The sequence below is a fragment of the Brienomyrus brachyistius genome, chromosome 16 (assembly GCF_023856365.1).
Source record: "Brienomyrus brachyistius isolate T26 chromosome 16, BBRACH_0.4, whole genome shotgun sequence".
In the NCBI taxonomy this organism is placed as follows: Eukaryota; Metazoa; Chordata; class Actinopteri; order Osteoglossiformes; family Mormyridae; genus Brienomyrus; species Brienomyrus brachyistius.
The window spans coordinates 15,676,818-15,810,397 of NC_064548.1; the positions used below are offsets into that span (position 1 = coordinate 15,676,818).

General features: G+C 44.3%; 6 protein-coding genes across 12 annotated transcripts; 1 reads left to right on the forward strand and 5 right to left on the reverse strand.

Annotated features, from left to right (window-relative positions):
* Positions 1–8,526: 8,526 nt before the first annotated feature.
* LOC125710242 (beta-galactoside alpha-2,6-sialyltransferase 2-like) lies at positions 8,527–22,886 on the forward strand. 3 transcript variants are annotated; one of them, XM_048979782.1, is made up of 6 exons: positions 8,527–8,692; positions 14,718–15,527; positions 18,295–18,392; positions 18,975–19,076; positions 19,998–20,172; positions 22,639–22,886. In XM_048979782.1, the coding sequence occupies exons 2-6, from the start codon at positions 14,777–14,779 to the stop codon at positions 22,884–22,886; spliced, it is 1,374 nt and encodes a 457-aa protein (XP_048835739.1). In that variant the 5' UTR covers positions 8,527–8,692; positions 14,718–14,776. The 3 variants fall into 3 exon arrangements, with proteins under 3 accessions (XP_048835739.1, XP_048835741.1, XP_048835740.1); XM_048979784.1 differs by lacking the exon at positions 8,527–8,692 and adding an exon at positions 11,834–13,016; XM_048979783.1 differs by lacking the exon at positions 8,527–8,692 and having other exon boundaries at positions 11,834–15,527.
* LOC125710248 (opsin-3-like) lies at positions 21,609–35,133 on the reverse strand. Of its 3 annotated transcripts, XM_048979797.1 has the most exons (5): positions 35,017–35,133; positions 33,650–34,001; positions 27,086–27,411; positions 25,202–25,435; positions 21,609–21,954 (listed from the first exon to the last, which is right to left on the reverse strand). In XM_048979797.1, exons 2-5 carry the CDS (start codon positions 33,993–33,995, stop codon positions 21,814–21,816), a joined length of 1,047 nt encoding a protein of 348 aa, XP_048835754.1. In that variant the 5' UTR covers positions 33,996–34,001; positions 35,017–35,133; the 3' UTR covers positions 21,609–21,813. The 3 variants fall into 3 exon arrangements, with proteins under 3 accessions (XP_048835754.1, XP_048835753.1, XP_048835755.1); XM_048979796.1 differs by lacking the exon at positions 35,017–35,133 and having other exon boundaries at positions 33,650–34,018; XM_048979798.1 differs by lacking the exons at positions 21,609–21,954; positions 35,017–35,133 and adding an exon at positions 23,187–23,267 and having other exon boundaries at positions 33,650–34,018.
* Positions 35,134–49,178: 14,045 nt separating this feature from the next.
* On the reverse strand, positions 49,179–50,864 carry LOC125710329 (uncharacterized). Its single transcript, XM_048979915.1, has one exon. The coding sequence runs from the start codon at positions 50,862–50,864 to the stop codon at positions 49,179–49,181; it is 1,686 nt and encodes a 561-aa protein (XP_048835872.1).
* Positions 50,865–53,310: 2,446 nt separating this feature from the next.
* On the reverse strand, positions 53,311–56,769 carry LOC125710250 (augurin-A-like). The gene is made up of 4 exons (XM_048979803.1): positions 56,596–56,769; positions 55,655–55,702; positions 55,125–55,279; positions 53,311–53,626 (listed from the first exon to the last, which is right to left on the reverse strand). The coding sequence occupies exons 1-4, from the start codon at positions 56,663–56,665 to the stop codon at positions 53,477–53,479; spliced, it is 423 nt and encodes a 140-aa protein (XP_048835760.1). The 5' UTR covers positions 56,666–56,769; the 3' UTR covers positions 53,311–53,476.
* Positions 56,770–61,768: 4,999 nt separating this feature from the next.
* On the reverse strand, positions 61,769–112,754 carry LOC125710246 (cytoplasmic protein NCK2-like). 3 transcript variants are annotated; one of them, XM_048979791.1, is made up of 5 exons: positions 112,269–112,481; positions 104,959–105,041; positions 76,408–76,649; positions 64,604–65,331; positions 61,769–63,198 (listed from the first exon to the last, which is right to left on the reverse strand). In XM_048979791.1, the coding sequence occupies exons 3-5, from the start codon at positions 76,631–76,633 to the stop codon at positions 63,004–63,006; spliced, it is 1,149 nt and encodes a 382-aa protein (XP_048835748.1). In that variant the 5' UTR covers positions 76,634–76,649; positions 104,959–105,041; positions 112,269–112,481; the 3' UTR covers positions 61,769–63,003. The 3 variants fall into 3 exon arrangements, with proteins under 3 accessions (XP_048835748.1, XP_048835749.1, XP_048835747.1); XM_048979792.1 differs by lacking the exons at positions 104,959–105,041; positions 112,269–112,481 and adding an exon at positions 112,706–112,754; XM_048979790.1 differs by lacking the exon at positions 104,959–105,041 and having other exon boundaries at positions 112,269–112,480.
* A 7,137-nt stretch (positions 112,755–119,891) lies between these two features.
* On the reverse strand, positions 119,892–120,904 carry dph3 (diphthamide biosynthesis 3). The gene is made up of 3 exons (XM_048979804.1): positions 120,709–120,904; positions 120,375–120,449; positions 119,892–120,120 (listed from the first exon to the last, which is right to left on the reverse strand). The coding sequence occupies exons 1-3, from the start codon at positions 120,814–120,816 to the stop codon at positions 120,049–120,051; spliced, it is 255 nt and encodes an 84-aa protein (XP_048835761.1). The 5' UTR covers positions 120,817–120,904; the 3' UTR covers positions 119,892–120,048.
* Positions 120,905–133,580: the final 12,676 nt, after the last annotated feature.

Sequence of the window (133,580 nt, forward strand, 5' to 3'; positions counted from 1 at the left end):
TTCACACACTGTACTATAAAATAGGCATCACATTTCCAGTGGAAAAGGAATTCATTTGTTTTCAACAGATTTTGGTTGTTTTGGTCCCCAAGTTTTTACAGGTACTTTCTTGGGAAATATTTTTCTTTTATTCTTTACTTCCGGATCAGTAGCAGACTGCAGCAAAAAGCATCTATATGAATTAAACTCCGAGCCTGAGCCTTCCAACAAGGCAAAGAACATCGCTCCTTTCGTCTGACTTCATGAAAATGTACACTATCGCTGTGCCAGTATATGTGCTTGTGACATATGACAGTAAATGTCTTGTTGTGGGTATTCAGTATATATTTACATCAGATGGAAATAAGGGGGGGGTCTTTTTCATACATTTAAATCTTAGTTCTTAGAAGCCTGTGTGTTGTCATATTTTATTTCCTGAATGTAATCATGGGAGGGGAGTTAACCTGTAAGTGGCTGCATGCTGTGAGAGTCTAACAATGGCAAATTAATGCACGCCAAAAAAATCAGACATCCATTGGTAGGATCAGCCACAGTAAGGCTCACAAATGGCATCACAAAGGCAGTTCACTTTCCGAAAGAATGTGTGCACATGCACTTTCAGCAATGTGTCTGTCAGACACCCTCCCATCAGTGTTCAGACAGTTGTGATGGTTTGTGATCTTCTATAGCAATATGGGTGTCATGGAGGTGGGTAACTGGGCAGGACTGGGAATAAATATTTGGCCCTCGACTTTGGGGCCGCCCATGATGAATTTTACAGAGCATGTTTGGGCCGGTGGGCTGGTCACTAGCACTGAAGCCTCATACCCCCCTGGTTCGGGATTTCAGGGTTGTGCTCTATGTGTGCATGTTCGCATGTTCTCTGTGTATTTTTGGGGGTCTCCTGACCGTGTTTCTTAATTGGCATCTGGGTGCCCCTTGATGAAATGCCAGCCTGCCTTGTGCCCCTGACTTCCAGGGATAGGCTCGTTTGGACCGTGAATTAGAGAAGCGTTTCTGGGAATTGGCTGGATGCAAAATGGTTCCGTTTAATGCAATTCCTTCTAGATTGGCCTGTGGTTATACTATACTATACTAGCCAGTTAAAGTCATAAGAGAATAACTATGTTTATGGTTCATATAAAAGGTAATTAAATCTGTAAATCTGTAATCTGTAAATTAAATTACATAAATTAAATCTGTAACATTGTTGCGGGATAGCCAGCATGGATTTAGGAGAGGTAGATCCTTTTTAACAAATCTGTTGGAGTTTTTTGAGGAAGCTACTCAGGAAGTTGATGATAAGAAGGCCTATGATGTCATCTACTTAGATTTCCAAAAGACTTTTGATGTTGTCCCCCACAAAAGGCTCCTACTTAAACTCAAAGCGACAGGTATTTTAGGTACCGTAGCGACCTGGTTAACAGATAGGAAACAGCGAGTAGTTATAAGAGGCACAATGTCACAGTGGGCCTGCGTTCATAGTGGGGTACCGCAGGGTTCGATTTTAGGACAACTATTGTTCCTAATTTACATAAATGATATGGATACCAATATATACAGTAAACTGGTGAAATTTGCAGATGACACCAAGGTGGGTGGTGTAGCAAATACTGAATTAGCGGCTCAGCAGCTACAGCGGGATCTTGATTTAATTAGTGACTGGGCTGATATCTGGCAGATGAAATTTAACAGCGATAAATGTAAGGTACTCCATCTAAGGAGCAGAAATATAAAGTACAGGTATTTCATGGGTGTCACTGAAATAAAGGTAGCTGATCATGAGAAAGACCTTGGTGTGTATGTTGATGCTTCCATGTCCCATTCTCGCCAGTGTGGGGAAGCAATAAAAAAGGCCAATAGGATGTTGGGGTATATCTCCAGGTGTGTGGAGTTTAAGTCAAGGGAGGTAATGCTAAGATTATACAATTCCTTGGTGAGACCTCACCTAGAATATTGTGTGCAGGTTTGGTCACCATATCTTAAAAAGGACATTGTGGCCTTAGAAAAGGTGCAGCGTAGGGCCACAAAAATGATTCCTGGTCTTTGAGGATTGTCATACGAGGAATGGTTACTTGAGCTAAATCTGTTCAGTCTCAAGCAAAGGAGACTGAGGGGGGACATGATCCAGGTATATAAGATTCTAACAGGTTTGGATGCTGTTCAACCAAATAGTTACTTCAGCATTAGTTTAAATACACGAACTCGTGGCCATAGATGGAAATTAGCGTGAGAACATTTCAAGCTGGATTTAAGGAAGCACTTCTTTACACAGCGTGTAGTCAGAGTATGGAATAGCCTTCCTGATAATGTAGTGCAAGCTGAATCCTTGGGTTCCTTTAAATCAGAGCTAGATAAGATTTTAACGACTCTGAGCTATTAGTTTAGTTCTCCCCAAGCGAGCTTGATGGGCCGAATGGCCTCCTCTCGTTTGTATAGTTCTTATGTTCTTATGTTCTATGAACTCCGGTTTCCCCCCCACAGTCCAAAAACATGCTGAGGTTAACTGGAGTTAAATTGCCCGTAGGAGTGCATGTGTGAGTGAATGGTGTGTGAGTGTGCCCTGCGATGGGCTGGTCCCCCATCCTTTGATGGAACATATGTCTCCAGGTTGAATTTATAAAAAATGTAGAAATTTTGCAAACCCTGTCATGACAATTTTCACTATTTATTAATCTATTGATTTTTAATGCCAGTTAAATAATTACTATTTCACGGAGCTCCGGTATCCTGCACTTTGTATTAAATTGTATTGGGATGGTCAGGGAATGTGACTGATTAAGGCACAAACAACCCTACCTAGAACATTTTTCATCAGCTGCCCCTGTCACATCAAGAGTCCAGCTGTTCTGGGATATAAGAATCTGTCTCCAAGGATAAGAAGAATATATCTTGCATGTGAACTAAATTGCCTCTTTTTTGGTAGTTCCTCAAAGAAGAAAAGTGTGAGAGTTTCTCTGAATAATCATTGAAATACGTCAGCTGTGCATGATCATACGATATGGTTACGGGCTACTTTTATGTCCCTGAAAATGATATAAGAATGAAAAACGGAACCTGGCTTATTAAAAAATGACTTGCTTCTATCGGAACCTCTCGTCCATTCTGTTGTGATCAAGTTGGCATTGGAAAATGGAATTTAAAGAAGTCATTTGAGGAGAAATATCCTTGGAAGAAGACCTGCAAACCGAACTTATTTAGATTCCAGGCAACCATTGCAGTAGGACCTCTACAAATACACAAAACTGTCTATCATTTTCAGTGTTGCTATGGAAACAACCTAGTTCCAGCTAGCATGAGCACTGGTAGCATCTGAATGGAAAACGGAGCAAAATCTGGACCTTTACCAGGCATTCGATCAGTTTAAATCTTTATTTATTCCTCAGTGTTGCGGTTCATACCTGGGATCTGTTTTTCTACTATTTAATATTATCATGATGCTTCATACAAAAGGGTGTCGTTCATCATTAGGCAATTTCCTGTGTATTCAAGGGGAATTCTATTACACACACAAAAATCTGAGAGCTGCCCTTTGTTCCTCAACAATGCCTATAGTTTCTAATTTACATTTATCCACCTATTCATTTCCAACTTCGTTTCCATGGAGGGGTAAGACTTCAGTCATACCATCTTCACTTGCCAAATATTGCTCGCTCTCCCCAAAGTCCTCACAGTTGTACCTTATCCTCCTAATGGACAAGGCTATTTAACCAGTTTCTCCAATGTAAGGAACTGTTGACCTACAGGGGTTGGACAATGAAACTGAAACACTGGCCAATAGTGTTTGAGAATTTATGCCTATAAATACCTGATGGTCAGTCTTCACTGATCACACATTCCATCAGTAAGATCACAATGTGAAGGTTAAATTAGCAGAGCAATAGCGCAGATGTACATGAACTATTGCCATCCATCCAACATAATGGGAGACATATCAGAGTTCAAATGAGGGCAAATTGTTGGTGTGTGTCTTGCTGGTGCATCTGTGACCAGGACAGCAAGTCTTTGTGGTGTATCAAGAGCCACAGTATCCAGGGGGATGTCAGCCTCCCACCACGAAGGACAGACCACATCCAACAGGAGTAAGTGTAGATGAAAGAAGAAGCTTTCTCAAAACTGGATGTTTGGGTATTAATGCAAATTGTACCCAAAAAAACATTAAACCACAGCTGGCCAAGTTACTGCAGAAATAAATGCACACCTTGATTCTCCTGCTCCAGCAAAACTATTCATTGGGAGCTCCGCAAGGTCAATGTTCATGGTCGGCCTGCTATTGCCAAACCTTTAGTCACTCGTGCCCATGGCAAATGTCGGTTTAAATGGTGCCAGCAGTGCAAATCTTGGCCTTAGACAATGTGAAACATGAATTGTCCACCTTCACTGTGTTTTCCACATCTAGGAGAGTTATGGGTTGGAGACGCCCCAAGGTGGCTGACCACCTGGACTGGTGTGCACCCAGAGTGCAGCACGGGGGTGGATCATTGAAGGTTTGGGCTACAATATCGTGTCCTTCCCTAGGCCAGGGGTCAGCAACCTGCGGCTGGCGAGCCACGTGAGGCTCTTTTACCACGTGAGGCTCTTTTACCACGTGGCTGCAGCTCTTCTCATAACGATAGACAAATTCACATTTTCATGTCATAACGTATTATGATAATACTTTCGTAAAGATACATAATTTATTTATGGGTTAATAAATCGTAATAATAATCGTCCCCACGCCTTCCCAGGTCTTCATAAAAATGATTATATTTTCTCTGATTTACGTATTATAGCCAGCTGAGTTCGGAGTGGTGAGGACATTTTGCGTTGCTCAGTTAGCAGAGTTACAGCACTGAAGTGGAGACTGAAGAGCAGACGACTACAGAGCCAGATGAAAGGAGGGATGTGGATGAAGACTATCGCTACAGAACTAATCAGTGATGTATTGTTAGTCACCTTGGCGCTGTTATGCGTATTAGTGATTTAAACCTGAGATGCCCCCCCCCCCCAAAAAAAAAATTTCTATAATAGTTTTTGGAAGTACTTGAACACTTGAACTTTTATTTTTGTGTTAAATGCATATACAGACACTCCTCTACTTACGAATGAGATACGTTCCGAATGGCCGTTCATAATTTGAAATGTTCGTAAGTCGTTATTCAACATCATTTTAAGGGTATACGCAAGTACAAAGAACTAGGATGCTGGGAGTACGCACGCTACGCTGCTGCGCGGCGGGAGTAGCGGCCGGAAGTCGTACTAGGCGGAATTGGCACGCAGAAAAAAAAATTATGTTGAGGACAGGAAACGGGAGCCCAAGGAACACAATTTGGACTTACAGTCCTCTTCGTTTGTATGTCTTAACGTTCGGAAGTTAAAGGTTCATAAGTAGAGGAGCGTCTGTATACACAAATCACATTGAAGAATCATATCTCAATCCCCCTTCTTTACCCAATGTGGCTCTTTGTAAATAGTGCGTCAGACATTTAGGAGGAAATGGCTCTTTGCTTTAAAAAGGTTGCCGACCTCTGCCCTAGGCCCACTACTGGACTTGTTCTAGATGGGTGCATCACAGTGCGAGGGTGTCTCGATTCAACCGGCGTCTGCACATGTGTCTGCTTAAGGTCCAAATCCAGACCAAGAGTTTGTTTCAACCAACCAGTTGATTATGAAAAGTGACAGTCAGAGAGTACTCAAGTGGTTGGTTGAAACAAAATCTTCTCACAACCCTAAACTTTTCTCCTTTCGTCTTTCACATTTCGCCTTCCTGTTTGTTCTCTGTTTCGGTCTCCTGTCCCTGAGATATCTTGCTACAGGACGTCTGAGTAAGTATTAATGTAAAAGAAAAATGGTCTTAATTTATGCATCAAGAAAAGAAGAATTAAGATTTTGTCGATAAAAACAGTTTTGGCACATCCTACAAAACGGTTCATAAGCAGAAAAGGCTGCATTTAGTGAGTCAGGACACACATATTATTCCCCCTGGCACAAATAGGCATATACGTTTTAAAGGAGGAACAAAACACAAACCATTTCTGCTAATCTTTTTTTTGTCATTTTAAATAAGTATAAAATCGTCATTCTGTTCAGCATAAGCTACCATATTTCCGAAGTCAGCCTGCCACTGAGAATCAACATTAGTCACAAGGACTGTTTCTTTTCAAATGAATTCTTGCTGGCTTATGTAAAGTACATGCATCTTCTTCAGATTGCCAAGTTGTTTTTGTAATTAGTTTTTTATTTACCTTAAGTCCCACTCTAATATGGCAGCTATAGACCCACCCCCTGCTTTGCGTGGTAAAGGCCCACTTCTGACTCCGGCCTATCATTTCTAATAGACGTTATGGAAGGCTAGATCACCCTTGAGTTAAAGTATTTACATTCTTCCTTAAATTTTATTGATAAAACATTTCATACTTATTTAAAATAACACATTTTATATTTCATTGAAATAACCCGTTTAATGCGTATTTGCAGCTGGTGTACACAATAAGCGCTGCTTCTAGGAAGGACACACCCACTTATCGTAACCCTGAAGGAATACCATGTAAGTCCCGCCCATTTATGATGTCATGATTCATTAAGTGCTGCTTGTACTGCCTATAAACCTTTTTTTTTCTTACTACATATGAGTGACAATCTGCCTCGTGGCATTATAGTCAATCCTTGCTTGCATTCTTTATGCAAATTTAAAAAAAAATCAAAAAATTCTTTCAGGTAAAGAGTGAAACCTTATCTGATGACTTGATGGGTGTTAGAGAGGCTAAGTGAATTGGTTTTAAGCTGCCGGTGTCGCTTAACATCATCCTAAACCTACCAGCAGCCAAAACACACAATGCTAATAATACACTGAAAATGAAAGGAATGGAGGAAAACAGCGGGTTTAAGCAAATTAAGCCATGATGCTACCTTTAGAGTACAAAGAGTATCTTCTTTAGCTTTACAAATTGATAAAGAATAATAGGGAGAACAATTTGAAGGTAGAACATTGTTTATTTTTTCTGCAAGAGACAGAAAATGGCTTGTTCCCACCAGGTGGCATGTTGGCTTATCTATTAGCCTTGTCGCCTCACATCGCCATGGTTACTGGTCTTATTTTGTGTGTGTGTGTGTGTGTGTGTGTGTGTGTATACCCTATCCAGACCGTACTCACTCCTGCACCTGTACCCAGGCTCAGTTTAATGAATGCTCCTCTCAACTAAAGCATCTCATTTTGAATGGCATTGAGATCTGGTCATTTTAAACATTTGCTTATAAAAATAAAGACCATAAATGCTTTGAGGACCAGGTCCTTAATTTTCTGTCTTTCAATGTGCATGGAATGTGACTGCATTGCGCAACGCTCAAACACATTCTACACATTAAGGATGTAACATAGCAAGAACAACAAGGACAGTAATAATACCTGATGTTGTTATCTATCTATCTATCTATCTATCTATCTATCTATCTATCTATCTATCTATCTATCTATCTATCTATCTACCTACCTACCTACCTACCTACCTACCTTGCCTGACGAATGCACACAAATAAGAGTTTCATAGTTTCATATCTACATGACAACAAAAGTTGAAGTCTGGGTGGTGTCACTCAGCGGGTTACAGGTAGGTGTTTGTGTCAGAAGGTCATGAGTTTTAATACCTGAATAGTCCACTCACTTTTGTGCCTTTTAACCCCTTAAATGCTCCCCGGGGAACTGGATAAATGACTGACCCCGTGCCTCATTCCCACCTGTGTAAGTTTTAAGAGAGCATGATGGGTTAAGGAAAAGCCTAAGAATTATTATACACTTGTAGAAATGTCAAATAAAGCTTAATTTCATTAGCAGGAATATCGTAGTTACAAATGACTAACGAGTTACCCAAATTCCCTGAACAAAGATAAACACAAACCTCCAGTCTTGCATGGGACCTGAGGCAAAACAGCTTGTGATGACCATATTTATGATTTTCCAGAGAGACAAATTCTCCCTTTAATTTCCATTTTTAGCTCCTGTAGAAGCCTGGTAGGCAAGGTTAATATTATATTATGCTGTAAACTTGCATGCTGACAATCTGACAGCTGTTAAGTGTTCCAACTGCAGCCATCCATCATCTAACCACTTATCCTGGTCGAAATCTCAAAGGTCCGCAAACAGACTCCATATGGTACAGTATAAGGACGAGTAGACCCATACATTTATACAGTACATACAGACATACACACATAATAAGATGATGCAACGTCCATTTATGAACAAAACACTTAAAGGTACATCTATTTAAAAACGACTTATTGCTTTGTGCTTACAAAGAGTGTATTCGCTTTTTCTTTCATCGTTACCATTGGTTATAAAATTATGATTGCCTTGATGCACGTGTGCTGTTTGATTGCTACTTTGTGGTTGAATTCGACTGGTACAATACAATAAACATTTTTGTATTCGCAATATTTTATTCGTAAATTGGTTCCGTTGGTAATAACGCAACAGCAGGTAACCAAGAATTTTTAATGGTCCTGTAATGTAAATATGACGAGCGCGTTTCCGAACAGAGATCCTACAGACAGCAGCAGCACGCCTCGCCCACAACGCACTTAAAGAGCGCGCACAACGCATGTATTCGCGATACACGGGACGCTGTAGTGGGCAGACGGAGACGACCTAATTGAGACACGGAAATCACGTTTATAGGTTTCGCTTCAATTAATGAAGATTTTGCCAAGTTGTCTTCCATGATGAGGATATTTGCGGGTACGACGTTTTTTGCTTTTTTTGTAGGCCGGCTTACTGTTTACGGTTTATTAACATCATCATTATTATGGTCATTGTTATTGTTGTTGTGGTTCTTTTATGCTTGGTCTCAGTATCTTTAGAAATACTTACGTGTAATATAAAACGCAATTAACGTCTCGACCGTATCGTATTCTAAATCGCTGTGTAGGCTCCAAATTAACGTGTCCTACAGAAGGTATTCTTGGCTGTGCCTCTTATTGACACAGATAATCCATTAACTGCCTTTGTAGCTAAATCGACTGACTGACCCAACTAACTGAATGTTTCAATAATCTAAAATGAATAGATTTTTTGTCGGTTTGTGAGGCACGTTTGGCAAGCGGAAAATCCCTCTTATTTCTGTTTCCGTATTAATTGTGATTAAACATGCATTGCAATGATTCAGATTAATCATTGCATTAACTTAAATGATGCCGCACCAACAACAGCAGTCATTGTCAGCCTGCATGACTAAAATCGTGGTGTGTCTCTCTCATAGCGGACAGTGTCCGTTTGACAGCTCGGCGTTTATTGTCAATCTTGCAGGGTTCGTAACGGCGGTTTTGGATACACGTTGCAATGACATGCTGGCTACAATTAACAAGCGTCGTTTTTTTTTTCTTTTGCTTTATTTGTTCCTTACGTTGTGATGGTCATGATTGAGTAATTCATTCTAAATGTTTTACGTGGGCAGATATTTTTGCTTGCATGTAATCTTACAATTAAATACGTTGCATAATAAAACTGCACAAAATAAAATGGACCGCTTTTAGTAAATTCTGCAGATCATCATAGTAAAAAAGTGCACGGATAGGCCTAATGTTAAGGCAATCGAAAACGGAGTGAAAAATTCTCGGTAGCTTCCTTTTTGACAAGTCCTTTTTTAAGACGGACATGCTTTGATCGTTTAAGGCGATTGTGTAAAGCTAGCTGTCCTCCTTTTTCTCATTTGATTGACTTGATTAAAACACATACAAGATTTATCTATTAGGTTTCTAAGAAAAAAAGTAAAACTAAGACGTAACGGGCAAAAGCTATGTTTGAACCTGCTGAAACGATTTAACGGTCAGTTACCTAATCTGGGACAACGCGGTGGTTGAAATAGAGATTCATGGAATCTAAGACAAAATTACAAAGTTTTAACAACATGTTCTAATATTGATTTGACTAGAGTTGCGGCTACCGAATATTTTGTTAGGCCTGTATTTTTTTTATGATAGGCTATACAACATTATGCATGCGATTATTCGCGATTGCGTGTTTTTTTAGTTGCAATTTTTAAAAATACATTGTTAGTTCACAGCCCATTTAACAATCTTTCCCCTCAACAAACGTCACCTAGCTGTTCTATACCGCACTTCCAATGTTCTAGAGGTGTAAGCAAGCCAGTTTCACTATTTCTTGTACAATGATCATCCTGCGGAAGTGAAATTGCCTGGCAGTCGGCACCCCTCAGAAATTCATGCCACTTGTGTGGGCCTATATATTATAATGGACGTATGTCAACACATTGACATAATCTTGGTTCAGGCTGGCTCAGTTATCGGTCGGCACTGCGCGTAGTTGGAAATAAATATGGGATGTGTCTCACCACTTAACATTTAAGTAAGAATTTTATTGTACTTGGTACGTCTGATAATAAAATTATTGGACGGAACTCCAGTGTATTACTGGTTGGTGACTATATAGAGAAGGATATACCTGAGCAATAAGTGCTGAGTGATTTAATTGCAAACGTTAGCAGTTAATCATTCGGCAATATTTTGAACTGTCAATGAAAATTGTCTATCTCTAAAATCTCTAAAACACTAGCTAATTTACATATCTGATTTCAGTCCCTGGTCATTCCATTTTTATTGTCTCACCTTGAATTTTTCTGTTAACGTTGCATGTGGTGTGGTGGCTCAATAATTAGCACCATCGCCTCATATCGCCAGATTTGGTCTTTTGAATTCTGCCTCGTCTCAGTGTATGTAGAGTTTGCATGTTCTCCCTATGTTGCGAGGTTTTCGTTCTGCAGTTGGTTGGTATCCCATTCACAGTTTACCCCAGCATTATGCAACCTGGGTTTTGTCCCAAGCCCCTTGAGATTTTGACCAGTGTAACTGGTTAGAAGACAGATGGCTGTGGCTGGAACAGTTAACAGACTTGTGAATTTGTCAGCTCGCAAGTTTTTAGTAATATTACATTTTTAGTCTTACTCATCTGGCTTCCTCACAAGCGAAATATGCAAATTATAAAAGGAGACTTTTGTCTGATTGCTCTTAAATATCAGCATTATAAGCTGTTTTGCTTCCGGTCTGACACAGTGTGGTCAGTTTCGGATTACTTTAGCTCAAGAAAATTTCGCTAAGCCATTAATAAAATAGAATGAAAATAATGGTGTTCCTGTTATGTCGTAAAAAGACATGCATACTCGCCTGTATTATTCAGATGTTTTTTTTTTGTTTGTTTTTTGCTTTATCTTAACCCTTAACCCTTTCCAAGCCATTAGAGTTCATCAAGAGTTCATTTAGAGTTTGCTTTCCTTGTGGCTTGTAGTTTTATTACGTCTGGGTCAGAGCCGCAGTTCACATGCAGTAGGGCCTCATCCTGTCCTACTTCTTCATTATTACATGTATAAAGAATTAATAGAATTTTCTGAGCAAGAGTGATCTTCATGTTTCACTTATCAGCACAATTTTCTCGCCGTTACTTGTGGTTATGGTGGTGGACAAACAGGCGGATAGATGCCCCTCCTTCACCTCACGTTTAGGATCAAAGTTTCTTTAAGAGCGAAAGCCTGCTTTGCAGGTTCGTAGAGACGTAGCTTCCTGATAACGCGATGGTATCCGCGTGGGCCATGTTTGGCCAAACTACTTCCTAACTACTGTGCTCATTATGCTAGTTAGAGTAATGCAGGGCATATTCCTGTTACTGTAATATGCGTATCAAAAAATGATCAATTAATCAGTAATCTTGGATCTGCAGGGACCTTTGAAGTAAGGTTGCAAAAAACGGGTGATTTTGGTAACTGATTAGTCAAGTGATCAGATGAGCAACTAATGCACATGTTTTATTAAAAAAAATAATAATAATTTGTGCAGTACAGCACACTTTTCCGTGCAGTTTGTGCACACTGTGGCTAAAATCTTGGGATGCAGTGGTACACAAAGGTGCAGAACACATCTCTGCTTTTGGATTCATGGTTTATTGCAGTTTCATTACAGGGGGAAGACAGAAGTTATTATCAAAACTGCTGTTATGTCTCGCTGTCCGCTGGGCAGGCAGAGCAAGGACGAGGCTGACAGGTGAAAGTCCTGATACGGATGTTTACTGAAGGGAACGGGGAAGGCAGGGAACAACGTAGCACAAACATCAATGACCGATCTGGGCAACTGACTCAGACGCGGACTGATATACACAAGACAAGTCGAAAGGAACAGGAAACAGCTGGGCACAATCGGGGAAGAACACGTGGGTGATCAGGGGGGCGTGGCACACACGAGGATCGGACGCGCAGGTCATGACAACTGCAAACACAGTTTATGAATAGTTATAAACCAAACATAAGGCAATTTGTCTGTCGGTGTGTCTGAATAACAAAACCTAAGAGATGGTCATTTGCACACTAAAAATAAATATGTAAAATAAACAAAAATTCCCAAATAAGACTGTATCATAACAACCTGTCATGGGGCGAGGGACGAAGGGCTCGGGAACAGGCGTGATGGCAAAACAAAAGGGAATTTTATTGGCACTTAACGGAATTAACACAGGAAATAAACAGCATAGGTAGGGATCCAAAACTGGAATAAAGGAACTAGGGAAGGCACGGGGAACACACATGTTTGACGTCAATGGCAGGACTGGTGAACACAGAGGTGAGAAGCACAAATATACAGGACTGAGCAGATAAGGTGCAGCTAGAGTGATTAAAAGGAACAAGAGGTAAGACAAACATTTAACAGGTATGGCTCGTTAGGGCCACATTAGAGGGGAAACTGGGCATGACAGAACTACAACCAACCCTCCCCCGCTCCCAAAATGTGCCCTCTGGGCACAATGGACAAGCAGGGGAGGGAACCAAGGTGACCGAACAACATGGTGAACACAAGGGGCTGGGACACCTGACAAGACAGGGTACGACAGGACTGACAGGACGCATGGGAGTGGCCCACGACACAGAGCTCCCAGATAGGCCAAGACAACGAGAGGATGGAACAACAGACATGCTAACACAGGGCACGGGACCAGATATAGGATACGACTAGGGGCACAGGGCAGGCCGGTACAGGACCAGGGACAGCAAAGGGGACAACAGGTATGACACTCAGCAAGACTGGCCAGACAAGTGATTTAAATTATGTGGGAGGGTCCTTCAGCTTTTCAGCACTAGCCGTAACCAACTCACAGCCACTGTTATAGCCTGCTTTCCATGTTTGAACGTCTACTTGTGGATTTAAATATCCCCGTGTTAAGAAATGCATTCATTCGTTTCATTGTGCATACAGAACTGAAAATGTGCCCAACCGGCACGCAATAAATACAAACACTGTTACAGCCCTGAGAGAATCACTATTTAATGCGTCCGTTTGACAGATGTTGCAGGATACTGACTTCTTTGATGCTATAGCTTTCTGGCGACTGTTACTAAACACGCCATCGATGTTGCCGGTGGTGATGTCATTATATGCAATTTGTACAGCAATCGGCAAAAATGGGAACCTGCTGATGAACATTTTCATTGTTTTAATTAAGCCTGTTTTCATTGCTGATTACCAAATGTTATCGATTCATTGTTTCAGCCCTATGTGTGTTATATGGGATATAGACAGTTCTCGTCTGCACATGGGTGTGCCGTTTGTATTGTGCTAAGTCTATTTTGGCAAAGTAAAGACTATTGACTAGGTAATGGCAGAACTGAAAAAGATCATAGAGAACAGATACATTTCTGCATTTCAAGCCTACATTTCCATTGCTTGTTTTCTTCCTACAGGTTACAATTAGTTTATTTTCACCCCGTTTCTTGTTTAATTTTGCCACTGATTTTATCTCCTGGTTCATGACTTTTAATCAATGACCTGGACTAAAGGAAGCCGGTATGGGACACAGAAAGGACTGAGTGAATCTGAGCCAAGGCTCCCTCTTTATGATCATTTCCATATCGGTAAACAGATGAGAGGCAAACAGAGTTTACTATTGCTGAGATATAAGTGTGTAAAATGCTTACCTTTCATTTGCTCTAAATGGAAAAGACAGTGAGTCAAAAAGCATGTTCACTACATTCACATTCCTTCGACGGCAACCGAGACGCATGCATTTAGGATTATAAATCAATGTCAGATTGCAAACGGGTAACAAGCAGCATAATCGTGTGTCTGAGTGTTTACATGTTTTTGCTCTTTCATGAACTGGCTTCCTGTCCAGGGTGCTTCATCTGCCATGTGGCCTCTTCTCCACGCTGTTGGAAGATGTGTCTGTTCATCACCCATACCTACTAGAATCCAGTGTGTTGTTTAGTAATTAATAAACTGAGAGTGCGGGTGGGGGGATGACAGGAATTCTGGTTAAAGAACAAGAAACGCAAGGGTACCATCCTTACATCTAGGTGACATTCTGCTGCGATACCCTTTAAGCAATGTGTTTAATCTGAACTGTGTAAGTAAAATAGCCATTTTTATAAGTAAATGAATGCTGTTGCTAAGCAACTAACGTCCACATTTGTATGCAGTTTAATGGATAGTTGCTCATGCTGTTATTTCTGTAGTTATCATGTCTGTTATTTTTTCTTTTATAAATAAATGTTCCGCACGTAGTAACAGCATCACTGGTAAGTATGAATGGTGTCTTTTCATTCTGAAACTTGAATTCTTTTCATTTTTTTTACTGAATAAAAGACTAAACTTGTCATTCTTAAAAGGACCTGTTTTTCTTTAAACGAAAAAGTGAACATAAACAGAAAGTTGAAGTGGGAATGACGATTCACTTTACGTCTCAGTGGTGTGCGTTGTCTAACTTGCAGGCAGTATCCTGATCCGATTCCAGTGAAACCTGGGCTAGCTGAGTTCCAGTTGGACCACCATGAAGTCCACCATGAAGCAGTGGAAGCAGCTGGTTGTAGCTGGGATAGTAGCTTGGATTTTGCTTGTTTTGGTGCTGTTCACCTACTTTATGGACTCATGGATGGACAGTCTCCAATTCTCCACCTCTTACCAAGACACGATGCATTTCACCTATATTCAGAGGCACAAAGGCATCATGGTTACCCCGGTGGAGATGACCATCACGGGCCAGGATGCAGACTTACAACATGGGACACATAAAAAGTCAAGGGCCGATGAGAAGGGGGATTTGCACATTGTGGTAGAAGAGAAGGACTTTTGGAAAAAATCAAGAGACATACAGATGAAGAGTTTCAGGAAAGTCATACAAGAAAAAGACCAGAAGCGGACGGATGAAGCCGATGCTCGGGGGCGCTTTTCCAAGACCAAGTCTCTGATTCACAGACTGTGGAAAGGTAACATGTCATCACGTATGCTCAGCAAACGGCTGCAGATCGCCATGAGGGAGTATGTGAATATGAACAAGCACCATGTGGTGTACAGGGGCCACCGCTGGACTAAGATGGGAAGGCGAGAGCTGTTCTGCCAGCTCAAGAAGCAACTTCAGGTATTGACCTTGGATGGAAGAGAGTTGCCCTTCTCTCAGCTTGGCTGGGAGAAGCTGGTGCCGGGACAGTCTCTGAGTCAGCTCTTTGGATCCAAAGTGCAGACCTGTGCTGTGGTGTCGTCCGCCGGAGCGATCCTTAACTCATCCCTTGGGAAAGAGATCGGTGAGTTCGAGTTAGACATTCATGACAGCTTCCATAGTGCAGAAATAAGTTGGTTTTTTTTTCTGTCAAAGTTAAAAGGATCACAGGCTGAAGGATTTGGGGACTGACGATCCTTAGGGTCATCTCAAAGGAAAAAATTAGAAAACATTTTGAGATTAAAGTCGGGAAAAAAAAAAAACTTTCGAGGTCCAAGTCGAAATAAACTTTCGAGATTAAAGTAGGAAGTTCTGAGATAAAAGCTGAATTCTACGGATAGGTTCTCCTAACACAGCAGTGGGGGGGGGGGGGGGGGGGGGTCGCGAGATGTTTTGCAAAATATATCAATTGGCAGAACGTGAAAAATATACTGCTTTAAATGTAACCTCAACTGGTCGATCTCAATAAATCTACGCAGTGGCCCCCTCGGTCGGCAAAATATACCGTTGGAACTTGGTAGCTCACACTGAAATAAAGGTTGGAGACCATTAATACAAACCTAATGGGGGTTGTGAGTGTCTGACACTCTTATTTGAAGTCGTGGGCTAAAGTGTGAGGCTTCCTTTTATTGGAATGAACCCAGAAAGCAGCTGATTGTGAGGCATCTGTATAGTGTTATCACGTAGCGTGATTTACGTCCTACAGATCTCACAGTTACCGACAGGTTTCTACCATTAAACCTTTTTCTAGAACTAGTAGGTTAAGTAAAGGTGTACTTGATTTCTTCAGATCATTTTCAGTTTTGAAAAATCAGACTTTATGAAATTCTTCATTGGAATCGCATTATTTTATGTATAGGATTCGCCCTGTGTGTTACGCCGCTGCAGTATATCCAAACTCCTGGTCTGGGGATCTGAAACCAAAATAAAAAGCTTGTTTAAGGGTGGCTGCATTAGAAGCAAAGTCACTTTTCATTTTTTGCAGCAGTTTCAAGTTTGTTTGGGTCTGAGAAAGCATATGCATTCTGCCAGGTGTATCAAAGTGAGACCTCCGAAGGCTTTGGGGCAGCGCAGTTCTTGCACTTTCTATGAAAGTGGATTTCTTGCACCTTGTTCTGTTGCGTGGCTGAGCTGCCTCTGTTTGGGGGGATATTTCAGGGTGGACAGCGGCCTGTGCCTTTGTTTTAACGATGCCCACTAGTAGCGAGCGGTGTGTTTTTTACGGATGTTAGAATCCTTACCAGGACTATGCAGAGATTTTTAGAGCAACAGAAGGAGGATTAGGAAGCATTAATGCTCACACACAAGCTCACACAAAAATTCTGTAGGCAAAACAGGCAGGTGCTCAGGCTCCCCCAACGCCTCCCCCCCTGCACATACCGGCTCATTATGCAAAAACTACTTTTTGTGCTGTGTGTCTGTGTCATCAATCCAAGCCTGTCAGTGCTGGTCTGTTTACAAGCTCGATGCATGTTCTCATGTTACAGCAGAGTCATGCCTCTCCCTGGCACACAGCAGGTCGATTGAAAGGTAAGCTGAGATGGAAATACAGTATAGTGCAACCGGTCTGTAGTTTTTCAGCTCAGTGTGCCGACTGCACGAGCGGCAGCCTAAGCCTGATCGCCGCCTTCTTAAAGCCCCCCGAGGAGCAGATGCCTCCTCCTTTGGGTGAGACTAAAACTGCGTTCGCCAGGAAGCTGTCAAAGGGGCTTTCAGTCGCTCAAGATTCTGTAAGCGTTTTAACTGGAAATATTAACGATTTCCTGCTGTTTTCTTCTGAACAGCTGCAAATCCATCCATTTATTTTGTGTATCTGTTTTTATGAACTGTTTTGTTCATCCAAAGTAAAGCACAGGAAATAGCAGCAGTGTGTGCTTTTCCCGCTAAACTTCAAAGATCAGTCATGTATGTGGGCATGCACACGAATGTAGCCATATTCGTGCTCACATGCACACACGGGGTAGAATGTTTTTATTCTACGTTAGTATATCCCTCCCTCCATAACCACCCCACCAATGGCAATCCGTATAGCGTAGTGCGTGAGGCAGGGTACACCCAGGGTTGACTGTTAGTCCCTCACAGGGGACATACATGCAGATGTGCTTCATTATGAAGAAAAAAATCAATATAGAACAGATCTTCGAACTTAATAATGGTTAATTGTCAGCATGTCGGTTGATTTTGGTGCTTGGGAAATAATTAGAACTTTTTTTTTATAGCCCAAGAATAATAACAGCACACTGATTTTTCAATGGCATAAATCTGGCACAAATGATTGAGAATAGTTTGGTCCAGCTTCACAGGTGTGACAGTACTATGTAAACAAACATTTATATCTCCAAAACTAAAACAGCACAAAATAAACAGACAATTGAGACCAGTTTTGTTGAAAGCAAATGCGAATTGGGGTAACTTCACTGTGATCATGTGAACATGTAAACAAACATTTATATCTCAAATTAAAATTTGTGACACAAACTGGTACAAATGAGGCACAAAAAATTCAGACCAGTCTGGTTAAAATACAGGGGGCAACTTAACGCAGGTACTTCTAAGTCATACAAAACTTGTTGCTGCCATCTGCTGGACATTTATTTTAAATGCATCTTAAATGCACACACTCCCCACACACTGCCGATTACCTGGATCAGGTGTGTTCAGTCAATCAGAAGCTGAAAGACAGCTGGGACTTGAGTGTGGGGCAGGAATAGCAGGAAAACAAGCAGGGCAGTGGGGCCCGAGGACCGAGTTTGAGAACCACTGCATTAATGTAATTTACCACTTTTATAATGCAAGAGTCTGTGTGTTGCCAGGTCAGATGATATGGTGACCGACTCTTCCTCTGCCCATAGACGATCACGATGTTGTGCTTCGCTTCAATGCGGCACCCACCAAAGGCTATGAGAACGATGTTGGCAACAGGACCACCATTCGCATCATCAACTCTCAGGTAGGTGCTGCTTTGCGGGTTCCCCTGGATGCCAGAGTTATTTCTTCTTTGGGGCCCTTAAGCGAGGCCCTTCTCTCCAGTGGCTGCAGGGATACTGGCTGACTCTCCTGTCTAATCCAGACTTGTCCATAGAGCTGCCGTCCATCCCGTATTCAATGGGACCATCCAGTGTTAAAAAATAAAATGCTTTGTCGATTTTTGAACCAATGCAGGAAAAATCCCGTGCTGTGGTGATCCAAAAAATGCAACGTGGCATTTTATTTTTCAATACGGGATGATTTTGCCATTTGCCCCGGCAAGTTTTATTTTTGCGACCCCCACAGCTTTAGATTGAAAGTAGTAAGTCAATTTGCTCTTCTAGTTTGCTAAATGAATGAAATACGCTTTTTTTTATGCATCGTGAATTGCATAGGTAGGAAATGCACAGGCTAATGAGATGGGATTAGGGGAGCACCATTGTGAAGGCAAGAATCTTCTTGTTTTTGGAGTATTATGAAGGCAGTCAAAGGACCGGAGCTCCTACGGGCTGCAGTGTAGTTTATCTCATGTTAACGTTTATTTTCTCCATTCCATCACTTGTAGATTCTGGCCAATCCCTCCTTCCGTTTCCAGACCAGCAGTCTGTACAGAGGTCTTGTTCTGGTGGCTTGGGACCCCGCGCCATATAGTGTAGACCTGCTGAAGGTCAGTCTCCCTCGTCTGTCCTTTTTATATGTGGTTTTTATCCCTCCCTCCCTCCCCAGTCTGCAATTTTTTTTTGTTAGGAAACCCCCCGGTCAACAACTTTCGTTACAGCGGCTTTGGATACCCGGTAGCTACAACATGTGTCTTTTTTATTTTATTCTTTTCTTAATTTTTTTTGATTTTGGCACAATCTGATTTTTTTTTTTCGACGTGTCCCTGGGTCAACAAGGGAGGGTCTTGCATTTCACTTCTTTAACCAATCACAGTCTTCATTGTATGCTATCACGACATTAAATAAAACCAGTGTGTTCTGTTAACTGGTAAGGTAAAGTGCCCGTTTTATTGTGTATGCCTTTTATTAAGGATCATAGATCATAGATGGGTCACAGATACAAAACATAGCAAGATGCTTACCTGGAAAAGCTGTACAGGGGAACATAAGGGTGTGTATTTATTTTATCATGGTGATAATGATAATATAATAACAACAACAAGGCTTGAACCAGCAACTGTCCTATCACAGCCACAGAGATTTAGCTTGCTGAGCCACAAACTGCCTCCTAACGCAACTGCTGGAAGCCTTGAATGTGAAAATTAGAAAAATGGACCAGTGTGGTGATGTCATACAATGAAGACTGTGATTGGTTAAAGGAGTAAAACACAAGCCCCTCACTTGTTGACCCAGAGAAAAAAGCATCAGTTACTAATATTTCACTCTCTCCAAGTCTTTTTTTTTTTTCCTTTTCTAATATCATACAGCCATAATTTTAATAACAGATTTATCACAAAAAAGTAGCTGTTTGGGCCCTTGCTCTCCGACAGCTGGGCCCCTGACTCTCCGGTCCTTTGTTCTGGTAGCGCCTCTGTGTCTGCTGTAAGCTGCCTTCATTGTTGGTGTTATCTTCTGCTTTTTCCCTGCAGTGGTACCGGAAGCCAGACTACGACCTTTTCACTCCGTACGTACGGCATCGTAAGCACCACCCAGGCCAGCCCTTCTACATCCTCCACCCCAAGTTCATCTGGCAGCTGTGGGACATCATTCAGGGAAACTCGCTTGAGGACATCCAGCCCAATCCCCCTTCCTCTGGCTTCATTGGTGAGCACCGCAAATCATGGAACGGAATCTTGGAAATCATACACTCTGTAATCAAACATTAAGTGATGAACTGACGACTAAATTTCCAAAACTCCATCCATATACGGAATATGTCTTTTGAGAAAACATTCCAAAAATTAATCAGTTATTTGTTGGATTACATGACAATTTTGGTTACAAGTACTGTAACATACACTATATGGACAAAAGTACTGGGACACCTGGCCGTAACTTTCATGACATCCCATTCTAAATGCATAGGCATCAGTATGGAGTTGGTACCCCCTTGCAGCTACAGTACAGCAGCTGTCACTCTTCTGGGAAGGCTTTCCACAAGATTTTAGATCATGTCTGTGGGAATTTTTGCCCATTCAACCAGAAGAGCTTTTGTCAGGTCAGAAACTGATGTGGGACAAAAGATCTCTGTTCTACTTCATCCCAAAGGTGTTCGATGGGGTTGAGGTCAGGGTTCTGTGTAGGCCAGTGAGTTTCTTCCACACCAGACTCACCCAACCATCTCTTTATGGACCTTGTTTTGTGCACTGGAGCACAGTCATGCTGGAACAGAAAAGGGCCTTCCTTCCTCAAACTGTTTCCACAAAGTTGGAAGCATAGAATTGTCCCGAATGTTTTGATATGCATACCAGGTGGAAATTTGCTCTGTGATTTTGCTCGTCACTGATGAGGCCTGTTTCTAGCTGTGAAGTATACAGAAATGTGTGGTCTGCATATGTTGAGTTAGGACAATCACACACCAAATTTGTGTAAAAATGACTAAATATTGCAGAATTGACTATTTGCTGTGATACAGTACTTCAGTTTGACACCTGGATTCTTGCAGAATGTAAAAAAAACATCATAGAGCTTTCCCTTTTCTTTGTATATTCTCTAATAAATGGCGAGGAGTAGTTCACAAAGTTCTCATCAAGAACTCCTTTTGGTACGCATGGTTCTCGTTCAGTCTCCACACAATCGGTAACTTCGATTTTAACACACCCTTAAGCACCCGAGGCCTTAGCAATGGTAAATGAAAGGCAGTTTTGACTTTGTATTTCCTGCACAGTTACATGTATTTCGGAGCACGGGCCTTAGTCCAGGAACCTAATCTCTGAGGGCTCCCAAACGGAGAGCATCTGAGCTTAACAAACCATTCGGTTTCGTTCAGGGCCTCAGCCTCCAATTCCCCAGTGTTGTGCCGCATCCATCTAACTGGCTCTTTTGTTCATCAGGGATCAGGGTCGTCCTTAGAACAAGTGCGGTTAAGGGCCTCCCTCCAGGGCCCAGTGCTGGCATGATTACTCTGCTAGCCGCAGGGTCTGAACCTGATCACGGGTACAGATATTGATAATAGTGTCGGCCCTACAAACCATACTGGTTGACTACAAACGTCTATAGCACAAAGCAAAAAGCAGTTTGTGTTTCATCACTGTTTATTAAACACAACAGATACAGGTTTAGTTTATTCTTTACATTTGAATACAGACACCATCTTACACGCATCTACTTTATGACAAGGATGATCCAGACATGACATTTCTGTTGAACTGTCCCCCACAGGGATACAGTCTACCGGAATGTGGGGAAGAATTTACAGGGCTGCCCTGTAGGGGGCGCTGCTCGTAGACACGTGAGAGGAGGGACTCAGGGGTTGTTTCCGGCATGCCGCATGATGCCATCCATGGTTTCGTTGCGAGCAGCTGTGTTCCTACATGCCACAGAGGTGCGGGTGTCCTCTGGCGCCCCCTCCTGACAGCGGAACAGGAGCAGTAAACACCTGTAAAACTGGAGACACACATTCAGTACCATCATTAGCAGTGTGGCGGTAGCATATATTATTGTTAAAGAAATATACAATTCATAAGTGTTAAATTGCACGTTGTTTTGATTGCCGCGATGAGATGTCATGCCTGGATATCAATCACCCTTTTCTCCAGCATATTCATGCTCTATATGCTACCTGCCCATTAGTCAGTTATCAGAGCAGCTGTCACAGTACCACAGTACATATGTTCAGTTTATTGTTAGAATTGTTCTGTTTTATTATTAGTTATTGTTATAAATTAGGCAGAGTGAGAAATTAACAATTTAAACTTTATCATAGGCATGTATATGTAAGACAAAACATAGTTATATACTATCCCTGGTTTGAGGCATTCGCTTGGGGTCTTGGATTATATCCCCAGCAGATAAGGGGAGGGCTACTGTATTAAAATGGATCTTCGTGGCTAATATCTGGAGGTCAATCTATGACCTGCAGGATAGATGCAGTGGATTCTGTGATCCCCATTCCTGAAGGCATGCCCTTCATGCCCATTTACGTTTTCATTTAGCAGATACAATATTCTAAGCAATATACCGTTGAGAAGAGAGGGGCAGCAATTGGTTGCTATGCCTAGCATGTGATTCGAACCAGCGACCTTCTGAATCACAGGCACCGCACCATAACCGGCTCGCGTTTCCCTGCAGGAATCCTTCTGATGATGGTGCTGTGCAGAGAGGTCCATGTCTATGAATACATCCCATCCCTGAGGCAGTCCTACCTGTGCCACTACTACGAGAAGTACTACGACGAGGCGTGCACCTTGGGAGCATACCATCCTCTGCTGTTCGAGAAGATGCTGGTCCAACGCCTCAACGTCGGTCTGGAGCGTGACCTCGACAGGAAGGGCAAGGTGACCCTTCCTGGGTTCAGCGCTGTGGACTGTAGCCCCTGAGCCCGCGGTCCTCACCTGCCTTTTCGTAATACTGCCTTTTAATACTTGGACATGAATGAAGATTCGAATCTGGGGTATTATCAACCCTCTTTTTTAACGGAAGCGATAAGTCAGCTAGACCTTCAAATGATATTTATTGTACCAACAGTCTTTATGAAGTGCTTTTTAATAAGTCGTTTATTAAATTCGAGATGAATATGAATTTATTCTCAATCCTGAGAAGAAGCTGGAATGAACCATAGCAGCTGCTTTTAGATATGTTGTCCTTTTTCCACCTGGTGGCGACCAGTTACAGGTTTGTCATAAAATGGCCTTTTTCGTGAAAGGGCCTTTGTTTTCATTTGTGATCGTCTCTGCTGACTGGCACAGGATTTGATATACCTGCAAGACAGGGTAGCAATAGATTTTTTTAATATGCACGGAAACCGCTGCATTCTTTTTTCATTTCAATAACTCTTTACTAGGACTTCTCAATGTTACTTGGTCCTTTTTGTATGCTACGTTTTATACTGTACATTTTAAAGCTGTTTAAAGTTACTTGTCACAGAAAAAAATATGAAAAATTACTGAGAAACCACTGCCAAGTAACCGATACAGAACATTAAATTCTCTCTCCTTTTGATAATATTTCAGCAGTTTAAGAGGTAGTGATCACTCTGGCATGAGAGAGAACTACAGAAATGAGCAGATATTTTGTATATCGATGGTGTACTGCCATTTACAGTCTCTCCCTCCACACCCTTACATCATCTGATTTCACCATGTGTTTGTATAGATACACTTGATGCGTCGTAGCTCCCTGGTTTCAGTTCAGTGGCTTTTTAAGAACAACGGACGGTCACATCTTGGTAGTTTCACTTTATTGATAACTGGCACCAAGAGGCCTTCCATCATTTGGATATTAAGCTTCTATTATACTGTCTGATTTTATTCTGAAGGCTACATAAAAAGCAAATTAGTTTAAATTAATTTTAATATTAATTGTTTAAACATTTTTCTGTTCCATTTTGAGAAACTGGAACTAGATGTACTTGCAATGGGATTAGAACTGCTGTTAAATGTCGTGGTTGATGTTTGGTTAAATAATACGAACATGATAATATTTAAATGGATATTTAAATCTCAGAAAGCTGCAGGGATGTAATACATAGCTGACAGGTGCAGTATTATATGAAATTTAATGTGTTACAGTACAATTTGAATTTAATATTTAATATTTCGTGCTTTACAGAGTGATGTCATTCCTTCAATGAAGCATGACATTTTGTACTGACCAAAATAGAATGTTCTTGTTTTTTTTTCCTGGTTGAAATAGTAGCTGGTCTATTTCATATTATATCATCATGGTGTAAATAAATAATAATTGGTTTCTATAATGTATCCAGAAAGCTGTGTGCTTAATTGTTTTATAAGCACATAAAAAATGAATGGGAAAGCCCTGCTCAGTCCCATTCATTTACAGTCACGTACAAAACTCAAGACCTTTCTATTATTCATTAAATGGAAGGTAGAGCATAGTGGACACTGCATGATGTCCACTTTCTGCAATATTTCACATTTTGTTCATGTGGTTGTAGCTCTTGAAATGTTTCAGAGTTGCCTTCAAGACGCCTTTCTATGAGGCTGTAGGAATGTTTGCATTTGAAATGACTGTTTTTGTCCCATTTTCCAAGATTTGATCACCTTTCTTGCCTAAACTTTTTTAAAGACTTTGAATAATGTTTGCATTTTTTTCCAATGTCAGTGTTTTCTACTCTAAATAAAAAAAGGCTGTTCTTTTGCGAAGCATTTCATTGCCCCTTCCTGATTGTGATTCGGATTTAAATTCCTTTCACATATGACATGCACACAAAATCTAAAGGGAATAAATTATTTGAAGTCCTGCGTATCCAAAGAGAAATACACTGTGAGCTATAAGACCGATGCTATCTCAGTACTCCTCAGGACCCACAGCCATTCCATATGATAGTTCTATTCCACCACCAGCCAATCAGATTTGCTGCTGGTGAAATAAAACAGAAATACGGAATGGTTGGGACTGATCAATGGGAGGTTCATGAACCTATCACCAGTGAGGATCCAGGCGTGAGCAAACTACGAAGCTGCCTAGGGCCCAATCAACACAAGGGGCCCCAGGCAACGTCAAATATATGTTTTATGCATGGCTGTCTCTAGCTATAGGCTGAATAAGCAGCAGCCTTTAAATGACCTGCGCTGAGTTTTATTGGGCCTCCCAGGTAAAGTCTCGCCCTGGGACCCTGAAAAGGTAGAGCCAGGCCTGCCTATAACATTCCGAGATACAGTGATCTGCTGACCTGCTTGTTCATAAGGAAGTAGATTACGGGGTTGATGACGGTGCTGCTCTTAGCCAGAATGGAGGGCACCACACTGGCGATGGGCGGGATGATGCCGGGCTGTCCGAAGGTGGCCATCAGTGCCACGATGCCGTAAGGCATCCAGCAGAGCAGGTAGCACGACCCTGCGGCTACCACCATGAAGAGGATGCGGAGCTCCCTGCACCGGACTGCAGTCTTCCGGGTCTTTCCGACCTGGCATAGAAAACAGGATAATGGGAGAACTTTAAGCATTTATATTAAAATATAAGAAATATGATAACTTTTCAGTAATATAATGTGAACTATTAAATAGTGTATATATATATATATATATATATATATATATATATATATATATATATATAATATATATATGAGAAAGAGAGAGAGGGGCTAAAAATAGCATTTATCTATGTACTGCCTGATTTTGAAAATGAATGTGGTTTCATTTTAATCTGCAAGTTGCACCGGTGTTTACAGAGTATTTTGTAAGGAGTCACTGAACTGTTACATTTTTCTCATTAAAATTTCAATTGAAATTATAAGAAATAGCTCAGTCCTCCCATCAATGAGAACAGCTGGCTTTGTTCTGGGACTGTAATATTATGCTAATAAAAAAAAATAACAAAAATCATAGGTGACGCATAGCATTCTGGTAATCCATATGCAGTTACATTTATAGAGGCTGGTTTTAGTTACTATTGCTTGACAGTTCAAGCACAGAAGATGAGCTACATTAGCAGCTACACATAAAATATAATGACTCCTCTTCACCAACGAAAGTGCCTACAATGGCCACGTGGGCATCAGAACTGGGCCATGCAGCAACGAAGAAGATCACCTAGTGTGATGAGTTACATCATGATGCTACATCATGTGGATGGCCAGCTGAATGTGCATTGTTCACCTGGGGAAGAGATGGCACCAGGGTGCACTATGGGAAGAAGGGAAGCCAAAGGAGGAAGCTTGATGCTCTGGGTGAAGTTCTGCTGGGACACCTTGGGTCCTGGCATTCACGTGTATGTTACATTAACACATACCACCTACCTAAACATTGTTGTAGACCAAGTACAGCCCTTCATATCAAACGTATTCCTTAATGGCAGTGGTCACTTTCAGCAACATTGTTCATGATTGCTTTGAAGAATATGAAAAGGAGTTCAAGGTATTGATTTGCTCCTTTAAATAATTTCCCAGAACTCAATCAGATCAAGCATCTGTGGGATGTGTTGGACAAACAAGTCCGATGCAGGACTTAAAGGGTCTGCCGCTAATGTCTTGGTGCCAGACACCACAGGACGCCTTCAGAGGTCTTGTGGAGTCCATGCCTCGGTGGGTCCGAGCTGTTTTGGTGCCATGAGGGGGACCCACAATAGTAAAAGTGGTTTTAATGTTATGGCTGATCGATCTACTACTCAATACAGACTGAAAGTTGTGTGACTAATTCCACATATACTTCTTTAACAGACACTTGTGTCAAACAGACAGTGGTGTCAAACTGTGGTCACTGAAAGGGCCAAATTAAAATATCACAAAGGCTATGTTGAAAGTACGCCGAACCATTAACCCAAAACTGAGGTTTGTACCAAAACTCAAATTGTGTGTACTGTTACACTCGTACTCCTGGGTCATTTAAAACAAAATATCAAAATCATTTTGCAGACATATGTGCTTTACAGTGATTTTACAACTGAGAGAGAAGGATTAGCCATTTCCTGGATCATTTGGGGTAAAGGGCTTTACTCAAAAGCAAAATCAAATTGCCAATTGCAGGATCTGAATCAGAAACTTTCTGAATATAGGTAGACCCCCCTCCCCAACCCATAGAATGCCCAATGCTAATGCAAGGAGGTCTTTTCTCACCTGCCTGACAACATATAGCAACCGACTGTAGCAGTAGACCATGAGCGACACGGGCAGGACCAGACAGAAGATAAACAAGCAGATAATGTAGGAGTGTGAAAGCAGTGTGCGAGCCGTCCAGGTCACAGAGCAGCCTGTCCCGGCTCCCTCCAAACCATAACTACTCCAGCCCAGTAGGGGGGGAACTGTCCAAAGTAGAGAGTACAGCCAGGATCCTCCAACTGCCAGAAGGGGCTTGCGGAAGTCCAGGCCCCCCTTTCTGTGCACGGTTAATGTGCTGTAGCGGTCATATGACAGCATGGCCAGAGAGATCAGGGACACGATTCCTGTGAAAAAGGGGAAGTAAAACAGCAGAACAAGGTTTCATAATTTCATTCTATTGCTCACTGATTTTATGCTTTACCAGGACTGGACACCCACATTGCTGACAAAGCACAGTGTCAATAATACAAGGAAGCTCTTTCAAAAGTGAATGGGTGTGTTTCAGATACAGATAACTAGTGGACATTGACTAAATGTTTTAAAATGGTCCTCAAGCTCAAGCAGAACACAGTGCTAGAAATGCCAAGGTTGTGGGTCTGCATCCCTGGGAACACACATAAACTGTAATCCTTTCCGTTACTGTAGGTTGCTTTGGATAAAAGTGTCAACCAAGCGAGGCAAGATGGTTCCCTTTGGTTATTGTTGGTTCAAATCCCAGTGAACACATGCAGATTGTAACCTTTCCTTTACTGCAAATTGCTTTGAAAAAAAAAAACTAAAATAAATGTAAAATAGAGCAAAATTGCATTGTTGGATAACGATGACATCAAGTATCCTTATGAGGGGTGGGGAACCTGATCAGAAGACCCCTCATGAAGAATACAATTTTGGATTCACGTTTTCCCTTGCCCGGATGCGGGTCACCGGGCCCCCCCCCCCCCCCGGAGCCAGGCCTAGGGGTGGGGCTCGATGGCGAGCGCCTGGTGGCCAGGTCTACACCCATGGGGCCTGGTCGGGCACCACCCGAACAAGGCACGTGGCTCTCCACCCAAGGGAGGGGCCATAGGTGCGATGTGATCTGGGCGGCGGCCAAAGGCAGGGACCTTGGCGGTCCGATCCTCGGCTGCAGAAGCTAGCTCTAGGGACATGGAATGTCACCTCTCTGATGGGGAAGGAGCCTGAGCTGGTGCGCGAGGTTGTGAAGTTCCGGCTAGATATAGTCGGACTCACCTCGACGCACGGCTTGGGCTCTGGAACCAGTCTCCTTGAGGGGGGTTGGACCCTTTTCCACTCTGGAGTTGCCCACGGGGAGAGGCGCCGAGCGGGCGTGGGCATACTTATTGCCCCCAGGCTGGGTGCCTGTACATTGGGGTTTACTGCAGTGGACGAGAGGGTAGCCTCCCTCCGCCTTCGGGTGGGGGGACGGGTCCTGACTGTTGTTTGCGCTTATGCGCCTAACAGCAGTTCAGAATACCCACCCTTTTTGGAGTCCTTGGAAGGGGTGTTGGAGAGCGCTCCTCCAGGGGACTCTCTTGTTCTGCTGGGGGACTTCAATGCTCACATGGGCAATGACAGTGAGACCTGGAGGGGCGTGATTGGGAGGAACGGCCCCCCCGATCTGAACCCGAGCGGTGTTTGTTATTGGACTTCTGTGCTCGTCACGGATTGTCCATAATGAACACCATGTTCAAGCATAAGGGTGTCCATATGTGCGCTTGGCACCAGGACACCCTAGGCCGCAGTTCGATGATCGACTTTGTAGTCGTGTCGTCGGACTTGAGGCCGCATGTCTTGGACATTCGGGTGAAGAGAGGGGCGGAGCTGTCAACCGATCACTACCTGGTGGTGGGTTGACTCCGCTGGTGGGGGAGGAAGCCGGCCAGGCCTGGCAGGCCCAAGCGTATAGTGAGGGTCTGCTGGGAACGTCTGGCGGAATCTCCTGTCAGGGAGAGTTTCAACTCCTACCTCCGGCAGAACTTCTCCCATATCCCGGGGGAGGCAAGGGACATTGAGTCCGAATGGGCCATGTTCCGTGCCTCCATTGTGGAGGCAGCTGACCAGAGCTGCGGCCGTAAGGTGGTCGGTGCCTGTCGTGGCGGCAATCCCCAAACCTGCTGGTGGACACTGGTGGTAAGGGATGCCGTCAAGCTGAAGAAGGAGTCCTATCGAGCCTTTTTGGCCTGTGGGACTCCCGACGCAGCTGACAGCTACCGGCAGGCCAAGCGGGATGCGGCTTTGGCGGTTGCTGAGGCAAAAACTCGGGTGTGGGAGGAGTTTGGCGAGGCCATGGAGAACGACTTCCGGACAGCTTCGAGGAGATTCTGGTCCTCCATCCGGCGGCTCAGGGTGGGAAAGCGGTGCAGCGGTGCACCAGAGGGTGTGCTCCAACTACAGGGGGATCACACTCCTCAGCCTCCCTGGCAAGGTCTATTCGGGGGTCCTGGAGAGGAGGGTCCGCCGGATTGTCGAACCTCGGATTCTGGAGAAGCAGTGTGGTTTTCGCCCTGGCCTTGGAACAGTGGACCAGCTCTATGCTCTCAGCAGGGTTCTGGAGGGTTCATGGGAGTTTGCCCGACCAGTCTACATGTGTTTCGTGGACTTGGAGAAGGCATTCGACCGTGTCCCTCGGGGAGTCCTGTGGGGAGTGCTCCGGGAGTATGGGGTACCGGGTTTCCTTTTAAGGGCAGTTCAGTCCCTGTATGACCAGTGCCAGAGTTTGGTCCGCATGGGCGGCAATAAGTCGGACTCGTTTCTGGTAAGGGTTGGACTCCGTCAGGGCTGCCCTTTGTCACCGATTCTGTTCATACTGTAGCTTTTATGGACAGAATTTCTAGGCGCAGCCAGGGCGTTGAGGGTGTCCGGTTCGGTGACCTCAGGATTAGGTCTCTGCTTTTTGCAGATGATGTGGTTCTGTTGGCCTCATCGGACCGTGACCTTCAGCTCTCACTGGAGCAGTTCGCAGCCGAGTGTGAAGCGGCTGGGATGAGAATCAGTACCTCCAAATCCGAGACCATGGTTCTCAGCCGGAAAAGGGTATAATGCTCTCTCCAGGTTGGGGATGGGGTCCTCCCCCAAGTGGAGGAGTTTAAGTATCTCGGGATCTTGTTCACGAGTGGCGGAACAATGGAACGGGAGATCGACAGGCAGATCGGTGCGGCGTCAGCAGTCATGCGGGCACTACATCGGTCTGTCATGGTGCAGAGAGAGCTGAGCCAAAAGGCGAAGCTCTCGATTTACCAGTCAATCTACGTTCCTACCCTCATCTATGGTCATGAGCTATGGGTAGTGACCGAAAGAACGAGGTTGCGGGTGCAAGCGGCCGAAATGAGTTTCCTCCGCAGGGTGGCTGGGCTCTCCCTTAGAGATAGGGTGAGGAGCTCAGTCATTCGGGAGGGATTCAGAGTAGAGCCGCTGCTCCTCCGCATCGAGAGGAGCCAGATGAGGTGGCTCGGGCATCTGATTAGGATGCCTCCGGGACGCCTCCCTGGGGAGGTGTTCCGGGCATGTCCCACTGGGAGGAGACCCCGGGGAAGACCCAGGACACGCTGGAGAGACTATGTCTCTCGGCTGGCCTGGGAACGCCCCGGGATCCCCCCAGAGGAGCTGGATGAAGTGGCTGGGGAGAGGGAAGTCTGGGCCTCCCTGCTGAGACTGCTGCCCCCGCGACCCGACCTGGAAGATTAAGCGGAAGATGATGGATGGATGGATGGATGGATGGAACCTGATCCATGGAGAGCTGGTTTGGGTGTGGATTTGTGGGATGGCCTCTCTGTCTGCCAATAGCAGTGAAACAGAGCAGGTTCTTTATACAATGCCGCATAAACGGTTAGGTAATCGCAAATCGGACATCAGCTACAACAGCAGAAAATAGGGTGCAATATGTCCAAAATATTTTATGTGGACCCCATTCAAAACATCACCTCCACACATTCTAAAAATGTGCAATTATTAAATAGAAACATCATCCATCTTCTCTAACCACTTACCCTATTCAGGGTGACAGGACATCTGGAGACTATGGGTACAACATAGGATGAAGGACCAACCCATCACAGGACACACTCTCATACTTATGGGCAATTTGGAAACTCCAATTAACCTCAGCACGTTCTTGGACGGTGGGAGGGAAGCAAAGCACCTAGACAAGACATGGAAACTCCACACATGGAGCCATAACAGAGGCCTGAATGCAGGTCCTAGAGGACGAGGCAGCTGTGCTAACCACTGCACCACCATGGCACCCAGAGAGGCAGCACACATGCATTAATGGTTTGTGGCTGCAGAATGAATAGCCTTACTATGCCTTTAAAAGCCATCTCTACTTTCACAGACTTGAGAGAGATCAGAAAGCCCGGTTTATATAAATCAAGGACCTTTTTCCCACGCAGTTTTAATCCTCAAAGTAATTTCAGCCATTCATACAGAAATAGCTTTTGATATAGACAATATTTCAGAAAGTAAATTATCAGGACTAGGATTAGGAGAGCGGGCCCTGGAAATGAGTCAGGTTAACAGACGCAACTAATGAGAGTCAGCCGGAACTCCTCTCGTCTCCAGGACCCAAACCTGGACTGGGACCAGCAGAGCAGCGGCGAAGACTTACATGACTAAACAGACAGATGAAAACAAAACAATGGGAAAAACAGAGGACCAGGGCTAGAGCACTCCGGAGAGTACAAGGGAAGTGGTTTATTATGAACCCAGGCTGCAAGAAACACCAAAGTAAAATACACACAGGTCATGGGTTGTGGCTGTGCCGCTGGAAATAGGTCGGACTGGTCTGAGGAGCTAAGTGGAACAGTTCTGCTCTGCCCTCTGTTGGAGGCATGGCATAAATGTTTCCTACTACTGCAGTTGCTTAGCCGATACCTTTAATTTAATCCATCTTTCCGGCTAGATTATCAGAAACAAGTAGAATTCATATTTAAAGTGGAATTCACATTAAAAGTCAATTGCAAGATTGAGGAAAGGGCGTAGTGATAAGCAGAGTATGGCGGGATTTCAGAATGTTATGAGGGTAAAACGCTTTCGGGAACATAATAACCATCTTGTAATGTTCGTAACTAAAGATTCTTCATAGTCACTATAACAGAGAGTCACAGTAAGCCTGGACCCTGTCCCAGGAAAGGGGGCACCCTGAATAGGGTCCCAGTCCATCACCGGGTACACACACACAAAGCTGGAGGTGAGAATCAAACTCACAACCTACTTATGTAAGATAATACTGCTAACTAGTGCTGGGCGGTATACCGGTTCATATCGAAAACCGTTTATTATTATTATGAAATCAATTTTTCTTATACCGCAATACCGGTTTAAGTATCCTACACAACGTTCGGAAAGTGGCACAGATGGAAACTGTTTAAGGGGGGACCATTTTCACTGCTGCACCACTAAAAATATATTGTAAAATATATTATAATGTGGGAACAGGGGCGGCATGGTGGTGCAGTGGTTAGCCTCACACCTCTGAGACCTGGGTTCGAGTCTCCGCCTGGGTCACATGTGTTTGCATGTTCTCCCCATGTCGTCGTGGGGTTTCTTCTGGGTACTCCGGTTTCCCCCCACAGTCCAAAAACATGCTGAGGCTAATTGGAGTTGCTAAGTTGCCCATAGGTGTGCATGTGTGAGTGAATGGTGTGTGAGTGTGCCATGCGATGGACTGGCCCCCCATCCTGGGTTGTTCCCTGCTTCCGGGATAGGCTCCGGACCCCCCGTGGCCCAGTAGAATAAGCGGTTTAGAAAATGGATGGTGGGAACAATGCAAAAATGTAAAACAAAAATATATCCTGTCAAATGTGCTAATCGCCCAGTCAAATATCGGCGTATACAGTGAAACCGATATACCTTTGAAAAATACCGTGATATAAATTTTTGGTCATACCGCTCAGCTCTACTGATGGATCACACCATAAAAAAATCATAGACTGGTAAAACGTGGAGTGGGAAAAGATATCATTTACAGCCTGCTGGAATACTGTCTGAGTGGTGCCTGTCGGTAACCCAAGGTTTAACTGATGCTTACAAAAAACGGATCGGAACTTATTTGGCTTGCCATCGAAAGAAGGACCTTAAGCAGTCCTCACCTAGCTGTTATGATCACACTTCATCATGCAGAGCTCAGAATCCGCTTGTCTCACATCCTGCAAATGCCTTTCTCAACATACAGGGATTATAACCTGGCAGGTGCACAACAAACAAACTCCTACACTTTAAAATTAACACCCATAAGAATAAAATTAGCATTTTAAACAAGAAGATTTCACAACAGCGCCTGTATTCAAAAGAGGGGGAAAACACTGTTCTGGCTATCTATAAAAAACAGCAACAGCATCTGTGGAATCAAGGGACATGTTTTACATCACACCGTGAAAAATGCGGGGAGTACCAGGACTTACTTCGATGTTATGAGAAAAAGTTTTAGAAGACTCTATTTATGGATAAATCTGTAAGCATATAAAATACTTCATCAACAATTAATGGTTCTCGTGGTGCGCAATAGAGATTCAGTAGTTGAAGTTTAGTTGCGCAGAAATTGTGGCGTACAGCAAATGGATTTACGCATCCGTTTGGTAAACTCACCGAAACAGGAGTTGATGAAGCCGTACCACATGCATCCGTATCTCCCGACCAGCCACCGTCCACGCAGGCTGGAAGCGAAGCTCAACGGGGTGCCGAATATGCAGACCAGCATATCGCTGATACTGATGTTGAGAAGAAGCATGTTCACCGGAGTCCTCAGAGTCTTGAACTTGCAGAACAGGATGAGGACGATGAGGTTGTTAAAAAAGCCAAAAAGCATAATCGATCCCAAAAACACAGAAACCACGGTGTGTCCCCTCCTGGACAGGGCGTTTGCTGGCTTGTCGTTCCATTCTGGCTCAGTTGTGAAAGTGGTGTCGCCGCTCGCGTTGGAGCTGCCATTCATACTTAACTGCGAAAACATTATATTTACTGTCCCGGGTATTGTATTGGGTTATTATCCTTATTATTTCGCACGCTACCTACCTACCCGATCATTTTTTCCATTTTCAATCGGCCACATACAGCGCGGCAACTTGGCTCTTAGCTAAACAAAGTTTCACACGCGTTTAAAAATTTAAATACATCATAATATTTCTGCAATCAAATCTGAAACTCAAACAAAAAAATTTAAAATTCAAAAAGTGTAAATGACCGACATCAATCAATAACTCAGGTGACAGTAACTGTGGAAAAAAAATCTAATTGGCTGATTTTTATTTCTTCTACTGAGAAGTCCAACGTCTTAATACTAGACCAAAACGATGACTGTAGTGTTGAAGTCGGCGCAGCCGGGGCATAACAAATCTGACGGGCGGCCCAATAATATATGGGGGGATGGTGCACGCGCGGGGGTCGGGGGTGATGGTGGGGGGGCTCTGGCGGGATGCTCAACCTTGGATAAGCGGACAATCCGTAGACACGCCCCTGAGAGAGACTGGGCTTATTTGTTTTAGGATGAAACCTCAATAGGCTTTCACATCTCTGAATGCGAACAAAATTATAAAGCAAAAATAATATCAATATTGTAAGACTTACACAGTAATGTAATTACAGTGATGTAAAATTCTGTTCTGTCGAAATGGAAAAGTGAACTTCATTTCAATACATTGTATTCATAAGTTACATATGAAATAAAAACTCCTTAGTAGGTACTTATGCAATTTCATAATGCATAATGATTTTTGCCTCTTCCTTTTTTGACATAAACAAGTAATCAGAAACATCTGTGACAGTAAAATATTGCTAAAGATCACCAGATGCTCAGCAATCTTCATCACCACAAGTAAATCCCAAAAAATGGCAGCCAGGCCTTCAGTACAAGGAGTTATGTCTCTTGGATATATGCTTGTGGATCCCAACTGCTTTTAAAATAATATGGAAAAATTGCTTTTTATATATAACAAAACCACTATCTAACCACTTACCTTGGTCAGGGGCTTAGCAGGGAATTCTGGGAGTCCTGAGAAAATGTCACCTCGGGCCCCCTTCAGTACACATGCCCCCTCTGCAGCAATGGCGTGGAATGTCTTTGGAGCCCAGAAGAAAAGCCTCATAACAGGTCAAACATGCAACTGCCACAGTCACAGTGGCAGGATCTGAACCCTGGAGGTGAGTGGTAACAGTAGCCAACTCTATACTAACTCACCAAGCTGCCCTGTGTGTAAGCAAGAGGAATATCACAGTTTTTAAAGAGCAATTAGTGCTAATAAATTTAGGTTGTATAGTGACTAGAGCCGGGCCGGTCAGTCTTATGCAGAAAGTACCACTGGCTTTGCAGTTTTTCTCTGCAACTCCCTAATTAGATTACTAATTAAAGAGCTGATTGGCTGAAGAGTCCTCACACCTGGGTTTGAACAGCTGACCTAAAGGTTACCCCAAAAACCTGCTCTCACACCGGCCCTTTGCAGATAACATTGCCCTGGACTAGAGGGTAGGCTATCATTAAACAGATCTGGAGTGTGTTTCACGATAGCAATGACTCAGTGTTTTACAAAGACTCTAAAGATATATCTTACGAAAGGTATTTCTTTTCCTATGTCTGTTTCACAAATAATTAATTAAAAGTGTGTGTGTCATGGGCGTCGCCGCCATTAAATCTGAGGGACGTGTCCCCCTCACATTTCATAATTATTCATTTGGACCCCCCCACATTTAACATAAAATATTAGTTTTATGCCAATGTGTCCCCCCCACATTCAAAATGCTTCTGACGCCCCTGGTGTGTGTGTGTGTGTGTGTGTGTAGAGTTTGTAGGTTTTTGCTGTATGTAGTTCTCTCCTGTAGTCCAACGCCATAATGTCTCTAAATTCTGGGCATATGTCCTTCGACTGTCCCAGTTTACCCTCTTTTTCGCATTATGCTGTTCTACCTCCCAACCCCAAAGGACATATTATCCAGGATAAACAGAAGTCAGCTGAGCAAAAGAGGCGCTTCTGGTCTCACAAATGTTTTCTGCCCATGGTGGAGGACTACAGTGGCTCAGAAGTTCAAAATTCATTAGTAAAAATGAAAAAAGTAATGCAAATAATATTAAAAAAATAAATCACGGTGAAGGTGACACACTCAAGTCAGCAACAGTGGATAAACTGGTAACTTCCTGAAATTTCTGACTTTACCTCTTCTTACTGTACTCTTCAATTACCATGTTAACAGCAATGGTGTCAACCTTGGCCAGGCAATCTGTGATCACATGGTTAAGTTCAGAAGTACAAAAGTGGCCAATAGTTCACCTCATGTGACTAGACTATGGACTGAAAGCATCTTATTGCAAGTCCCCTTAATGTATTTCTCCTGCAGGATGGCAGAAATCATCTGCATTTAGTGATGCCTTGACCTTGTTAATCCGACTCACCTACTGTATTGTCATGAGCTGTGAGTAGTGACCGAAAGAACAAGAGCGCGAGTACAAGCGGCCGAAATGAGTTTCCTCCGCAGGGTGGCTGGGCTTTCCCTTAGAGATAGGGTGAGGAGCTCGGTCATTCGGGAGGGACTCAGAGTAGAGCTGCTGCTCCTCCGCATTGAGAGGAGCCAGATGAGGTGGCTCGGGCATCTGGTCAGGAAGCCTCTTGGACGCCTCCCTGGTGAGGTGTTCCAGGCATGTCCCACTGGGAGGAGGTCCCGGGGACACGCTGGACAGACCATGTCTCTCGGCTGGCCTGGGAACGCCTCAGGATTCCCCCGGAGGAGCTGGACGAAGTGGCTGGGGAGAGGGAAGTCTGGGTTTCCCTGCTTAGACTGCTGCCCCCGCGACCCAACCCAGAAAAGTGGTAGATGATGGATGGATGGATGGATGGATGGATGGATGGATGGATTTTTGATTTGAAAGAGAAGAACCGCACCATGCGTGCACAGAAAAATCCACTTTTTGGCCTCCAAAATAGATGAGGTTACCTTCCGAACCATTGAACTCATATAATAGAGTCAATCTTTCTTACAGTTTGATGTATAATATACATTGTGTATTTTTATCTGCTTAAGTTATCAATAGTGCAGTTGTTATAGATCGATTTGTGTGTGTCATGTCATTCAAAGTCAGTCTGCTTCAGCTTCTCATATAACGGCGGTCACTGCAGGTCTCCGAAAGACCTCTGAGTTTACTAATTAAGCACTGGAAATGGTCTTGATAGTTTTTTAATGGGTTTTCTTGGGATTTGCTCTATTTTGACGATGAACATGCACAGTTACAAGGAAACATTATACATCTTGGGGGATGTTCGTATTATTCGAAACCAGGCCTGTCTGCTCTTTGTAAGGCTTCCTCACACAACCCACAGGGATACTGTCCAGGCAAACTGGTGTCTCTTAACTGCCGTGCATTTGTGAATTTCCTGTGGAGAAAGGTATCTAATCCTGGGTGTATTCTGCCGTATGGCTTATAGAATATGTTTTCCAAAATGTCATGAACATTTGGAGCTGACGGCTTTGGTCTTCTTGTATTAGTAATGAACTTGGAATCATATGCATCTAGTTCCTCAGACTCATATATTCAGCTTTCAGAGTTTTAGGTTTGGTCACAGCAGAATAAATCTGTTGTCCTTTTCTGTCTGTTAAAATGTTAAACCTGTTGTATACTCTGCGGACGATGCCCTTCATAGCCTTCAGTCTTTCATGTTTTATGCATTTTTTGTGGGATATTCCATCAGGGAAAGAGACGGTGCTTCGGCCGTCTTTAGACAATTAGTCTATTCCAGTGCTGGAGCCCTAATTAATGCCACAGAGAAACCCCATTCTTATCAACCAGCCCCTCCTTTGGTTGAAGCAGCCGCAGTGGATTCTCAGCTGGATGTTGATCAGTTGAATTTCCGTTATACACATGACATTAATGGGATCCTTTACATTTCCACACGTTTCTCAACCTGAAAACATTTTCATATGTATCATATGTAAAAATAAATAATGTCGTAATCCTAAGAGGTAGAAATGTTGAACTTAATCAATAATGGGAATTTAGACAATCAACTTTAAACAGTTTGCTAGTTTGTGGAGTTTTTTTGAATAAGAAAGAAGACTATCTTCCCGTCTAAGGATTCAAGGATGGCCTGTTTCATACAACTGACATAAAAAAACAAGAAATAAAAAGTATGAATAGCTATGAAATTTATTAGGTCAGAATATTCTTGCATCAATTCTTCTTCCCATAAAAACACACACACAATTGAACAGGAATCAATCCAAAATTATTCCTCTAGCAGATATAGATAAAATTCACATATAACCTAAGACAATAGGGATTTAGCACAGTGGACAAAGGAATCCCTTTTCTGTCTTGTTATCGGATAACAACCTCTTGAGGTTTTCAAGATCCGCCCACTGAGGCCTTCATTGCGTGGCTTTTCGTGAATTCTGTGAATATGTGCAATGTCACAGCTGCAGCTCTCATCGCTTACAACCAAGAAGTAGAGCCCTGATATTAACGCACAATAAAAGTATTTCAATAGAAACAGTACTGTATCATCCTATATTTTGAAAATATATAGATATACTGTAAACATTCGATATACCACCCAGCCCAAATGGTTCATTTAGCTTCATTGTCCCCTGGAAACTTTCTTTGTGTTGTGAGTGGCTTTCAGATTATTTTGCTTATGCTGTGTTTTCAGAATTTGCTGCACGTTGACACTAATACTGTACATTACAGCTGGCGGACCGAGGCATTGCAGTGCAGCAAATGAGAAGGACACAGAGCAAGGGCAAGATACAAGCTCTACAACCATGAAGGTGTGAAACAACAGGACTAATCCACTGAGCCACTGCACTGTAACTGAATGCAACCGTAAAACCTAAACGCATTTCCAGAGAACCATACAAACTACCACTAAGACTACTGACTAAACATTCAATTGTAAAAACCATAAAAAAAACTTTAGACTTTCCATTTTCAATTTTGAAATATTAAAATGTTAATCTTCAGATGTGAAACAGGGGTTAATTTAATTTTTTATGTAGTTTTTCTTTTTTATAACTTCATAAAATGTGTTATATGCTGTTTATTGTACATTCTTAAGTTAGAAATATGTTGAAAGCAAAAGTAAATTCATCTTAAAGAAGAAAATGTAATGAAAGTAATTTTCATGATTTGCTTCAAAAACAGGCACCAACATTTAATCCAAAAGTCAGACTTAAAACTATGAAATGAGAATCAGAAAATAGATTCATTGGCTCAGAAAGCCATTATTAAGGATTATTATTATTATTATTGTGCAGTAAAATTCAGGTTGGTGTGTCTTGTCAAGTAAAGTAATAGCTTCAATTCATTTGTTAGATGTCATTTCCTGCTTTTGACAGAGGTGTCTGTGAGTCAGGTAAGACAATCTGCTAATTATGATCAGAGGTGCAGGGACAGGACAGGGAAGGAAGGTAATCGCCCGGGGGCCTCAAGCTGGGCCGATTACATAGTACATTACAATGACAAATGTGCTTTATTTATGCATTCTGTTTTTTCACCGTAAAGTAGAACAAAAGGAATTGTGTTTATTACATTACCTTTGTTGATATTATTAATTTAGACTTCATGCTAAAACAATGGTCATAAATTTTTCCATGTCAGGTGGGGTGTGTTGGGTTGGAGGGACCCCATGGAGTTTTTTGCTTGGGGTCCCTGTTGTTCCTAGAATCGCCTCTGATTATGATGTAGCATTAGTAGTATTAGGACAAACAGACAATGAACAGTTCTGTGTCATTATTATAGGTGTTTTTTTTTTCATTCCACTGACCCATACTGTGTTATTTTGACATACAGAGAATGTTCTATGTGTTTTTGTATTTATTTTTATCTAACATGAATAAACAAGGACTCACAAGTAAATTATTTACTTATTTATTTTATTGATTCCATTTTAAATCAGCGCACATTCATGTCTTAACCCAACAGGGAGAGAGGTAGATTAGATGCAAGTTGTCAGTTTTACTTTGCCCACGCGCCGGATGGAACTCTCGCTGAAAAGTACCGTAAGTGGATATGTGATGATCTGTATGTCTCTAGAAGAGCTATAATGGACTCTCAGTGAACAGTGACAGGACATGTACAGCGTCGCGCATCAAGACTGATGCTCAAAATATCCATCCTGCTGTGTTACCATGACAATGAGGAGCATCCACATTAGCTATGCCCTCATAGAAAGGGTGGCTTTTATTAAACCATTCGGCAACTGTTATTGCCCTGAATATATACCGAAGAGAAAAAATAAACATGCTGATCATTGCAATCTCTTTCTGTAAATTGATTGTTTTTTGCACTACAACATATAACCCTTTTCTTTAACAGAAATATATTCCTCTTTGTCATTCTAACAATTCAATACACATTGCTAGTTCAGGCTCTTGATATCTTGGGATCTTCTTTTTACCTTTCAGTAATGCGTACTTTCAGGAAACCAGTTCATGATCACACTGGGTCGCAAAACAGGCAGTTTTCTAAATGTGTGTGCAGTGTCCTGCTATTTTTGAATACGCAGGGTGTTATTACAATCACTGAAATGGGAGAGAGGACAACTCTTTTATCTTCAAAAACACTGCAGAACCCTCTTCATGAAATTTGTCACGTGTGGGTCAGCGGACCATACTAATCATCCCTGGGGTGGGAAAGTTATTAACATCTGTGATGATTTGGTTGTGAGCATAACCTCTTTAATTTTAGTGCCCTTATGTAGGGGCATAGACAAGAACTGGATCATCTTTTGTTAAAGAAATAATATCGATCCTTTCTTCCATCCATCTATCTATCCATCCATCCATCCATCCATAAATAGAATTATTGCCCATACGGCATTACAATCTATATTGTATTTTAGCAGCAAGACAGCAATTAATGGTAATAACAGTGTAGAAGTGCAAACAGTAGCAGCAGGACAGGGGGTGTACAGTATATAATGAATGGCAAATGAAATACAGCTTGTGATTCATTTCTGGTTCAGGACAGGGGGTCCCTGTGCTCAGCGTGGTGATGCTGGAGATGTTTCTGCTGATCCTGACTTACTGAGGTCTCCAGGTCAGGAAGTCCAGGATCCAGTTGCAGAGTGAGGTGTTCAGGCCCAGAATCCTCAGCTTTCCTGTCTGCTGCTGAGGAATGACTGCGTTGAACACTGAATGGAAATCTATGAACCGCATTCTCAAGTAAGTGTCCTTTTTGTCCAGGTGGGTGAGGGCCAGGTGGAGGGTGGTGGCGATGGCATCATCCATTGAGTGGTTGGGATGATACCCAAACTGGCTGGGGTTCCAGTGAAGGGGGCAGCTGTGATTTTATCTGCCTCATGTCTGTGAGGACATCTGCCAGCTAGTCTGCTCATCTCTAGAGCATATGACCAAGGAATGTTGTGTGGTCCGGCGGTCTTCTGGACTGAGCAGAGTTCTTCTCACATCTAGCATAGCCAGGCACCTAGTTGTTGAGGGGGACGGCATGGTCTTCCTTGCTGCTGTGTCATTCTGTGCTTCAAATCATGGGTAGAAGTGATTCAGCACATCTATAAGGGAGGCCTCCCTATCATGCAGGTGGAGATGTCCTGTAGTTGTCTTGGAAGTGGCTGTGGATTCTCTGAGCATGGACAGGTTGGCCCTTGCTGTTCTCAGGGCAGCCTTATCATCTGACCTGAAGGCAGTGTCTCGGCTTCTCAGCATCGCGCACACTTCTGCAAGTCATCCATGGTTTCTGGTTGGGGTGTGTCACGATGGTCTTGGAGACTGTAACGTCATGAATGCACTTGCTGAAGCAGCCGGTCACTGATGCTGTGGACTCCTCCGGGTTGGTAGAGCCGCTGTAGATTGCAGCTTCAAAGGTTGCAGACACAATCTCTTCAGGTCCGCATGCAGAGATCACTGCAGTCCTCACATAACTGATCCAGACTCTGACCAACTTTCTGAAACTCAGATTCAGAATTCCGAGGCAATGAAGCCATCATTGGCTATCAAGGAACCTATCCTGATTTTTGGTGTCAGTGCTTTCAGCGATTGTATGTTCATATATTATCACTTGTAAATGATACATTTTCTATGTTTAGAATTCCATCAAAATCAGCATTTTCAAGACATGGCGACATTCTGCATTAATGTTCATCTCAAACAGCTAGAAGCTACTCAGTTTAAAATACAGTCTGAACCTCCTCTTTCCCCGTTATTTACTAATGAAGCCCATCTATGGTGAAATAAAAATGTGTTGGGTTTGTTGCGTGAACATAGGTTGTGTTTATTATACAGGTTCATTTAGTTCTTTTCTTGTATAGAGTGGTTTTTAATCAGGAAATGAATTTCAGATATGATATATAGTTTAAGGGGGTGGCATGGTGGTGCAGTGGTTAGCACTGTTGCCTCACACCTCTGGGACCCGGGTTCGAGTCTCCGCCTGGGTCACATGTGTGTGGAGTTTGCATGTTCTCCCCATGTCGTTGTGGGGTTTCCTCTGGGTACTCCGGTTTCCCCCCACAGTCCAAAGACATGCTGAGGCTAATTGGAGTTGCTAAGTTGTCCATAGGTGTGCATGTGTGAGTGAATGGTGTGTGAGTGTGCCCTGCGATGGGCTGGCCCCCCCATCCTGGGTTGTTCCCTGTCTCATGCCCTTTGCTTCCAGGATAATGGATGGATGGATATATAGTTTAAGTAAGATCTAATTTTGTATGTTTTTCAGGTTCTTACTCAGTAAATATTCATGGAACTAACAGTTTTATCCATAGTCGTTGCTCACCGGTCTTCAACAATTGTGTCTGCTTTATTTCTAACGATAATACATTTAATATTCTACCGTGGTAAGAGTTTGAGGTTATGTTAATCTCTCTACTGGCTTCTCAAGTGGAAATTTGCTTTTTGTCTGTTCCCAGATTTGTAGTATAATTAGAAAGTGCTTTTAAATGCAAATGGAAATGCAGCCATACCCATACAGTGCATTTGGGCAGGGGGATTAGAAAGGTCTTACTTTGATGTTAATTGGATTTGACTTTATGCGCTGTCATGTCTGGCTGCAAATGCTGCACTAATTGGGGTAAAAACCTTAGCCATCTTTAACGCTCTCTAAATCTTGAGGAAATGCACTGGCTAATGACCAATCCTTGAAAAATCTTTACAGCTTTTCTGTCGTTTATATATTATATGCTGTGAAAACTTTCCTTCCCATGCAAGGTATTCAAGAAAAGCGTAATGGTTCAGTCAGAAATTATGCATTTTATAACTCTTAAAATGGCACAAAAATTAGGCCCTGAGGGGGACAGGTGACGGTGATATTTTGGTATTGATATGTTTAATTGAGATGTTATTTTTATATAATTTTTAAATTTAATTCGAAAACATTTTAATTTCAGTTTTAAATATGGTTTCTATATATATATATATATATATATATATATATATATATATATATATATATATATATATAATATCAGTTTTAGTACTTTTATTTCCAGGGATAGACTGAATTGTGCAGAGCTATTTGATGTGTCTGATCTGAGAATCCTGCATGAATACACAGCGCACTTTATGTTCTAGTGTCCTCAAAGTGGGCCAGACATGTTCCAGGTGCTATTGATAGTCATCCAAAGACACTTTTCTGGGTTACATTTCCTCAAATAATTTAAATCAAGGAGAGAGGAAAGATAAAGAAATTATTAGTTTAGTCGAAAATATTTCAAAAAATATTTGACATTTATTTTCATTTTATTTCAGTTAGTTTCAAAAGCAATATTCATAGTTTTTGTTTATTTTTTAGATTTTTGATGTATTTTTGTGTCATATTCTGTCATGGTTAACAACAATGTTTTCTTTTAGTTTTGATATTCGTTAGCGGTAATAACCCAGACTAGTGAATAATATTTTCTGTGTCAGACTGGATCGATTTTATTTTGAATGAGTTACAGAGCTTGGAGCTTGCTGCTGTTTCTGCAGATTTACTGCGCTCAGTCATGAAAATATTGCTCAAGGGCCACCTGTGGGCAAGGAGAAGTTTTCGCCTATGCACGAGTACTTTTGAGGAGGCAGGTGGTACGTGTAGATTTATTACATGCTTCAGAGGACATGGACTCTGAGCATTACTCCTTGGCGTTGGTGTTCACTGAGCAATAAACTAGGCGAACAGTCATATTCAGACATTTCACTTCACTCGTCCAGCCTGGAACTGACCAGAGACCCAAGCAGCCAGTCAGAAGGTGGCATCCTCCACATGTTTGGCAATAAATAACAACATCTCTGCTCTGTTAACTCGTTCTCATTCAATGTAATGTTTTATGGTGAACATCCCATAATTTGGACTGAAATCCTTATTTCCCCTCAAGCCAAAGCACATGCTGTTTAACAGCTGTTCACAAATTATGCAACTGGGGGATACGTACGTCAACCTTCCCACTGTTGCAGCTGAGTCTAATCACTAGAACATAAACTGTGAGCTTCCCCAGCAGTAACATTTGCTCAACTGCCGGTGAAAAGCTTGGTTCTCCCTAACTGAGAACAGATCTGTGGTGCTCAGGGGGGTTTCGAAGGAAGGAATTTATTTTTGCACCCTCATGAAATAAGCGGGCAGACAACCCAGACGTTATACAAACATGCTCTCCCACATGTTCCCAGGAAACCCCAGAGAGTATAGCCTTCACCACCGTTCCTACTGCAAGATGACTGCTTTTCGGCAGACAAAATGGATCCTATATTGACCAAAAGTTCAAACAGTGATAGTTCTTGAGGAACATACAGGTGGTTTTTTGAAATTGTTGAAAAATGTTCAACATTGATAGTGTGCCAAAATTGTTTTTATCAGTACGGACTGGAGCGGGAGGGGAGGCAGGCTCAATAAATGATGTATGATTGTCAGTTATAGAAATGGAGTGCTTAGAATTGCAATTGGGGTGGGGGGGGGGGGGGGCGATGTCAATCATCACGGCAAAATGGCTGAGGTACCTCCAGCCCCCGCCTCTGCATAGGCCTGGTTTTTATGCACATGGACTAATATTTCATGAGAGGGGAGATAACATTTTGGGATTCTTCTTTGTGACTTACTAGATGGTTAATGTATAATATTTTTTTTCAATCAACATGTACTGTGTGCAGTATGTTTTATAGTACAATACAGGGCTGGATTGGCCCTCCAGTCAGCAAAATTCTTCCACAGGGGACTCCACAGTCAAATTCCACTTTTTATTTCCAATACAGCACTAATATTTGCAAAAATATTTGGTAATCAGGCACCCAAAGGTTCTGTATTTTTGCTCGATTGCCAACAGAATAATCAATAGATAATATTCCAATAGATTGATGTGATTTAACTCTTGAGTTGACTGGAGCTGGCATTCAGGGTTATACAATGAGAGCGAAAACTCTGACAAAGAAGTATGTTACTATGCGAGTTTACAGATGTGCTTTCCTGCTACAACAATGTTCTAGCTTTTGTTGGTGTGTTTGTGTTGCACATATAATGTCAGGCAAAACAGTAACGTAAAGCCGCGTGGTCTACTCATGTTTGTGGTTCATGTACTTGATTTTAAAATATTATTTTACATTTGTATTTGTATTTCTATGATGACTGCATTTCAAAAAATGGTATAACTGTTGAAAATTGTTAAATTATAAGTACTTGCTGACTGGGTTAATAGTCAGACAATTGAAGATTCGGTAAATAGACTTAATAGGGGTACGCTTCGTTGAAACTAGCAACCAATGCAACACATTCAAGACTACAGTACAATGAATATTTAAATATTTACTACAATAGTAAATGATAATGTCTGAAATTATACTGGGTGTCATTCTAGAATTTCCTTTACAAAAATTTTGTTATCCGCAGCTGTCACTGATATGTACTGTATATATGTTTAACAATTCAAGAGTACACCCTGGACAGGACGCCAATTCATTGTGGGTGTATGTGTTTTTTAAAATTTCTTTTAAGAGTAAAAGCACTGGAATCATTGGAGCACAGTCACAATGATTTGTTGCACGTTTGACAGCAGCTGCGTGATTGCCAGTCAGAGATTTCTGGAAATCTTTATAGCAATGTAATTAGGGATGCTTTTATGTCAATAGACCATCCTGCTCTTCAAATAACTATCTGAACATATTATATACTATACATGTAATCACTATGCATTGAGGATCAGTGTAAAGTGCCATGGAATTTCTTATACGATGCATGCCTTGGTGCCAAGGGAGACTGAGAGCAGTGTGGAATTCGTTAGAGGGGATGAACTCTGAGCCGATCTCTGCTTTTGAGGTTCAATCGCTCAAAATACAATCTAAGTGAAGGCTGACATTCTCTAGGGTTCCTGTTCCTGCTCACTCACCCCCCCCCACCTCTACCATCATGTTTCTCATGTCTCACCAAGCATGTGTCTTCCCTGCACATTGAGCTTTATCGGCATGTCAACTTTCCTTTATTTCCCTTAACTTCTACTTCTTTTTTCATGTTTCCCTGTCCTTAATAAGTGTGCTCTCTTATTAACTTTCTTTGTGTTTATGTGTCTCATCGAGAGAAAGATGGTGTAAGTGAAAGCTAAAATTTCCCTACGGTGATGAATAAAGTATCACTATTCATTATTAGGCAATTAGAACAACCTTCAGAATGCACTTGATTTGAATGGGAATTTCAGGCTGGGCTTTTATTACGTGTTATACTGATTTACGGGCTCAATCTGGGGACTAGTCACACACACTATGCTTTGAGGATATGATTATCAAGGCACATGTAAATACCGCAAATCATTTTGGAAGCAAAAATGCAGAGAACTTGTACTGTAGAACCAGCAGAAGCCAAGAAAAGGGAATTATAATTTTACGATGAAGTTTGGAAAGTTGGAAAAGCAGCGTTTGAGTGTGAGTCCCTAGAGGTCTGTCAACTAGATAAAGAGCAATAAGATAATAAATAATGTGGCAATCACAGCTGTTCGGGGCTGAATTAGTAATATTTCTATTGTAGCACGTGGATTTTAGTATCAGGCTGAACATTATGACATATTTAGTATTCTGTTCCTTTTGTCAAGCTTTATAAAAAAATCCTGTCGTTTTAGCTCTTATTTTCGCAACCACTGTGCTCACAAACATAAAAGAGGATTCTGTCATTTAGATGGGGTCTGTGGCTAACCAGATAGCAACAGTCTACTCAAAAGAGTAATTTAAAGAAAAATAATTAAGAAAATACATTCTTACATATGGGAGGCACCCCAGCCTCCATTAAATAATGTACTTTCTTTATTAACAAGTCAAATAAAGTGTGCTTGGACAGGGAAGGACCCCTGGAGAATTGTTGCATAGGCCATTGCTATAGTGCATTATTTGATGGGGACAGGGGGCCGCTTACTACTCCCAAATTCCAGTGTAGCAGTTTCTAAGGTCAATGTAAGAGAAGATGAGTAATGCACATCATATTAGCTTCCATCAAGCGACATGTACTGTAGATGTAGGATTTGGCTCAAGCCTTCACTTATCTGTGAATGTCGAAGGAAGTCTAATTTACCAGGAAGAATTAATTACACTGTGTACAGGAAGAAGTCGGCCCAGGCCATGCAAATGCCATTATGGAGCTACTGCCTCATTTCTCATGCAACCCTTGGCCTGCACCTCGTATTTGCATTCAGCGAACATGCCATTTGAGCACATAAGCTCAACAATCAGAAAATGGGGAAAAAAAATTGACAGGTTTTTACGGCACTAGATTTTTTTTCTTCTTTTTTGTTAAAGCACAGTTTATGAAATAAACAAAAAGAAATACAGGACTTTCACCTACATATTTGATAAAATGAGAATTGTACTCTACAGTATTATAAAGTAACATTTAGAAAATAGGGGGGGGGGGTGGGGGGGTGCAGTGGTTAGCACTGTTGCCTGACACCTCTGGGACCCGGGTTCAAGTCTCCTTGTGTATGGCGTTTGCATGTTCTCCCCATGTCGTCGTGGGGTTTCCTCCAGGTACTCCGGTTTCCCCCCACAGTCCAAAAACATGCTGAGGCTAATTGGAGTTGCTGAATTGCCCGTAGGTGTGCATGTGAGAGTGACTGGTGTGTGAGTGTGCCCTGCGATGGGCTGGCCCCCCATCCTGGGTTGTTCCCAGCCTCGTGCCCATTGCTTCCGAGATGAAAGACACATATCTCCAAAAATCAATTATTTTAGGAGCATGCAAAACACATTTTTACTTTACAAAATAACCCTGAAACAATGCAATGAGACACCCTTAGCACCGCAAATAGAAACCTGTCTTTACACTGCTGTTCACAAACTGTTTAATGTTGATTGTTGCCAATACGTCAGTGTCAACAATTTACAAAATAATCTGGCTTTATTTTCACAGTTAACAATGTTAAAATTGCAACACAAAGTAATACATATAAACGACCATCATGAATACAAATTAAAACTAGTACAAACATTAAAATTAGTTATAAAGATGACTTAATAATACATCATTTCATTGGTCAATTAAATGTTAAATGATACCAGTAGACAGAGTATAGTATAGTATAGTATAGTATAGTATAGTATAGTATAGTATAGTATAGTGCTCTCACATTATTATGAAATTGTCGTTCTGTTCTGGTCTCTTGTACAGTTTGTTAGGATAACTTGCCAATAGACTATTTTATTTTCAGTCACAGATTATTGGTTACTGTACTAGAACAGCTGAATACTCATATTAGCATGTAAATATGTGAACTGGGATATAATACAAAATCAACTTTTAGTGTCTATAGAAGCTGTATTTTTTTATTAAAGGCATTATCCATGGTTATCCATCGATTACTACATTGATTTTATCTGCCTGTGCTAAAGTGAAACTGATACATGCAAGTGTTTCTTATGTGCCGATAACCATGGTTTTCAGTTAAACTCAAATGTAAAGTATTATGCAATGCATTCAGCCTTGATTTTCTGGTCACCGTTAAAATTATTATTGCGTGAACCTGGCCAGCAGTTATATTCCTTTTCAAATAAGTATACTGGTACAAAAGTATGCTGTCTCTGCAAATTGTAAGGGATTTCAAAATGATGACCTTAAGACTTATGTTCAGTATAAAAAGTGAATTGTCTTGAATTTGAGTATTAGTAAGTAAGCAGCGAGTGTGTTTGGGTGACTTGCCTGTGGAGTTCTAGCCTCACTCCATCAGTGTAACAAAGAGTCAGAATTGGAGGGTTGTTAACGAATCTCCTTCCATCTTTTGTGGAGGAATGGGGATGGGGGCAGGTGCGTGAGCAGCCCCGGGAGGTAAGGCCCAGATGGGGGCAGGTGCGTGAGCAGCCCCGGGAGGTAAGGCCCGGATGGGGGCAGGTGAGTGAGCAGCCCCGGGAGGTAAGGCCCGGATGGGGGCAGGTGCGTGAGCAGCCCCAGGAAGTAAGGCCTGGATGGGGGCAGGTGCGTGAGCAGCCCCGGGAGGTAAAGCCCGGATGGGGGCAGGTGCGTGAGCAGCCCCGGGAGGTAAGGCCCGGATGGGGGCAGGTGCGTGAGCAGCCCCGGGAGGTAAGGGAGGGATGGGGGCAGGTGAGTGAGCAACCCCGGGAGGTAAGGCCTGGATGGGGGCAGGTGCGTGAGCAGCCCCGGGAGGTAAGGCCCGGATGGGGGCAGGTGCGTGAGCAGCCCCGGGAGGTAAAGCCCGGATGAGGGCAGGTGCGTGAGCAGCCCCGGGAGGTAAAGCCCGGATGGGGGCAGGTGCGTGAGCAGCCCCGGGAGGTAAAGCCCGGATGAGGGCAGGTGCGTGAGCAGCCCCGGGAGGTAAAGCCCGGATGAGGGCAGGTGCGTGAGCAGCCCCGGGAGGTAAGGCCCGGATGGGGGCAGGTGCGTGAGCAGCCCCGGGAGGTAAAGCCCGGATGAGGGCAGGTGCGTGAGCAGCCCCGGGAGGTAAAGCCCGGATGAGGGCAGGTGCGTGAGCAGCCCCGGGAGGTAAAGCCCGGATGGGGGCAGGTGCGTGAGCAGCCCCGGGAGGTAAGGCCCGGATGGGGGCAGGTGCGTGAGCAGCCCCGGGAGGTAAGGCCCGGATGGGGGCAGGTGCGTGAGCAGCCCCGGGAGGTAAGGCCCGGATGGGGGCAGGTGCGTGAGCAGCCCCGGGAGGTAAGGCCCGGATGGGGGCAGGTGCGTGAGCAGCCCCGGGAGGTAAGGGAGGGATGGGGGCAGGTGCGTGAGCAGCCCCGGGAGGTAAGGGAGGGATGGGGGCAGGTGCGTGAGCAGCCCCGGGAGGTAAGGGAGGGATGGGGGCAGGTGCGTGAGCAGCCCCGGGAGGTAAGGCCTGGATGGGGGCAGGTGCGTGAGCAGCCCCGGGAGGTAAAGCCCGGATGGGGGCAGGTGCGTGAGCAGCCCCGGGAGGTAAGGGAGGGATGGGGGCAGGTGCGTGAGCAGCCCCGGGAGGTAAGGGAGGGATGGGGGCAGGTGAGTGAGCAGCCCTGGGAGGTAAGGGAGGGATGGGGGCAGGTGCGTGAGCAGCCCCGGGAGGTAAGGGAGGGATGGGGGCAGGTGCGTGAGCAGCCCCGGGAGGTAAGGCCCGGATGGGGGCAGGTGCGTGAGCAGCCCCGGGAGGTAAAGCCCGGATGGGGGCAGGTGCGTGAGCAGCCCTGGGAGGTAAAGCCCGGATGGGGGCAGGTGCGTGAGCAGCCCCGGGAGGTAAGGCCCGGATGGGGGCAGGTGCGTGAGCAGCCCTGGGAGGTAAGGCCCGGATGGGGGCAGGTGCGTGAGCAGCCCTGGGAGGTAAGGCCCGGATGGGGGCAGGTGCGTGAGCAGCCCCGGGAGGTAAGGCCTGGATGGGGGCAGGTGCGTGAGCAGCCCCGGGAGGTAAGATCCGGATGGGGGCAGGTGCGTGAGCAGCCCTGGAGACGGCCCAGAGCAGACTTTCATCCTCTAAGCCTGTAACTTTTTCCATGGTAGTGCCACTTAACATATCTTCTATGAATCCCAGGAGTACTTCCTCTGTTTCCATCAGGACACGCACTAAACCATGACTTCAAAGCCTCACAGCACCTGTCATCGCCACCCCAAGGTGTCTGCATGAGCTGTCTTCCTTCCTGGGTGACGGTCAGCACCCCCGATCAGCCCCGTCAGCTTTAACTGGATGGAATGGGTGACATCGCCCTCTGTCACTGCAGCCTTCAATCTGCTTTTCAGTTTTCATGTACCTGCCACTCTCCCTATAAATAACGTTTAGACCAAATTCTCCTAACATTAAATTTAAGAAGAGAGCTTCAAGTTGTTTGCCAGAAGTTGTGTTTGTTACATTTTTTATTGTTTTAGTTATAATTTAATTAAGGATTTAAAAACTATTGTCTCACTTTATAAAAACTGAAAATCTTGAAACAGAACATTTTTAAACTAATAAAATTGACTAGATGAAAAAACTGCTCAAACCATACATAAAAAGGCCAATATTATAAAATTTCAGTAAAATAAAAAGACTAATCTTCAAAGAACAACTCTGAAAAGTGAATGACATATATCATGTCATTTGCGGAATATACTACCCATAGCTGATTATGGGAAAAATATTATAAATTAAATTTCAATTAGTCACCTTATTATGAAGGCATTTATAGTGTATTATAGAGGAGAGCTTCATAGAACATTCATAATGCATAATAAATATTTTTATTAATAGCTATAGCCATGGTTATAATACTTTATGAGTGCATTATAATACATCACGAAGGCATCTATCATGCATTATGACTGCTATAAGTAAAGTGTTACTGAGCTAATATTTAAATTTCATCAATGTTGTCTTACTGTTAACTCAAATAATAGGATGCAAATCCATCGTTGTTGGAAAGATTTTTAGAAACAAACAAACTAATTAAGTGTAAAGACCAGTTTTTCACGGAGGCAGCAAAATGTCAGAATTTTTTTTTAGATTATATTGCCTCTAGAGGGATGGTTTTGTATTGTTTCATTTATCTCTAATAAACAGTGTCAGAATAAATACACATTTTGTCCTTGTTTTGTAATTTCACTTAAACACAGCATAATGGTTTTTTATTATTACCTCAGACACAATGCAAAGAAATGCCTTTAACAGTCTTCAACAGTCTGGCTTATAAAGCAGCAACAATTGGGAATTACAAGTCATTCTACAATCATAGCAATAAACGCAGAGTTAAGACTTCATGTCTGTAAGGGCTTTGCCAGCTGCTTCTTATCCGTGGATTGGAACCATGCCCTCCCGATCATCAACCTATTTCCAGGGCGAAGCGAGCTTGGAACCTCTCCCAGCAAGCCAAGGGTCTGAGATAAAGACCCACCTGCACAGGGCACACACAGGCAATCACACACTGTCAGCGGATTAAGGATACAAATTCTACTAAATGCCTGCTTTTTGATAATGGAGTTCCTGGATGAAGCCTGTGTGCCCATTTTTTCTGTGGACTGTAGCCCTGTGTATATCTATGGAATATTATATTAGCAAGTCCGCAGACAACAATGCTAAAATCAGACAAAACTAAGGGGTTTAACCAGCATGGAGGTTACTGTCCGGATATGAGGAACCGGCCACTTGAAGACAGAGATTAAACCACAGATCTGGCAACAGACATTCCGCACAATTAGCCTTTTTTGGTTACTAGAAGAGTGTGAAGGAAGCCATTTGGCAAGTGTACTTAAGCTGAAAGTGATGTGCTAGAGCCGCTGCACTTCCCCCCACGTTGTGGAATGCTTATTGCGTTGTGGGCGGGGTTCTAGCTGGGGGAAATGTGTGTAATGTTGCAGTTTGGTTCTGCATGAAAATGAAGCCCTCATTCTTCATTCAAGCTAATGAATAAAGAAACCCTGCACATTTATACACTGAATCAAACTGGATCTAGAGTCTCAAATTACCCCCCCCCAACTCTGACACTCAAGGCACCTTATTTATCATTTCACTCAAGCACCTTTTGTGTCTTTCTATTTACTTAATTGTATTATTTTCCTGAATGCATCTTTCTATATGTCATAGTCTTGTCTTTTCTGGCAACTGTGCAAGAATTCTAGTGTCCTTACGCGCCTGTCCAAATGTGAAATAAAGTATTACTTTAACTTATCCAATCTCGGTACCTGTTTGTCCTATGCAAGGACCAGAGAATATTACAGAAGTAAGAGACCGCCGATGACCAGGCTTCTTCATCATATGTTACAGCACTGGGAACCAAAACTTACTCAGTCCTCGTGTACATTTCCAGCATTTTTCTCAGAAACGTATCTTGTGTATTGAGTGAGTTCTGAAAATTAGATAAGCATGTCAAAAATGGATGAACTAACTATTGCAGCATTTTAATTGTAAAGACAATGAGGGAAAAGCAATAAAAAAGCAAAACCGAAGTGAATCTTTTGGAGGCAAAAATTCCCAGCTTTATTTAGAATGGTTACAGTACGAGGTTCATATTGCAGATTTCTATGTTGAGATGCATACAGTATGATAATATAGATTATTGACAATAACAGCATCACATGGGCTCTCTATTCATTCAAAGATTTTGCATGGGATGTTAGTAGTAGTCATAGTTGACGTTGGCACCATGCCGGAAAGAAGCGGAATCCCGGGGTCCGATCGGAGCGTTCTCATCATAATGGTGCTGACGTCCCTGGTCATGAGCACGAGAGTAGTCCATCCAGTAGGACAGGTCAGTCTCTAATCTCTACAGACCCAACAAGAAAAGGGAATGTAATGTATCACTAATATTGATATCTCATAATATTGACATCTTTGATATCAATAATGAATTACCAATTTTAAAAACATTGCATGTTCTCTAGTGGTCTATCCCAACCCATGGAACATTCTTTAAATATCAGTACTGTAGATTAGTGTTTCCCAATCCGAACCTCAAGGACCCATAGCTGGTCCATGTTTTTGCTCCCTCCAAGCTCCCTGCCGGACAGTACACATTTTTGCTCCCTCCCAGCTTTCAGGGGACCAAAAATGTGGACTATCTGCAGGTCCCTGAGGACCAGATTGGGAAACACTGCTCTAGATCACATTAAATGGCATGTATGTATTATCAAGGTCTCCATTCTGCTGCCTGCGGAGCCTGCAGTGATGTGTTGCAAACATCTAGTGGAGGAAGAAAACTGCTGACAGGTTTCTGACAGCCCCAGTAAATGCCCTTGGCCATCATCAGCATGGACAAAGGAGCAAAATGACACGGCCAGGGGGGCACACTTATCTCAGGGCTACCCAATAAATGGAGCCATATCACCCCTTCCGCTTTATAACTAGCTGGTCAATGTTCCTGCTTCTCTCTTACTAGGGTTCACTTAAAATAAAAAATGAACTTTGTGGGAGCAAACATCTATAGCCTGTGCACCCTCTGCCCTGGGACTCTGACCAAAATAACCAGTTGGAAGGTGAATGGATTATTTATTAAAACTTTAAATGTATGAAGATCAAACATCCACTGAAAATGGCATGCGCTGACTTCTTTCAGGCTGTCTAAGGAATACTGATTACACAGATACTGTACACGTTTTATTGCTATTATTTCCCAATCGGAACATTCAAGTAGATCTCATTTGGAAATTAATTAAGGTCATCCAAACACGCATTTAGTGGCACATAAAACCAGTAATGCCTGTTGGTCTAGACCAGCAGTGGGCATTCTTATCCAGAAATGGCCATTGCAGGTTTTTGCTGTAATTCCCTAATTAGAGTACTAATTAGAGAACTGATTCGCTAAAGAGTCCTCACACCTGGGTTTGAACAGCTGACCTAAAGGTTATCCCAAAACCATGCTTATACACTGGCCCATTGCGGATAAAATTACCCACCACTGGTCTAGACATTAGTGATAGACAAAATGACGCTTCCTGGATAATCTGCTGTATATTTTGACCCCACTAGACGAAGATCTTGGTGTTTTTTGGGGCATGCTTTTTGTGCTTTTTAGAACAAAGAGCACCATCTAGTGGGGTCAAAAATACAGCAGATGGTTCATGAAGCGTCATTTTGTCCATCACTACTAGACAGTATGTCTAACTTTACAATAAAGTTATTCAGCAGATGCTACTAGCCAAAGCAATAAACAAATGAGAAATTGGGGTCAAGGGTGTTGCTGAAGGGTTCAACAGAGAACACCTTGAACACCTGAAGATACATACTTATATAATTGGAACATTTGCTTGTATGTGAACGCTCACCGCCTCATCATAGCCCATGTGCATCAGCTGCATGATCCACTGCTGCACGTCGGGTCGGCTGCGGTCCCACACGTTTCTTCTCGGCCTCTTCACCAGGAAGCCGGCAGCATCGTGCGGCGAGACGGCCACCGCCATGGGCTCAGGTTCTTCAGATGCTGCAGAAGTTAGGGGCCTCGGGTCAGAGTCAGAAATAGTCCCTGGTTTTGCCTGAGTATGTGCGATTCCACAGCGCTCAGTGGTATGTCCCATCGGCTAACAGTGTCTGCATATAATGATGAATTTAAGCTGTTCTGACCGCCTGCTCCATCAACATTGATCGTTCTTGCAAATATAAACAACACTTTCCTAATGATGATGCCATATCTGTCACTATTAATAAATAACCAGGGCACCACCTGAGACCCCGGACTAGATAATTAGGGTCCAGCTAAATCACCAGAGAAACCAGCCCATAAATATTATTCTTCAGCATATAAAAAGTGCTTCTCTAACATGTGAGACCTTGCAGAAAAAAATTGAAAGTACAATACCTTCTCTTTTAGCCAAGATCTTTAATAGCTTGCTCTCACTTGAAACATCTGGAAAGTACAGTACACAAGAAGTGTTTAGGAACCAGCCCAACTTCTCTGTCTGTTAAGAGTTCCCTAAACTGGATAGATCTCAAGAAGACAGGAATGGCAGTGAAAATAACTGAAAAGCTAAGAAATTACATTTAATGTAGGAATTTCCCAGTTGATTATCAATAAACAGGTGAACAACATTTTTAATGTCACAATCATAAGCCATTGTTTAAAATCCTTAAGTGTATACATTATTTAGGTTTGATACCTATTAGTTTATTCATTTGTGTGCATATTTCAATGAAAATAGTTTTTAATTTAATTTTTTTTATCTTACTATAGTAAAAGTTATTAGATAATTCTAGCAGGTGTGAATCTTCAAACTGTATTTTATTGCTAAATTCATTTTTTTCAATTTAGTTTTAGCAATTGTCTTTCGAACTTTACATTACTCATTGTACTTGTCATGAAAAAACGTCACGCATTATAATATGACATTTAGAATGATTTTCATCTCATTTCAGAATTATCCAGCAGAAATTCATTAAGTTTGCACTCAGACGCATTTAAGACCTCAGATGCATTTGAGGCATAATGCGCAATGCATGGGTGGATTTGACTGGAATTTTCTGGTTTGTTTTGCACTCCTCCACAGTCTCCCAGCACTCCCACTTAAAGGGTTAACACACGCACACCAGTACAACTTCAGCAAGGGTGCAGAGAGAAAAAGCAGTAACATACTTTCCGGTTTTACCACCACATATAAAATTAAATCTATCAACCGCCGCCCCTCATTTTTATCAGCTCGCTTGAAAAGACTGTGATCGAATGTCCATGTTAATCTCCAGTGTTTGCCTCAGTTTGCAGAGTTTGAAGATAAACAGAATGCAGAATTGGAGCAGCGTGGTTACCTGAGAAGGTCAGGAGGGACAGCAGTGTTGCCAGGAGCAGGACATGCAGCCGGAGCTGCTTGGGAGTCATGGTCTTCTTCTCTGCCTGGACTCGAGTGCGGCTTCGGATAGCAGACAGGGAAAGTGCTCTTAGGAGGATCTAGCCAACATTCCTGGAGCAGAACATGTCACAGCTGGCAGAAGTCCATAAATTCAAAGCCGGCTACCAGACCATCAGTCTTTTCAAACCCAAGCTCGCCTGTCTATTTCCCCCCCAACACCAACTTGAAATAAATCCAAAGCTTCCATCGCCAGCTGCTTGGCAGAGAACCATGATCAAATTCTATTGTTTAGTTTGGTCAGTTAAAATTACTATATAATCTGTGAACAGTACAAGGGGAAGGTGAAAAAAAAATACCAATTGCTTATATGCACATTCAAAAAAAACAACACAAAGCTGCATTAGCAACTCTGAAGTTGCTGATTTTGAGTGTGGGCCCCATAACTTATAGTGCATAGTCTATTTTCTCCTTTTTTTCCAGTACCATTAGAAATTGTGTAGCCCCTTTGTTAAGTAGCACAGTCATGTAATTGTTAGGCAGTACTAGATCAGTAGTGACATTAATCTGGGTATTTGAGTTTAAGCAAATGTTAGGTACTGTTCATTAATTAAGTTGATCATTCCCCCCATAATGAGATTAATCTGCTTGTTTGTCATTAGGATAATTACTCTATTAGTCTAAAAAGAGCAGCGTTAACAAGGAAAGCTGTAAAAAAAAAAAATGCTTAATCCGCTTTTACTGAGAAAATCAATAAAATATCCCAAAGGTTTGGTTATTGTGTACAGTTCTGAGCGCAGTACAATATTAACTACTAGTAAATAAAATATGACCCATCACCCAAGGCCCAAGCAATGCATTCCACAGGATGCCCATTCAAGCATTAGAATCAGTCCTCTTATTTCCCATTTACACTCTGACAGATTCCTGGAAATTCAATCAAATGTATCGTACATGATTATTCATTTTTAATCGCTCAACTCTCTCCAGCTTGAAAACAATTTTTGTGGAAACTGTTTCTTATTTCAGCACCCCAAGCTAAAGCAGATATGCGTAACAAGTTCCATCTTCATCTTGCTGCGGTTCGGCCAGCAGCCATTAAACGTACGTCTGGCATTTCACCGATGACATGCATTTTTCATTTGTGCCACAGTGCTTCATATCAATTCCTGGATGTGGGAAGTTGTTGCTCAGCCTAAGTCACCCAGGCATAAAATCTCAACCTCACTCAAGCATAAATGCCACATTATTGGGCCCAGATTTGTGATGTATCACTAAAGTGGGTTTGAGAACTCCCTCCAAAATATATACATATACATAGACACACACACCATGGGATTTGAACCAACAACCACCCAGTGACAGACACAGCATCCTAAACCACTGAGCCATCGACTCACAAACATTGCATTTCTTCATGCTCTTTCACAGACATAACATAGTATTAGTTCATGCAACTGTTCTGTACCTTGAGCAGACAAACCGCTGAAGCTGTGCAATGTTTTCATGGGTGTCAAAAAGTAGCACTTGAGTTTATCATTATGAACCATTGTAGTTAACCCCATTTTTTTTTATGTAATAGACTTGATGGCAGTTCCTTCATAAGCAAGAGTTGTCCATGAGCTCCGTGTAGTTAACCCGGGGAGGGAGGAAGGGAGGGAGGACTGACTGACTGACTGACTGACTGACTGACTGACTGACTGATTGACTGACTGACTGCCTGACTGACTGACTGACTGACTGACTGACTGACTGACTGACTGACTGCCTGACTGAGGATGCTTAATGCATTTTTACTCTGCAAGAAATCAGTAAAATATCTTGACTGCAGGCTATTTTATGTGGCAGAATATTAGCTACTAGGAAACAAAATACACCTCAGGACCCAAAGTCCAAGCAAAGCTTATACACTGGATGTTTTTGCAATATTATATCCAGTCGTCTTATTTCCCATTCACACTCTGACAGACTAAAAATGAAATGTATTATACAGTACGTTATTCCTTTATTTTACCTGAATTCCTTTTCGGCAAGGTCAAGTCGATTTCTTTGTAGTTGCAATTTGTAGCCTGATTTCATTTTCACCTTGGTCCATTACCTCCTACTAATTAATAAAAAATGACAATGGAAATAAACAGCATGTAAAAGAACATAAGACTCTGTGACTGGGGTTTGGTTTGAAGTACATTGATTGGCTAAAAGAACATGCATATTTGGATACATTCTCTAATCCAATTTAAAACATGGAAAGAAAACTGTTTCACCTTTATCTCCACTGCACGCTGGTTCAAAATCAGACCAGTGCTCAAAGAGACCACTGACCTTTACTCTGCCTTAGTAAGAAATACACCAATAATACTTAGTGAGAACAGTTTGTAGATACAACAGCGTAATTACTCAATATCCACTGAGTAATTGCTGCATCCGGGTGTGCAGGCTAATCTTTAAGAATTACCATAAGGATTAGGGGCAGAAAGGCTTCCTTTAATGAAGGATACTTTACTAAAACTGCTTGCAATCCCATTTCCATCTAAAGATCACAATTCTTGGGGGGAGGGGGGGGGGTGGTGTTCCTCATAAACCAAATGAGGCCTCAGTGTCCTGTTTCTGGGCTGCAGTTATGCAGTCAGCAGGATCCCAGGTGGAAAATGACTGAGGGGGGTTTACGGGAACCAACTAGAACAACAAATAATGGCAGAATCCCTCACTTTCAAACCAGCCTACAGCCAACTGGAAAACATCAACAACCATGTGTCTGAGACTTCTGGCATAAAAACGGAATATTAATTATAACACCACAGTACAACAACAAAATGGGAAACCGGCATCACAGGAAAGAAAACAGCCAGGAGGCTCAAATGTATACTTTAATTTTCTTTGTTAAACTCTCATAATACAATTAAACCACTGTATCACCACACATATATTCATATGTATAGTTCGAGCTCAAGAAAAAAAAAATCCCACTAGAATTTCATGTTTATTAAGCTTAGAATGTTAAATGCGCGACTGTAGACTTATAACGATTATTTCTGAAACACCACATTCTCAACCACACCTCTTTCATTTCCACTTTTCCTCTGCAAACCACTCCTTAACTGTAATTACCCCTCACCGCAACGATCTATCAACAGCGTATTGATTATCACAGGGGGCTCCTTCCCATATTCTCGCAGCAGTACATTCATTATTAATTCGATAGGCTACTGGTGAAAAAGTAGCGGGATTCTTTATTTAGCCAGCCAAGCGTGTCCCTAAGACACGTGGGTGTGTGTGTGTGTGCGCTGGGACTTAGCCGGACCCAGGTCACGCAAGCAACCAACCCTCAGCAGCACCGTAATCTATAGACTTTTTCCCCGTTGTACCGCGGTTTGATTACTCGGTTGAATAAGCGTGTAAAACGACACCTACAGATGCTCCTTAGTTTAAGCCCGTCGGGCAAAATTTTTCCACGTCCTTTGGAAGAGCTGCAACTTTGGCATATAATGACGCAAAGGAGAGGGACACCTATGTCTAAAAGACAGATCAGTTATTTTATCGTGGTCCAAAAGGTTGATTTCTATCATTATTATGTTTCATTGTAATATTTAAACATACTTTGCTTTCTTAGATGATTAATATCATGAGTTTGTCGACCGTGAAACACAATTAACATAAATAATCGGCTGCAAGCTCAGATGACGAACATAAGCCACCCGATTATTAATATTTAAATATGCAGCAGTCGGAACTGACCCAGATTTTGAAGTGTGCTTGAACTGCACTGACTGTAATAGGATATGTGACCTATGCAGGGAGATGATTTAAACCGATTTTGGAAGTAAAGCTGCCTTGAAGTGGGCTAGACCCAAGCCGTGCATTAAACACTTAAGTTCAGTACATTTATATACATTTCTGTTAACCAGCTGCCCCAAATTTTAGGACACGTTGCACACACCACTGAGAGAAAGATGGGCATTTTTCTAAAGACAGAGAGAGACTCGTGTCAGAACCGTTCGGCTGAGTGATATTAATCACTGGGGAGAAGCAGACGGGCTTCTCTATGACCTCATCCCATTTCAACCAGACGGATGGCAGGGAGACTTGTAGGGACGTGCTGGGATTGGGTTAGAGGGCATCCCGACGGCACGGAGATCACAGTCTTTGGCTCTTCTCCAGCTCCTTTCTCAAGTTTCGCAGTGCAGCTTCCGGCGGAGCGTGTCAGAGGCTGACAGAGCTGAAGCACGACAGGGAAACGGATGGGGAGGAGATGAAAGACGGGTACCGCCGTCGATCACGTGAGCCCGGAGGACGGGTAATGGCACCGAGGAAAGCGGCAGGCAGCATGGAAAACGCCTTTGGGCAGACCGTCCTTCACAGGAAGCTGCTTTCTCCCACGGTGCCTCGATTTCTCACACCTCTGTGCCTCTAGCAGCCAGCTGAAAAGGACCGTTGTTAGACGCCACGAATTCCCACCAAAAGAGTGAAAATCAAGCTTGTTTTGAGACTTTAGGGTGCCACAGTCACTTTCAGAGTGCAACTGCAAGTAACTGCTTTATCCTGAAAGCCAAGGTAACAATTGTCACCATACCTATTCAGTATCATTATAATTTCATTATTATACAAAAGTGTCAGATTTATGCTACACCAGCTACTTCAGTGGCACGAAAAAGCAAAAAAAAAATGACTCCCACCCTCTGTTGTCATGGCAACATCACTGGAAGCAGACACAGCACGACGATACCGCACGAGTCCTCACTGACAGCGCACGCGATCATCCCGTGCCAGCATTCGTGCCAAAGCCACGTTCTGGAAACAAATTGACATGAAGCTCACAGTGATGCCCACAGTTCCACACCGCACACTGGGAGTGAAATCGACAGACTCTTCCAGTACACGTGGAAGCATCTCTGCTAATCTTAGATCAAGAAGGCAACACCAAAAAATAAAAAAATTGGAGCGCCCCCTTGGGGCCAGAACGGAATATGTTTGAGCCAAAAGACCATACACAGCCCCTTGTACCCACTGGCCCAACATGTTTTTATTAAATAGCTTTTTATTCGACTCCCAATGCAGGCGTTACAAAAAGTGTCAGTTTCATCGTTCTCTGGTGACAGAAAGCTCCGCGCGCAACAGAGAAAATGCAGTGTCGAATATTTTGAAAAAAAAATTTAATTGAACAAAAGTATTTTAGTTCTCAACACACTGTCAAAAGGTACAGCACCTTACACTGCTGGATCTGAACAAATTTATATTTGCACCTCATGATTTAAATATACATACAATGGAAACAAGAATTAAATAATAATGCTCAAAAACATCTAAAAGATCTGGGAAGCCAGTTGTTCAGCAGACTCTTGTAGGTAAACAGACATTGCAAATGTAAATAAGAACATCTTTTTTCCTTCCTCCTTAATACAGAATTAGTGTAGACAGTCAGCTATAACTGAAAGAAAAGAAACTAAAGAATGGTGCTGGAAAGCAGTAGTGCACAGACAGTATGGGGGTGGCACGTTTGGTTGTACTGACAGACATTCAGGTCCCGACTGGGAGGGGGTCCATTCTCCCCACCTCCCGAAACTCCGCAGGGTGGGGAGGGGAGTCGGTTCTGTCGACCCGCTGTACAATCTTGAGGCGCGTTAAAGCCGTAGCGTGCTGTGTTCTGAAGTGCTGGGCGGTGCAGCATTTGGAGTTTGGCGTAAACCCCCAAAAGAGGCGGAGGGGGGGTGGGGTCCTCAAATAGACGGCGCTTAAAAGTGCCAGAAATATCCCGCAGCCACATCGGTGCTGCACAGAACCAAAACCACGTAAAATCTGTGTCATATCAGTGAGCGTTACCAACTCCTGCCGGCGTCTACATAATAAATGAGGAAAAAAAAAAAATCCTCAAAGACTGGATGGTTCCGATGTGCAGGAACGCAGTGGTGACGTCAGGTTTGGCTTGGAGGGGAGGTGAGCGCAGTTACTCTAGTGCGCCCCCCAGAGGCTAGACGTAGAACAACACTGCCGGACGAAAATATCCCTGCCGTCAGAGCGAGGGCTGGAGCACGCTCATGCAGCAGTCACTCGGTGAGGGCACTGTCCTCGATCTGTAGTATAGAACTCAGAAAAGGATCCAAAGAAGCAAAAGGCCCAAGAGACAGACAGGCATGAGAGACACTTAAATAAAACTGACTCAGCGACAGACTCAGCCATGGGCAGGGTCTCGTGGGCGGGGCCTGGCCATGCTGCCGGTCAGCTGTTCTTTGCGTTGGTCGACCAACCCGGGGGAAAAAATAAAAAATAAAAATTGGGAAGGAGGGGAGTGGGCAGGAAAGGCTCATAGAGACAGCTCTGACTGGTCGAGGTGAGGTGCGGGTTCTGACAGGGCAGCGTCCCGGAGAGGGGAGGGTCACAGCAGCGGCTTGATGAGGTACAGCTTGTCGCCACGCTCGCTCGTGAAGATGGGCGCCTTCTTGTAGTGCTCCAGCAGCTCGTCCATGGTGGTGAATCGCCTCTGGCCGATGCAGAAGGAGCCCTCCGACAGCTGCACCTTGAAGTGCTTGTTCTTCCCTGGGGCCTTCAGGGACACAGAGAAGTCACTGGGCTGGAAGGGGGGGGGGGGGGGGGGACGGAAAGAGAGGAGGAGGGGAAAAGGGAAAATGAAAAAGGATCAGAACGAGGGCCTTACCGACCTCATCCGAGCAGTCGGGTTATTTAACTTCTTTGCTGTTATTCTTATGTTTTGTCAACATCTAATTTCACCCAATGGGAACGAGCAAATGAACCGCTGGAAAAGTCTAAATGGTGATGGACAGAGAACAATTAACCCCACCAACCTCAAGCAAATCCTCCAATGAACGAACACACACACACACACACACACCACACACACACACACACACACACACACACACACACACTACATAAGGTGACAGCCGAACTGACAGCCAGGAGGACATATTTCACACTCACACCAGATGGGGGCGCCACACATTCACAGGTTTACTGCTCCTGGCTTGTAAGGAAACGCCTCGCTTTGCTTGTTTTCACCCAACACTAAGTTTTAACAGCATGGTCTATAAATATGCCACGAAAATAGGACACAACTAACAAATCCCATAAAAAGTCCCCAGAGTTTTACCTTCTGCGGCTCACGAGCCCGACGCCAGGCCTTTAATGCATCCTAATGAGCTCCACGTTAAACAAGCTCCAACAGAAATAGCACGAATGAATGAAAAACAGTTCTTTATAAATAAGATACAGGTATAACCCAGCATAACACTGCGCTCTCTGCCCCTGTCATTTTAATTGTGTTTTCCTCGATTCTGGTACTTAATGAGGGTGTCTCAGTGGGTAGCAGTGCTTGGGGATTTAAGTCCCACCTCCCCATTGCCTTTGCATGCCGTCTGCATGTCGTCTGCATGTCGTCTGCCCGCCATGCTGATTCCTCAGGGCACTCTGGCTTGGCTTCCTCTCACAGGCCAAAGACTAATTTGCAAGTAACGTCTGACACTATAGTTGTGCCCTCTTGGGGGGGGGTGGGTGGCTGGGATGTCTGGCTCATTGGGTTAGGGCTTTGTGCCTGGGATCAGAAGGTAACCGGCTCGGATCCCATTCTCAGAAAATTGTGGCATATCTCTTGGACCCTAGAGCAAAGCCCTCAACCACACGCCGAAATGCTTCAGGGCTGAGATATAAATGACTGACCTTGCAATCTGGCCCCAAGTTTTGCTCGCATCTGTACATTTGTGTGCCTTGCAAAATGGGACGTGTGTAAATAATAAATCAAAAACAAAAGTTGTACATTCCAGTATACTTGTGCAACTGGCATTTCATTATTCTTCACTCTGTTCTGCCTGTGATGGTCTTTGCCCCCCCCATGACCCAGACCAGTATAAGCAGTTAGAATATGGTTGAATTGATAGATATTTGGATGGACATTAATGCACCTTACATACGCTGCATAAACCCGCCGACACCCCAGCAAGGAAAATCAACCCCTTCCTCACCGAAGACTCGCTGTCCCGCACCAGGAAGTCTCCCTCCACGCCCCGCTCGTTGAGAGCGCACTCCGCCTGGTGCCGTGTGACGTTACCGTAGTACCAATCCTTGCCAGCAAACTTGCCGGTGCGCGAGGGCCCCGTGCGCCTGGCCTGTGGCGAGTGGAGGCCCCCAGGGGGCCCCCGGCCGTCGCTCACGATGGCTACGTAGTTCTTGGGCACCAGGCCCACCTGGCCGCGAGCGTTCTTACACTTCCACCACTCGGGGTCGTTCTGTGGTTTCTCCATCACCTCCATGATCTCCCCCTTCTCAAAGTTCAACTCCTCATCCGTCACCGAGCTGAAGGGGTACAGAGTTTGGACCACATGCAGGACCTTGTGGCCCTGGCCGTTGCTGACCGTCGCCCCCGGTCTCGAGGACAGGTAACTGGGCGCCTCCCCTGACGCCTCCTCGCTCTCCTCCAGCACGTAGTTGGAGGGGAACCAGCCCACCTGGCCCGTGAAGCTTCCCCGCCACCAGCCGTCACTGCACTTCTCCATCACCATCACGCGCGTGCCCTTCACCAGGGTCAGCTCGTCCTCCCGCTCCGCCACGTAGGAGAACTTGACGAGCGCCGGGATGTTGAGGTCATAGATGCGCTCGGCCCCGCTGCTCCCATTGGCCGGGAACTCCGCCTCCGTGCTGGGCGTCGGCGAGGCGTCGCGGGCGCTGGTCTTCCGCTTGGTCCGGCCCAGACCTGACGTGCGACACCCCAGAGGATCGTTAGACAGTAAGAGATAGACAGAGGCCCTCGCATGCGTGTGCGTGCACATACTCTCTCTCTCTCACACACACACACACACACACACACACACACACACACACACACAGACAGACAGACAGACAGACAGAGACAGACAGACAGAGACAGACAGACAGAGACACAGACAGACACCCAGACAGACACACAGACAGACAGACAGAGACAGACACACAGACAGAGACAGACAGAGACAGACACACAGACAGACAGACAGACAGACAGACAGACAGACAGACAGACAGACACAGACAGAGACAGACAGACAGACAGAGACAGACAGAGAGACAGACAGAGACAGACAGACAGAGACAGACAGAGACACAGACAGAGACACACACAGACAGACACACACAGACAGACACACACACCCATCTAAATGGGGACATTCCACTCATTTCTATGGGAAAAAACCTAATCCCAATCACGACACCCTTACCCCTTACCCTGCCTTAACTGCAAGTAACCAAACAAATACAAAACTTTCAGCATTTTTAGTTTTTTGATTGCAGTCACATATTTTTATACAACTGGAGCCATCGAAACGGCGCCCAGAAAAAATGTTACAGGTTCTACCACACTTTGGTCCCCAGATGTGATCTAAGCATCTACAGTATGCAAACTACACACACATACAAACACACACACACACACACACACACACACACACACACACACACTCACTTATGGGCTGCTGCACATAAATGCACACGTGGGGGTTCTTTTACATTAGATTTTAGTTATTTATCAGACGCTTCCACCCAAACCGAGATACAAAGTCTTAGGCGGCCAATGAATGAGATGTCTAAATGATCTTCATGTTGGTGTAAAACTATGATGTCTGTCAGAGTGTGTCAGCTTAGCCGTTTCAAAGCCTTTCCTAGTCACCCCAGTATCTGCAGCAAATTCGCCCATGTGATACCCTTCTTTCGTTAAACAGTACCTTGGTTCATAATTTAACTAATTTAATGAATTGAGCTGCTGGTGAAATTTAACAGACACATGGAGAGGCTTTGGTGCCCCTGAGGGGATTTTGGAACCAAAGCGGAGCTGATCCAGCCATCCAACACGGTATCAGTAACGTTTCAGAGAAGAATTTTTTGTTTCTTTTTTTGCTTCCATTAATTTGCATTTGTTCCAAAGGAAAAAAAAATTCCAGAGGAAATATGCACTTACTACCCAGATAAATAGCTTTAAATATCTTCTTTGACTTCCTAGTGCACATGCGCAGTACTGTACATGCAGCATCAGACAACCTCAAATTCCTCTTGAAACTAAGGGCCGTGATCTAGGGCCCAACTGTGAAACATTTCAGGCAACCCTAAGAACTGAACTGGCGACCTTCTGATCACAGCCATAGTGTCCTAACCCACTGAGCCACACTCAACCACAGTCAGGGATGTTGCTAGGGTTGTTTTAGGGGGAGGGGGGGGGAGTCAGCCACAAACCTATAGTAATTAGCTTAAGCAATGTCTTCTCATTCATTTTCATTAAAATCCAACAGAATGCGAAATGCATCATAGGGTCAAGGGGTCAAATCCTAAATTTACCTGTCACTGTAGTTTTAGGCCCATCACATAAGGAAAAAAAACACACCCAGTGCAACCTCAAATCAACCACTAGAGGTCACACTTCTCTCAGCGTGATCCCATCTATTCAATTCAAAAGGCCACAGGATTACGGAACTGCACAGTAAAAATTGACTTTGCATTGATTGTAGTTAAATCTGAATAGGACAGCCTTTCTGCAGTGGAATGATGGGGGGGGGGGGGGGGTGGGGGAGCCAGCAGAGCTAGGTAGACGCTGGGAGACTCCCACCGGCTTCGTTGGTCTCACACGGGCGACAGCTCGCACAAGGCTTCAAATGACCTAACATGGATCCCGGTTTTTCCATTTGGAGGGGGGCACGTCCCTTTCTATTCCTCTCCATCATCCCTCGTTTAATATTCCCCTGATTACGCTCCCTGCCCTTGGGATTCCCCGCTTTCAAAAACCGCAGAAGACAGAGGCGCGCACATGCAAAACCAGCCGGAACATTATACACACATAAACGCTTCTTGTCCCTTTTATCATCCTGCGTTATCTTTTATCTTTGGTGCGTCAGCGTGGGTGTTTGTTTGCCAGATTCGCTCGATGTCCCCGCTGCAGGTTCACGCAGAGGCCGTGCTCAGAATCCTACCGGTGCTCACAAACCAGTCTAGACCATAATTATTGGCAGTTTTCACGCATTACAAACCCCTTCCCGATGCTTAGTCTGCCCCAGCACCTGGGTCTTTTAAATTCCGCTGCCCTTTTTCACCCCACTACAAACGACATCCCTGCACTGCCGTTCCTTTCACCTTAATACCAAGGGGAACCATCTTTTTTCCCCATTTAATTAGCTTTTGCTAATAAAACGCTACGCATCAGCCCAGACGCACCGTAAATGGCTTTAGCGTGTCACTAAAATGTTTTAGCCTCTGGAGCGTTTGTCACCGGGCCGAATGTGGGGTATATTAGAGGCTGCTAAGTTAGCAAATCAATCAGAAAAGGAATGAACGCCATCGACAGCCTGAAAAGACTCATTTCCCCTGGTGGCTGGTATTGGAGAATGAATAGGCAAAAGTGAGCGATTCCTCCCAAAGAATGGCTTTGCAGGTACTTAAAAGGCGTCATCAGGAGGTTCGGTTCCTAACATCTTTGCAGGGCAGGAAAAGCAGCTCTCCTCCTGTCCTGTGGGATGGGAGGAGGCGGGACCAGGATATGCCACCCACCTACCCATCCATCATCTTTACACAAAGGGGGCTTCCCATATACACACACTGAACATGGTGCTTTGTGTTAGACGGATCTCTTAAAGACGCACAGAGTCACACAGCATTAGGGCACCGCAAAGAGGGTGTATAAATCTGAGGGGAAAACCTGAAATGATTCAGATTAACAGCATTTCACTGGAGTATACCCACAATTCCTAGCAGTATGGTACTTGGAGAGGAATGGTGTAAATGGCTGCCAGCATGATGAACACATCTCTGTCAAAGCAAGACAGATGTTACTCCCAAACGACACGCTCGGCATACATTTTTCATACACCTCTTTAAAGCTTTTGCAAAAAAGCCCTGAAAATTAGCTAATGAACCATAAAACATCCACAGGAATTTAATAAACTGAGGCGGAGGTTAACCGCACCGCCCCGAACCTCCTGCTACTGCAGTGACCATTTTCGCAGTCGGCCCCGGGGGTCTGCAACAGGAGCGAAAACTGCAGCTGGACACGGAGCTAACGCAGAGCGCTGAAACCTCGGGGCAGCGGGGGGGGGGGGGGCATCCAAGTCATCAGGGGCCAACGCGGCCAGGTCACGGGGCCCCGGGGCAGGAACTGCACGGATTGAATTGAGGAGGCGGCGTCTTGGATGACAGTAGCCCGAACCAAAAGACCGTCCAAGTCAACATCCCCCACAAGAGCATTTCCCGCACAGATGGAAAACCTTCAGTAAACAACCGCCCCTCTCCAACCAAGAAAATGGGGAAAATAGACACGCGCCTTCATGGGGGGCGGGAGGGTGGGAGATGGAAAAGTGCATTATTTTCAGACACATCCAGTGGTGACCCCCCCCCACACACCAACCCTCGTTCTGCATGCCATGACAGCAGATTCATGTTCTGCATCTGTAATGGAACTAAGCTCCTTTGATGCACGTTTAAACCCAAGGCGGGCATGTCGAAGGCACATTTCAACGCATCCCAAACAGAAAAAAACACACAGAAGTATAAGAAAATCAGTTTTACCGCACAGGTTTACATTTTCGGGAGAGAAAACAAAAAAAAGCACAAACAGCTTCAAACTTAGACTTACTGACATTTACAAGGGCGCAACTTCAATTTATCGCAATTTAAAATCGTGGCATTCGTGAATAATCGTGAATAAAATCGGTCATGATGCTTATGGCTCAGGACAAAAACAAACAAACAAAAAAAAAGATTGGTCAAGTCAGTCTGCCATCTCCACCAATAAGGTTTCAGCATAAGTAGCAGAAAGTACTGTGCCTTGATCTCTCGTTATCGGAGCTCAATACAGGCCCAGCTCACAATGCATCAGTTCAAAAACACGCTGAACCGTAAACCCAAAAAGATTGGCAAAAAAACCCCACCTCACATCTCACACGCAACATCCTACCAGGCTCTGCAGCATAAGAGCTCTTAAATGAGCCAATAATGTAAAAAACAGCTAGAAAGGTCTCTGCAGAAATCATCTACTTTCCATTTCATTTCACTCTAGGTGCTGAAACAGGGAAAAAAATCTAACATTATAAATTCACAATTTGCCTCACTGAAGATCACTGTGTGTGTGTGTGTGTGTGTGTGTTTTAAAGGTTAATTAGCACCGATTTTACTTCATTATCAAGCAAAATTTTCAAAGGTTTCAGACTGTAAAAATGTAACCGAATTATCTTCTCGCAGCACTTCCTATAGTGTTATTTTCTGCATTTGGGGCATATGCTAATCTGCTCTCACACTCGACATGGGATGACAGATAGGGAAAGTGCTTATATTTCAGAGGAGGCCCTTATCAGGCCAATCTGCAGAGGGCTCTGCTTACGAGTCTGAACTGATCGCCATTCGGGGCCAATTACGCAAGTCCATCTCTCCCCTCTAGAGGGAGCACCACTGTGGACCACCAACACGGAGGCTTTGGCCTGTAGAATTGTTTGGGTCGGAGGCAGATTACACTACTTTCTGTGACATTTGTTGAAAGTTATCACCAGTTTATTTTAGACAAATGCCTAAAAAAATAGTATAGCAAGGTTGATGTTCACAATTTGACCTTAATAATAATGTGGCATGATTCTGGACAGCTAAATCACCCTGGACCCCCGACTGCCCTCGGAGAGGTGAATATCCAGGGCGGGGGCAGCCCAGTGCCTGCAAAGCCATCTGGATTCTTTGATGAATACAACTCCCCCCCCCCAACCCCAAACACACACACACACACACACACACACACACACACACACACACACACACACACACACACACACACACACACACACACACATACACATTTTTATCTTTGTGGGGACTCTCCATTAATTTCTATAGGAAAAACCCCAATGCCAAACTAACTAGTTTAACCCCCACCCAGCCCTAACCTTCACCATAAGTAACCAAAGCAAATAAGGGACTTTTGGCATTTTTAGTGTCTAGACTGCAGTCACAGGCTTTTATAAAATTGAATTTCTCCTTGTGGGAAATGAAAAAAAGGTCCCCACAACGCCAAAACAACAGGTTATCGCAATGTAGGACACTTTCAGTCCCCACAATATAATACACACACACACACACACACACACACACACACACAAATGCAAGCACGCAGGGGTTCTTTTGCATTAGATTTTATTTATTTAGCAGATGCTTTCATCCAAAGCGACACACAGCACTGCGCAAGTCATAGGCAGTCAACGAATATGATGTTTAAATGATCTTCATGTTGGTGTAAAACTATGATGTCTGTCAGAGTGTCAGCTTAGCCGTTTCAAAACCTCTCCTAAAGAGGAGACACAAAGAGAGCCTTACAGATGGACACCCGCAACAGTCTGCTTCATTTACACTTCAATGTGTGGCTGTACGGCGGTCACAGGGACCCAATGTCCCGCCCACACTCAGCCTCACCCCCACCCCAGCAGTGGAGAAGCAGGCTCAGCAACTGAAACGGCCCCAACTCACCCTCCACAACGCCTGTCCACATACAGACAGACTCGCCCCGGATGGCAGCCTGAAACAGGCAGCGAATCATGTAACTGCAACTCGTGCAACTGAGACTGGTGCAACTGAGACTGGTGCAACTGAGACTGGTGCAACTGGAACAGCTGTCTGCATAACTGAATTCCCGACCAATCATAGCGACGGGGGTTTAGCATGTTAAACGCTCGTACCACATAAACAGGTACAACATGATGCCACTGGCAAAATCACTCACTAGTGTAAAGGGGGACATGTGCGTCAATCACCAGGGCTATTTATCCCAACAGGGCAGGGCTGGCAAACCAGATGGAGGTTATCTAGCAGGGCATTACTCAGAATCTCCAGTCCTCCGCTAATTAACCGAAACAGCTCTCATCCTGACAGATATATGCATCTCATTCCAGACTTAACGTGTGCTGACTAACAGAGGTTTACAGGAGAACATGGTGACAGAAAACATCTGATTCACTTTTAAACAAACACAAATCATTAGTATCACTCACACATTTGACGGCCTTGATAAAAAATAAATAAATACATAAGCGACTGGAAAACATGACTGTCATCACCTATTCTTAATGTGATAACTGTCATTCTTAATACGGACAACAAGCTCTTCGTAAACATCCAAGCGTCCGTGGTCACGCTCGTCGCTATGATGTCACAACGCTGCTTACTTAGTGGAACCCTGTCACTCCTGCCAGGACAGTGAGGAGAGTTCACAGCTCTGGTCGTGATGTAATGCACTGTTATCCCATCAATCCCCGAATATAAAACACACACACACACACACACACACACACACACACACACACACACACACACACACACACACACACACACACACACACACACACACACACACACACACACACACACACACACACAGTCTGGCTCTCCAAGTGCACTTCTGTGTCTAACTAAAACACAGGCCATTTTTGTTTCAAATTATGAAACCATCGGTTTACAAGCTCACAGATGTCATCATCTGCTTCTCTTCCTGTGAAACATTTCCATTACAATTTTCTAGAGTATATAACATTTAGCAGGTTATAGAAACAATAGGGCAGCTTACAGTATTAAAAAAAACAACCATTAAGGCACTTTAAAGACCACTAATGAGGGATGGAAGGTTCTAAGTTGTAGGAATTTCTCCCCACATCTGCCTTCATACCAACATGACGGTGCATGGAGATGCAGAAGAGCCCCATCATGGCGCTCCTAGCTAATTTCTAGTCCTTTTGAAACGACCAGACTGGCTCCTCCCCAGTGTGTAGAGCATGGGTGGTAACCTTGGCGACAGCCAATCAGAGGCCGGCGAGAACAAGGAGCACTTCAGTGCTCCCAGCCCGGTTGACCTTTACAGAATTACTCAGCAGACGCTGCGTCCGAGGGCTTCATAAGTGGCCGGAGTGGAAGGGTTTCCAAACGCGGGCCCACCAAAGCTTGCCTGCCAAATAAGAGATGGAAACTAAGCAAACACTGATGCATTGGGTGCAAAAAAATAATAGAAAAGCAGAACAAACGTGAACAAAAGCGAACAAGTAACATTTTGGCTGCCGACCTCAGCATCAACCTCAGAGATGAACCGCAGAGGGACCGCGTGTTACTCAGACCGCGACCGCCTGAGCACCTGGTCCATACTTCGGTCAATGACGCATGGCATGTCACACAGGGTGAGGTATTTCTTATAACACTGCCACTCCCAGTGTTATCGGCATGTTCGCAAGACTGGCCTTGTGCCATTTTGAAAGCCTGATAAGTAAACATAAATAAAAAGTAGGTTATAGTGCAAAATGAAATTGATTAGTGGTGAAACTAAGCGTATTCCCCAACAGCTCCATCGCCAGTGGCAAACTTCAGGTTGTCGGTGCTGTGGAGTGTTAGGAGGAAAGTCTGCAGTTTCAGGAAGTACAACAGGGCCCCAGCTACATACCGAAAATACGGAAGGGACAGAATTTCACTTTGCCTTTTTTTCCCTCTCACTGCAGCCTGTGTGAAGACCAAAGGCAGGTTTGTTGCTACCCTTTAATGGCTGCCTGCACGCCTGTTTTAATGTTAACAACCAGCCCCTGCAAGGGTTTGTTGACATGAGGGAGTATCTTCCAGCGGTGAGCGAGATCCCAACATGCACCGGGGTTTATAAATGGACGCTTGTTCACTGTGGCGCTGGAAGCTTCCCTCGAAAACGGGACGGATGATGCACCCAATCCGCACAAATACTGAAGACAACAAGACTAAAGCAGGTGAGCGAGAGACAGAAAGGATATTAATACTGCAGCATAAACCAGATGTACTGAATTAATTCTTTTCTTTGTGGGTATGAGTGTCACAGAACACAGCGGCAAGCATGTGCAGGCCTGTGGATTCCTAAACAAGTCGTTTAGATTATTTCATTATTCACTTTGGGTGATTAGGTGTTTGGTACCCCATCCTGGGGTGTTCCCTGCCTTGAGCCCGTAGCTTCTGGGCCAGGCTCTGGACCCCCCACGACCCTAAATAGGAAAAGCGGTAATGGAAAATTGGTGGATGGATGGATTATCAGATTAGAGGGATTCACAGTTGTGATGTATGAAAGGCCGGAAAGTACAAAAAGCTACATCATACAAAAGCACAGTGTAACTATGCTAACGGTGTTATGGGAGGCCCTGAGGGACACGATACACCATAATAAAACTCTCTCTTTCTTTTCTTTTTTTCCCCTTTCATTCTTTCATTCATTCATTCATTCATTCATTCGGTTTGGTTCTTCGCGGCTTTCCAGCATCGCGTATACATTTAGTTGAACGGCCGGAACTCTCAAATTCAAGGTGACTTTAGATTTATACAACAGATAAGCGGCTACAAAGAATGGATGGATGGATGGATACATGTCACTGAAGCATTTCAGATGTTCTATCTTGCCCATGGACGCTACAAAACTGAACCAGAAAACTTGCGGCTCCCACATCTCTATAGCCACCTGATGCTCGCTGGTTATGACTCTGCATGCAAGTCAGGTAGCACAACAAATGACCCTGTCTGCTCAAAGAAGCGCACAGCGCTGACAAACAGGTGAGGCATGATTCGAACCTCTTATTTCACATTTCTGTGATCCATATTTACTTTCAGCAATACTGACTGTAAGATAACAGTCCGGGCGATTTGTCTGCAAAACCAAAGTAAACACTCTTTCATATTCTTGCCATTCTGCACCAATCAGAGCCTCTGAACTCTTCACCCCGGTAGCCTCATTCCCAACTTGATTGGCAACGCTTTTGCCGAGCTGGCGGCAGCAATGCGACACGCCGGTAGCCGTCCCTCTGCGTGTGTGTGTGTATTTTAACCAGCCAACTCTGCAACAGGCCGCCGCAACACTCAGCAGCAACCCACGCAGGGCTGGAAATAAAATTAAATAAAAAAAACAACATCGATTTGGATTCTGTAAAGCACGAGACAAAAAAAAACCAAGGCGTGTTAATCTCATCTCCCCCACCACTATGGATGGCCCCGTCACACACGGTGCAGGCCACCAAATCCCAGCTACTGCTCGTTACATCGGCATCTGGCCTCCCCTGCTGATGCACAGAGGCTACAGAACCGATGTCGGCAGTCTACGCTGCCGCTAACAGGAAAGCCCGCTGAACGGGAAACACGGGCTCCCTGTCATAAGGCAGCCCCGTCGTGCCTGGTCCTCATCGTACGAGGAACGTTCTGTTAGCATAAGCAAGGTTTGGCCTGGTTTCTCGCCCACTGGATTTTAATTTTATTTTATTTTGTCTTTTTGCAGGAAAAGATGCCAAGCCTGGAAACACTTCATCGGCTTGATGACATAATACCTTGGATGTTTTTAATGACAACTTTGTTCATAGCAACACAAAGCCCTCCGATTTCATGTACTGTTAGACACAGCTATGGGAATATCAAATCCACGCATCCATCCACTCCTGTAGGAGTCCCCTATATCCTGTTACCATGCTAGAACCTCAGCTGTGCGATGCTCTCTGAGAACAGAAGCCAGCGGGGGTCTCACCTCACTGGAGCATTTGCGGGCCAGACGCTCACAAGCCGCCGGTATCCGTGCAAAAACGTCAAACCCACCAAAGACAAAATACACCATTCACCAATTATATGGTTTAAAGGGGAAAAAAAAAGTAAAACTAACCGAAGAATGATGTTTGGTATGACGTGAGAGAGCCAGGAAAAAGCCAAGGGGACTTAAGGAGCATAACTTGGGAAGCATACAGGCCTTTTTCAGCGAGAAATTGCCGTCAGGCACGTACGCAGATAAACTGGGAACTCCACAGAGGATTCCTGTCCCAGCTCTGAGGTGACCGATGGCCACTGTGGCCAGCGGTAGCAGGAAGAATCCTACGCATGTGGTGGACTTCCAAAAGTAGGACAGACACTGGGCACATGGTAATTTCTCATCCACACCATGACACTAAGAGATTCAAAACAGTGCTATATTACATCAGAAAGTGAGACTAGCTAGGATTAACTCAAGTAAGGAACTTATTAATCAATCACAATTATCACAACCTCCAGTGCCCAACCAATATAAAGAAAAGGTACACAAAAGAGACTACAAACCACCTGATTGGTTGTTATAAACTTCCAGTTTCCTGTATTGGGAGCATCCTGCTGTTGCTTTACTAGGCGAACGTGTAAACACACTGAATTATTTTCTTATCCACACACCACACTTTTGGATACTGCCCACGTCTACTCAAAAACTCCCCAAATACCGCGTCTCTTAAAGGCCCATAACGCATCTTCAGAATACTTGTTCCACTCCTCCGCAGAGAGGTTCCTCAAGAAATAAATTTTAAAAATCGCATCAGTTCAACACAAGCAGAAGGTACTCGGGCTCCCGTTCTACCGGGCTGTCATTCCCCGTTAGACTGAACAAAATTCCCAGTGACGCATTCCAAACTCCATTATTCGGGTGACAGGTTAGAAGTTTCTCGAGAGTATAACCGGAGTGCTCAGACCATCTTCTGTCACAGCCATGCTACGGAAGGCGGGAAGCGCAGGCAGCTACCATGATGAAAGGACTGCTGAATCCACGCAATTTAAGGGCTGATAACAGAGGCCTGAAACCCCTGTATGCTTAACACACTCTTCACAGCCCAAGGGTTTCCATCGGTTGCTCATCCAACTGACTTCGGACGCCGACAGAAATGACACACCACGCGTACCTGGAGCGAAGGCACGTGGTCGCCGTTCACCTTTGCCTGAGCGTGCCAACGTGTCCCCAAAGACCGACAAGACTCACAAGGAAGGAACTGGACATGGAGTCTCTCCTTACCTAATGTGTCCTTAAGGTTCTTCACCAATGAGCCCTTTTTCAGGCTGTTCTTGCGCTCCACGTAGTTCGAGGGGACGTAGCCCGTCTTATTGGAGGCATTCCGCACCCTCCACCACGTCTTGGAGTCGTCCAGCAGCCAAAGACGCTCATTTTTCCGGATGTCAAGTTCTTGGTCCTGCTGGGCCGTGTAGTCCCACTTGGCTATAACTATGACCTCTTCTGTCATCTTTCATGGAGTCTTTCTGTGCCAGAGGAAGAGAGAAAGAGACAGAATGCATGAAGAAGAGGGAAGCCGTTTCCCCATCATCCGGGGAAACCAACAGCCAAACAGGTTAATCAAAGTTCTGAGCCTGGAGATTTGCATCAACGACATTCTCCGCAACTGAAGTTAACAGGTTCAAGCTGTCCCTTACGGAGCTGGCATGGGAGCGTGGCGAGCGGATCATTGCTTCCATCGGAAGGGGGGAAAAAAAACATTTCTATTGTCTTCATAAGCGCGGTTCACTCCCTAATCCTTAAGCCGCAGCCTGCCACCCTTGGCAGACGAACCACGGCATGCGACAGCCAGGACCAGAAATCCTGGCAAGAACAGAGAAAGCCTCTCCGTAAGTGACCAGGCTGGATCGAGCCAGAATTAACTGCTAAGAGAAGCACATTTTCGGAGCCTGATCACGCGTGTAAATACAAGCCTACCTATAGGTATAATATTACACTTTTCATGGAGCATTTAGAAAGCGCTCTGAGAACCTCACCAAATTTCAGTGCATACTTTCACCACTAAAGACCATCCACAAAACTGGACAGATCCAGAACAGACGACAAAATGCAAAGCGTACAGAAAACCATTCTTGTAATAAGCTAGCCATTTATATTTCCACAATGTGCCATTTCGATCCTATCATTTAGCAACAATGTCGGGGAGGAGACTATATTTCTGGTAATCTCCATGTAGGAAGAGCTTACAAGAAAAATATCATATTTAAGAAAAGACGGTAGAGAGCAAAGTACGAGTCGAGGCCTGCCACTCTGAGAGAGTCTGCCAGCTTAATTAAACCATCCTCTGTCAGACGTCAATCGTATTTTGAGCTGCAGACAGATCTGGGAGAAACTCTGTGCCTTCTCAGTGCAAAGGGCTCAGGGGCAGGGGCAGGACATGGGAGGATGACAGATGCAGGCAGCAGGGAAATCGCCCTTCAAAAGTGCTTACAGGCGTCCGACAGCTTGTTCCCCCTGCAAGGGACGGCCCGTCAGGCAGAGAGCATGAGGGACACGTCGGGCATAACCGCGGGCAACCCGGCCTTCGATTTTCCACTAAGTGAGGCAGGCCGGCGGCGTGGGGCAAGGCCTGCCGCGTGTGACGAGACATTACACGTACACAGCGGCCCCCGTGCTTCCCGGGGCAGAATATCGATTAGAGCGCATGCCCCAACAATCCTAACATAGTGAAAAGTCGCCGGTTTACCAACCTTCCCGGAATCGGCCTGCAGAGTGTGAGAAGCTGAAAACCTCAGTGTTCAAGTGGGGTTTCGTTTTATTACATTATTTTATTACATAATTGTATCACATTGATCGTCTTGATTGCTTTGGGATGTCGTGCAAAACAAATTGCTTGTAAGTTATAGCAGTAAAAGTTTCAGATTCCTTTTTCATTTTTGTTTTTTGAAGTTTTCAATACTGTGTCATGATAATAATAATAATAATAATAATAATAATAATAGCAGCTGTATGTAACTGATTGCATGTAACTGGTATTTTCACGGTCTTAAAAGTTTTACCATCGCGTCTAGTTTATTAAGTCTCCCTGAAGTAATGCAGTTTCCATAGTAATCGCATGCTAATTGTCACCTGTCTGCTGGGGCTGCGCTAACAATACGAAAGACAGGCAAACATCCATTTCAATCCAGACGCGATTACAGAACAAACAAAAAAAGCACGACTTTCCTGTTCAGGAGGGACCTATGTTCAAAAACGTACATTTTCGGAGGGAACACAGGTATTTACATATAGATTTATGAGCAGATCGTGCACAAATGTATGAGGTAAATCAGATGCCGGCCACGACCGGATACTTTCTCGTGTGCTAAAAATGTTCTGCAGCACTGTGCTTAATGAATGCCAATGCTCCCACTAGTAAATATACTAACACTGACATTTTTATTAATTTGGCAGTCAGACAGGACGTGGAACAATGAGGCCTTCCTTGAGGGTCTAATGCTGAGGCCTGAATGATGAAATCTGTCTGCCGACCCTGGGATTCAACCCGTCGATCTTCTGAGCCACAGACACAGGGATTCAACACACTGAAACACGCATCACCACCCCCACAGCGGAATCAGTCTCAGGCGTCTTGTTGAGTAGACAGATACCGATATAGACGGCAGACTTGCAGACTGCTAGGACTTCTTGAGTTGAATGTACCTTTCCCAAGCTTACAAGTGCAAGAGACATGGAGCAGGACAACCACAACGTGGAAATGACATGTGACACCGTGCCAGTCAGTCAGCTGGAGATGCTGCCCATCTCTGCTTCAGCTTCAGAGAGTCCCAGGTCTGTCCTCGCGATATTTCCGCAGACAGAAAACACAGTGTCGGCCTGGGGGTTTGTGTGTGTGTGTGTGGGGGGGGGATACAATTATCCTCCTTTTTGGGGGCCACACTTCACAGACCACTTTGAAGTATGGGCGTTATGGCAGCTTGCATTCAATAACGTAAAAAAAAAAAAAAAAATCTAATTTGTCTGAGCAGAACGGCTATCCGTTCCACACGCTTTGAGTCACTTAGCTGCAGGGCCAAGCGTTAAGCGCTAAGCTCCAACAGCCGGCAAATGGGCTAAGGTTAGACTAAAAGTGTACGAGACAAGTGCAGGAGGAGGAGACTCACAAGCCAGAACTAGAGCAGGACTATAAATTAATAAAAGCAGCTACACCAAACAGAATTTCACCCATCTAGCACCGCCATACAGCCCCAGGATGCTACAGATTAAAAAACAAAAAATATATAGACACACTCAAATAATAATCTTAGGAATCAGCAATACATTTAAAGTCCCCCGGAAGTGGCCGGAAGAAGCCAAGGGGTGAGTGCCGTGGGGGGTGTGAGGGTGTGGTCCAATACTGATAGAGTTTAGTGTCCAACCTGTCTTTCCCCCCCCCCCCCAGCACAATGATACAGCACAATGGATTCCAAAAGGTTATGAACTGAAAGTAACCTAACAGGACTTATAACCCTATTCCACTGGCACCAAGAACCAAGAATTCCAATGCAACTGTACTCGTCCTTGTGCAAATATCAAGTAAAGGATCTACCATTTTAGCATTTTCTTATATCTTCTTATATAATCTCAGCACTTTTCTCCACTAAGCCGGCTACAGCTCACCATGGGCCCCTACTGGCCAGAGACTGCTACTACACTTCACAGACCTCAGAGAGGTCACAGAGGTCCTCTGTTGCTCCAGAGCCATTAAAATGAGCTGGGGATTTCGATTCGGGGCCCTAACCATCACTCCCCATGGCGGCCCTTGCAGTAATTTGAGCCCGACTTTAACCGGGACCATCAGGACGAAACGGCACAGGACCAAATGTGCTCTAGGGCGGGGGGCTGGGGGGGGTCATGAGTGGACTCAACCGAGGAATAGCAGCCGTAATGGAGGAGGAGGCCGAACTGAAGCCTACCAATAACGGGAGGAAGGGAAAGTTTTCATGCGTAGCCCAGAGTGTGGAGCAGAAATCCCCAGGGTTCCGAGCGAATCTGCTTCATGGAGCGAGGATCCCGGCGTGATCTGTTCACTGGCACGTACGGCGGGAGGGGGTGTGGGGGGGGGAGGGACAGTATAGCACGTTATTTCGGATGTGCTCCGACATGTCGGAACGGAATGCCGAATGTCACAGTTCTGTTCCCCGCAAACATCTCCTACAAGGCGTCGATTGCTCATGTACGATACAGTCCCATCTGACGTCAGGAGCGTGAAACTGAACGATGCCGCCTTCATTTAGTGCACGACTCAATGATCAAAAACCTAAGGGCTTCAGAAATATATAAATGCAATCATTTTTAAATAATTTAATAACTAAACTTTGACTTCCACAATTGCGTTATTCAGCCAGTCACAGGGAGGACTGTGATGTCACCCTCCACTGCAGCTGATCAGAAATGGGGAACGGGGGAGAGAATTGTGTGTGTGTGTGTGTGTGTGTGTGTGTGTGTGTGTGTGTGTGTGTGTGTGTGTGTGTGTGTGTGTGGACACCCCAACACTCACAGTGTCTGTTTCAGACCTCACCCCCCCCCCATTTTGAGGCAATTTCAGCTCCATTTCAAGGGCAACAAGACATAAAGCCTCCATATGAACAGCTGGTGTCAGTTAACGTTAAACCTGGGGCTCCGGTTGACCTTACGACCCACCCTCACAATCACGCAGACGCGGGGCGGGAGGCAGATGCGGCGTGGATCACCACCTGGGCTGTCCCCATGACCATAGTGCATTTCAGATGACATCACCGCCGGCCAATTAGCTGCCACAACTGCCCTCGTTGAATAAAAAAAATGACATTAACATGATCTCAGAAAGCCCAGTGTCACACCCGCGGTTTCATGACTGCCCTGCTTTGTCGATACTCCCACCAGGGCGAACCGAAGCCTTAGACAGAAATCCTTAGGCAGACAGCCTTAAGCGTGGACGATAAGAGCACGACAAATGGAAGAACAGAGGAAACAGACGGAGGGGATTATAGCAAACTGCCGCGTGTTGATACTGTTTGACGTTATTTAATAAGTCACTAAGTGAACAGTGTGGCATCTGTGGAGACATTCTACACCGCTGCCTGCTTTAATCGCTGCTGGCGTCGTCCGTATCTAAAACAAAACACCTTCCGGGTCCACAAAAGGGCTGGGAACCAGGCAGAAGGAACCGGAGCTGCAGTTGGCGTCACCTGGGCCATCAGGTGTGAATCGGGCTCCTGCAGAGCCGTAAGGGGGCTGAGAACACACACCCACAGCAGGCTCATACACGCTCGCAATACCGTGTCGCAGGAATGCAGCAATGCAGCGGGGCAGCAATGCAGCGGGGCAGCAATGCTGGACATCTGCATTTTTTTACAATTATACAAATAGAAGTGGATGAGGCATGGAAGTCTGAGTCCAGGGGAGCAGAACATGCACGCTCAGGCCGGCCATCGAGAGCCAGGGGCAGAGACGCAGGGGAGGGGGATAACTGCCCCCTTCCCCGTCAGGCTGGGGAAGCAAGAACAGATTGCAGGTGCTGGTGTGAGCGTGCATCGCTGCCGTGTCACTACGCTACGCCATATGTCACCGTGGGCCATATGGATCTCTCACAGCAGCTGGGAAGGTGGCACAAACGCGGGGGCGACAGTCACAGGGTAAGCTGGGCCAGCGTCAGAACTTGGTGCTGAGCCTGGGGAGACCACGGTGTGCCCCCACCCAGTCAAACTGGAAACTGACACCCTTTGCCTTAGTCTGAACAGATCTGAATATAAATGAGGAGGTGGGGCAATCGGGGGGGGCTGGAGGCATGTGCTTGTAGGATGAAACTCACTGATGACCCCACCTCCACAAAGCTCATGTTTGCACAAACCCCTCCACTGGCAAACTGGGACGAACCAGAAAACACGCTTATCGACACGAGAATGTTACGGTGATGAGAACGCTGCGGTCTGGCTCGTATTCCAAAGACCCCTGGGGGCACCTCTGCGGAGATGTCAGAGAATAAACATGGGAAACGGTAAATGTGAGTGAGGGGAGGGTGGGGAGGACAGACCGGATTCCCGAAACGAGGCAGCCGGCCACGATGTGGAGCCCGAAATAGACAAAGGGTACACTCACCGGACGCAGAAGACTATACTCCCAGTGTGTGTAAATATTACTTCAGTGTGAAAGTTCTGATTCACAGGACCAAATAGGAGGGGACATTTACTATTTTTTATTTAGTTTTTTTTTTTTTTTTTAATCAGGCAAGCAGTGGACAACCCACATTCAAGACCAAGACACATGCTCCTGCAGAAATGAGTTTGAGCAGGAACCAGAGATGGAAACAACTCCAAATGATGAAGCCCTACGGAGTCTTTAAGGCTGACCTTCCAGAATCTTCCAGAGAGCCTTCTAGAACATAGGCGAGATGAAAAAAAACTGAAGGGGATTGAAGAGGAAGGGAACGGCCGTGCTCGCCGTCCAGCGCTGAGCCCACGGCCTCTGTCCATCTCCCAAAGTTCCTCCGACCGCGGCCGTCTTGCCTTCCTGGTTATTTTTAGAACAGCCCGGCAATTATCTGAGCCTGGCGCATACCTCCCAGTGCTCAGCCTGCCCCTGGTTTGCTGCACCCGATCCGTTTTGTACCATCCGACTCCTATTAAATCGGGTCAGTACCTCCATCGCCTGGCATAGGCTGTTTTTCCTCCTCCCTCATGAATATTAATGATGCCGACTGAACCATTTTTCCTATTAAGCAAAAACAGACTGCAATATGCTTTGGAAAGAAACTTTTTTTGGCATTCATTTCAAAAAGTTAATCTCAAAAGCAAAACATAAGGCCAGTTCCAAAATGGAATCGGAGTGAATTTTAAGGCAAAGTGACTGTAGTCCAAAAGTTGAGCAATCCGTCAGGTTAGAAAGTGAAAGGGAGGGGCCCTGAGGGCACTTCTAGACATGACGGAGAGCCCGAGAGGAATTAGACCGCTAATGACTTGTCATAGCCCCAGTAATAAGTGATTAACCATACAAGGAAGCGGAACCTCAAAGACTACTCACTTATCTGAAGTGCAGACGGCACTGGGCTGGGCGTACAAGATAACCTCAGATGAAACGCGATGAAGGACAGCGAGACACGGAGAGCACGTGTCCCAGCACAAAGGCGCGGTTAGAACATCCTGCTTGGACCGACTATCAAAAGCCAGTGAGGTCTGTTCGACTGTGCTTGACCAGAGCACCAATGAGGTTTAGAAGAAATATGCATATGAAGAAGTCAAATGAAAGTCATTCCAAGACAGTGGAAAAACTAGCAACCAGCAAGGGGTCAAGTGGTATATGGGCCGGTTAATAAAATCAGCTCATAGCCAAGTTTCACATAATCGGCAAAAAAAAATATATATATATATCTATTGATAAAGCACCGATAGTGTCTCTTGAAACGTTTATGACGGGAAAAAAGGGGCTCCACACTGTAGAAACCTTATTATATTATTTACTGCTGGACAGTAGCTATAATTCCTGGACTATAACTCACCACTCCACCCCTGAGATTATCAGTGTTACATATAATAGAGGCTAATAAATTCCGTCTGCCGTGACTTTCGTTCACAGCGGCTAGACGTGAGAGAAAGGGATAACCGGCACCGGACAGGGATTTCACCGAAACAAACAAAGCCAACCTAAACTTAAAATCGCTCCAGCTTTCCTACAGAAAATTAGAGGAAGAGAGACAACATGGTACAGCTAATATGAAACCAAACCCCAAAACAAACAAGAGTGACAACAAAAGACATTCATGATCTACTGTCCAATGGAGGAAGGCAAGGATGGATGCGACAAACAGAGCGACCAAAAACATACTATAATGAAGCAACCAAAATCCAGGAAGGCTCAGGAAAACACACACACAGAATGTATGTCGTTTGCGATCATTTGAGAATGGAAATATCGTATTACTCTACACAAACCCTTAGGGCCAAAAGTGATTGTAAGCGTGAAAATAAGTTCATTTGTAAGGTGCTTCTGTCAAGTAGAACAGACAATGCAGTTTGAGTTTACTCTTGTGCATCTCTTTTCATGCCATGTCATTTTAATTTGTTTCAAGCTTAAGGTTATATTGTGGCCTTTTGTATTTTAAGTCTAAGACTCAGCTTCCACTGCTTGTTTGTTTGGCTGAGGTCATCAGTCGGTAAAGCACTCTTAACCTAAAACTACAGGTACGAGTTTAATTTCTGATCATAAATTAATTAGCCGATACTATTGGTTATCAAAATTTTGAGCTCCTATTGGAGACATCTTGACATTGTCATTGGACCCTACAACCAGCCACCCCTTACAGCTCACACAGTGTCACCACTGACACTGGGACCAGTTAAAAAGTCGGGGAGGACTTCGGGAGGTGACCTGAACCCTGGAGATCCAGGCGTGCAGCACACCAAGGAGCTACTGAAGGGCAAACAAAAAATACATATTTAAAGGTTCATTTCATTACAATGAGTTTTTTCACTCTTTAAAAAAGACCGTTACCATGACAGATTCTGAACCAAACTGGCCAGACCCACACAGACAGACAGAAATGGGTTTTCCTGGAATGAACTGTGTGCAGCTGGGTCACATTTGGGGAGAAGGCAACTCCCAGCCTGATGGGAGATTGATTTATCAGGTCTGATTTATCAACCTCACACACACACACACACACACACACACACACACACACACACTTCATATACTCCTTTCATTATGGGACTCTCCATCTATCTCTATGAGCATTATCGTAATCCTAGCTATGATAACTCTAACCCACTAACTCTAACTCAAACAAAATACAGGACGTTTAGCGGTTGTAGTTGTTTGATTGCAGTCACAGGTTTTTACATTTGGTCCCCAGTGTGGTAAATATAAACCACACACACACACACACACACACACACTTGTCTAGTTTTGATCAGACTGTTCCCCTGATCTTTCTTAGATGCCATTCCCACAAAGTCATTATAAAGCAGCGAACACAAACAAAAACCTCATTTGTTCCACAGCTTCAGCAGAAAGTAGGTCAGAGCAGTGGCCCAACCAGTGAAGGAGCCCCTCCCCTGAAACTGCTGGATCCTACAGCTCAGGAAAAGGTTAAGTGCAGGGTGCGTGATCAGTGCGGGAACTGCCGGGGGGTTCAGGAAGCAAAATGCCAGACTGCTCAACGGCAGTATGAAACCATGGTCACGCCCAGCAGTCCCCATCTCTTATGCAAAATGTCCCAACTGAAGTATCACAGAAGTAAGGTTGCAAAAATCTGTGAATTTTCCCATTAATTCCCATACATTCCCATTTATCCCCATGGGAAGTTTCCAACTAGGAATATTTCCAAAATTAGCTTAACTTCCCACAGAATGTAAAGTTTCTGGAAAGTTTTCTGCCCCTTTGCAACCCTAGCACACATTCACAGTATTCCACTGGAACCATTAATACAAGCAATGTAGGTGGCCGGATTTTAATTAATTGCACATTTAAATTTGCCCGATGCCCCCCTCATGTGCGCTAGGCTCATCGTCCGCACACGACAAAAATTGCAGAATTCTAGCTATGGAACCACTTTGGCTTTAGTCTCGCTCTTTTGACAGAGGCAGAGAAATCATGCTTCTAGAAGATAGGAAGCGATGCCCCAAAATGGCGGCAGAAAGTCTGGCACATTACCCAGCCTTTTTAATACCAACAGCAGCTGACAGGCCATTTCATTTTTATGTTTTGGCCATAACTTATTCCAAACAGTGAACAGGAAAAAACAGAATAAGGCAGTGAATGAAAAGCAATATGAAGGCTTTCTCTCCATCTGTCTGAGGTATAAAGTGGTATAAAGTGATAGGACAACCTTTTCATTCTCTGTCTCGGTGGAGTGGAGAGGTACAAAGCAAAGTTGAATGAGGTGAGTAGCAGGGCATGGACAGGGCATTAGAGGTCATTACAATTCTGGGCCAATATGGAGCAAAACAGGTTATTGAAATGGCTCCTTCGCTAGGTCATCTGTTGAGGGGTTGCGTCATTTTATGCACCCCTGCTCCCTGGATCCAAATTAAGACCCACACAGGTATGGGTCCGATGTGCAGCGCGATCATCAAAGACATTTGTCAGCACATGATTATCTGGCCTGACCACAGGACCACAGAACAGGGACTCGACAAAAACTGAGTAGGCAGCAGCTCTCAGACACAATCCACTTGTTTGGTTCCTTTTCCATTCGCCAAGAAAAATAAATATAAAAATCAGACGAGTGACGATGGCTACGATGACTGCGCTGCCCAAGGGCGAGGAATTAATTCCCAAGAAGCTGCTGTTAATTTAATAATTACTTCAGCGATACCTAGGTAATCTGTCACCTGAAGATGACAATGGCAATGTTAGGGGGCCATGAAGGAACGGCTGTCAGGCTCTCTTTCTATTTTCAGGAGCGACGGTGCGGCGGCTCAGCGGGCAGCAGGCTGATCCCACGCCTCCGAGGCCATTAGTTCAATCCCTGCCCCAGCTGTGCATGTGTGACTGTGAACATCTAGGATCCCATCCAAAGAACCCCCCCCCCCCCCCACATCGCACCTTCAGCTTCCTGGGAGAGACTGCAGCACCCCCCCCCCCCCCCAACCCTGTACTAGATAAGCAGTTACCGAAAATGGGCAGGCAGCTTGATTTCTGATGTGAACAGCTTCACACTGGGAATCGGCAAAAAGCCTGTACAAAAACAGGCCTGGTTCAAATCGTCAAGTGCACACATACAGGAGCCATTACGGTCAGATGACTTAACACTATTGTATGTATTGCACATTGCTTAAGAACATTCTACTTAGTGCCATTAAGAAGCCTGTATTAATGTGCACTTATCATAAGATCGACAGCACAAGTAGAAGACAGGTAAATAATCCAGTGCAAAATCACAAAAGCATGCATAAGTAGATATGGCAGGGGGCAGGCAGGCAGACAGACAGGCAGGCAGACAGACAGGCAGGCAGAGATAAATCAACAACTAAATAAATAATTAGACATGAGCCTCCATGCTTGAGTAAAATTTTGCCTGTTTATATGCCACCTTGTCATGCCTCCCACGTTTAATGTTCAGCATCAACACAGATTCACAGTGGTGAGAAAGGACCCCCCCCCCCCCCCCCCCACACACACACACACACACACACACACACACACACACACACACAAGTCACAGAGATGACATTGCCGTAGAGATTCTGGAAGATGTAAACCACGAGACGTAAAGGCTTTAAGCAGTTCATGGCGCCTGATGAAACATCCCTCAAAGGCAGGTCCCCAGCACACAGCTGTGTTCTCATATGCAAATTCCAATCAATGGGTAACCGCTGGCCGACTTTACCACATTAATGATGCGGCTTTCTGGCCAAGCCTAAGAAAACATGGTGTTTTCCTGTCTCATAACATTCATTATAAAAGGCCACAGTCATTTACAAATAACAATAGTTACTTAAAAACGGAGGAAGGAAAAAACTAAAAAATGTCAAAAGATCATAGTATTTTTATTAACACATTTTGCACTTATATTTACAGTGACAAACAGGCACTGGTAGACCGAAACAGTGATTTGACCGCATCTACCTCTTATTGCCAAAATGCATTTCAAAAACAACTGAAAGCTGGTCAATTTGCATAACCGGAGTCCTAAGGTGTCCCAAGGGACCCAAAATGTAAAATATCATCCAGTCTGCAGGTCAGCTTGGGTCACCAAGGCTGTATACAGGGGGGGGACCACAGGGGCACTGGGCCTAGCTGAAAGCTGAGTGTCCCACCCCCCCAACTCCCACTCTGTCCCTCAGTGATTCAAAACACAGCATGGACTAGCGATAAAGTTAAGCCCTTCAGTTTGAATTATGCCTACTTCCTATGCCTAGAAGATCCTAGACGCTTCCCTGGGGGACAGAGCCGCACTGGAACCCAGTTATAAGAACAATGCTTTGATCAATCCCACTGATATCCCCACTGTTAACAGGTGAAGGTAAGACACAGGTCACACCGGCCTCCTGAGGGCTTCTAGTGCCTTATCCCTACTTGGGTTTCTGTATAAAGCCCCATCCTCACCGAATACCACGGTTCACGGTAAAATAAAGAAGTTGAACAGCAAGCTAACCCAGTGTCTATAAGGTACATCCAAGGAGACGACGTCTACTGAAAGTTGGCAATTGTCACTGATGGCAACTTTATTAATTCCCTCCCCCCCCCCCCCAAGCTTGCATAAATTATCAATTCAGATAAACCTTAATCTCCCCAGGGTTGGCTCCACATTAATAAACATAAAATAATTATCCCTCTCCTGTTTTACAGTGATTAAAAAGGCAGGCTGACTCACACAAAAACTGTTATGCCTTAAAAAAAACAGTCCTGGATGAACGGGGGGGGGGGGACTGGAACAATATTAACGATCTCTTTCCATTTTCCCCTTAGCAACTGGGAACCCACCCAAAATCTAAAACGGCAAATCGCAAACACACAAACTGTTCCCTTTCTCCCAGCTGACCATCAGAAACAAGAAATGTCATGCATCCTAGAAAAACTAATTACTGTGATTGCGTTGTGATTTCTCATTGCCTCCCCCCACCACCACTTCAGCATCATGCAAACAACAGTCGCATTTGCATCGCCCCGAGTCTCCCGCACTCTTGTTGCTTCTTTAATCTACTGAGGCATAGGCTTGCCAGGGCTGGACCTCTGTCCTGAGGAGATCCGCTAACCCAGAGCATGTGTTTGAAAAGAGCAGAGGAACAGGAAGCGTTGTGAACTGCACAAGGGCCTACGCTTGGGGACCTTGTCATCCATGTCGCATCGGGCTGGGACATTTCTCAAGCCCCCAACACTTAAAGGGCAGGGGGGTGTGCAGTGGTCGCTGTTTCACCCCCAAGTCTTCTGTTAATCATACCAGATAACTGAAACGGGGAGAATCCCTGTCAGCTTATGCTGAATTTCCAGGCAATCTGCATATTTCCACCAATTAAGTGGGAGGTTTTGGAAAGGCAGGAATAAGATGCTGACAACAAAAAAGTAGAGAAAATGGCTGGCTGATGTCAGCCCCCCATCCAAGAGTCATAACAGAACATCAGTAATGATTGACTGATTTAGAGGAACTATTACATGTTTGTTATAGATGTTAGCCGAGTATTTGAGGCCTAGATCCTCACCAGGCAAGGCTGTTTGGTTGCTTTGACCAAAGTGTCCCACTGTTGGCTACACAGCTTGTCAACCCGAGGATTGATTATCACATGTGGGTATTTTGCTTACACAAAAATGCTCTGAAGTCAGAAGGAAAATGATTGGTTCAGAGAGTCTACAGATTATAGATCTGATTATAGATTATATAAGAGGTGGATCCAAGCAACTGGAGGAGGCGGGACCAGCCAATCAGATGTCATGGACCCACCTCCTATATAATCTGACTGGTTCTCTAAATCAATCATTTTTTTCTTCTGCCCTCAGAACATTTTTGGGCAAGTAAAACTCCTGATTATAAGGAGCAGGAAAAACACAAACTGTGACAAGCACAGGGACACACAGTTGACCATCAGCAACACATCAGAGACATAGAGCAGGAAAAGACCAGGCAGTTTCTTGTGCCGGACTTGGAGATCCATGGACCATAGCAGACGGGCTTCTGACTCATATCATGAGGGTGTGTACAATCAGATTGTCCTTGTGTAGCTGCTGTCAAAAAAAATGTTATTTAATGACAAGTTCTTGACTTCTACGCAGAGCATAGAGTGTCTCATACCATCAAGTAGGATCTATTTAAAGAAAGTCAACGCAGGGGATGTCACACAATATATCTGAATTCAAATGCATCCGATGTCTTAATAATGTGCAGCAACATCACCTTCATTTAAGGTCAAACTCCTCACCATGACGCAAGTCATGACGCCCGGGGGGCAAAGGCGATCTGTCAGGACGGCGTTGGCATCATGCGTAAGCCGACAAACGGCTGCAGTGGCCGTTAACTACATGTCAAAACAAAACCTTCCAGCTGCCAGCCTGCTCATTTTTCATTTTTCACACCCGCCCATCTTGAGAAGAGCGGCGCTGCAAACCCAAGGCGTTTTCCGTGTTTTCTAATTGCCACCTCTGCAGGACAAATACATGGCAGAAATCTGGGAGGGTCCTGGGAGACTTTCAGGAACCGTGGTAGCGATGTCTTCCTTTGGGCTTTCTGGCTCCCCTCAATTGCCCTTCGACTTCTCAATCGGGCTGACCTTTGCCACGACAAGCTAATTCCCTGCTTCCCAGCTCCCCCACTCATTCCCATAGGTGAGCAAGAATGGGGTAGGATGCTAACTCAAGTCCAAGGCCTGAACTGCAACCTACATAAACACCATTCTGCGCTTGTCCTTCTGGTAACTCATAGCACCACCTGAGCCACAGCGGGAGTATAGACTGAGCCTGTAAGAGCAAAGATGAGCAGGCTAACCACCGAGAGGGACCATGTGGGGGAACCATACAGTGACTTAACTATAGGTGAAGTCCAAGAGACCAAACTGATTGAGCCAAAATTCAAATTAAGTCCCTCAGCTGGTAAATTAAGGTGACACTGGCCTCGACTCTTCGGAAGAGGAATCACACCCCCATTCTTCCTCCCTTCTTCCTCCAGAAAAAACAGGCAGTTCATTGCCCTACCGATGAAGACACTTTTAATGCCAAAGGAAACGACTGAATATATTAGGAGATGCAGAGTGGTAGGACGCAGGAAGACCCCCTGGTACTTGATGAGATTGTTTCACAGTGAAAACTGAGACAGGGAGATTTCCGAGTGGTTGGCAGGTGCCTTTAAAAATAATTGGATGTCAAGAGAAATAAGCGACAAAGCATCTTATGTACGGCAGCAGCAAGACAGCGATGCATGATCCAAATGCACGGACACACACAAGCGCACCGCAGGGTGACTCGTAAAATCACAACAGAGACTCCGATTCGTTATATTTTTCAATGCACGAGCAACCCTTCAAGGGGATGGGCCAGGAAGCCCCAGGTATCGAGCAAAGATCTGAGTGAAGTCGCCAGGTCCAGGAGGCGTTCCTGTGATACTCACCATCACGTCTACCCTGCTGTGGCTCACTGCCACACACACACACACACACACACACACACACACACACACACACACACACACACACACACACACACACCCTATAAAAAAGCCCGCAAATCACTACCCCGCTTCTCAGTTCACTGTGAAAACTAAGAATAATATGGAGATAACAGAAATAGATTTGAATACATAATCCATCAGCCTCATTAAGTCAGCACAACCCCTCGGCGGCTTCCACACAGAAAGGGCCTCATCTCTAGCTCAGTTTTTCATTTTTTTCAGGGCCTCCCATCTCTCTTCTCCTCTCTTCAATTACTGTGCTTATTTCCCAGGAGGAGAACATCCTGACGACGCTATGAAATCTAAAGGCACGTCTAATTTCCTCAACGGGCAGGTTTCGGCGAACGAGGCCTTTGACTCAGCTAGACTCCTGGAGCAAACGGTGGTGGCAGCATCTCCGCCGACCTCCCCGGGGTAATCCGACTCCTGAGGAGGAACCCTGCAAAGCCAGGGAGCCACTTTTATTTAAGGAGGTTCAGGCTACAGGGCTCCATGGACAGCCAGAGGGTATCGGTTATCAGGCATGCGGGTCATGTCAGAGAGAGAGAGTGACCAAAGGGGAAACAGACAAGCTCTCCTTGGAAGGGGGGAAAGCTTGAGGTACATGACAGCAGGATGGGGGTTAACTGGCCCACACAAACGAAGCTATGACATCACAGCTATGCGGGATGGCTTCCCCCGAGCTGTCAAGCAATCAGACAGCTTCCCTCAGTCACGGCCCACGGCATGCGCTCAGCCTCACACTGACACGCAGCGAGAGTCCCGTCGCCTACACTAACATGTGCGGCCTACGACTACCCGCACAGGGAGGGAAAAGTTTCAACGCAAAGTTTAATGCGATCACTTACTCAACCCACAATGCCGGAGAAGGCAAACTCGCAGGAGGTCTCATTCAGAAGATGAATGGACGTTAAGGAGAGCGACCAGCTCGGTGATCTCTGAGCAAGACCCTGCTGAGGATCACCCCCCATCAGACACAATTAGGAGGAAACTCCTCACACATCCAGCAAGACTGGTGATGACACTGCCTACGGCTCCTATCGCTAATCCCAGTAGTAAGAACCCACTGAGCAGTCAGTGCTATATCTGGAAGAAAATTGGGGGTTACGAGATCTGGCTGCAAAGGAAGAAAAAGCGTAAATACAGCCTGGGTCCAGGGTTCAAATCCCATTCTGGTTTGGCTGCCACCACTGTCTAGCATTGGTATTATTTGTAATCACGATGCTCGGAAAAATGAAAGGTTATCAATTTATTGCCAGATGAAAACACTGCAAGGGTGACATTTAACGTTGGAGTTAGACGTACAAGGGTGCAGGTTCAAGTCTCAGGAGTGGCTTGTAAACGAGACACCTAACCTGGCTCTTAGTAAAATATCCAGCTGTACGCAACAGCTAGCTAGGTGAAATTATTAAAATGCCAGTATTTCCTTTTTTTTGCCAATGTAACCGAATCCATGGAAGTGGACGAATCCTCGCGTCTCAGCACAGATGAAGCTTCTGTGCAGCTGACACGAGTGATGGGGCGTATAAATACCACAATTTGAGAATCCGTTCCGGTTCCCAGCGTGGCCCTGAACAGCCTTGGATTAAGTAGCGGATTAAATTTGCATTGGCAGGGTAGGGGAGGGGGAAAGGGGGGAGCCAGTGTGCGTGCAGAAATGACACCTGTGCACTAGGACTAACGCCCGTCATTATCTGCCCATCCCGAGATGTTCCCGAAAACACCACGCCCAAATTCGTCCAGCCTTTCCAAGACAAAACAACCGTGATTAGGTTCACTCATGCTGCCTCTGGCCACAATCGCCAGGTTGTTCGTCAATGGTTTTGCTTTGGACTCCATAAGGACAACAACATATGAACCCCAATATGGCTGAATCATCAAAGCAGAGAAGACACCAATGCAGGTAACTGGGCGTGACCAGTGAGGTTCTGGCAACGAGAATGGAACATCTCAATTTTGTCTCAAAACTGACCAATGCACGGATCTGCAAAATCTCCCTTCAAGCCTTGCCTTTATTTTTTGTGCTGGAAAAAATTAAGAGATGAACCAGTGGTCTGCTGGGAAACTTTACCTCAAAGGTAAATATAATCATGCCAACATGATTTTGTGTAAACTTTACATGTGGGGGGGGAAAAACGGCAACTACGAGCAATTTTCTGCACCTGTTTACATTAGATGTTCATGCGCCGTGGGACCTTATTACCGTCATGGGTTTCTAGAAGGCCTTTGAATGGATTGTCCAGGATTTCCACCAGAACCATGGGAATGTGTCACCAGTCACACCATCGGTAAGATTCTACGTGGACACCATGGAGCCTCAGTGAAGCGAGAAGTCCAGTTCAGATAAATCGCTCTGTGCGACAAGCGCCTGACGCAAGCGGATGAAAGCTTTGAGTGAACTGACAGCGCGAGTTTATCGGTGAGCCAGAGGAGCCGCCCAAAGCTTTGTGCAGATGTTGCACGTGGGTGTCGTCTCCGAGGACGATGGGACACCAAGGAGTGCAGCGCGCCCTCTACATAACCCCGGGCTTCTTTTTCAAAGAAGCTTCTGGAGGCCAGAAGGCTGCCGTGCACTCACCTCAGGTTGAAACTTGACCTTAAAAAGGCTTGAGATGACACCCGAGGAACGGAACAGACGCCCAACCAGCTGTGCCTCGGCCACTAGCCCTGCAAGTGAATTTGCTCGTCTGTTCCCACGTTCACCAGCCCATCCTCAGCAGCAGAAACCCAAGGAAAAAGGCAAGAGCTGAAAAACAGGCCATTGTCTCCGTGTCTCGAGAAGCATGCAAGCTGCCACAGTCTGTGACTAAGCACCCCCGTGTCAGCCACTTGGCTAACTTTGCATAGACGTTCACGAGAAGATGTCCATCAAGGCCTGCAGGCTATCGCTTGTCTGCGGACGACCTTAAACAAAAGGGATCATCTTAAAATGTCACCTTCTGGAAAAGTGAGCCTGAAATTTTTCCTGCCACATCTCGGTAGGTTATTATTAGCCCAGGAAAATGTGACCACCCGGAACGCAACAGAGAGAACGAGTAATCCACATGTGGCACATCACTGACAGCTTCAGCTCCTTCCTCCCATCTGGGCTCTCGTGAGCTCCAAGACACCACATCTCGACATGCACATCAGTAACAGAGGAGGCCAGGCTCACCACCAGAGCCAGCCGTATTCTGAATTCCTTTCACATAATCCACATCGTGAGTCCAATTATCTCCTCTCCAGCATCTCCCAGCTGGTATAGCTACTTGGGAGGCTGGCTAATCAGAGTCCTGGGTTTTTTTTTTTTGGCCGAGGTGAAAATCGGCCACGCTCATATCGTTCTGAATGCAGCAGTCAAGGCTCTGGCCTCTCCGCCACAGCCCTGGATTAGCGAAACAACGGCACACACAGAACGTAACAGGAGGACAGTGAAGAACAACCACCACTAGGCATGTGACCATGTAAACGTATTAAACCGGCTGATGTGGAAAATGAATCGCTACTTGAGGAGTACTTCACGGTACTTTACGTAACAGAAAAAGTGGAGTTTTATTACGTTTGATTTCACGGCGTCATTTCGACGTCGGATGTCACTGCGTATTCACGTCGACGTCGGACGTTAGTTTTTGGTTTTGACCAAACGCGAGACGGTGAGCGAGTTTGGAATTGAGGACGCAGTGCTGGGCAGTGCGGTGGCGCATTGGTTAGTGCAGTGGTTAGCGCTGCTGCATCACAGCAAGAAGGGCTTGGCTTCGGTCCCGGGTCCTTCCTGTGTGGAGTTTGCATGCTCTCCCCGTGTTCCTCCCACGGTCCAAAAGCGTGCAGGACAGGTTGATTGGTGAGTCTAAATTGGCCCTGTAGTTGTATGACTCTGTGCACCCGACTGTGCCCCTGGTTCCTGTGATCGGCTCCAGTCCCCCCGCGGTTTCAGAAAATGGATGGATGGACGCACCTCCCGAACTTAAATCGGCGGTGCGGCACCATTTTAGCTTTCCGGTAATGGTAACGAAAATGGCGGGAAAAGTACAGACAAGACAAAAACTGCGTGCAAACATCGTAAAAGACTGATAACATACACAAATAGCACAACGAACACGCGTCAGCATGTCCACCAGCACCACAGTGAGCTCAGTTCACCACCGCCATAGTGGAGATTTTTAAAAGGGCAAACCATGCTAAAAAGCTGCACATGCCATCCATAGTTTATTTGTAGATTTTTGTTTATTATTTACATATTTTGATTTGGGATTTTTTTAAACAGTGTTTTATTCACTTTCAGTTGCACTGTTAAGAGGACATGTTTTGCACAGTTTAGAAAGATAATTTAGCTAATTCTGCTAAAAAACATCATGAACTCAGAATCGTGAATCGTATCGAATCGTTACATCCCTAACCACCACCATCACAAAAAGCAGAGCATACAATCTCCGGGTTGATGAAGACATTTACATTTATTTTTCTTTATATTATTTGTGAGATGCTTTTGTCGAAAGCAATGGACAAGTCAAGCAAACAGTGCATTACAAACATAAGGCTGTCAAGCAATCAACTAAGCTTAAGTGCAGCTAGGCTGAGCTTCCATTGAATGTCCAGGTACAACTGCAATGCATCTTCCAACAAAGCAAGAACCTAATTAGACGTGACGGAAACAAAGGACGATTGTTTTATGTGACAAAATATGTTGTTTCCAAAGTTTCCTGCTCAGGATAGAGGCTTTCCATTAAACAGGAGGAGATATTCCTTTAGGTCTTCACCACCAAATTTCCAGTTTCCCAAATAAGCTATGACCAGCCCCTCAACCCCCGTCTTCCACCTTATCTCTCCACTATCATTAACCTCTTACTAACCATCCACAAAGTTAAAGAAATAATCCATAACTAAACCAATTCATCCAGTGTCAGATCAATTTAACAAGCAAGTCATACACTGGCCCTTTACCCCCCAGTGCTGTTGCCACCCTCCGACTTAAAAACAAGGCTAGGGTCTGTGTGAAATCATCATGAAAATAAAGCTTCAAGATGGAGGAGGTGGTGGCCGCCCACGGTGAGAGGAATCGGGACCAACGGCAATTTAATATTTCACTAAGAAGTTTCGCATTGCCAAGCAGGACGGGCAGTTAAACAGCTTTGCCGTTCATAAATAAGAGCAGCTCATGAATTCTGATAAACGCCCACCAGATCGAAGGGGCTTAGAAATACACATCCTATACTCTGGCTCCTGTGCACAGTTATCGGCCTGACACCAGGAAACACATTACAGTATTTTTTGTTGCCTTTGTAGGTCCACTGCCAAAAAGGGATGTGAACAAGTGTCAATAGAGGGAAAGAAAAAACACCCCACCAATATTTTTATTATAAAAAAAAAACAGTTTGAGTTTGTTAATCTGCATTCTTTCCAATGCTATGTCTTTCTGGAAGAGACCACTGGACTCTGTCTGAAAACAAAGAACAAGGAGGAGGGGAAGGTGGGGGGGGGGGAAGGTGGGGCTAGGTGTGTCCAGGAGCAGGGCACACACCCCACACAGACACTTATCAACTCTGAAGAAAATGCAAACAGACACACCAAGCCGTTCTACGCCCCAGAAGAGCCCTTTAACATGATGATGATTTATAGGTTGTGAGATAAGGATGTGGATTGAGTGCTGGCTCTGAGGTTAGGGATCTGTGCCAGTAACTGGAAGGTTGCTGGTTCAAATCCCATGAATGCCCAGAGTGATTCTACTCCTTTGGGTCCTTGAGCAAGGCCCTTAGCCTGCAATTGCTTCATCCAGGGTATGATGTTAATCTACATCCAGCCCTGTAAGGAGGTCCTCTAACTGACAGGGAATAATTTGAGGGTTGGTGGCAGGATTGGCACTGCAGCCACTGGAAACCTCACGCGGGTCCGTATTGACTAGTGTGGTGCCACATGGCTGCACTCAGGTTCTCATCCCAGAGGTGGTTTGTCGTGTGGTGGGTGTGGAAACGCGCTGTAATCAGAGCACGCTCCTTACTATAACTACCTCTGTGAGGTAACCAGTCATATTTGTTACTGTGCGCGACCCACAGTATCCTGACCAACTCCACCACTGCAGCCCCATATAACAAGTAAAACCACTTGTTCTTAATCTACGCAAAACAGTGGCTCCTTCCCAGCCACTGTCGCAAACCCACTAGAGGGAACATTCGCACAGCATTATGGGAGCTGCAGATACCAAACACCATCTTCAGTGCCCCCAGCAGCATCGCCCCTCTGGCTGAACACTCCGGGGTGACAGAGTTACTAGTATGAGGAAGCCCAGGGAACAGAGCAAATGCAGAAAGGAAATCAACGGCAATAGAAACAATGTTAGGACATATAAAACACATACAGTGTATAAAAGAACATACAGCTTCAAAGACATACATACAAATTTATATATCAGTCACACTGTATATCTGTGTATTTATACGCTCACTCAAACACACATTACAGTGCAAGACACCAAGTATGTTATTTTAGCTGCATCAGCACAAGAGACTCCTCCCAGTTCCAGTAAATTTCAAGTCGGTCCTGTGGAATGCAGTGTTAGTTGCACCCAAAGCCCCTGGACACAGGGCGGACCCATGCAACTCACTGTGACCCTGATAAGCACCCTGAATGACAACTCTGTCCTGACAGGTATCCCCACAGGCCTACGTGGCAAGAACGAGTCTGCAGCTCAGCTCAGAGACGCAGGGCAGGACAGCTGCAGTTCAGCACGAAACAAAATCTATCCATTCATCCACCCACTGAAGTTTTATAACGTTATACGGACAGATGGATATTAATTGCTCAATAAAAAGACTTCAAAAACCTCCGAATGAAACTAACAGAATGAATCAGTGTGTGGAATTAACAACCTTACAGACTCAGTCACAATTCACAAGCATCACCCATCCACTCGCACCACAGCCACCACAGGAACTCACTGCACGCTCTTTGTCTGAAACACAGATGGGATTTGACCATTCGAACCACACTGGGGGGTTGGAATCACAGTGATCTAGCTTCTGCGTTTACCTAAGCATTTCGTAAGCCACTCCTTTGAGCTACTGTGTCTACCACCATGCTGCAAAAAAAAAAAAAAAAAAAACCCCGTCGTTTTGATAGGCTTTCAAAATGTGGCTGAATGTCCTAAAATCCCGAGTGGTCCGGCAAGTTTTCAGGAAGTGGGAGGGGTGTTAGGGTGAGAAATCGAGAACGAAGTGAAATTTACAGATTCCTACAGAGGCCAGCTGACCAGCACAGATCTGAGGCACCCAGTCCTCTATTATTACTCGCTACTGCTTCGGATTTTCTTAAAGTGCAGAAATATCCACTGTAATGAAACCGATAACAGGAGTGCCATATTGCGGGGGGGAGGACAAAAGGCCCATGAACCGAAGGCACGGGTGCAAAATGGGAGGCGAAGGATCTAAGGGTTACAAAAACAGCTGGAGCAGAAACTCGTACAGGGTCAAGAGTCACTGCGCTTTCTCATAACCATGACGTAGGATCTGCGGAGGTCAGCACTAGAGGCCCTCCCCCTCAGGGCTGCCTGTTCCAACCAGTATCAGGCCTGTGTTGTAGGAGAAGCGTTGGGTTCCCTCCCACGGCAATGAGGACTGCATGCTGCTAAACGGGGGCATTGTCCGGAGCTGGGGCTGCCAGACTCTGTTCCCGAACGGCGGTACGTCGTGGCCTGTCCTCCGCCCTTTCTGGTTGTGCGTCGGGGCAACACTGTCACCATTCATCTGCCTCCCCCCCGTGACGGACGCAGGATCACCATCCCGGCCTGGGAGGAGTTTCCGGGGCAAAGCAAGACATCAATTTACTTTCGTCCTTCATGTAGGCTTCATAAACTCCATGTCAGATCAAGGTAAAAGGGATGAATCCTCGCCACGGCTGGGCTTGCCACCATGCTCACATGTCCAGGAGGACAATTAAGGGGGGCAGGAGGGGTAGGTGGTGAATCACGGGGGCCCCGGTTAAAGTAGTTTCGTCCGGGGCCTGAGAACTGTGCATGGCAGGCCTGCTGACCACAACAGCAGCCTCTGGATTCCTCAGCCCTCTCTTCCACCACTCCTCCAGTTTTAGGTCTTGGGAAAGAAACCTACACATATGCATGGAAGAACAAACCTCCTCCTCCTCGATCAGGGGAACGGTAGCCACACCCGGATCATTCTAAAATGATCAGGCCTCTGTGGTCCCATTCGGCCCTGAATGGGATCACAGAGGTAACGACACGACCAGCCAACTACAGCCCAAGCCAGGGATGGGAGCAGCAGATTCCGAGGATCCTCCTCACAGCAGGATAAATAAATAACGCCGACAGGGCAATCCAAAAAATCCCCTTCCCCACAATGCAATACCACTCAGTTTCCAATGGAGGAGATGGAGCTGACGGAAGGGCGAGGATCGCTCTGAACCTCCGTGGGTGGGATGATGCTTCCTATAGCATTCCGACAGAGCAGAGGGAGGAAGATGGAAGAGGAGGGAAACGCCAAGTGTCGCACGGCAAGACCGATAACCATAACATTTATGGCGTGAGACAGAACCGTGCCCGGAATCAGGTGATTCCCATGAAAGATGGTACCATACCTCAGCATCTTCAATATTGCGGGGGAGGGGCAGTGCTGGTGAGGGCTAAGCTGACATGCCTTTATACAACTACATAAATCAATATTCGTACCCTACTGGTAGTTGTACCATCTCCATAGTACACAGCGTGGCAAAGCAAACTGAATATTAACATTCCTACACTGACAGGAATGAACAAGCACCGGTGATCGCCTTCAACAAATTAATCTGGCATTAAGAACCTGATATTCTGGTGATAGGAAAACTGATGATGTTCTCTGACTGCATCCTCAATGGTTAGAGTCGCTTCTGGAACAGGGAGACTGGATCAGAATCATATTTCAAATCTAGGCCAATAACGAATTGAGAAACAAATCCTAAAGATAAAAAACACTTAGAGCAGAGATGAAGGAGAAAGCAAGTGGCATAATTCTCGATGAGCATTGTGGCTTGAGGATATTAGCGCAAAAAACATCTGAAGATGCTGTTGGGTCACCCATTTTATATCGGTAAAGTTATGAGAAGCTGCTGTCATGTAGGGTGTCCATGAGATCTTCCAGCTGTCTCGCTGAGTAGGGTAAGGGGGGAGGAGAACTGAGCCTCTCTTCCATCTTCCAGCTGAGAGATGAATGCATCTCCTCAGAGCCCACACTGCAGGCGGCCCCGTTAACCTCCGAAGGACTGAGACAGCATCCTCTCTCGGGGACCAACCCAACAGGAAGCCTCCCCCACTGGACCTCCCGTGAAACTCCCTGATCCTGGCGGATGTGAGGCGAACAGGGAGCACGGGTCCAGTCGTGCGTACACTCCCCCTGCGAGACACTTTTCACACAAAAAAAACAATTACAGGAATACAGGCCGGACTGAGATACTGTGAGCGTTAGGTTCGCTCAGAAAGAAAGGGCTCATGGCCGCCTCCTCCAGTGGTCTCTCAGCGGCCACACCCCAAAAAGGAGAAACCCTCAGGAGGAGAGACCCTGATTGGGCCCCACTTTTAAAAGCAATGTTTCCCAGCCAACTACAGTGGAGCAGGTCTTGATACAGAGACATACACCAAGGGGTCACCTATCAAGCATTCAGGTAGTGCTGGTCAACTTTCCCCAGAAGAGCATGTCATAAAACTCTTGAGGTATTGGCTCGCACTTCAACTTAAGCTCAACTATGAGGTCAACTTTTGATACATGATGGAAAATAAATGCAAAAAAAAAAAAAGAGGTTACCAAAGCAATGAAGGCCCAACAAGCAAGAGTAGACTTCAACCTCCAGGCTGTAGGTTTGAAACCTGCCTTTGGCTGCATTCCCTGCAAGTTTACGCAGGTTTCCTCTCAGTCCAAAGACATGCAGTTTAGCTGCACTATTGTCTCTAAAATGGCCCGTGTGCATCTGGAATTGTACAGGGTGTCCACCCATCAGAGGCCATAAGTAAGTTCCAGGCTCACCTCAACCTGTCAGTCATTCCTGGATAAGTATTTGCGGATGTAGAGGAAAGATGGAGAGGAGATTTGCTGCAGCGTGATTCTCATAATAGGACCAAAATTATGGAATTCTGAAATTCCTTTATCCTTTAAAACTGTGGCAGGGATAAGTGGTTAGAAGATGGAGTTTGTTTCAGGGTCTCGGAGGCAGACAAGCGATTTCCCAACACATCACATTTGTGGGAGGATGGGGGGGGGGGGGGGGGGGGCGGGGGTATTGACCCAGTTTAGAGAGAGATGGCTTCTGCTACGCTTCTCATTCCTGCCGTTTCTGAGCAAACTTATGTTTCCTCTTATACTGTTGACATTTGAGAGGTCCATGAACCATTTTAAAAGTGCGATTCTGGCTTCCTCGGTAGTAACCCAGATCATTTGTAAGTTGCCATATGGATTCAGCTGTTTAATTGTTGACCTCAGGAAGCCCAGGGCACTTCGGCATGGCAAGAAATGGCTCCAGGGAGGCGGGGGCCCCCCCGAGGGCAAAAAGTGGCTGGAGTGACACCGCGGCACATGCACACTGTCACCGAGGCTCCAAGAATGGCAAAGGGCGCCCAGAAGCGCTGAAATCACGTGGAAAAGCGATGGGATTCAGTATCATGACGGCCATCAGCTGCCCTGGCAGATTTAACAGCGATCATATACACAGCCCGAAAATTGAGAATTTCAACTGGACGTGCAAAAACAGAGACAACACAAAGACAGGGAAGTCAGTGTGCTATGAAAATCAAATGGTGTGACGGTGAATGCAATGACCTCACACCAAAAACCTCAGACAATTTGAAGGCAGGTTATACCGGTTTCTGGTATACGCCCCCCCCCCCCCCCCCGACACACACACACACTCCCCAGAGAAGCCAAGATAAATCGGAGAAGACTCAGGTGACTTCACGCTTGTCCCTTTCTAGAAATCACTCAGAGTCTCCCACCCTGAGAAACAAATAATTAATAAACCGTTCACTTTTAGAACAACAGAAATAGCAGAAGACAGGGGGTGGGGGAGGGGGGGTGGATTACAGGGAACACAGCCCACTTGTATCAGCCAGGGCAGGCCTGTGCTTCAGAGTATATTTGCAGTTGAACACATCTTTAAAAAACGACAGGACGACAACGGGACACATTCCTGACATCTAATCTTTTAAGGCAGCCAATCATATTGCACCGCCCGGCTGTTGAGACCAGCATCCCCGCACACATAATGACCCAAAGCCTTTCCCATGCACTGGTCCAAATACCCACAAAAAACAGTATTTTCATGATTACACAGGGGTGTCGCAAACGAACTCGCGACAACAACAAGGAGTGACCAAGGCCAACAGCACACTGTCAATCCACATTTCTGCATAACACAACATTCCCTTCAATAGAGTCTCGCCTATGTCTGAATAACCTTAGGAGGCACAGACTGCTAATTTGCATTCATTTCAAATTCCACAGTATCACTAATGTAAGGGACATGTCGTACACAACAGAATTCAGTTTTGTTACTGCTGTTATGTCATTCCTTCAAGCGCAACTGTATAACCAAAATTAAGAACCCAAACTACCTTCTGTAGTTTATCCAGTAGATGACCTTGGGGCCTATCCCAGACAGCAGTGAGCACATGGGGAACACCCTGAATGGGCTGCCAGCCCATCGCAGAGCGCGCACACACACACACACACACACACACACACACACACACACACACACACACACACACACACACACACACACACACACACACACACACACACACACACACACACAGAAATTTAGACGCACCGGCTAGACCAGCTTGCTTTTGGACGGTGTGAGGAAATCTGCTCAATAACAGGGAATATGTGCAAACTCCATACAAAACCAGGGTTAGCGATCAAACCTAAGCCATTGTTCCACCCTACATGAATACATTCATTGGCCAGTTTACAAGGTCCATCTGCTCATTAACGCAAACTGGCAAATAAACGGCAACCGAATACATGAAGCAAATGGGCAGGGTCACCAGGTTTGTTAATGGTTAGAACGTGATCTGAGAGATCTTAAAGATGGTGTGATTGTTGATGCCAGACATCGTGGTCCCAGCATCTCAAAGACGGCCTCCCTCCTGGAATTTCCATTCACCACAAGTGTATGGAGTTTGCAGAGAATGGGGTAAGGAACAGAAAGCACCCAGTCAATGGCATTTCAGGAGCTAAAAACACCTTGTTAATGGGACAGGTCAGAGGAGACTTGTTAAAGCTAACAGGAAGGCCCAAGTGCCAAAACAACAGCTCAGTACAACAGTGGTGCGCAGAAAGTCATGTCTGAATACACAACCAATCTATCCTTGAGGTAGTTCCAGAGGCAAAACAAGTCCTGACCAGTAGTATGTGTGCGTGTGCGCATATATTACATAGACACACAAGTGTATGCATAGCAGAAGGTATAAAACCTTATGCCTTGTCGGTGTGTCCTGCTGCGAGTTTCGCCAAGGCGAGGTAATTAATAAGGGCAACAATTGCCGCATGTGTCACGATTATTTATGCAGGACTAGGAACTGCAGTTCTCTCTCTGTCGAAATTGATGGGGACAATGGTGTCATAATCAGATCTCCTCGAGTTGGATTGGAAGAGCCTTTCACTATGGCTTCAAGCACCAGATAGACAGGACCAATAAAACATCCCGCAAGAAAGCAAAAAGGCACGGGGGGGGGGGGGGCGTAGTTGGGGCAACTCTAGCCAAACGGTCTTTAAGAATCTGCTTTTGTTAACTGACAGGCTACCTCCTGAGAAGCAGTCGAGTCAGCATGTCCCTGATACCTCAGAAAGACCACATAAAGACACACGTCTGTCTGCCTCGAACACATGAAACGCCAGCGTGTAAATGGCTGTCGTAGCTAAAAGCTTGACGTCTCTACACGAGCTCGGGGCGTAGGCGAGAGTTGATTTGTGGGCCCAAGGCTCCCCGTAAATTGGGGCAGCCCCCATAACCAAGCAACCGAGGGAGGCTGGGACTGCCAGGGAAAGCAGAACGGGACAGATGAGACAAAAACTCATGAAAGTTTAAAAGCCCTCCCCGGCGGCCATCTTGCCAAGGAGCACATATCCAGGTATAACCAGAAAGACAGATGGTGACAGGATCCTTTCCACACATAAAGCAGATTCAAAGATCAGGCAAATCAAACCTGCCGTGAAGAGAACCTCCTTTCACCTAAAATACATTTATAAAGAATGTGGCTACAGCCATATCTGCAAACAGAACAGCAGCAGGAGTTGTAGCAGTAGCATTAGCGATAGCAATAGCAGTATTAATACTACTATGAAGACCATAACCTGTACTGGGAGGTCTATAGTCAGGGGAGGGGTACTATTAAAAAGACTGTCACTAATAGAAGCGCAGCAGTAATCAGGAAAAGCGTTTATGGCCGTATCTGTGTTAATAGTCAAGGTAATACTGTGTGGCCACCATGCCACAGTAACAGGGCTGAGTTCACAAAACCCAACCCCAGCTGCACAAACCGAGCCAAACCCCCGCCCCGAGCAAACATGATCAGCACTGAATAAACTTCCACTCACCGGTTGCAGTGGGGTGGGGGACATACCATTCTTAATGTCGGCCAAATTACAGAAATCGCTCACCTCGCGGGGCCTTCACAGCCTCAGGCTTTAAGCAGACTGCAATCACCCTGCGATTACCCTACAGACCTGCACTCCGTCCCTCAACTCAATGACGGCTCTCATGCGTACCGGTCTCTGCAGAGTAAGCGCGTTCCCCTCCGGCAGGGTAATCATCCCATTCTGGTCAAGACTTCTCACCTCCGAGGCCTGTTCTGTTAAAGAAAAGCTGATATAATCATCAACACCCCAAGACCACAACACTGCACACCCAGCGAGTTCGCTGAATGAAAAGCCCCACAGGAGAGAGACCAAGATGAAAGCCTTCTGCGGTAATACGATAAGGGAGGCGTCCGTACTGATAACGACCACTCTTTCTTGAACGGTGACTTCTGTTTTGCATCCCCTGCTTTCACCAACCGATTCGAGCATATGCATCTGAAACAACATCAGGCTTCAGTTCTGGCTGCTGTCTTCACTGTGGGATAAGGTAGGCCGGCATCACCTCCCCTGATTGGCTCTGAATATACAGCGAGCATAAGCGGCAGCCCGGAAAGCCATAACAATCACGGTCCCTAGATCGCGCAGTCTGGTAAGAGTTCGGCCTTTAAGGACAGATACCACTGGCCCATCTCCCCTGGGGGTGACCTCAGGGCTCAACACTCTCACACAGCTCAAGACTTTCAGAAAGACCACATTCACTCGTGGTTGAGGGGGAGGGAATCATACCTTTCATCACTGGCTTTAGATTTATATTCATTTTCTATCCATTTATATCCAAACGCCTTGACTCAGTGAAATGTCCCATAATCCACCTGACCTGCATTAGATGTACAAGTACTTAAACTGTGAAAGCGGGTTAATGGAATTCTTTTCATTTATGTTCATTGTAATTAAAATGTTTGACAGAATAAGCGACCCAGGATTTTTTCCCTAGACAATCATGAAAAAAAAAAATACAAATATTGATAAAAGCGCAAATTAAATTGCCATTTTTCTAAACAAAGGGTTATATCTGAGTTTTTCCAAAAGCAAACAAACAAGTGGACTTTATTCCACCCCCCCCCCCCCCCACCTCCCCCATTCAGACGCATTCCGCAGTCCATGCTAAAGGGTATCGCTCTGAGCCCAAGACCATTAGTCACATGGCTCCAGGTCTCTCCCCCTCTCCCCCCACATGACTGCATACACGCCAACATCTTGACCGTGACTTAACCACAGCACTACCCCCGGGGGGCTCACGGCTTCCAGTCACACGCCCAAAGACGGCGAGGCCCAACGAAAGCTTCCATTTACACTCTTACAGGAGCCGTAATTTCATCTCGGTGAACCAGGAAACCGAACACAACCTGGCATTTCCCGGCCCCTCTCTCTTGGCCTTTTAAAATTAGAAATGCTTAAGAAAGCACGAGGTTTACAGCATAACGAATTATTGTTAAGGCGAGTGTTAATTAAACCCATGGTTTTACCATCCCTTGGAAGAGGCGAGAAGGGAGACCATAGCATACTGCATTGTCATCAGGTTAAAAATGTGATACTACCCCCACCCCCATTTACACTGTGCACAATCTTAATGACACAGTAAATCATGCAGAATAAAAGATTTTATCTTCAGTTGTGCTTAACCTCCAAGGCCTAGAATGAGACTCCAACAGCAAAGTGGACACAAAGGAACCTCCTGCTCCGTCAACTGCAGACCACAGTGTATTATTTACATTTATTTAGCCAATGCTTGCATCCAAAGCAATGCACAACAGAGAATGCAGGGTCAACTAATCCCTAGAGCAAGTTCGGTTAAAGGCCTTGTACAAGGTCCCAATGGTGAAAGCACTCTGCTGACTATGGGATTTGAACCGGCAACCTTCCAAAATGTGGATACCGAGTCCTGACTAGCACAGCCACATGCGGCAAGAATAATTAAAGTTCAATTTAACGATGATTATTAACCTGGACCTCAAACTGCAAGGGATCCACAAAAATCCATTAATATTCAAGGCATCACCCATCACATCTGACTACCTGAAGCTACGAGCAGAGGTTAGAACGTCCAGAGGGATCAGGCACTCGATGTTCCCCGGATCACAGGGATGTGCTCCTTCCTGATTGGCTACCCTCCAAGAAACTGTTACAAAAGAGCGCAATGCCAGCAGTAGGGCTGCAGATCAAATGCTTTTTAAAAGGAGTGAGGTACCGCACTCGACAGGAAACAGAGTACATCTAATGCATTCATACGTTAGCCGCTATAGATGCTGTAAGTAATTAAATGAGGCCGGTGGCTGTTTTTCTCCCCTCTGGGTGTATCACAGAAAGAATCATGCAGTTACATACAATTCTCAGTTATCATTCCAACATCATTATCTATAAATATCTGCCAGACACAAAGGACGATACCAACAAAAGGAAGTGCGATCCTTTTCACAATGACTTATATGCAATATTTTTTCCCCTCTACGACTTAAAAGTTGCTCCTTGACTTGGGCAATTTTTTAAATATTAGGCAAGTGTTACAGTTCGATTTGGAAATGTAGGGAAACCTGCCCGATGAAATAAGCATTTGTTCTGAAATGAAACTGCCCTCAAGAATGAGTGCTCATGCATTCCATGTGAAACTGAATGTTACCGCAGGTCATCCACGACCGAAGCCACTCTTGATGCACTCAAGGCATTCTACCATCAACTTCAATTCAAAAGAAAATTAAGTTTGTCTCTCTCATTTACCATTCCGCTCAGCCACGAATCCCACACAACAACACGAATAACACAGCACCCCACAGTGCCAGAACAATAAATTCCTTCAACTTCCGCTGAGAGTCTAAGAATTTACTATTCACATTTCCCCCTAGTGTGTTCACCTGTCGTGATTTATGTCATAAATCCTAGCGAACGCTGCCATTAGACATAAGATGATACTGTCTACAGCCAGCACAAACCTCTCAGGAAGTCAAGCAGTCCTACATTCAATAGGAAGGTAGATGTACAAAACAACATGCAAAAATACAGGAAAGTCAAAAAGGAGGCACCTGAGATAAATAAAATTGACTAGAAATTCTTTCAGGGGTGGTTTTCTAAGAATATATGAACGATGTGTACGGACACCATAAAGAGAAGGGGAATGGGGGTGGGGGTGGGTCATCAAACAAAACAGCAGGAGACACACAAGTCAATGGTGACATTATAGAATTTGCATTTAATAAACACAAACAAGGCACATTCCAGCACAGGCCCCCAGAGGAGACCATTGTTCTTTCCAATTCATTTGAACCTTCACCGTGAGGTTGGTATGGCTGATGCTGTATTCCCTATTGGTTGCCAATAGCTCGAATCAAAGGGTCCTCTGTTCCAATAAGGATCTCGCAGATTTCAACCATCTTATAATCGGTAATGGAAAACCACAGGCCTGTTTCCCACCCGATCTTCCTGCTGCACAGACAGCTCCAGACCCTGGCCAAGGAAATGTCCCGCGGTTAGTAGAGCTGTGGCATTTTGCCTCAACTTAAAAGGGATCTGTCAAGACACCCAGGAACGATATGGAGGAATCAGAAGAGCTGCTGGCATAGATCTAGGAGAACGAGCGTCTCGGGATCCGTGCTGCCGGGAAGCGGCGTGCGCATTAATGGTCGGAGTGCCGACATCCGGAGCAGAAGGGAGCCTGTACAGTGGCGGACAGAAGAAACGAGAGAGCAGCGGACAGGACGAGCCAGTCTGCAGACTCAGACGCCCAAGGTGTGCCAAGAACACCTGAGAAGTTTATATGTATGAGCAAAACATTTTAAGTCATTTTATGACACAAGCTATTCAAGGATTTAAGAGAGAAAAACTAAAATAAACTAGTACAGTGCCATGATGTATGAGACAATCACACCAACCTAGGTGTTAAGTCACAAAATGGAGATGAGGTAATACAACAAAGAGTGTGTCTCCCGGAAACCATCAACACTACTGTTATGTAATGTCATGGAAACCCAGTGGTTGTCGTGACAAATCCATCGCTAATCCCTTATGTAAACACACCCATTCATGTCCAGGCGTATGAGAATTGAGACACTAAAAATTTCGCTGCGTGATTTGTGTACTTACTGCTATTTCAATGCATTTTCACCAAAACATGATCAAAACACAAAAACAAATATTAATATTAATGAATAAAAGACAAAGGACATGCAATAACTTACATTTAAAACACCAAATGTCCATGCTTGGCTCCAAACACCCAGCTAAAATAGAGGCACTTCACAAAGACGACGACCACTCAATCATAAATGTTACAATTATAAATTTTTCAGAATGATAAAATGTTTAGATTTCGGTTCGAATTACAGTAAGGAGAGAGAGTGCCGACTGCGGAACATAAACTTTCACGTCTCTCCCGACCACCCATTTTGAAGGAAGATGCTGGCCGTCACACTCGTCCCAAAGCCGAGCCTCCCAGCCCTTCCCTGGACTGGTTTGTCTGCTTGGAGGTGCCTCCCGCCACCCAGAGTGACTGAAATTACCGTCCGTGTCAAAGATACCATCTAGATGCTATTTTTGGGACCCTGCTTACAGCCCTCTTGAAGAGCAAGCACCCACGGGAAGCCTGATTACCAGAGGTGGGTGAATGCACAGCCTTAATGAGCAACAAATATAGTAAAAGTAAAATTGTGAGTGATTTCCTGGACCGGGATAGCTGGAAATCACCAAGGAACCATTTTGATCAGTCTTGCTGGTACTACCTGAAGGAAAATCGGTGTCGCGTAAAACTGTCAGAAGCATTAGTCTATGAAGGTAAACACTAAAAAGGGATTATTTTAGCGTTTTCCAGATGGTGTTTATTCACAAGTTTTTTTTTCAGAATTTCAAAGCCATATTATCAATAATGTGAATCATACATTTCTCAGCCCAACTATAAAGTAAACCAATAATTTTAATTTTCTCCCTTTACTGACTACAGCTACTATCATTGACTGTCATTGGCATTCGGGTGCAGACCCCCCCCCCCCCCCCCCCATCGTTTTTTTGTTCCGTTTCTTCTTATCCGCAGCCAATGTGCTACTGGAGATTACACTCCAGGAACAAATGTACAAGCAACCTGACTTTTGAGGGTATTAGACTCATACAGGGTGGGGAGGTGGCAGAAGACCCAGTCACGTCACTGCAGTTTCAGTTTAAGTATTTGTTTGGGTACTGCATCTTCAACCTGTGTACAACTAACCAAATACCCAACATAACAACAATAAATGCTCATTTTTGGGCTTGTAAATCAGAATTATGTGGCTCCAAATTAATTTTTAATTGTAAATTAACTGTATTCCAGGTTCCACTAACATGCTTTCCATAAATCAGCCATAATCATCTGGAAAATGTCACCAGAAGAAGAACTCTGAAATCCAGTAAAAGGGGGCAGTCATGCAGCGGATATATACAAGTAATTTTCTGTTTTTGAATCTCATTTCATACGCCTATGATGCTTAATTAAGGTATGATTTATTGGATTTTATCTATCTTTTGTTATTTGTTACTGAAAAATGCCAAATCCACGTTGAAATCAGATCAGCGAGTTTAATAAATAAATTTCCTCTAGTTGTTGGGCCCACCTCCTCCACAACCTGATTGGTTATCTCTCAGAACCAATCATTGTTCCTTCTGCCCTCAGAACATTTTTGTACAAGTAAAATTCCCATGAGCTCCCATGAGTCAACCCTGTTTCACAACCCACAATTACAATGATGTAAAAGGTGTGGTGTGGCCGGTAAGATAAGCGCCCTCTGACTTTTGTACTCATATCTAGCTTACCGCACTGTCAACTTCGGCTTAAACACTACAAAATAAAATAAATTCAATTCCACAGTTTTCAGCAGGTGTGCTAATAAATGCAGTGTAATTGACTCCGCTGCAAACCCGGGAGCTGTTCTGGGCAGCAATCTCCATCGCCCACCCCAAAAGTCCCTATAAATATTCAGACATTTCCAGTAGGGGCTAAAACGACACCCCCCTCTCGCGACACCTGGAGCAACTTTACATATTAATTTATGCAATAACTTCATGCCCAGCTTTTGCTTCATAACTGGGAATGATAATATCAAGCTCTTTGAAAGAAAAGTTAAATGAAACCATTACAGGAGCCGCCAAGAAAGTTACAGTTTAGGAAATCGAATCAAGAAGGCAAAACGGTCGTTAAATGTGAAATCCGCCATCTGCTCAGGCTGAAGTCCCTTTTAAGCAGCTAGAGTACCGCGATTGCACAATGAATATATAAAAAACATTAAATCTCTGGAGTGAAAGGGGAAACACCGCACATGGAGAAGTTACCAACTGAAAATAACACTGTTTTTCAAGGACCAGCATATTCCTAGGAAAACCACAAATCTGTACGGATTAAACCTCTGTGTTGAATACTGTATGAAGAAGACACGTCCCTACAGGTGTATACACACACATTATATATTACACACACACTTTAAATTAACCCAGAATTATGAAAAACACGTCATGTATATCATTTAAAGTTTGCCAAATAAAATATATAGCATTAATTTACTCGACGTAAACTATACAGTTAAAGAGCACTCCGTTTGATATACCTATTAATAATTAACAAAGATCAGACACACTGGTAAATGGAAAATGCAAACGGACCAGCCCAAGCCGGCATATTCACGCCGAGTCCCCGAACTCCCTCGAACTACACGGGGTGTCAATAACTACTTGTTTGAATTCCCTTTCATCCGAGTGTAAATTTGCAATATCACCCAGGCTGCAGTGATAAAACACGTTTTCAAAAGGGCAACCAAAAATTGACAGCTACTGTGCAAGTTCTTCATAATATTTTAAAAGGGCTGTCAAATAAGGTGTTCGACGGCAGATGGGAATAACAAGAAGACTGATCCCGGTGCTTAAAAAACGGCACCGCGCTGGGTACCTCCGCCGCTCGCTGGCTGCGTTATTCTGCCGTTTCATTGTTTAACCTTCATCGCTGCGGCTCACCGACTTAAGCGCCGATTCACCAGCCGATCGCTTTGTTACCGGTTACTTATCCCGCAAGGATATAAACTGGATACACTGACGGGGAGACGATGTTTGGGCAAGACGAAACGCCATCGATCCCATGAGACACCAAAGCGCCCATCTATTGTATATGCGGGGGAAACGCAAGCAATTCACACGCCTGCACAAAAGCGGCGGAGCCCGGAGAACGATCGGGCGGCTCCAGCGGCATGGGCACCCCCAGATCGGGCTTGCACTTTTCTGCCAACGCAGGCCCCGGCGTCCCCCACCAGACGCGGGTGTCGCGGTCTTCAAACAGCACCGTGCAACCCCCCCTGCCTCCAAAAGATCCCGAACCCCCACCCCAAGCCCCTCGCCGATCCTGGAGCACGAAACGCGCCCGGGCATCGCCCGCATCTCACGTCAAAGCGGCCGCACCAACTTTGCGCTTAGTTCCCAATGCCTTTTTGCCGTCTTACCTTTAGTGTAAAGTCCGAATCGAATCGGGCGTGGGAATTAAAGCTGGTACGCCGGTAAGAAATACACCTTTCTGCAAGCTCGGATGTGCCGTAAGCAAACAGACGAAATCCGCTTGGACTATCTTTTCAGGACGTTTTTTTTCCCTTACCAGGCCCAGCAACTCCACTCTCTCTCTCTCCCTCCCTCCCCGTCTCTCTCTCGCTCTCTCTCTCTACCTTCAGCACAGCCCACTAATTTGCTTGGTGACGTCACCCTCCCGAAGCAGGACTCGGAGAGGAGAGCCCGTCTCTCCTGCACAATAATAAGTCTCATTTCCCTATGGCTGCGTGTTAATCTGCGAGCCGCCAAGTACTTTCCCTACATTTGACAAGTCTGTAAAATACGAAAAAAAGCAGCTACGAATTAAGTGGCCGAGAAAAAAATATATAGTACAAACCGGGAGCAGAGCCTTGAATGCGACGTGGACGCCGCAAGAAGTTCGAAACTGAAGGGATCAGATTACTGCCCGGATCTGTTACAATACATGTCTGATTATATATTAGTTATGGTAACAGTATTTACGTGCGTTCACTGCGCGGCTTGTAGGATAAAAGCCAGAAAGACTCAATTCTCTTATTTCATTGCGCTTTGTGCTTTAAAGAAGTAGAGATCAAAGGACTCGCATGGGCATGCAGAAATATCTGTTGAAAACAGAAAGGACTTACTCAAAAGGGGGGGAAAGGAAAATTATAGGTTTTGTTACTCCGGTATTCATGTTAATCAGAGAATATCAGAGTGTCCTGATGTGTTTATACCTTTTAAGCCTGTTTCATAAGACATAAGCTACCAATTATAGTGTAATTACCCCCGTGTGCTTATTATAAACCCTTCCTCATTAAAACTATGTAAATATGTAGAGCCGTTGTCTCTATTTTGAATTAAAGAGAATAACCGTGAAGTGTTTAAAATTGCGTTAAACTATTGTTTATGCCTACCTTTTCCATAAAATGTCACTAGCAATTGTGTGAGCTGTATTATTTACAAATGAACATTTGGTCGTAAGATATGCACAAGAACCTAGGATTAGCATTGGCTAAATAAAGGAAATTTTAAATGAGTGAAAATTGAAAATGTACACTGTATACGAAGTGACTGGAAGCAAAGGAGGTGTACCACTGACATTTCCAAGTGTCCAGATTTTCTGAGAGATGTTCAGGAAAGAACAGCAGAGCAGTATCTCCAATAGGCATTACTGGAAAAATTAAACATTTTCGATTACAGTGACAAGCTGGCTTACGGAATTGGTCAGAAAGGCTGCATTATAACAGAAATTCCAAAACGTTAAACACTAACCCTTTCCCACTCCCTCACCCCCACAATCGGGTATATTGGTATATCCTCCCTCCCATCTCTGAGCCCCCACTTTGGCCTACTCCATGGGGATCCACTCAGCACTGAGGATCCCGTCGATGGCTTCCTGCTGTTGCAGCCTTTCTGACAGGAATGCAGCTAAACGTATCGACCTCATTGCCAGTAGATTAAACATGCTTCGATAAACACATGGGGCCCTCGACATCAACCGAAGGACGCCAATACTGGCTAACGGTTGGCTCCGCCATTGCCAAACCGCTTGCTTGCAGCCCTCCTTGTGCCACGGCATTTCAGCTCACTTAATTCAATTTAAACCAGAGAACTTTCGTGTCTCTTGCTGGAAAAGGTTAAAGAATGAATGGGTGTTGGAGACAAGTGTTTAATCTGTGTCCTCCTCTCTCTCTTTTCCTTTCTAAACACCTGTTCTTCATTTCCTTTCACTTCCTGTCTATGGGACGGCACACGCCGTCTCCAGCCTTATGCTGTTATTACACGACAACAATTTCGACACCTTGAAAACTTGGCTCCAAGCTTGAAACCTCACATGACTACTGTGGTTTCCTACAATGGCCAAGAACATAAGAAATTTACAAATGAGAGGAGGCCATTCGGCCCATCAAGCTCGTTTGGGGAGAACTTAACTAATAGCTCAGAGTTGTTAAAATCTTATCTAGCTCTGATTTAAAGGAACCCAGGGTTTTAGCTTGCACTACACTAGCAGGAAGACTATTCCATACTCTAATTACACGCTGTGTAAAGAAGTGCTTCCTCAAATTCAGTTTAAAATGTTCTCCCGCTAATTTACACCTATGACCACGAGTTCTAGTATTTAAACTAACATTAAAGCAGCCATTTGGCTGAACAGCATTGAGAACTGTTAGAATCTTATATACCTGGATCATGTCCCCCCTTTAATCTCCTTTGCGTGAGGGTGAACAGATTCAGCTCAGCTAACCTCTCCTCATTAAGACAATGCTTAATTTAAATAAATGTATATAAAAATTAAGTAATATATGTAAGTGAAGAATTGCGATTGTTGACACATAGTGTAGAACAATGACACGTGTCCTCTGTTTTTAACCTAAATTGTGACAATGTGACCAATGAGCAGCTAATTCAGCGCCCGGGGAGCAGTGCTTGGGGGCAGTACTTTTCTCAGGGTACCTCAGGGGTACCTTGCTGGTCGGGGATTCAAACCAGCAACCTTTCAATCACGATCATGCTTCCCTGACCATTAGGCCCTAACTACCAGAAACTGATGGGGATCAAATAGCAGTTCCGTTTCTGAAGGCTTGGAGTAACCGTTCATGTCCCCAAATTCTAAATCACACAGCGACGGATCATTAATACCAGGCAATGAAATGCATAAAACTGAAACCTCTGCCGGTCAAGATATTTAATCTTAAGGCTGTAAAATCTGAGCTTATCTAACCCTGGTTTACTTTTAAAGGGTGAGTTCAGTGCCTCTGGGGAAAACAAGGGCCATTTAAACCGGATGTCGTGTCTCTCAGTCCAATTGAATGATAATTCTAAGAAGACTGAGAATTTCTTTGAGTAAAAGATTTCCACTTGGGGTTCTGGAGAAGGATAATGGTGTAAGTAAACATGCTGTGAGAGAGGGTGTCTGCTTCATTTCCCATCAGCAGCGTTAAAACAAATACAGCTTTTCTGGAAGAGTGCTTTCTTCAGCTTTTTCTAAACTGTTTTATAAACCAAGTCGTTGACAAATCAGAGCAGTTTTTTATTCAACTATCCACAACTCGCCCAGTGAAGGGTTTGGGGAACCTGGAAGCCACGCCAAGGAGCACAGGGCAACGAGCTGGATGGGATGCCAAACTACTGTGGGGCAGGCGTGCACACACACACACACACACACACACACACACACACACACACACACACACACACACACACACACACACACACACACACACACACTAAGACTGACTCTGAGACAGCATTTTATGCAATTGCATGTTTTTGTTTTGTTTTTAACAAACATGTAACAACATATGGAAAACATACAAACTGCACATGCAGCAGGAATTAGACCCACAAGCCTGTAGGTGTAATTGTGCAGCATTACAGACTGAGCTGTCATACCAGCACACAGTACTCTGTATGTCACTGCTTCTACTAATAGACCGGTGACTAAAACCAGTAGAAAATTCAATGGTCGTAATACATAGACAGATCAGAATATTCATAAAATATGCAATTATAAATAACTCTTATAAATTATAAGTAACCAATATGGTTTCTAAATTTCCTATATTTTATACTCTCTGTAAAATGGATGCTATATTATATGACATGCGAAAGCCAGTCCGTACCAAAAAGTAATTGATTTTCGAGACCATTAGTGGATTTAATCAGTGCACATTTTTTTACATTATGCCTGGCCTAAAGGAGGCATACTTAATGATAATTAATCAACTGTTCATGTCTGTTCAAGTGACCATTTTGTTTCTTGCAGTCAGGATAATCATGTAAATTCTGTGACATTTCAGATTCATGGTAGTGACTGTCTAAGTGTGTGGGGTCTGTCCAGTGACTGCGTACAGTCCAGTAATGCACTATATGTGCTCACTGCAGACATATTTAATGTTTAAAGAAAGTATGAAAAGTTCTGGATAAAATTAACTAACGTAGCTATGTGTATGTCTTTGTACTGTATGTATTCTTATATTTTAGTTGCCAGAACAACACCTAAACACTGTTGTTGAGCCAAGACAGTGCTGTGTCACTCTGATTAAAGGACTTTTGAAGCTCATTGAGGTTGTTTCCTTCGTTAGATTAAAAAGCTTGCCAGCTCATTTACCAGAACAAGTCCAGAACATGGATGATGTTTTGCCTGCGGAAGATCCTATGAGTCGTCTAGATTGATTTTCCTGCGTTTCTCTTTATTAGTAAAATAGTAAAAACCGCTTGTCATAAAACTAGTTTTTTTGGTAAAAAAAAATTATACATATATATATATATATATATATATATGTAATGTTTTATAAGTTTAATGACTTACCCATGTTTCCCACAAATACCTGGAAATTATAAGAAAGGCGACAGAAGCTGGTTTGCAGCGTGCAGATACACGGAACAGAAGAGTTCATCACGCACGTATCATATTTGCCACTTTTGCGCCCCCTGGCGCCCTACTCTAGAAACCCACCTGTTTCGGGTATCTGTGAGGCTCCGTTACAATTGAATGATATTTTGATTTACCACAAATACATAGGTGAATGGTTAATCGTATTTTTTCATTTTCAAACAACAATATGTATCAATGACGAAGGCGCAAATAAATAATAATCTTCAATTATACAACAGACAATAACTAGATTCCCGAAATCTTTGGTAGAGTTATTTAGCGCTGTTATTGATTCTGAAAAGGCCAAACGCTATAAAATGAACGACCGCAGTTTCATTTTCACAATTAATTTACAGAAAACCTATTTCTAAATACAAACACCCCTGCATGCATAAACGCGATGAAGAACTATTGTAAATCGTTTCTAATCAAACTTACGTAGGTCCTGTTTCATTGTGATTGATCTGGTCGAGATCAAATCAGGCTGAATATAGCAAGCCATCAATGTCAATTTCACGTCGGATTTACATTGTTTAATGACACAACCGGGTAGAGCCATGTTTTCAACGAACGCCGGTGTTAGACTGACTTGCAACTTATATTCAGCCCTTTTGTTGTCTGACATTGAAACATATTACATCATTTGGCCCTTATTTATACATGGTTAGATTTGCGTGGCGGGAAAAAGCCAATACATTCATTCAACAGTAATTTGAAGAAAAAAAAACAGCTATGATGACATAATTGGGCAGCGGCCAATCAGTAGCCTCACGTTGCCAGTGACAGGGGTTCAAATCCCAAAACCTAGCCCTGCATATCCAGCATTTTCATGTATTTGTGTGTGAGCTGTAACTACCTGGCATCTCAACATTACCTCCAGTGTATGACTGAACCTGTGCATCTGTTGATGGTCTGGCATCCCATCCTATATTAGGATCAGTGATTGGAAGATGGATTCACCACAGGGGCAGGTTATAAATTAAGGTGGAAAACAGTGTGGTTTTCTTGCTTATTACTATTGGCTGTAATACCAGAATGTTCATTAAGGGATTTGTTTCCCTTTCAAAACTAAGCACCTTTGAAATCATGTGCAGAGGACAAAAACGGTTCAGCGCAGAGCTTCTCTTCATGCGTTTCGGACTCTGGGCCAGTGAACAAACAAGACATTTGCACATAAAACTGGGAAATGCAATTAACACGTAGCTGTCACATTTGCTCTACATCTGCGGTGCATGTAACTAAATATTTGCATGGAGACTGGCAGAGATGTGACCACCTCTATAGAAGCAGAAGTTTGGGCTGTTCGCTGGTCTGGACCATTCAGGTGAGTTAACACAATGCAAGGAGCAAAGAAATCAGCGATGATGTTAGAGAAGCAATTGTTGCTGTTCATCAACCTAGGAAGGGTTATAAGGCCATGGCCAAACAATATGAAGCCCACCATTCTACAGTGAGACAGATTGTGCACAAACTGAAAACATTCAAGACCGTTGCCAATCTTCTCAGGAGTGGACATCCCAGTAAAGGAGAAAGCCTCATCTCTCTAAAATGAACATGGCAGCGTGGTTTAGGTTTTCAAAGTTGCATCTGAACAAACCACAGGACTCCTGGAACAATGTACTTTGGACAGATGAGACCAGAGTGGAGATGCTTGGCCTTAATGCACAGTTGCCACGTCAGATCTCAATGGGGAAGAAAATTCATGCTGTGTATCAATACTGATACGGACTGGGTAATGTGTTAAGGACGAAAGGATGCCACATCATTCGAGGGAAATTAAAATGATCAGCCTACAGAGGGCGGAATTTAAAGACACTCCGAAAATCACAGTGAAAAAAATTATGCAGCTGGTTAATCTGTTTTGTCAAAATTTCATTGCAGCAACTCAAAACCGTACTCAGTAGTCTGTATGGCCCCCATGTGCGTGTATGCATGCCTGACAACGTCGGGGCATGGTCCTAATGAGACGACAGATAGTGTCCTGGGGGATCTCCTCCCAGATCTGGACCAGGGCATCACTGAGCTCCTGGACAGTCTGAGGTACAACCTGGCGGAGTTGGATGGACCGAAACATAATGTCCCAGAGGTGTTCTATTGGATTTAGGTCAGGCGAGTGTGGGGGCAAGTCAATGGTATCAATTCCTTCATCCTCCAGGAACTGCCTACATGCTCTTGCCACATGAGGCCGGGCATTGTCGTGCACCAGGAGGAACCCAGGACCCACTGCACCAGCATAGGGTCTGACAATGGGTTCAAGGATTTCATCCCGATACCTAATGGCAGTCAAGGTGCCGTGGTCTAGCCTGTAGAGGTCTGTGCGTCCCTCCATGGATATGCCTCCCCAGACCATCACTGACCCACCACCAAACCGGTCATGCTGAACAATGCTGCAGGCAGCATAACGTTCTCCATGGCTTCTCCAGACCCTTTCACGTCTGTCACATGTGCTCAGGGTAAATCTGCTCTCATCTGTGAAAAGCACAGGGCGCCAGTGGCGGACCTGCCAATTCTGGTATTCTATGGAAAATTCTAATCGAGCTCCACGTTGCCGGGCAGTGAGCACAGGGTCCACTAGAGGACGTCGGGCCCTCAGGCCACCCTCATGAAGTCTGTTTCTGATTGTTTGGTCAGAGACATTCACACCAGTGGCCTGCTGGAGGTCATTCTGTAGAGCTCTGGCAGTGCTCATCCTGTTCCTCCTTGCACAAAGGAGCAGATACCGGTCCTGCTGATGGGTTAAGGACCTTCTACGGCCCTGTCCAGCTCTCCTAGAGTAACTGCCTGTCTCCTGGAACCTCCTCCATGCCCTTGAGACTGTGCTGGGAGACACAGCAAACCTTCTGGCAATGGCACGTATTGATGCGCCATCCTGGAGGAGTTGGACTACCTGTGCGACCTCTGTAGGGTCCAGGTATCGCCTCATGCTACCAGTAGTGACTCTGACTATAGCCAAATGCAAAATAAGTGAAAAAACCGTCAGAAAAGATGAGGGAAAAATGTCAGTGGCCTCCACCTGTTAAACCATTCCTGTTTTGGGGGTCTTCTCCTTATGGCCCCTCTAGTGTACATGTTGTTAATTTCATTAACACCAAAGCAGCTGAAACTGATTAACCACCCCCTTTGCTACTTAACTGACCAGATCAATATCCCAGATGTTCCATTGACTTGATTAAAAAGTGTTCCTTTAATTTTTTTTAGCAGCGTATTTCTTTCAAACCGTGTTCATTTCACAGTGTAAAGGAGTCCATGGCCAACTTTTGCCATTTCCTGTTCTGCTCTGGTAGTGATGGAACCAGTCCATAAAATCTGTGCCAGTCCTCAGTGAAGTAGAGTCGAGCTGCTCAGGTCTTCACCAGCTCCGCTTTGCTTTCTGCTGCTGGAGCTTGAATTACTTCTCCAGTCATGAATTCCTCCTGTTCACAAAACAATCATTTCATAATTACTTTACCACTGCATTAAACCAGCCCAGGGTGAATAAAATGTACGGACTGTACATCTTAATTGTAAACCAATTATCTTCGATTAAAACAACTCTCAATCGTTAGGTAGGTCTGGTGACATTTACACGTTTTACAATAAAAACCAACATAAACCCTTCACGGTTCCCAAAGCAGACTCGCCCCCGGCAGATTGTCACCGACTCCGCAGAGCTGTGGATCGCACTCACTTTGTCGTATATAACTTTTACTATCAGCGAGCAGCTCGGGCATGTTGCTACTTCCTCGCCATTCTCCAAGTCCTCCTAAAAACAATGTCAAAAGAAAGATTACAAAAACAGCCATATCACCATATACATGCTCGTTTTCCATTCTAAATCCCCTAAACCGGCTCAATTCAATAAATATATAAAACTCTCGTTTAATGAACTAGAAGTACATTATGTCAAAACCATAATCACGAATTATGACATATCTAAAGACAAATACGTGCTAGTTAACCAACGAAACACGTTTCCAGGGGATAATCGGCAAAACGTGAAGTTACCAACAAAAGCGACTTACTTTGGTTATAGCAAATCTGTCTCCACACGGACAGGGGAAATAGTATGTCTCTGTTTCCTCGTCATATTCAAAATCTTCTATTTCTACCTCATCGTGATATATTGACATTTTCCGTAATTATCAAGAGTTTCGGCGTTTACAACCCATGGATTTGTCTTTACCACCGTCTCAGAAATTCTACGTATGCAGCAGCCGCGATGGCGCGGGGTTTTGTGGGAAATGTCGTTTTTCATTAATCATCGCCCGTTTGTGCGTTCTTCATTAAACAAAAAAACAACAACCTGTTATCACTGTTATGACTGTAGCTTGGTTTTCTGTCCGTGAAAATTATGAACAGGAGTGGAGACGAGTCACAATTTTGCCAGAAACCAACATGCACTCTACAGAAGCTCAACTTTGTGTGAAGCATGTGGCCATAGACCTGCTACATTCAATCGTGCCACCAGGGGGAGATGTATTAAAAATAGAAGAATATGCTCATATTTTGTTCTTGGTGTGCTGAAATTAACCTTTATTTTTGCAGAATTCTTTGAAAAGAACAAATCAGTAGTATTCAGTTGTAAATTTAAGACAAAAATGTACGTAAAAATCATTAGCATAGTAATCTCAGAATGCTGTTGCAGTTGCCTGTAACCTCAAGATGGAATTTTATCAGTTAATTAGACGCTTCTGGGTAATTAATTAACCCTGTCGTCACTGAATTCTCCAGACACCTAAGCAGACTTTCCTTCAGTTGGAGGCCTTAGATGAAAACATGATAACGATACTGAATGATCCTCTTCCTGGAAGCTTCCCAGATGCCAGTTATAGTTACAAAATATCTTTACCGCATGCAAGTTTCCAGACCAGTTACATTTAAGAAAACATAGCTCATTTGTGTAGTTTGCTAAATTTTATTTGATACAGCTGATGCACTAAATTTTCAAGCATAATATTTAAAATTATACTTTAACCATTTCCAAATTTAATTACAAACATTTAATGATGTGCTCAGATATTGAAACAGATATTGTTTTGATGTCGTTTCCTTGTAGATCCATCCATCCATCTTTCCAACCAGCTTCTAGCCACTTACATAACTGCACATTGTAAAGTACATACAAACATACATATATTCTTAATCCATATTTAAATACAGATAAATATTTGATGTATGTATTAAATAATGTACGTACATATGTAAGCATATACTAATATGTTTAGTATATACTTTTTCTTACATTATCTCATTTTCATACACCCAGTACTGACTTTATTGGGTACACGTGGTTGTTAATGCAAGCAGTCTGCTCCTGCAAACAGTGAATCATGTGGTTGCAATTGAATACAGAGCTTGGTGGGATAGTTAGAAAACATCCAGTCAAGGGCAGTTTTGTTGCTCAAGACAGTTTATTAATGTTTTCAGAGCAGTTTTAGGATAATGGACTAACTCATTACACGTATAAGGAAAATCCACAAGTGCCCAGAATAACAGCTCAGCACGTCAGTGGTGTGTAGAAAGGCTTCTCTGGACACATAACTCATCGACCCTTAAAATGATTCTTGGAAAAACAAGGGGTGATACCTGGTACTGCATGTGTACCTATCAAAAAGCCCGCTGAGCGTATATCATTTAAAATGTTTGTTAACAGTTTAGCTACTGACTTCAAAGAGATGGTTCACCCTCTTATATCATTCAAGGAAAAAACTGGTTGAATTGTTGTGTTTCTATCACATTGCAGCACTCTGTCATGCAGGATCAGGGATGTTTTTCCTGGAATAGTCCCTGTTTACAGTAACCATTTCTGTGAAGCACGTATCTGTGTGGCTTGGTAAAATCAAGTTTAGTAAAATTAAATTCTGTAATTTGATATGGCAAAAAAATGAGACAGCTCGACTTCCTAATGATAGTTTGCTGTCATAGTTAGTCTAATTTATTGAAAAACATTCCACCATCACTGGACAAAACTTGTATACCCGTCATATATACCCAGGCTGGATCAGAAAGAAAAGTAAATAATCTTTGAAACGTTCTTAATCATTAAAATGTTTTGTGGTTTCTGTTCCACCTTTGGCCTTCTCTTCTGAAAGACAGGCTGGACAGGGAAGTTGATTAAAATGGCTATAGAATGCCGCGAAATGTTTCCTTAAGTAGCTTCCCCATTTCCAGGGTCCAGAGGGCCTCTCTGCAGCTGCTGGCTGCAGTTATCGTGTGTCTCTGCCCCCCAACACGATTTCATGTTTGGGTCTGTCGCTGGGGTTCCCTGACCCTCCTCGGCACCTTCCTCTATCAGCATGTTACAGAGGGCACTGCATCTTTCAAAGTTTTGGCAGGACACTGATGGGGGTTAGATATCCTGTGCTTAGTAAGTGGGGGGAGGCCGTGATGAGTAAGTGCAGATCGTCCTGTCCAGCTCTGGTTATAGCCTGGCCAGACCCCAACATCCATCATGAGATCCTCAGGGGATGCTTTGTTGCTCTCCATCGTCTCTCTCCTTGCAAATAGATGCCCTGATGTTCATGGACACTGAAGATTCCACTCAAAATATAGCTCCATGTTATACAAAGAAAAGTATGAAGCATTTGTTAAGCATTTTTTTCTTTAGTTTTCTTCTGGGTGAACTGTTTTCATGTCATCATGCACTGTCTACCCTAAACCACAATCTATGATAAGATTCACATTCACAATAAAATGTCATTCAGATTATTACCATTTATTAATTATTTTCAATTAACAAATGTGGCTGATGTAGACTGAGCCATCAATATGTCTCAGTACCTTACTTGTGTGACTGTTACTTGTTTTCGTTGAGTCGTACTGGAAACAGTAAACCTTTAAGTGTGGAAGTCTGATCGCGCCTGAAGTTTCAATCGGTCCAGTGAGACCTAAATCCGATTTCTAATCCCCAGCAAGATGTAAAGGCTTCCACCCACCAATGATTTCCATCCATTAAGAAGGATCCTGAAAATTCTGTTGAAGAATGAATACATATTACAAAGAGGGTTAAGGTTTTCAGGAATGGTTGTTTCACAATAAAAACCACATGCCTTATTAGAACAGTCTGGCTTGTAAGAGTGCAAAATCGGAGGGCACAGGATATGTTTACGGCCCATTTCCTAACCTCCTTTTTTATTGAAGAAAGTCACATGAAAGTAGGTTTTGATTGACAGTGATAACATTTTATTATTTTGATGCATAAGTCATTGTGAGCCTATTTTTTCTTAATTCGTTACAAAAGGTGTCTGCTTTTGCACGTCTTTCATGTGGGTTTTCTATTTTTCCCCCATAGTCTCAAGACATGATCTTTGGGTGAAAATGTGACTTTAAATGTGACTGAGCAGGACGTTACTGACAGTCCACTAGGTGGATTTCAGAACACAAAAGGGAACTTTGCTACAAAGGAACTTACAGTAAAGTACACAAAACAAAAAGGAACCATGAGGGGTCAAAACAAAGGTAGGTATGCAGAACAAGAACCCGCAGGGTCTAGAACTAAGGAAGAAGCAATGGAGAGGATGGGATGAGGCAGGGGCCAGTCCTGACACTCTGAAAAGGAGAAATGGTTCTGGGAAACATCTGATTTTTAAAATATATATCAGTGGATAGTTGATTAAGTTGTCCTGCTTGCAGAGAATGTGGCTGAATACGTACAGCATAAGATCAAGAGGTTCAGTTACGGAGAAGCATTAAGACAGCTAAGTCACATGATCTCAATTCTTTTAAATGTGGTCTGATTGTCGTTGCTAGAAGTGGTGGGTCCTGCACCTCAGAGAGAGTCACTTGGATTTTCACATTAACACAGTTCTGGAAGTAGAAATGGCTGCTGCTTAGTAGTAATTAGATAAAGTGACAACTGACTGTCTATCGAGACAATCAGTTTCAAAAAATTTCAAAAAAGAAATACAAATGCTGTACGGTCTTTAAAAATTCTGAATTTGGATTTTATTTATTTATAATTTTATTCCTAGCTATTCAGAAAAGTATCCGAGGAAAAAATAAAATAATCCTTAAAATAATGGGTTGAGTCAGTAACAGGTTATGGATATTGGGAAAGGGTCAGTTTTTTAATAGGCTGAGATTATTCAGTCATCTGCAGGGAAGCTCAGTAGAAAATCGTTCACTAAGACTAAGAACTATGTAGTGCCAAATAAGAGGGGGAGGGGCTTTCCCAAAGTCTATTGTGGAGTCAGTAACGCTTTGTTTGGACATTCGAAATTTTGAAACACTAAAGTTCACTCAAGGAACGAGGCAATGAATGACTTTATTGAGCAAAAGACTCCAAGATTAAATTCCATTCCTTACCACAGTAATTGATGCAGACAGACCAGATAAAATCACAGGCCCATGTCACTCCTCCAACTATATACGTTAAAAAAACAGTCACCCTGCAGGATTGTGAACTTTATGGACTCTGGCTCTGCATGGCTTGGACCACGAGGACTGAGTGTGCAAATAGAATAGAATAGTGATTATTCATCCTTGTGGTGAAACTGTCTTTCCTCATGTCTTTCCTCATGTCCCATTTTGTTCCCCTGAGATCCACAGATACAAATACTGTACAGATCAGAGCAAGCTTGGGGCTTCAAAGTGCAGGGCCAGGCAGCACACTTGGGAAAACTAAAATTACGGGCCTTGCTCAGGGGCCCAATACTAAAATCACTGTACCTGCCACATCTATAGCAGTACTATCTTTATTTAGTATCCTATTTAAGGGGCAGCTTGTGGCTCTGTGGGCTAAGCCTGTGTGCCTGTAATCCAAAATTCGCAGGTTCAAACCCAGCCTCAGACTGCGAGGCCCTTAACCCCCAGCTCCCTGAGTGCCACTACAGGTGGCCGCCCTTCACAGGCTTACTCTATGAACTTACTCTATGAAAAAGAGCAAGTTGTGGGAGGCATAAAGACAATTTCCCTATGGGGATCAATAAAGTATCAACTACTTTTATTATCTATAATACCTGAACTGACGAGGGAGGGTGAGAGGGAGGGTCTCACAAGCTTGACACTCCGGTATTATAGTACCTATTAGTGATATAAGGTAACTCGGTGAGTAACTTTACTACTTCCCATCTCTGACTTTGGGGTTCCAATCGGGAACTGTGTGATGTTTTTCCCTGTGTACTAACATCTGATCGCAAAGTGCAAGATTTATGTTACAGAGATCTCCACAGCATTCTCCTCAACAGTGCTGCTGTGCGCATAACTCGTTCATTGTTATCATGTGGTGTGACTTAGTTTTGACCAGATCTCAATGAGGATTATATGAGGCAATAATATCCGTATAACGAACCACTTTACACGCCGGCCCTTTAATGACTAGCCGGTGGCGGGACAAAAGCATATTACATTTTTCCAATTAATTAGAAAGTTCTTTCTTCACAGTTTAAGATCCAGTTGCTGTAATTATTTTTTTTTAGAAAATTTGCTTCATAATTGAACAGAATGTTTTGCCAGTGGTGACACAAACAGCTTGAATAATATCTTAAACTAGGACCTGGTTAGCAGTGTGAGGCTGAGGGGGCTCAGCCTCAGTGCTTCTGATCAGTTAGTCACTGGTTCACACCTGGTCTCAGCATGTTTGTGGGGTCTTGAGTGAGATCCTCAGCTTTTTAGGCACCACAGCAGGGGGCTGTCCTTTGCAGCCTGCTTGCTCTCACCTATCGAGAATGAGTTGGTATTTCCCCCATGGGTATCAATCATGTATCAGTTATTATGACGTGATGTGTTCTGTTTTGTGAGTGTGTTGTAGCCTCCCACTCCAATCACTGGGGGCAGGGGTTCTGATATTGGACCCCATGAAAGCATATTATATTAGGTCCCCAACACAAATCAATCGGAATATGTTCCATTTTTTTTTCTTGCCACAGCTGTGTGAACATATGCATGTTCTCCCTGTGTTCTAAGATGTGGTTTAGCTGAATCAATGTCTCTAAATATTCATTAGAGTTTTTGTGCTGTGTAATTGACAGGCATTTCTATATCATACCCTACTCTGTGCTTCTTAGGACAGTCTTAGATGCATGCATACGTGACATGAGGATTCTACATACTTTCCCTTGAAGCAAGAGTCATACTTTATATTTTGATTTATTGACCTTTGTCTCCATCCCTCAGACACCCTCAGGAGAATGATGCCAAACTAGGACACAAATTAATAGCAGAAATCTTGTCAAAGAAGATTTGACACATGCAAGTATGGTTTGAAACAATGTGTTATTATTCTAGTTAAATCCAGTCTGGGTGAAAAAAAAACAAAAAAGACAAAAGGAACTGAAAATGAAAGAGAGAACCCCAGGGACTCGAGAGGGGATTTGGTAAGATCTCTGGAGTGTCCTGACTGGATGTGAACACGGTCTGGAGGTTTCTTCAGCTTGTGATTTTCTTGGTCAGTGTCGTTACATTTGCCCCCTGGAATCTGATGGAAGTGTTGAGCTGTAACTATTGTCGACACATGGGGGGGGGGGGGGGGGGGGGGGGGTGGTGTTCACAACACGCCCTGGTCTTTGTCCTCTGCATTGTCAGACTGTCCCCCTTGAGGCGCGGGGTCCAAACAGATGACTCCCGGGCAGCTACAAAGGACCCCCTTTTTGAGAGACAAGATGCGGCACGCACTGCCACTGTAACAGGCAGCCCTGTGCTCTCACACGTGACAGCTGTCGCGGGATATGAGTCCACTCTGTTATCTAGCCAATATTCACAGGGATTAAGGGATTAAGGGCACAGGGAGAGTAAAAATATTACCATGATTTTACTGCTAACCATAAAGTAAAATAGCTTACGTCTAATAGCCAAGTGCGGTCTCAGAGGTCTACCAAGCTCTTGATAAATCTTTACCAGTGCACAAATCACCTCCAGCAAGACTGCATAAATCTGCGTGACTTTATCCTATAACTTGTGCATGCATGTGCTTTAACATGCAACCTGTGAAGTTTAATGTATACCAACCTTACTATATAATTATTATATCATTATTAAAATGACTATTATAAACAAAATGCAATTTATTTCTTTCAAAAAAGGAAACAGTGATGCATCAAAACAGGGGTCATTTTCAAATGTAATATTTACTGCTGAGTATCGGTGGGCCTTCAACCTATTGGGTTAGGCATGTGTGATACTAACAACCTCCCTCGTTGTCCAAGTGTCCTCCGGCAATCCACAGGCATTCAGTTAGGTGAACTGCTCTTTCTACATAGCCCATAGTATGTGTTTGCGCACAGTGATGGACTGGCATGGCACCCAGGGTGTACCCTGCCTTATGCCCTAGACTGCCTGGAATAGTTCCAAGAAGTCTATGTAACCCAGTTCTGGATAGGTGATTGGAGGATGGATGGACTAATGGAATATTAAATTTCATATAGAAATATATAGATTCAACTGTCAAAAATTTGTTTTCAAACAACCTTAAAAAAATAACATAATATTACATGGACATAAGTATTCAGACCCTTCGCTCAGTAGAAGCACCTTTTTCAGCTAATACAGCGATGAGTCTTGGGAATAATGCGACAAGGTTTTTCACAGCCGGATTTGTGGATTTTTTTGCCACTCTTCTGTGCAAATCCTCCGCAGCTCTGTTAGGTTTGATGGGGAACGTTGGTGTACAGCAATTTTCACGTCTCTCCAGAGATGTTCAGTTGGGCTTAAATCGGGGTTTTGCCTGGGCCATTGAAGAACATTCATAGAGCTTTTCCTGTTTTGGCTATGTGCTTAGGGTCACTGTCACGTTGGAAGGTCAATCTTCGGCCTTGTCTGAGATCCTAAGCACTCTGGATTAGGTTTTTATCCAGGATCTCTCTGTACTTTGCTACGTTCATCTTTCTGTCAACTACGACCAGTCACCCAGTCCCTGCAGCTGAATAACACCCCTCCCAGCATGATGCGACCACCTCCATACTTCACTGTGGGGATGGTATTGGGCAGGTGATGAGCAGGGCCTGGTCTGACGAAACACAGCTGGACTCCAATCAAGGTGTTAAAGCATCTCAAAGATGATCAAGAGAAACGGATGGCATCTGAGTTAAATGTGTCAGCCTCACAGCAAAGGTCTGAATACTTACGTCCATTTGATATTTCAGTTTTTCTTTTTCAGTAAATATTTTTACATAAATCCTATAATCCCATGTTTGTGCTGTCATTATGCGGTACTCAGTGTAAATTCACGAGGAACAAAAATGAATTTGGCACGTAGATGGTTCAGCTCTCTCCACGCTGCTTAGTGGTTCTTTGGTAGTCGGGGGAGTCGCTGTTGGTTCCAGGTTGGCTCAGGAGACTGGGGGAGTGTTTTACTGGCTGGTGGATCTGCCCTGACCTTTCGCTTCATTTTTTTTCTCTGGCATTGCCTAGAGCCAGGCTTTAGCAGGGGGTCTGTTACACTAAGCTGGACAGCTGTGCTTTGCTAGTGGGGTGAAGGCATGGTGGCACTCAAGAAGACGTCATGTTCATGAGGTCCTTCGACACGTCAGGGCTGGAACGGACGCCAGGCACATCTAAGCATCTGATTGCCTGATTCCGCTTCTTGCTTTTGTTGAACATTTAAACGCACATAAAATAAGTATTTGCACTGTTACAAGTAATTGTTGTGCTTATGCATACTTGCATATCAGTGGGAGCAGTGCCTCTATAAGGACATTAATAAAATGAAGGTAACATTTAACCGAATCACCTAAATGAAACTGCCCAGACCTTTAATATACCCGGGAGAGTTCAGTCCGTTGCGTAAGGTGATGCACGTTTTAAAAACCAGTGTGTGAGTCAGCACTGATGCTACCTGTTTCATTCTGAGTATCGGGAGCTAAAATTAGGCTCCTTCTGGATGTAAAGCAGCCCAGAAGCAGAAGGTGTTTGGTGGGAGGGAGGCAGGGAAGGGGTCACTAAACAAGGGAGTAAAATCAGGCTCAGCCTTGCCTCCCATGAGGAGTCAGTGTATAGAATGGCACTCCTTCATGGGGAGGAATGTGTTTCACATGACTGTAATTTCCTGACCTAACACAGTAATAGAGACCTTTACGTCAAGCATGCTTTTATGTTTAACTGCGTGTAAACATACTGCACACTGCTTATACTGCTCTAAAGAGAAAAAGAAAGATGCAGTGATCACAAATTAAGGCTGACAGCGTTCTTGATTTTGTTAGTGCTTCAGTAAAAAGGTTCTTTGTTAATGCACCCTGAAATGTTTGTATGATTTCTTTATGGGGGTGTGCTACAAGGCTATTTCATTGATTGGAAGGTCGTCAGTTCAGATCTCCTGGTTGGCAGAGTGATTTCTCTGAGAACTCATGCTACACCAGTCACTGGCTGACCCTGCCACGTAATGATATGTACCTTGTTTTGGATCAAAGCATCTGCTTACAGAGCAGATGTGCATTCCCTAGTATTTAAGCCCACAACCTCTTCTTTGTTAGCACAATGCTATACTTGTGTAGCTGCAGGAGCTACCAAGCAAAGGAAAATACAATGAAATTTTGGAATTGCTATTAAAACTGCACCAGCTTAATTATGGAAGCAGCACTGAATCTCCCATCTGCCACAAGTTCTTACCAGTACAAGGTGCTACTCGTGCTGACCAGTCTCCCCTGTCCGGAGGACGATGGCAGGTGAGCTGTCCCCCATACACACAGGCCATCCGACCCGTTTGTGTTAAGTGACAGCGGACACAAGGGGCCCTTGTGGGCCACAGAGAAAATCCCCTCACCTCTAAGTATGGCACAGACACCTGGCATCACTATAAAAAGAGGAGCATCGACAGGTGTTGCAAATCTAGTTTCTCCATCTCATTTGCCCATTTGTCACTGTTCTGTCTGTCTGCTGGCTGCTGTCTCAAATCCCCTGAAAAACATGCAGCAATGCCAACCAATGGGCCCACTCTCTAGATTAGCCTTTTCAGATACTGGATATGGGATATCTTAGTCTCTGTTAATCTAACTAGTCTCTATTATTATCTATCTGATGCAGTGGTTTGTGGCTCAGCAGGTTAAGGTCTGTGTTAAGTGCCTGTTATTAGAAGGTTAGTGGTTCAGATTCCATGTTTGGCTGAATCTTTTTAGTGTTGTATGTTGCTTTGGATAAAAAGAATCTGCTAAATATATAATCCTTTCACAGTCTAATAAGACACAGAAAAGATCCACTTTGTAAGACTGGCATCTATAATGTAGTCACAACCAGTTTTAGTTCAGCGAAAAACATATCCCAGTTCTTCCATGCGTAGAAGAAGAGAATCCCTTGCACAATATTCCGCATCCCAAGTATATCGATATACCTGGAACGTAGCAGTTTGCAGCTCTGTGTAACAGAGACCTCATTCTAGGGAAAGTAGAGGAATGGAAATGAGACTTTGAGTCACCTGTTGGTTGTCAGTCATCCACTGGTTTAACCCACCTGATTAGTTTATTGACTGTACCAGGAATACAGCGGTTGGTGATTCGTATTGCCCTGCCCCACAAAAGGTACCAAAGCCTCAGGTTTGATACGACATTTTCAATTTCAACATAAATTAATTCACTGTGCAATATTATTGATTTCTGAGGCGCTACTAGGGAGTTTCTGTGCAATACTTCCCCTGACATTCCTTGTTCTGCGACTATTTATTGTTGTCTATTATTTATCGTTACTGTCTATTAATGTTTAAATGTCTTTCTACTGAAACCTGCCATTTTCTTAAGTCTTATATAATAATAATAATAATAATAATAATAAATGATACTTTTATTGATCCCCATGGAGGGAAATTATTTTCATGCCTCCCTCAACTCGCTCTTTGTAGAGTAAGCTGCCCGTTAAGGGCAGCCACATGTTGGGGGTTAAGGGCCTCGCTCAAAGACCCACAGAGGTGCCGAAGCTGGGTTTGAACCAGCAACCTTCTGATTACAGGCACTGAACCACACACTGGCCCCTGAATGAAGCATCTATCCAATATTACTCGATGCATTCCAGGTCTGATAACCCTATTTGTAAGCAAATTTTCATTGAAGATTGAAGAAAATGAAGAATGTTGCCAGATGATTCAAAGAAAGATCTGAATGGCGCACCGGTCCTCACAGTCCTGGATAACGTCTCTCACGAGAGGTGTCCACATCCCTTTGGCCTGCAGTCCATAAGGGATCACAACAGGTCTGCTGGTGTCTCCAGACCCCAGGTCATAGCATCCTTCCATGAAGAAACATGACTGGGAGATGATTACATGATGACCAGTCTGGATATGGTATCTTCACCTAATCATGTGTAATTTGCAAGCTTGAGTCGAACTTCGCTTTTTGTTCTGTTTTTTCTGCAGAGGTATCATTTCTGGGAGCAGTAGAAAAACAAACTCTGTCATTGGACTGAATTCAGGAAAAACAACAGGAAGAAACTCAAGTCCATGTCACTCCCTGTGTGTGTTTTTGCTCTTGCTAAACAAACAGTGAGAAAATGTTGGGCTGAGGATATGAAAGACGTGACTGGGAAACAAGGCCATAGCTGATAGTGGGGGGGCAAATACCAGAGAAACAGAACCGGTCCTTTTACAGATAGAAGAGAGACAGGCATTTGTCTTTGGGGCAAGCTTTGTTCCAGACCGTCATGCTTCTTCATTCTCTTCATTTGTTTGTTGAGCCTTATATCCGTAATACACATGTCATGCGCTGCTCGTCTGATCCTCCCGTGTGCCACGCCCCCCTCGCTACCTCGTGTGGAATCCCCGTGCTAGCAGTTGTTTCTCGTTGTTGTTGACCAGTCCTGTGTATTTAAATCCACGTTAAAGTATGTTTCCCCAGTCCGGTCATTAATGCTGCCTGTTCCGCTGTCCTGCTTTCCTTTACCTTTTGATTAAACCCCGTGTTCCCTGGTTCCTTGAGTCCTGTCCCTGCTTCCCCCCGGTTCGTGCCCCATCAATGCACGACAACACATGACCCAGTCCAGCTGAAAAGCCATGGGCAGCTAATCAGGGGCACGTGTTACCCCGCCCGCCAGTCTTCCTTTGAGGTTTCAGCAAATTTTGTTATGACTGGTAGGCATAATATACACCGGCTGCTGACACAGAATGAGCCACCAGGGGCATTATGACAGCAGATTGAAGGAAAAGTCTACTGTCAAATCACATATGACAACACGACAGAGCGAGTGCTGCCTAATTTCTGTGGATCATGTCAAGGGGCGAGTCCTCTGGAGGAGATTAATTTTTTTATGTTCTGTAAGGCACTTCATAGGCCGGTGAGATGGATGGTTCATGTCATTCTTACGACTGCTAGATAGGCTGCCATGGCCCAGATGTGCCAACTTGTATTTAAAAAGCCAAACACAACTTTGTCTCAATGTTATTTACTAACAATCTTGGCTGAAAATGGTAACTTCTGGAGTTGAGTCCTGCTGTGATGCACAGTACAGCAGGAGGTATCTGCGTAAATATGTCCTCACTTATGGTTGCCCTAGGACCGATAACCTGTTGGTAACCCAACTTATCTTTGACAGGAACATGGTCTTCAGTTCTGATCTTCACACCTTCGCCAGAGTGACATGTGAATAACTCCATGTGGCCGAGACCAGAAGCAGAAGACAGTGTCTTTCATAAGGCATTATGGGAACGTCTCTCTCTCTCTCTCTCTCTCTCTCTCTCTCTCTCTCTCTTATTAATCTCCAATTACCTATCTCATCCTATTTCTGTCCCTTAAAGAAAGATTACCAAAAATGTACTGCATAATTCATTCCATAATTAATTTTGTCACATACAGTAATATTACTAAATTAAAGTTTTGTAACCTTTATGAAATATTCCATACTTGATTTTAGGTTGGTTTAGCTGAAATTGTACTGCATGTAATTGGGATGTAAATGTACTGTATATGTGTGAATGTGTCTTTCTTGGTGTTGATATGATATATGATAACACCTCTTACTTTTTAGCTTGTGGGGAAATTTTTCA

Bases quoted from the DNA above. Each gene is read 5' to 3' on its own strand.
- LOC125710242 (XM_048979782.1), top strand. From the start codon at position 14,777: ATGAAGTCCACCATGAAGCAGTGGAAGCAGCTGGTTGTAGCTGGGATA. The intron at 15,528-18,294 runs GTGAGTTCGAGT...CTCTGCCCATAG, and splicing joins ATCCCTTGGGAAAGAGATCG to ACGATCACGATGTTGTGCTT. The intron at 20,173-22,638 runs GTGAGCACCGCA...GTTTCCCTGCAG, and splicing joins CCCTTCCTCTGGCTTCATTG to GAATCCTTCTGATGATGGTG.
- LOC125710248 (XM_048979796.1), bottom strand. From the start codon at position 34,013: ATGTTTTCGCAGTTAAGTATGAATGGCAGCTCCAACGCGAGCGGCGAC. The intron at 27,412-33,649 runs GTGAGTTTACCA...CCTTTTTCACAG, and splicing joins CTTCATCAACTCCTGTTTCG to GAATCGTGTCCCTGATCTCT. The intron at 21,955-25,201 runs GTCAGCAGATCA...GTGTGTCTCCAG, and splicing joins ACTTCCTTATGAACAAGCAG to TTTTACAGGTGTTTACTGCT.
- LOC125710329 (XM_048979915.1), bottom strand. From the start codon at position 50,864: ATGAAAGTCTGCTCTGGGCCGTCTCCAGGGCTGCTCACGCACCTGCCC.
- LOC125710250 (XM_048979803.1), bottom strand. From the start codon at position 56,665: ATGACTCCCAAGCAGCTCCGGCTGCATGTCCTGCTCCTGGCAACACTG. The intron at 55,280-55,654 runs GTATTGTACTTT...TAACTTCTGCAG, and splicing joins GATCTTGGCTAAAAGAGAAG to CATCTGAAGAACCTGAGCCC. The intron at 53,627-55,124 runs GTGAGCGTTCAC...TTGGGTCTGTAG, and splicing joins ACATGGGCTATGATGAGGCG to AGATTAGAGACTGACCTGTC.
- LOC125710246 (XM_048979792.1), bottom strand. From the start codon at position 76,633: ATGACAGAAGAGGTCATAGTTATAGCCAAGTGGGACTACACGGCCCAG. The intron at 65,332-76,407 runs GTAAGGAGAGAC...GTCGCACGTCAG, and splicing joins GAACCTTAAGGACACATTAG to GTCTGGGCCGGACCAAGCGG. The intron at 63,199-64,603 runs GTGAGGAAGGGG...CCCCCCTTCCAG, and splicing joins TGCGGGACAGCGAGTCTTCG to CCCAGTGACTTCTCTGTGTC.
- dph3 (XM_048979804.1), bottom strand. From the start codon at position 120,816: ATGTCAATATATCACGATGAGGTAGAAATAGAAGATTTTGAATATGAC. The intron at 120,450-120,708 runs GTAAGTCGCTTT...CATTGTTTTTAG, and splicing joins ACAGATTTGCTATAACCAAA to GAGGACTTGGAGAATGGCGA. The intron at 120,121-120,374 runs GTGAGTGCGATC...TTTTGTGAACAG, and splicing joins TAAAAGTTATATACGACAAA to GAGGAATTCATGACTGGAGA.